Source organism: Myxocyprinus asiaticus, chromosome 14, assembly GCF_019703515.2.
Source record: "Myxocyprinus asiaticus isolate MX2 ecotype Aquarium Trade chromosome 14, UBuf_Myxa_2, whole genome shotgun sequence".
Classification (NCBI taxonomy): Eukaryota; Metazoa; Chordata; class Actinopteri; order Cypriniformes; family Catostomidae; genus Myxocyprinus; species Myxocyprinus asiaticus.
In genome coordinates, this window is record NC_059357.1 from 9,204,203 (window position 1) to 9,348,381 (window position 144,179).

The 144,179-nt window shown below is 37.2% G+C and overlaps 2 protein-coding genes, 1 long non-coding RNA gene and 1 pseudogene across 4 annotated transcripts; 1 reads left to right on the top strand and 3 right to left on the bottom strand.

The window, feature by feature from the left end:
- Nucleotides 1–20,801: 20,801 nt before the first annotated feature.
- On the bottom strand, nucleotides 20,802–24,948 carry LOC127451434 (uncharacterized). Its single transcript, XR_007899102.1, has 4 exons — nucleotides 24,874–24,948; nucleotides 24,564–24,633; nucleotides 24,172–24,366; nucleotides 20,802–21,876 (listed from the first exon to the last, which is right to left on the bottom strand). It is a non-coding gene; the product is annotated as an uncharacterized LOC127451434 (long non-coding RNA).
- A 22,939-nt stretch (nucleotides 24,949–47,887) lies between these two features.
- On the bottom strand, nucleotides 47,888–68,076 carry LOC127451433 (coatomer subunit zeta-1-like; annotated as a pseudogene).
- A 4,327-nt stretch (nucleotides 68,077–72,403) lies between these two features.
- LOC127451393 (endoplasmic reticulum membrane sensor NFE2L1-like) lies at nucleotides 72,404–89,583 on the top strand. Of its 2 annotated transcripts, XM_051716077.1 has the most exons (6): nucleotides 72,404–73,185; nucleotides 73,734–74,379; nucleotides 79,149–79,346; nucleotides 80,001–80,090; nucleotides 84,696–84,839; nucleotides 84,950–89,583. In XM_051716077.1, the coding sequence occupies exons 2-6, from the start codon at nucleotides 73,858–73,860 to the stop codon at nucleotides 86,246–86,248; spliced, it is 2,253 nt and encodes a 750-aa protein (XP_051572037.1). In that variant the 5' UTR covers nucleotides 72,404–73,185; nucleotides 73,734–73,857; the 3' UTR covers nucleotides 86,249–89,583. The 2 variants fall into 2 exon arrangements, with proteins under 2 accessions (XP_051572037.1, XP_051572038.1); XM_051716078.1 differs by lacking the exon at nucleotides 80,001–80,090.
- Nucleotides 89,584–89,813: 230 nt separating this feature from the next.
- Nucleotides 89,814–106,893, bottom strand: LOC127451424 (chromobox protein homolog 1-like). The gene is made up of 6 exons (XM_051716139.1): nucleotides 106,649–106,893; nucleotides 104,276–104,378; nucleotides 98,094–98,253; nucleotides 96,990–97,161; nucleotides 96,584–96,678; nucleotides 89,814–92,916 (listed from the first exon to the last, which is right to left on the bottom strand). Exons 2-6 carry the CDS (start codon nucleotides 104,331–104,333, stop codon nucleotides 92,772–92,774), a joined length of 630 nt encoding a protein of 209 aa, XP_051572099.1. The 5' UTR covers nucleotides 104,334–104,378; nucleotides 106,649–106,893; the 3' UTR covers nucleotides 89,814–92,771.
- Nucleotides 106,894–144,179: the final 37,286 nt, after the last annotated feature.

The window sequence follows — 144,179 nt, forward strand, 5'->3', positions numbered from 1 at the left end:
GTAGTAACGGATTAGACCAGTTATATTAGTGAATCGTCACACAAAACAAAATTGTTTAAAAGTTGTAACAAAAGCAAAACCGCATTCATGTGCATTTTTGTGTACAAAAGCAATTCGTGAAATTAAAACAAACTTTACCACACTAATGCAATTGGTTCAGTAATCAGCTTTAGGCTTATTTAAAATTATAAATGTAAAAAAAAAAAAAAGAATGAATGGGTACAGTAAATTATGAACAATTTACTGCCTTTGCCTGATTAATATGTTATGATGTAATTCATAAAAAGTAACTTAATTATGAGTATTTTGAAATGTAATTTAGTCAAATTACAAGTACTTTGTTTTTGTAATCTGATTATGTAATTCAGATTACATGTAATCTGTTACTACCCAGCACTGCGTGTTAACCACTACTGTTATTAAACAAAAAGTAAAAAGATTCTAAAAGCTTCTTACACTTTTTTCATCCAATTCCTCCAAGACAAAATTATCTGAGCTTTTCTATCCATATACATAATTATGTATCTGTATACTCATACTGCATATCAACAATTGTCTCTTTAATGTGTATTTATATTTCTCCTAAGGAATTTTAGGAGAAATGTTTGAGGAAAACTTTGCTACTTACAGTATATGAAACATAAAAGAGAACTCCATTAAGTCCATTAAGAAAACTGGGATATAATCATTAAAAGATTCTCATGTTGTGTTCTTTTCTTTTTTTTTAACACAGTCTGTCTGTGGGAAGCTTTGCCTGTGTTTTTTGTGTGTGTGTGTGTGTGTGTGTGTGTGTGATATCAGGTGACAGGTAAGGTGAGTGTGGCCGACAGCTGTCTGAGGAGGCATTTGATGTCCATGTTGTAAATTCAGGAAGGGGTCCATCAGTGATGTATATCTGACAGGCCTGTGTGGGCGTGAAGTGTGCATATGTGCGTGTGGGTCTGCATGTGAGTCACAACTTGTAATTGCTGTAACCTAAGCGTTAGACAAACAGCACCACTGGCCTGGACCGATCAGATAACACACACACAAATACACACACACACTCACTCATACTGTCCCACTAACCCTCTCTGATCTGTCTGTGAGGTCTTTCAATATCTTAGTAATGTCTGAATGACCTGTTGAAATAGCTCGCTCTCTCTCTCTCTCTCACACACACACACGCACGCACGTGTGTGCACACGCACACACACACACAAACACACCTATTCCCTAACACAGGGGGTTTCAAACTTTTTAATGCCAAGGATGTACAAATATGATGATCCGCTTGCAAAGGACATCCTTCCTAAAAAATAAAGGCAGCTTTATATTTTCATGTTTACAGATCCACTTATACTGTGTGTGAAAAATAGTAAGTGTGATATTATAAAGATAACCAAAATCTTTCCAAAGTTGCTTCCAAAATTAAATGATTGGCTTTTATTTGTCATTGTACTAAAGGCAAAAAAAGTAATTTTATTTGTCATTTTTAAAATATCTATATATTTTTAAATAATTATATGTTTATTTATATTATTAGAATTTTAGAATTTTAAAGAAATATTAGAACATTTAATTTATTTGTTCTGGGTTCACTGACAAATAAGGTTGTCAGAGGTGATACAAATTTTAAATCTATATAAAAAAAAATCTGTACTCTGTGTGTCCATGTTGGTGAAAAACATATATAAACAAAAATAACAATAATTTAATGACTTTAAAAATGTCATGTGGTGTAGTATGTGATTACATATTTTTCAAACTTATTTTTCAAGGTAAAATTTGTAAGTAAAAAATATCAAGACATTTTTTTAGGGTTACTCCATATGACCTGAAAAATATGTGCCTTTTCCTAAGAATGTCAAAATATCTGATAATGTTTTTAAACTTTACAGTAATGAGGGTCTAAAAGTGTCCCCTTTGTTTGTTTGTTTGTTTGTTTGTATTTTGTCGCATGACAACTAAATAGCATCCTACATGTTGGTTACACCACCCGACTTTGATTTGCTGGATAAACTTTTTTTAAATATTAATAATATATTTTTTTTAAATCACTGATTATTTTTAAATAATATTAAATAAAATAATAACAAAAAAATTAAATATAATTATAAAATTATAAAATAACATTATATATAAAAAAAATTAACTACATGCAGATTTGCTTTTTATTTTGGATACTATTAAAATACATTTTGTCGAATCGTTTTATTTATTTTTATTTTTATTTTCCGCAGACCCTCTAGCACCCTCTTGAGGCACCCCAGTTTGAAAACCCATGCCTTAAAACACAGCCTTCCCTGTCTGGATCAGACAATAGTCAGACACTCTGGCATTCCAACATGCCAGATGATCTGACATGTCCAGCCTGCCTTTCAGCTCTCCATCTCAGCTGTCAATCACGCATATGAATTACGGCCTCTCTGAGACGCCGTAGGCCTGGCAGACGAGGAGGCCTTCTCTCCCTGTCACAGAGCCAGTGAAATATCTCTCAGTGAATGATCTGTCTTTGTGAATTATGTGTGTGAGCGTGTATATGCAGGGTTTCCTTTCTTCTCACTATTCAGAGAGGTTGACCCCATGGCCATAAACCACTCACTACACACACACACACACACACAACACACACACAGTGGGGATGAAACAGTGTGTATGTCTTCACCATGCCAACTTCTTCCTGCTTTGAATGTAACGAAATATTCACAAAAACCTAATAACACCAGACTGTGGTCGGAGCTGTGGTGCACTGGTGCTCATGTGGGTGATGTGGACATCTGCCAATCCCATTCCATCTTTCTCTACCCCAATTATTTGTTAAATTTTAACTAGATTTTTGTTGCCAGGGCATTGCTATACGGCTGCTACTGTACGATGTTCTAATTGTTTTATTAGTGTTTTGCTATGTGTGCAGTTGCTAGGGTGTACTGGGTGGTTTCTAGGGTCGGGAACTGCTAAAGAAGGTAGTTGCTAAGGTGTTCTGCATGTTTTCTAGGTTGTTACTTACTGGCCAATGTAAAAAATGGCCATCTTCATCCGACTTAATAAGTCTGATGTCCAACTTCGAGCGGTGTTCCAGTCAAGTAGGAGATGGGAAAATACAGAGTTCCGAATTGTCTGGAACTCACCTTTAGGGTTCGGGGTTTGTTCAAATGGTTAAGTATGAGCAATAATAATAGCGATGCTTGCTAAGTAATAACGATGCTTGCTAATAAAAAGTTAAAAGCCCCCAAAATACCCTTAGAAACACTGTATTGTGGAAGTGCCCCTGATTCATCTTTAATTCACTGATTTGAGCCCAGCCTAAGCTGTTTCCCAAAGTTCTGCATTATTTTATGCTATTTTGTAGTGTAAGCAGTGTGTTCACACTGAAAATGCAATGAAAAGAAGAGTACTACAAGTACCCGGATGATGTACTTGTTCAACTGAAATAACAGAGTGTGGAATGTTATGGTGGCGCAATGCTGCCACATACTTATAATTTTTTTCCCTCATTTATGTCATAAAAACGACATCTTTTCTCGTAATATCTCGTTATTATGAGAAAAGATGTAATTTTTACGACATCTCGTTATTACGAGAAAAGATGCTGTTTTTATGACATAATACCTCGTTATTACGAGAAAAGATGTAGTTTTTACGACATAATACCTCGTTATGATGAGAAAAGATGTAATTTTTACTACATAATATCTCGTTATTATGAGAAAAGATGCCGTTTTTATGACATAATATCTCATTATTATGAGAAAAGGTGTAGTTTTTTAAGGACATAATATCTCGCTATCATGAGAAATTATGTCCTTTTTAAGACCTAATTGAGTGAAAACAATAATTAGTACGTGGCAGAATTGCGCCACCATAGAATGATGAACACCCATGCACTAAGCAGTCGCGGCTTGCCCTACAAAGCAGAAAGGGGTGAGGTTACCTGGCCCTGATGCTGGCCTGACAAAACAATTGTAATTAATAATGAATGTGGCAACTTCCACAACTTCTTTGAAGACAGCAGTGTGAGTTGAGTGTTTTAATATCATCCCACGCTGTATGAATATGTATGTTATTTGATATATAAGTGTCGGACTGAGGTTGGCTAACATGCTATTAATGATCATTAGTGCTAAACCATTAGTGTTCCATTGCAAATGTGAGTTGAATGCTTTACCATCACCCCACGCTGAGTGAATATGTAACTTATTTGAGATATAAGTGTTAGACTGAGGTTGGCTTATTTGCTAAAGCTAGCAGCAATACATTGCATGCGTTTGAAACATCACTTCCATCAGCTGTAAAACAGCGAATGCTTCTGTTTAGTAAAAACCATTAGTGTTCCATTGCAAATGTGAGTTGAATCCTTTACCATCACCCCAGGCTTTGTAAATTTGTGCATCATTTGAGATATAAGTGTTAGACTGAAGTTTGCTAATGTGCTAAAGCTAGCAGCAACACATCAAGTGCGTATGAAATGTGACTTCCGTCAGCTTAAAAATGACAAATACTTCCGTGTAGTAAAAAGTGCTCCATTTAAGATGATACTGTACTTTGAAAATTCATACACTAGATGGCTAAGTGCATAGTGTGTAGTGTACTGTAAGTACACAGTGTATAGTGTGTAATTAGAAACACAGCTCAAGACTGTAGTATCCTGAAAAGCACCAACAGGTCCACTAACTGTTTAATGCGGCTCATCTCATGATGTGCCTAGTTACATCATCTGCTCAATGAGCCAGTTACCATGGTTACCACTGGCCACCTTGATTGGTGCCCAATCTGTGAGAACTTTAAGATAAAATGGGACCAAAAAAAATAAAATAATGAACAATGAAATGACGGACAGATGAGAGATTCTAAATTCATGTGAATGTGTTTGTGTATGAATGCATGTGTGTATCACGTGGATGTGCCCAAACATGGGCACCTATACATTTGTGTGTGAGTTGAATTGAGAAAGCAAAGGTGCTCCCTATAGTCCAGAACGGCTGGCAGGAAAACAGATATCATTATGGAGCTGTTTGATATGCATACTGACATGCTCACACACACTCGCATACACACACAGAAGCACCTGACACTCCATCATGATGTCGTCCCTGTACCTCCCAGGGGGCTGCAGGCACTCGCTGGCGTCAGAAACACATTACAGTGGAGAGATTGAGGAGCCAGAGGCCATTATCTCTCCTCTACAGCACACAGTACTACACTCTTCCTGCAGAGAGGAAGAGAAAGTGTGCGCACGCCTATGAATGTACATGAATTTTCACGTGAATCGTGTGTGTGTGTGTGTGGGAAAGAGAAAGAGAGAGGTATTTTGTGTGTTTTTCCCAAATTTGATATGCATAAAAGGGATGGTTCATGCAGAAATTAATTAATTTTTAATTCTCTCTCTCTCTCTCTCTCTCTCTCTCTCTCTCTCTCTTTCTCTGTGGAACACAAAAAGAGATGTTAGGCTGTTACCCTGATTAGGAGATGTTAGCCTCAGTCACCATTCACTTTCATTGCACCTTTTAACCATGCAATGAAAGTGAATGGTGGCTGAGGTGTGACAAATGATTGTACAAATATTCCATGTAATCTCTTGGTTAATATGAGATCACAGAAGCTGAATGCATAATATTTATAAAATAAATTAACAAAAGGCTGTTTACAATACTTTAAGATGGTGTATTAAAGTATATGTCACACCGCATGTCAACTTTCCAAAAGTAGCCTATTAAATGCCAACTACCTAAAAGCATGCTGGAAAAAAAAAAAGTGATATATTTATCCGAAAAAAATATTTATGTGGAGATGTTTTAGTAAGCTTCACCATTGCCATCCTCACAAAAACAAAATGCTCAGTTTATTTTGAATTAGGGAGGGAAACATCTCTCTATTCTGCATTGTTTCCATAATGTTAAAAAATGTCATTTGGTAGACAACACATTATAACATTGAAGAATTGATGTTTTAAATGTCTTTAAACAATGGCAAGATTGGTGGCCTGTAATCCGTCTCTGTTTTTAAGGAATTGATATTTTGCCGAAGGTATTGATGCCCTTATTTTGACAAATTGATGTTTTTGTCATGATAATGTTTTTTTAATCACATTACTTTTTCCATCACTGCTTTTTCTAGTGATGCTTCATTGACGCTTTGCAGTCTCATCATTGTTTGTAAATTTGCATGTTATTTTAATCAGATAAATATTTAAAAGCTATTGACGTTCAGTTTCATTAAGAAGATGTTTTAGGGACAAATGTTTTGCGGCTGTGGTGGGTCTTGTTGAGACAGAAGACAGCAGATTAATATGACAATTTTAAAGGAATACTTCAGGTTCTGTTATAATTGCTTATGATTTCAGAGAGGAACAGTAGCTTTTTTGCAGGTTAATCATAATTATATTGATATATTTATCTTCTGAATAAATTGAATTATATACTGTCAAAAAATAATTACATAATAATTATAATTATTATTATTATTATCATTATTGTTATAAAAATATAGTATAATATACTCCATAATGTACTGAATATAATATATTATATTAAATATAATCTACATAATTTATAATATACTCAATATAATATTAATATATAAATAAATAATACTTTAAATATATATAAATATTTAAATACTTAATATATCGCACACAATTTGAATTAATAACAATTAGATCATTTTAAACAAACTGAATTATAACCTATCAGAAAATAATGTAATAATAATAATAATAATAATAATAATAATAATAATAATAATAATGACCACTGTAAATCTTATTAGTTGCCCTTAGATTTTTTAAGGCAATCGGTTTGCATGCTTTTTTATTTTTTTTTTTTTTATTTTTTTTTTTTATTTATTTTTTTTTTAAAGTAAACTTACTTATTTGGCTCAAGCAAACTGAAGTAATTTTTTTTTTAAGTAACATTAACTAGTTGCATGTAAATTTGACTCATCTTTGATTATAGTATCATTGTTTTAATTTAGTTATTTAAATTGAGTTATAGCACATCTTATACAGTATAAGAGAATTTATGACTGGAGTTTCGATTAGTCATATGGCACATTGGATTCTCCTCAGTACTTAGTGCACATAAATCTGCACTTTTGTAAAGTACAATTGAGTAAAGAAGAGTGGACTTAATTTAACAGTCTCCAAGTTCACCAGAGGTAACACTAATCACCCTAATGGTGACTTCAGACTAATCACAACTATCAACCAGCTACAACAAAACAACAACAATAGTCATAAGAATTAAAACTATATACATTTTTAAATAACAATTATTATATTTCTACATAAGTTCCCTTGTTTTGACCAAAATACATCATTTATTCAAGCAGAAGGGCTTATGGGTATTCCACACAGTTGCAATTTTGTACTTGATAATTTTGAGATAGTAATACTCAAAGCCAAAGTTTAAAAAAACGTATATATTTGAGTTATGATTCCAAAATGTGACATTTCATGTACTGTTGAATTAGGACCACTTAAATGTTTTTATTAATGACAACTTTAGGGTTTAGAGAGTAACAGTAACTTAATTAAAACTAGTAAGAATAAAACGTTTAAGCTTCATAAGCTTAAGTTGATTAAACTTTCTTTTTTACAATTTACTATTAGTATTTACAGAAATAATAATAATAATAATAATAAATCTGTAGTATAATATACTATATAATATATACATGTGTGTATGTATATATATATATATATATATATATATATATATATATATATATATATATATATATATATATATAGCTATACACTCTCTTTCAAATACATTGCTTCCAAGTGAGTTTGTTTTTGTTTTTTGAATTATCTTATTAGCTGTTAGTGTGTGTTAGTATGTTTCATCAGCCGAACCAGGCAGGGGTCGGAAAACAGGGCCACCAGCCGGGACAGATGTGCTTTTGAGCCTGATGGCATCCACAGCAGTAATTTAATTTTATCTAAAGACAAACTGTGCAAAATTAACTTGGAAAAGAAAGAAAAAATGACAGAAAGACAGAGAGAAAGAAAGACGGAGAGCTCAATTGGAGTTGTGGACATATAAAAAGCCTTTTTATGGGTTATTACAAGCACCTCTTTCATCTCCTCAATGACACACAATGAGAAATTAGGATGAGGCACTGCTGCCTCATCTCCAGCAGTGTGGAATCATCAGGAAAAGCTTGAAACTGTCCGCAGGATGACACCACATTAATTCAATGGCAATTAACTGTCTCTGATTGGCTAATCAGGATTTGTTTTGAAAAGCAGAATGAGGTGATTTAGGGAACAATCTTGTTCGTCGAAGGGTCAGTTGCTTTCAAACAGCACTGAAAAGTTTATGGCACAGATTCAGCCTGTGTTCCAACAACTCTTGTTCAAACAATCGCAAGGTTGAATAAAATCAATAAGATGTCAGACTGACAGTTTTTCTTGTCATTCAGAAAATACAAGCATTAGACTCTTGCAAACATCTGTCACATACCATTTAAACACAACAACAATGCAGAAAATTAGACCCATTATACGTAAAAAAAATGGAAATGTATCCTTTCCTCTAAGCTATGACATTTTGACATGTTGTTAAAGGAGCAAATAAGTTGTAATTCTGACACTCAGAGGACTTTTAATGACATTTTATCTCAACGCTTAAACTTTGTCTGTTTAAAATCCAGTTTGTCAGTAAGTGACTTTTATAACCTCTATGTAATAAAATCGCACTACAACTGTCACAACAGCTCATAACATTTTACAGATTTCGTCAAGCCTGACTTCAGTCTACGCCTCATACAAGTTCAGAGAGATTTGATTGGTCACTTGGTAAAAGTCATTCATCAAGATTGGACGTAAACCGACGGCCGAGCTTGTGACAACTGACATGTTCTTACTGTAACAGAACCACCGGGGTGACAGAGATTGTTGATGAAAGTGTTAATGACAAACGTTTAATCAACCAAAATGTAACATCAACAACCACAGGGGCCGTAGTTAATGAGAAGTAATGGGAGAAGCCTTCGGGGGACTTTTTTACGTAGCGTAGGAATATAACACCAGACTTCCCTCACACCATTTAGTGTGAATGGTGCGACGTGGAATGCTTGAAATAATCAAAACCTGAGATTTATGACTAGGCAAAAGATTTCTAATCTGTTCACTTCATTTTGTTCCCATGATTGTGGTGTATAAATGTAACATGTAGTCACTGCTACATATGATTCAGCCTTCACAGCATTGCAGTGTATCTGCAGAATTGAGGGGAAACATTTCATTACATCTTCCAGCTGGTCAATTGCATCAGAACTCCCAAAATATATAGGGCCTGAATTTAGAAGTTTGAGTTCTGATGCAACCTTGTACTTTCTGACTGTATGTGAGTCAGTTTACATCCCTTTCGATCATTAATCCATTTTTGTCCTCTTCCTCTTTTGTAAGTGAAACTTTATTTACATATATAGCACCTTTTAATAATACATAATAATATATTTTTTGCTATAGCGCCTTTCACAAGTCACTTCACAATGCAAATGAATACAGCAAAAGAAAGAGCTATAACAACAAAATAGAGCAATAAAAATGAGTTATAACAACAGAGATAAAAAAAAGAGGTATAGCAACAAAAAAAGAGGTATAAAGAGAGAATCATTAACAGGAGAGAGACAAAGGACATTATTGTTTTAATAACATTGAGTAAACAAACTTTTAAAACAGTGTTTACAGCGTGCTTCACACGGGTATTTCGGGCACTTGCATGATGATTTTTATTACAACAAACAGATTTCAACTTTTTTTCATTTTGTTATATGAAGGTCTCATTAAGACTGAATTGGAAATATTTTACCAGGCCTTCAGCAATTATTTTTTAGACCCAGTCTTTCAATATTAAACTATTGATTAAAACTATGATAGTCTACATAAAGAGTGAAATAAACATAAACCATTTAAATATTTATTCAGTATAATTTTTTTTTAAACATTATGACTTTTGTGGCATCATTTCCACCACACCAAACAATTTTGCCCCTAATATATATATATCTATATATATATATATATATATATATATATATATATATATATATATATATATGCAGAATTGAGTGACTCATATATATATATGAGACAGGTAAATGTAAAGGTAAATATTACTTGTGAGCAATATTTATATTAATCATCATTTCCAATTTTGCCAAATTGCACAAAAAAGTACAAATATTATTTAATATTGTGTATTTGGACACATAAAATGTTATCTAGGGAATTAGCTTTAGCAAGAGAAAGGAACATTAAAAAAATGTTTCCAAAACGTTAAAAATGTAATTCCCATCACCATAATTTCCTTCACAGAAATCTATTAAACACAATACAGAATTTGAGATGTGGTGGAAATGACACTGTGGTGACTTTGGAAGTGGCAAAAATAACAGAAATAAAATTAACCAATAAAAAAAATAAAGAAAGTATGAAAATATTTTCTTTACACTCTAGAAGACCACAGTACTTAAAGCATTTAAAGTTAAAGAAACATTTGTATATATACTGTATATGCATATAAACACATTCTCACACATACTGTACATACATATAGAGGTCAGAGGAAGATGCAATAATATCAAATGTATCTCTTTGATGTATAAGAGAAGGATAAAGAGCAAATCACATACAGTAACTGCAGGCCTTTAAACTGCCAGGACACTCAATTCCAACAAGAGAAGTAAAAGAGAGAGAAAGCAAGTGAAAAGGGTGAAAACAAGTTTGAAAACAGAGCTGAGAGAAGCTACAAAACAAGATTAAAAAAGATGAAAATAAAGAAATAAAGAGAGAAAAAGAGAGTGTGAAAGGAGAAGACAGGCTGGAATGGTCGGGGCACAGCTGGGTTGCCCCGTGCACACGGAGAGTTCTGGCAAGCGAGAGTGTTTCGGGGGTGTACAGGCAGTATGTGCCCTCGGGGGGACCTGGTGAGGCAGGAGGGGGGAGGTGGGGGTCTCGACCCTCATCAATCTCACTCAGAACCCGCTTCAAGACACCAGAGGGGCCCAACCCTGCAGGCCAGAAACCCCCATCCTGTTCACCATACGCACAGGGGCGAGGAAAAGACCCCACTATTGTACACAGCAGGAGGATGGCACACACACACACACACACACACACCACATAGACTCCAACTGCCAGCTAAGTTCTCTTTTAAAGGAAATAGTTGATCTAAGTGTTTAAGTGTGAGAGCGAGAAATGGCTTCAGACAGGTATTAGAGATGCTGTCAAAGAATGTCAAAACAAGATCATTTAATAATGTCATGTTCTGTTCATACAGTTGATAAAAGCCACATTTCGACACCCACTGTCAGGAAACTTGCATAATCGGTCTTCTATATGACACGACACATGCCAGAACTGTTTACATCATTTAAATAAGATGATCAAAACATCATAATGATGCGAAATCAAAAAGTTAAGCTGTCAGAGCAATGTTTGTCCTTTATGAAAGGAGAGTTTCTCTTTGATAGCTCAGTTCGTTCTTCTGGATAGCAGTGAGATTAAATGGGGAGCAAATGGAAAATTTTGCTCAAGTCTCCTGCTTCTCGTTTTTTTCTCATGAGAAAAAGGCTCTTAAGTTTTAGAAGAAATCGCATATTTCAGGATGGCAAAGTCTGTAATCCAAAGTCAGATATTTACATTTTAACCCTAAATATTTCTCATCAAATTCTTCAAAGACCTTGTCAACAATTGTAACACTTGTGTCTATTTTCATTTCTTAAAAATACATTTAAGGAGAAGCATCTGAGACAAAGTTGATACTTAAAGGAATATTCCGGGTTCAATACAAGTTAAGCTCAATCGATAGCATTTGTGTCATAATGTTGATTACCACAAAAATTAATTTCAACTTGTCCCTCTTTTTCTTTAAAAAATTCGAGATTACAGTGAGGCACTTACAATGGAAGTGAAAGGGGCCAATTTTTCAAAAGTATAGCCACAAGACATAAACAATGAGCATGTTAACACGATTTTAGTGTGATAAAATCGCTAGATAACCTTTTCTGTCTAAAGTTATATCCAATTTTACAACTTTGTTGCCGTGGCGACGTAACATTTAAATGTCTGCCTTTAAACCCTCCAAAAATTGGCCCATTCACTTCCATTGTAAGTTCCTCAATGTAACCTCGATTTTTGCTTCTTATTTTTATAAAGAAAAGGACAGATGAGTAAAAAACATTTTTTTGTGGTTATTAACATTATGTCACAAATGCTGTCAATTAAGCTTAACTTGTATTGAACCAATTTGAAGTGTATATTTAAAAAAAGTGGAGTTCATATTAATGTATGTGTGTGTGTGTGTGTGTGTGTGTGTGTGTGTGTTTGTGTGTATTAAGCAATAGTTTGGTGACAAATGTATACCGAGAAGTGTGCAAAATTGGACAAAACCTACTTTTGGGGACATTTTGGGATGTCCTCATTTGGAAAAACAATCCATACATAAATTAAATAATGATTTTTAAAATTCTATTAATGCAAAACATTTTCTGATATGCCTAGGTTTAGGGTGTGGGTTAGGGTTAGTTTATATTAATTACAGTTAGTTTAAAAAAAAAAAAAACAATAGAAGTCTATGGTATGTCCCCATTAAGATAGCTGAGCAAACACGTGTGTGTGTGTGTGTGTGTGTGTGTGTGTGTGTGTGTGTGTGTGTGTGCGTGTGTGCGCACGCGTGTGCGTGTGTGTGTGTGTTAGAGAAAGATGAAGAGAGTGCTTTGCGTGAATGTGTACTTATATGATAAGAAGGGTAATTAATTTTGTTTAATTAATTGCTATAATACCGCTATCATCGCAGGGAGTGAAGAGCACAACTTCTATAGTTCTAAAGTGGCAAAACACACACACACACACACACATACACACACACACATGTTGGTGCGGCTATCCTTATGAGGACTGTCCATAGACATAATGATTTTTATACTGTATGAACTATAGATTCTATCCCCTAACCCTACCCCTAAACTTAACCCTCACAAAAAACTTTCTGCATTTTTACATTTTCAAAAAAACATAGTTTAGTATGTTTTTTAAGCAATTTGAATTATGGGGACACTAGAAATGTCCTCATAAACAACATTTATAGCATAATACCCTTGTAATTACCAGTTTGTAACCTAAAAAAATGTCCTCATAAACCACTTAAACCTGCCCACACACACACACACACACATTCAAACACAGACACATACAGTATCTCCATAAAGGCTGAGGACACATTCATTCACAATACAGATGAGAAGACAAGCTTTCTAAACACGGATCCTTCCATCTGTGAATAATTTGCAAACAAATTTATGAACAAAACACCAACAAATGTTTCCAAGTTACATAAACTACGTAACCCTAACATGTAGTCATGTTTCCCGGAAGACTGAGTCCGATGCACCACACAATGTGAAAATCACATGCATTGATCAAACACACACTGCGCCACTGAGGTAAACTATTCTGTTCATACAAACCATTATCTTAGTATTAAACATACTACAGCTATTGAAGACTATAAATATTGCACAGAACGAGAAATAAATAATGAGTGGGGACGGAGAGAGGAAGAGAAGAAAATCAGGACAGGATTGCAGAGGACAAGGCCAAAATTTAAAAATCAATTTGCCAACTAAAACAGATGACCCTAAACTCAGTGTGGGGCTGGTAATGGTGAGGGGGGTGGGGTGGGCTCCCTCTGTAAATTGAATTTACGCTGCTCTACCAACTCAATTTGTGCTTCCATTTGGGGCAGAAGAGAGGAGTGACGCCACGGGATCAAGCGACCCCCCCCCCACCCAGGCCCCTGCGGCTCCTCTACATATGTTCCTCTTCCCAAACCTAATAATACCCACTCCAACCAGAGCGAGGTATCTCTCTGTCTGTTGCACATGCACACAAATACACTCTTCCTCTTCCATTCTGTGTCCTCTTTAAATTGTCCCTTTTTCACATACAATCAATGTTCTTTCACACACATGATGCTGTTTCTTTCTTTCAATGACACACCAGTTACACATTGACAACTACCAAAAATCAGCTCATTCAAAAAATCCAACAATGTAATAAAACCGCATTAACATGAGGCATGAAATCATCAGGTTATTCTCTGCTTTTGACGTCAAAAGGTAAACAGGCATACCCACAACACTTGCACACATTGGATAAGCCGGTAAGAATGCCAATAAAGGTGTTTATATGCAAGGTGAAATTGGGGTAATGGGCACAAATACCTGTGTCAATACCTTTGGGTTTTGCTTAAAATGTTTATGACCTTACCCTGATAAAAGAATGCAGTTTAATGTGTTAACATTTAATCTTACACTTTGTCGGCTTTTTAAGTATAGTCGGTATAAGATCACACATTTAAAAACGCACTTGCTGATTGCCTACTTAAAAAAAATGCATTATGTAAACATAACATTTCTAACACTAATGTGCTATATTACTGTGCAGGTTTAGTTCAGCAAGTAATGTCAAATATCATCTCAGATATAAATATGGTTATTTTGCATTTTTTCATCTAATTTTGTATAAAACTTTCTTTCTGTGACAGCAATATTAAAGGATGAGCCCAGAAAAAAGAATTAAAAAACAAAAAAACAAAAAACGTTTATTTCACAAAAAATGCAACCAAAGCAAACTAAAAACTTATATTGCACACAAATGAAACAAAAAGACCAAGACAAACACAAAACAAAACAACAATAAAAAAAACAGTATGCTCAGTTTTATAGGCACACTGAAAAGACCAAGAACAAAACAAAATAAAACAACAAAACAAAACAAAATAAAACCAAACAAAACCACAACCAACCAAAACAAACCAAACTAAAACAAAGCAAAACAAAAACAGTATGCTCTGTTGTAAAAGACACACTGAAAAGACCAAGAACAAAACAAATCAAACAACAAAACAAAAAAAAAATCAAACCAACTAAAACCAACCAAACCAAAACAGAACAAAAGGCACCCTGAAAATACCAAGAACAAAACACAAAATAAAACAAAACAAAAACAGTATGCTCTGTTGTATAGGCACACTGAACTTTTTCCATGCATTTTGAAAAGTTGTATGCACATTATACAATACGTATTGTATGCTACAGAAGGCTTAACATATTGTGAAGACATAAAGAGATGTGAAAAAATTCTGGCATGAATACAACTCCTCAAAACGACTCAAAAAACATTTTATACGACTATTAATTTTTTAGAAACTCTCAAAGTTAGTGTTTGCAGACAAAATCATGCTTCACTAGTTCTTATAGCCTTGGGAAATTATGATTGACAGCTCCTGGATTTTTGGCTGTCCCAAAAGAAAAGCTGTTTCCCATTTCTGTCCGTTTCGGTTTGCCTCAAAATGTCACTTCACACAATGTTTAGTTGAGCCCATGAGCAGGTCCAACTGTTTTTTAAATGAGTTTGCTTTCAGATGACACAAAACACAGAGGTATATGTGTAGTGTGCTGACCCCACACAAATGTGTGTACAGACCACTAGTCTCTGATTTGCTGACAGTATGTCAGAGAGACAGGTCAGTTACAATAAGTCACATATGTGAAAATAACTCTAAACTACATGAGAATACAATACACTGCTTTAATTCTAAACAGATTCATAAAGCCGCAAAGTTGCTTGCGACAATGCGGTTTGAGGTGCCAAATGAAAGGCAGAGAAGGGGACAGAAAGAGTGAACAGGTTTGGATAGAGTGGTTACACATACAGACTGTTATATCCACATATATAACGAGTAAGATCAGACAGGCCTCATCTAAATCTCTACCTCTTTTATTCATTCTGTCTGTCTCTATTTTCTCTCTCTCTTTCTCTCTGTTCCAATCTCTCTCTCTCTCTCTCCCCCTCTCTCTCTCTCTCTCTCTCCCTCCCTCCCTCAGCTGCTTGGTTCCTTGCTATATTTTCCTCCTTCCTCTGATTGGCTGGAGGGGTGCTTTTCTACACTCTGATTGGAGGAGATCTCTCTCTCTCTCTCTCTCTCTCTCTCTCTCTCTCTCTCTCTCTCTCTCTCTTTCTCTCTCTTGCTCTCTCAATTTCTAAAATTTTTTCCCATAATGCCCATGTTTGGTGAGCAGGAGCTGAGGGTCTGTCCAATCATTGTCTGAGACATCAATCAAAGCTGACGGGCCTAAGCGACATGAAAAGAAACCTCAGTGGCAGCTATTAACCGAACACCCCCCACCACCCCTTTCTATCCCTTGCTCTCCCTCTCTTTCTCTTTCTCAACCCCCATGCTTTGTTTTCCTTTCAACAGACAAAAACGGACTGACAAGATGGAGGGCTGGACATTAATCAAACCACCCCATGGAACCACCTCTTCCTCCTGATAATAAATAAATTCCACTCTTCTCATTGGACAGATGCTCGCATTTTCACCCGAATTTTCCTCCTACTCCTCGCTCGTTGGCTCTCTCTCTCTCTCTGTTTTAAGGGTCCTCATCTGCTCTTAGTGAGAGTAATTCCCCACAGATCAGAGCAGGGCAGGTGTTAGGTTCACCCCCGTCCCTCTCCGGGGGCCTTGTTGCCCTGACAACTGACCATCCTCAGCCTCTCTCACTTTCACAGTCGCTGTATGCGTGTTCTGTTGGGTTTGGACCAATGGTCACCCTCCTGTGATTTAATTGAACATGCATTTCACAGTGGGAGACCATACAGAGAGAGGAACAACAGCAAAAACATTTTCCTCTAACATACATGACTATTAATATCAAGCATGTTGCTTATTTACAAACTGATTTAAGGAGTGCTGCTTGGCCCTAGAGAATACACATAAAAATAGTCTTTGTTGGTTTGGAAACATGACAGCTGGTGCTTCCCTCTCCTGCCGCAACAGAGAGAAAAACAGAAGATAAGAACAAGAGAACAGTACAGCACTTACTAAAGAATTGCTCTGAATTAAAAAAAAAAATAAAATAAACAAAGAAACTTATACTGCACATAAACACAAGAAAATGTGGATATAAATGTGAAAATGTGGATGTAACTGAAGAACTGTTATTTACATATAAAGCACAAACCATAACCCCCCCCCCACCCACCACTCCCCAAACAGATAAAAAAAAAAAAAAAAAAAATTTGTATTACACACAAACTGTAGACGTAAGCCTTCATTTTAGAGCATGTGTGGAAATGTGGATATTACTGATTAATTGCTTCATATTAACAAAAAAACAATAGCTGATTTGTCGTATATTACACACAAACAATGGATGGAACCCTTTATTTTAGGGGCTATGTGGAAATGTGGATATAGCTGACGAATTGATCCATATTAACAAAACAAAACAAAAAACAAAAACAGCTATTCTGTCTTATATTAACTGTGGATGTAACCCATAGAGCCAATGTGGAAATGTGGATATTGCTGACAAATTGATCCAAAACAAAACAAAACAAAACAAACCACAGCTGTTTTGTTATATATTACACACAAATTGTGGATGAAACCCATAATTTTAGAGCCTATGTGGAAATGTGGGTATGGCTGATGGATTGATCCATATTAACAAAACAACACAAAAACAGCTATTTTGTCTTATATTAACTGTGGATGTTACCCTTCATTATAGAGCCAATGTGGAAATGTGGATATTGCTGACAAATTGATCCAAAACAAAACAGAACAAAACACAGCTGTTTTGTCATATATTACACACAAATTGTGAATGAAACCCGTAATTTTAGAGCCTATTTGGAAATGTTGGTATGGCTGAAGAATTGATCCATTTTAACAAAACAAAACAAAAACAGCTATTTTGTCATATTAACTGTGGATGTTACCCTTTAATATAGGGCCAGTGTGGAAATGTGGAAATTGTTGAAAAATGGATCCATATTAACAAAACAAAAATAAAACACAGCTGTTTTGTCGTATATTACAAACAAACTTTAGATGTAACCCTTCATTATAGAGTCTATGTGGAAATGTGGATATTACTGGCAAACTAGTCCATATTAGCAAAAAAAATAAAATACAGCTGTTTTGCTGTATATTACACACAAACTGTGGATGAAGCGCTTTATTTTAGAGCTTATATGAAAATGTGGATATTATGACTAATTGATCCATATTTTGTCGTATATTAACTGTAGATGTAACCCTTCATTTTAAAGCCAATGTATAAATGTGGATGTTGCTGAGGAATTGAACCAAATTAACAAAACAAAAAAAACATTTAAAATAAACAGCTGTTTTGTCGCATATTACACACAGAATGTAGATGTAACCCTTCATTTTAGAGTATATGTGGAAATGTGGATATCATTGATGAATTGCTCCATTTAAACCCCCCCACCCCCAAAACAACAGTCTGTAATTTAACAATATACGACTGTATGTTAAGACTGGGATTATGCGTATGGCATAATGATGACTTTTCTGATCATTTTCAGATGCTTGTGGATCTTTTAATAAAAGTGCAATGTCATTTAACAGCACAGAAGTAGATAGATACTGATAGATCATGATTACGTAGGGGAGGATCATTTCCTCCAAACATTTTTTCCTCAGCTTGACAGGTAGAAGACTAATGAAAAGTTAAGATGGCACGTGGAGGCGTGTTAGTGAGCCGCAACGGGTACCGTGGCACCCTGCCTTGCAGGGCATTGTGGGATATGTCCTCCACCGGAGTGGCTGCACAGATGACATATTACAGCTCTGCAGGAAACGCATGGGCCTACAGGAGGAGGCGTTTCTCCAGCGTTCTGCAAACATTTAATTTCAGTTGTGTTCCCTGCTGCTTTTACCCAGGTTCAGCGAGAGCCCCGCGGAGGGCCGAGGCGTGTTTGTGTTGGCCCTTTCAGAGAAGGATGGGAGCCCAGAGGACCGTGTAATGCTCCAACCTTCATCTTTGAAGTTTTCTAGCGTTGCGCAGTGAAAACATTGGAGAATACGCTGAAGCATTTCTCATATTTGTAAATCAACTTGAGCCTTCAGAGATAAAATGACTGTGCTGTAACGTTGTTTGAAATATTCCCTTCCTTGCAACTTTTAAATCTTCACATTAGATAAAAGAAAACATTTTATCCTTGCATAAATTTCAAAGTGATTCACACACAACGTGCCGCCGATAACGCAATAACACAATAAGGATGTCTACACTTGCAGAAACAAAAGAAGCCCATTGATTTGCTGTTAACAGTGCGGGTGAGTGGAAATAGAAGCAGGGTCTGTAAGATGGGTGGATTGGTGAAGATATTGTCCCCAGTGCGACGCCGCTGTTTTCCTGAACACCAATCTGTTGTATCATTGACACATAAATGGATTAGGGTCATGTATCACTGATAATGGTCTAGCCTGATGCTAGTATGTCTGCGGTTCAGGTTGTGTGTGCATGACAAGGCCTATTGATTATATACCTTATGCAGTCCCCACACCGTCCTTTGTGCCATGTGTTCTGTGATGTTTTTTTCCAGAGAGGGATGGGTGGGGTGATACAGCTGGTGAGTGCGGGGTTTATTTACTCACTCAGTCATCAGCCTTAAAGAATCCTATGTGTGGTTCTGTCTGGAAAGGTAAAAACACACAGATTTTCACAGTTAATATGTACATTGATGCTGCTGATTAGAAAAGCTGCAGTAAACAGAAACTTGTGGGATGCGTTCAAGATAAAATCATATGGCCTGATTACAGAATCAACCAAATTTAAAGGAATGTTCTGGGTTCAGTACAAGTTTACCTCAATCAACAGCATTTGTGGCATAATATTGATTACCAAAAAAAATTATTTTGACTTGTCCCTGATTTATCTAAAAAGAGCAAAAATCGCGGTACAATTGTGCGAATGGGGTCAGTCCATAAACATTAAAATACACTCTGTTTCAAAAGTGTAGCCTCAAAATGAAAATACATGTTAAAATAATTGTAGTGTGATAAAAGTTATTATAGGATTTACCAGTGTTACATCACTACTTATCTGCTGGTAAAACCTAACATCTAAACAGGTTGATTGGCTGCGAAATTGGGGAGTGACAGTGAAGCGTATGGAAAAGTCAAAGGCTGTCGTTAAGTGTGAAGCCTTCCGTTTTTAACCAGTAAGTGTGACAGGCTCACTGACTAGGAAAGATCAGCAACAACAGTCACCAACTCTGCATCCAAAACTGTGTAATGTATGTCACAGTATGTACTGTGTTTGATGAAGCACGTACTTATCTGCTGGTGAAACAGTACGTTCTTTTAGGTATGCATGCAAGTAGTATGAATAGATTCCGGACATAACTTCATCTGGGGATGTTGGCATCATCTTGTGAGCCGAATATATGACGTAATAACAACCGCAAAAACTATCTGCTTTGGTTTTATTAAACAAGCACCATTTAAGCACAAGGAACAATTATCTTGGTGTATATATAGCACTTGGAGTTGAGAAGAGCCACCCAACTCGCGATTTAACGCCGTTCTTTTAAATCCAGTGTTTTGAACGTGACGTCACCTCAGCTCCCGATGGATCATGGGATCGTTAAGTGTCCAGTCGATCCGCACTACAAAATCATGCTGGAAGTAGTAGGTCATCTGGGTATTTCTCGCTTACTGTTTCATGAATACTGTGCATCCGGGCATACTACTCCATTGGCATACTGTTTTTGGCATACTATATAGTAGAGAAGAATGTATATTTGGACGCAGCGTGTGACAGCCCCTGAAGCATATTAATGCCACACATTTTTGTACAGACAAGTTTTAATGGGTATAATCACAGTGGTTTCAAAATGAGAACTGTACTGCTGTGTTTCTGAATAAGGCCATGGTAAGGAGACCCAATAAAGGAGGCACATTTGTATATCCAAGACATATTCACATTACGCACAGAAAATATATTCACATTCCACTTTCAACATGTGATCAACAAAAATACCACAAGTCTGACAACATCAATCACAGTGTAACCCCCCACAAAGTGACATTCATGTAATTTTACAGGAGAGCAATGCTTTACCATCTGCCACTGTGTTCACAGCTTTAGTCTACTTCATTTGAAGTTTTGGTGCACAACAAACAGTGTATGATTTCATAAGTGTGAAATAACTTCTGGCAGTGAAACTGGGAGTACACTGAAGTTACTCATTCACCCACATGTCCTCGATGTATCACTAATTATGCTCATTTTGCAATATCAAAACAATATAAAGTCACAGTTTTGTGTAATCAACACGATAAAATCATACACACATAATTGGTCATATATTCGATAGCTTAGACAGAAGCCTTTCAAATACATAGAGGAGAAACTACTACCATCGTCTTCAATAGTGGTTTTTGTTTGTTTCTGTATAACAAACAAAATTCATTGGGAATGTCCTGCCATTTGTTGGATAAAGTGTCAGTACACAAGGCAAAACTCAGTGCTCAACCATTGTTCCCGCTTCATCAAAAGAGCCCACCAATGGATCATCAGCTGGGTGTCTCTTGGCCTCATTCTGAAGCTTTTGTCGAATGTAGCCCTTTATCTCCGAATCTGTCTTCCCATGGAAGAACTGCTGCACTATCCCTATTGAGAAAGTTTGACTGGTGACCAAAAATTCAAACTTCTGACCACAATTAATCAGAAACTTTACAATGGCTTGATTGCAGTTAATGGAATGGAACAGAATGCATTTTCAAACTTAAGATTAGACTAACGAGAGGACACCCACAGTGATGTATTTGTAACAAATGGCACACAATTTCCTCACTGTCTGATCCATCATTACATACTCAGAACGGCCTGGATCTCATGAGCAGGAGGAGTCGGTTTAGGCATCCCTCGCTTGCTGTTAACAATGGCTGAGACAGAGTGAGAAGCCAGACAGTTTCTGTCGTACAGACTCCGCAGCAGGTCGTTGGTAAGTTTCTGAGCAGTGGTCCCTGTGTTTCAGCACTCCAGAAGATCAGCAGTGATAACCTGGAGAAACAAAAACTTGTTGGTGGAGGAGATGTATTATGATTCATGCAGAGAAAAAGTTTATCTCAGAAAATGCAATCAACAGCCAATGAAACAGGATCTCATGATAACCAACCCATCTCATGGGAAGTCGTGATAATAGTTTGAGATCGAAAGAAATCGTACAAGTTGGCTCATACAAAAAAATAAGACTTTCACTCCCATACAGAAAAATAAACAAACCAACAAACAATATTATTAAGATTTTTGCTAAGTTTAACCCCTAAACCTAACCATTATTTTAATAGGAAAATAACTTTTGTTTACCACTAAAGAAATAAAACATCTGAATATTTTGGGTTCAATACAAGTTAAGTTCAGTCAACAGCATTTGTGGCATAATATTGATCATTTCAATTCGTCCCTCCTTCACTTTAAAAAAAATTACAAATCTGGGTTACAGTGAGGCACAAACAATGTACAACTGTTGTAAAAGTACAGCCACAAGTAAAAGTATAGCCAGAAGACGTAAACAATATGCGTGTTAACATGATTTTAGTGTGATAAAATCGCTTACTAACCTTTTCTGTGTAAAGTTATAGCCAATTTTACAGTTTCATTGCCATGATGATGTAATGTCAACAAACCCTAAAACAACTGTAAAAATTTACAACTGTAAAATTTAAACAACTTTACATCTCAAATAATACATGATTTTAACAGAAGAATTAATGTAAGTGCTTTTACAAAACGATAAGCTTCACTTGTCTGCCTTTAAACACTGCAAAAATTGGCCCCATTTACTTACATTGTAAGTGCCTCATTATAACCTTGATTTTTGTTTTTGTTTTGTTTTTTTAAGAAAAGGATGGACGAGTCTAAAGAATTTTTTGTGGTAGTCAACATTATGCCACAAATGCTGTCGACTGAGCTTAACTTGTTTTGAACCTGAAATATTCCTTTAACAAGACGAGGGAAACATTTTACAGGTTATTGACGTACATCATTTGTATTGCATAGATAAATATGGAATGAGAAACAAAATTTGTTCACAGATGTTTTTTTGGTTTTTGTTTTCTCCCCTTTTTCGAATGCCCAATTCCCAATGCACTCTAAGTCCTCATGGTGGCGTAGTGACTCGCCTCAATCCGGGTGGCGGAAGATGAATCTCAGTTGCCTCCGCATCCGAGACGTCAAGCCACACATTTTATAACGTGGCTTGTTGAGTGTTTTACCGCGGAGACATAGCGCATGTGGAGGCTTCATCCTATTCTCCGCGGCATCCACGCACAACTCACCATGCTCCCCACTGAGAGCGAACCACATTATAGCGACCATGAGGAGGTTACCCCATGTGACTCTACCCTCCCTAGCAACCGGGCCAATTTGGTTACTTAGGAGACCTGGCTGGAGTCACTCAGCAATTCGAACTCATGACTCTAGGGGTGGTAGTCAGCGTCTTTACTCGCTGAGCTACCCAGGCCCTGTTTTTTTTTCTTCATTTACATAAAGTGTTGTATATGATAGCTAATATTTGGTGAATGTATTTCATTGATTTGAAATTCTATTTGTTGATTGGTTTGTCTCTATGGGAATAAAAGTCACACCTTTTCGTACAAGTTGTACGATATCATATGATTTCGCCATCTTGAATGAATTATTACCAGTGGTCATGAGACTATGTTGGACTAACACCACATTAACTGAAAAAATTTAACAGCAACAACGTCATTGTGTCATTTATGCATTTGGCAGATGCTTTTACCCACAGTGACTTACAAGGCACTTATTACAGGAACAATCCCCCCAGAGCAATCTAGAGTTAAGTGCCTTGCTCAAGGACACAATGGTGGTGGCTGTGGGTAATCGAACCGGCAACCTTCTGCTTACCATTTCTGTGCTTTAACCCACTATGCCACCACCACATGTGATTGTGTGGTGCTTATGATTTTTTCGGCTCATGTGTCGACTCGCATTTGCAAGTGCAATGCTCTATCAACTGAGCTATCAAGCAATTTGATTATGTAAGAACAAGCTTGTAAATGTAGTTGGTTTTGGTAAATGTTAAAATGTATCACCTTACAAAGTCATGCACTATAATAAATGTGTTTAGATGTTATAAGAAAGCATTGTGTGAGGAACAGGGCAAAAAGTGTTAGTAGTATAGAAAAGGATAGTAGCGTGATTCAGTGAGCTATACCTTTAAGGACAGTTATGAAACTCTGATTATAAAGTCATCTAAAATATAACTCTTTCTTTCTGTTCAAGAAGTGTTCCAATTTTTTGTGGCACTGTTTTGTTAGACCTCATACTGACCACACCCCTGTTGATTTGAACTTGCAGATTCAGTCGTTCTTCCACTGAGCACCACTGGATCTGGAATATGACTGGGTGGCCCGCTTCCCTCGAGCACCCTTGGAGTGCTTGGAGTTGCGGTTTTGTTGCTACAGCTCAGCCATCTATCACTCCTCTCAATTAACTCTTCCAGAGTCTGTGCCAACTTCCCACATGCTGTAAAAGAGCATCTGACCTTGAACTGAATTTTCTTGCTTGATTCTTATGTTACAATGTCAGGATGTAATTTGGGCCATGAAATTAATGTCTCAAAACAAGTGTTAACCTGTTAACCTCTCAGTGATATTAAATGTTTCTTTGACATGCATGGCTCTGTCTGTTTGCTGAGCTTTCCTCAGATGTCCCGCCTGTACCTGTAAGGCTCCTGATTTGCTCCATGGCAATAAGCTCCACTATTGAACGGGACTGGAGACTTCCGAGCACCTGGAAGAAAACCATCCGTGTCACAGTATAACAAAGTTCATGGACACATAGATTCCTTTGAGGATATCCACTTTAACAAAACACCTGTGATTATTTTAAGCGCACAAAGCGCGTTTGGTGTTAAAAGGACGTAAGTGTAATTCACTTTTCATTGGCACCAAACCCCTGAAAGGCATTTCACTGTAAGAAGCTTAATTTGATTCATGTAATTAATTTAATTGCTTTATTATTAACAACTACCTTGGCGGTTTGTAGTACAATGTTACCGCCATAGTAAAATCTGCATCCCTTGTAGCATCTCTTATGGGCTTGTCAACCTCAAAAGCCTGTGTAACAGCAAATAAAACACAGTTTAGAACAAATAGAAGTGTTTTACTATTGCTAACATCCTTTTGTCCAATCTGTAGTCATATTTTCAAAACTCTATACACAATTAGCACAACATCCGTCTGTTGTGGACCATACCATTAACACAATTCATGTTGTTTTCACAGAATATGCAGTCAATTGACACATTTCTAAAATGCTTAAATCTTCTTTACATACAAGCTTACCCAATACCAAAATCATGGATCTTTCTTGTCTTATTTACAAATGCTTGCACACAGCATGCCAAAAATGAAGACCTAATGTTCCAAACCTTACTGTAAATATAGTATAAAACCTCTTCTGCAACAACAGCAGCTCAAAAGCTATACTGAAACAGCTGATAAGCATTTTTGAATGAATAGATCGTTGAAATATTGAGAAATTGCTGATTTACTGTAATTGTCATTTGGAACCAAAGGCCATGTATGTTGGATTTTTAGTGGATCACTGGCAGCAATTTCATGTTGCTACTGTAATACTGTATAGCTTTTACAGCAGCAATTCTGTCACTTACTATTTTTTCTACTGTACATTCTATAAAGTAATGATGACTCATTCACTTTTAGACAGTATGTTGCCTAGAATGCACACATTCGACACTCAACCAAAAATGTAACTTTGGTTTTGTAACCAAAAACAGTGGTTTTGATTTCTAAATTTCTAAAGAAAATGTGTATGGAAGCCTATTTCTGCCAACAACAACAACAACAACAACAACAACAACAAAGTTATACAATTATGATAAAGTCATAATTATGAGATTAAAAAGTCATAAATATGAGATAAAGTTATAATTATGAGATAAAAAGTCATAAATATGAGATAAAATCATAATTATGAGATACTACAATGAGATGCTAAGTCATTATTATGAGACACTGAATCATATTTATGATATACTAAATTATAATATTGAGATGACTTTTTATCTCATAATTGTGCAATTTTATCTCAACATTTTGACTTTTTAATCTTATAATTAGTATCTCATAATTTTGATTGAGCATCTTATAATTATGATTTATCTCATAATGACTTTATCTCATAATTATGATTTAGCATCTCATAATTCTGAATTTTTATCTCATAATTATGACTATCTCATCATTTTGATTTTTTAATCTTATTATTATGATTTAGCATCTCATAATTTTGATTTATCTCCTAATGTTTACTTTTTATCTCATAATTGACTTTTTATCTCATAATTATGACCTAACATCTCATAATTTTGATTTACCAAAGCACTTTGTATGTGGCAGAAATGGGCTTCCATAAAAATGACACTGACTTATGATCCTATAGAATTAACCCTTATGAAAATCAATATAGATACTGCAAGTCTAAAATGTAAACATTCTGAAATGATTTTAAAATTAATTCATTACATAAATACACTGCATTGTACATATAATTTGCAATTGTATTATGAACATTGCATAAATGTTGTAAATTGCCATAGCTGCAGTTTCCAGGTTATTCTAGTCTATTCTGCACTGCTTAACAGCTTGAAACGAACATTGATTTTAATATTGCTTCAACAATAAGAAGGAAAAAACCCCTTGTTTTGAACTTAACATAGTCAACATTACACGCTGAGATCTCCTTTCCATTTATCCCTCTCTGTTTTCTTCTCTTCATGCTTCTTGCTGAAAGACAATTGGCATAATTAAATCAAAGCTCTAGGAGAGAGAAAAACATGGAACACACGCGATAAAAGGCTTATGTTTACATACACTGAGGATGTGGTTCTCTCTCGCGCCGGTTTCTTCATGATGCTCCTCGACTCCCTCATATCCATTGTACAGGATGCGCTTTGCTATTGTTTTACTCCTCATCTTTCGTCAATCCAGTGACAGCCTGATGACTTTCATGCTTGTGGCATTTCAATTAAAGTTAAAGACACTCTGGCGTGTCAACATCACGAGTGCAACTGGAAAGATTTGAATATCAGGAAAAATTTTGAAAATAGGACCCTAACATTTTTTAAAGGAGGCTGAAATGTATAACAGTTTGGTGGTTTAAGAAAAGACAGGATAAACAGCCCATAATTTGTCATTTTGAGGTTTTTCCTCTGGTTATTTTAGCGTCTTATGTCAAGATAAGGTTATTTTTAATTATTTAAAAACCTCTTATGTGTTATTTATTCATTCTAAACATATGAAATCAAGATTAATAAAATAATAATATCTTACCCTCCACTGTTGTGGTTTATTTTATTTTTTTAGCTACTTACTATTTAATCACTACTTCAAATTTGAATCACATTATATCTTAATTACTCACAAGCTCTGTGTAAGTCATTTTCATTCATCTTATAGCACTAAAAGTGAAACATGCATGCAAGACGGGGAAAAAAATTTAGGAAAAACTGTTCGCAGTTTAATGACTGGTTATCCTTATTATGATTATTATTTTAATTATTTAATTAAATTCCTTGCATTGTAGAGAATACACATTTTTCTCTTCTTCCTCTCTTTCTTTCTTTCTTTTTTTTTTTTTTTTGGTCTCTAAGAGCCCAGATACCAGTGAGATGTCATTGAAGGGTTGACCCCATGCTGTCCAAGGGGATGTACAGTGAGTACTAAGTGTATCCGAATGCACCTGAGTTTATGGAAGAGATGCATGGACAGAGACACCATAGGGATGAAGGGGCAGGGAAAAGCATCTAGGCTGGAACAAAGTGGATCCTGCAAGTCATTAAAGAAGACTGTGATCACAGGGCACTGAGGAAAGGCCAATCAAACAGCATCAGTGCCACCGATTCTGTCAAGGTTCTGTTTATGTGGATTGTTGTAAATACTCATCTTAAAGTGATAGTTTAACCTCAGTCACCATTCGCTTTCATAGCATCTGTTGCAGTGAAAATGAATGGTGACTGACGCTAACATTCAACCTAACATCTACATTTGTGTTTCACAGGAGAAAGAAAGTCTTATGGGTTCGGAACAACAACAATGGGTGAACTATCCCTTTAATTCCAAAGCTGTTCTCTTACCAAGTGGGTAGTTTATTTAAAAGAGATCAGCACACAAAGGCAGCACAAATGCCACTGGCTCCAGTTTTACTTCACTAAGAGCACAAGAATGATACACTTGTATATTGGATGAAAGAGAACTGGCACCTTCTCTTATGACACTGTTTAATCAAGCTTGAAATATACACTACTTTGATCCTTGTGGTCAGAGTAATTTCAGTTAAGACGGTTTGAGAAGTTGATTCTAACATACACAAACAAGAAAACTCAGCACTCATCCTCTTGGATCCACCGTGACACTCCTGAGCTGCAGAGACTAAACACGGAAATCGTGACTAAAAGTTACAATCACAGCAGATATAATTACAGTCTGTAAAATTGACAGCAGAGCTACCAGCTGTTGCTCAGGCAGCACTGGGAACCTCTTTTTGACCCCCATCCTTCATATTTCTCCCTCTTGAGAGGCTCTGACCCAGCATAAAGAGGAGTATTGATTATGTATTGATACATATTCTATTATTTACTTTGCCCATAAGGCCTTTCACCTCTCTCCTAACAAATCAATGGCACATTCCTTGTGCTTGGGAGTGTCTTCTTTTCTGGATCACAGGCTGCCATTCCCCATTTAGTCTGACAGCATCTTTTAGGTTTATCTTGTGACTGACATGAGAATTTGTAGTGAAGGAACTGATCTCAGCTCAGATTAAAAACTGCAACATGGAGTTGCATGAAGAGACAGAATTGATTATTGCCTATATTTATGGAACTGTGTTGCAGGGAGAAACATGTTCATATAGGAGATTCTAAAAAGGTGAAGAGAGTTAAACAAGAAAGTAAATAAATTCTGAGAGTGATCAGAAGGGATGGGAATTAAAAGCTGTTAACGGAACTGAATGTCATTAAATAATTAATTTCCAGTATTTCTTTTTTTAGGAACCGGTTCTGATTAAAAAAACAAGCAAAAACCGAATTAGAAGACATTCAGTTCAATTATTAGTTCATGGACGGAACATTGTACTAAATTACTCTGACAGTGTTTCATGCACAGCTTTTCAGCGGCAGCACACAATTCCCATCACTAGTGATCAGGCTACCTGTCTTTAATCAAACCTCTGAAAACGTATATAATGAAAATAGTAAATAGTGCCATAAAGAAAGAGGCCCTACATGGGCATTGAGTGGGATTTAATTGACCATATGGGGGTGTCACAGTTGAACTCTGACCCCTCTCCTAACAACCCTTGGGAGTGCCTTAAAATGAAACCTAGAAAAACAAAGGTAGAAAAAAAGGAAGATATCATGGATGATAATTTTTTTTTACATATTTGCATGATGTAATACCAACATTAAATGCACCTCTAAACATCCTTGTACATTTGTTCACAAGAGCTTGTTGTTTTTCAGACATATATATGCCTGTATATATATACACTACCGGTCAAAGTTTTGAAACACTTACTCATTCTTTATTATAATTTTTTTTTTCACATTTTAGAATAATAGTAAAGTCATTAAAACTATGGAATAACATAAATGGAACTTTGGGAATTATGTTGTGACTAAACAAAATAAATCAAAACTGTGTTATATTTTAGCATCTTCAAAGTAGTCACCCTTTGCCTAGAATTTGCAGACATGTACTCTTGACATTTTCTCAACCAACTTCTTGAGGTATCACCCTGGGATGCTTTTTAAACAGTATTGAAGGAGTTCCCATCTATGTTGGGCACTTATTGTCTGCTTTTCTTTATTAATTGGTCCAAGTCATCAATTTAAAAAACGTTTTTTTTTTTAATTAAATTTTAGTTTTATAATGAAATAAATTAATATGTTGCCACAATTATATTTTTGTCTACAAAACTAATTTCAAACATTTAAGCATACGCCTTCAGATCAAAATATGGGAATCATGGGAATATGGGAATCAATAGGTATCATGGGAAACATTTCAGTCAAGTGTTTCAAAAGTTTTGACCGGTAGTGTATGTATATATATATATATATATATATATATATATATATATATATATATATATATATATATATATATGCCAAAATGCCATAAATAATGCCATAAATCATTTTTCAATTAATTTAATACAAAGTGCAGTAAACCTCAAAAACGAAATCAATGTTTGGTGTGACCACCCTATGCCTTTAAAGAAATAGTTCACCCAAAAATGAAAATTCTGTCATCATTTACTCACCCTCATGCCATACCAGATGTCTGACTTTCTTTCTTCTGATGAACACAAAAGAAGATTTTTAGAAGAAGATTTCAGCTCTTTTGGTCCTTTGAATGCAAGCGAATGGTGGCCAGAACTTTGAAGGTCCAAAAAGCATATATAAAAGTAATCCATACAACTCTAGTGGCTAAATCCATATCTTCTTAAGCGATATGATAAGTGTGAGTGAAAAACAGATCAATATTTAAGTCCTTTATGGACTTAAGTGCTTTTTGGACCTTCAAAGATCTGGCCACCATTCACTTGCATTGTATGGATCTACAGAGCGGAGATATTTTTCTAAAAATCTTCATTTGTGTTCAGCAGAAGACAGAAAGTCATACACATCTGGGATGGCATGAGGGTGAGTAAACGATGAGAGAATTTTCATTTTTGGGTGAACAATTCCTTTAGAACAGCACCAATTCTACTAGGTACACTTGCGCACGGTTATTCAAGGTTGTTGGCAGATAGGTTGTCCTAAGCATCTTGGAGAACTTGCTTCAGTTCTATGTATTTAGGCTGTCTCATCTGTTGCAGGACTCCTTGTTTTATATCTATTCTACTCTATTTGCAAAAGGAATGTTTGGAAATCAAAAATTTATATTTCCTATTGACACACTAAAGCAGAAAAGGCTTTTTTTGTGCCTAAGGCTTTTGCACAGTATTTCTGATGGACAACTCATGTTTTCAGCCCAGTCAGCAGTCTGTCACTTCATTAGACTCCCCACCATGACACTTCATTCCTCTGTTGCCAGTATTCTTAGCCCCCTTTGCTCATACATATGGAGAAGATTGTTCTAAAAGGACAAGAGCATTGCCTTAAGATCTGTTGTAGGGTGAAAACTTAGACTGACACATGAGTGAAAAACAATGCAAGCCATTCGGTGTCCAGGGCAGCACTACTGAATGTGAAGAAGTGGTGGACAGAGGGTGTGTGTGTGTGTATACATGTGATGGGGAAAACTTGATTGAAAATGTTTTTTTATATCTTTTTAAAGTGGCATGCATCTTTGTCTAACTTCAAAAAATCTTAGCTTTATTCATGTCTATGGTGCGTTTTAAAGTAAGATCTTTGCCAGGTAAATGCAATTTTACTAGTGCTGTCAGTCGATTACATTTTTACTTGAGATTAATCGCATAATTTTCCAAAGTTAATCGCGATTAATCACAGGTTATGAAAGTGCTGAAATTTTACTCTATATATACTTATTTTCCTGTCAAAATGAACTTATATAACTTATGTAAAAAAAAAAAACAATATGTAACAATAATGCTTTTCCAAATTTTCCAAACAAACAGTATAAAGATAGAAATGCATTAAAATGGCACCAATTCAAGTAACATTAAACGTTTCTCAAAGTCTAAAAGCCTGTTCACACCAAATCCGTGACAATTTTACAAGATGAACTTCTGACGAAAGGTCTAGTCACATCGAGACCGTGAAAAATGAAGCGAAAAACGATTTCACCCCCTGTACAGTAGGCAGTGCTGTTGCTGTTCTACAAATATTCATACCAGTTTCATCACCGTTAATTCAGCTGTTTGAGATTAATATACTGAACTCTGTTAAAGCATTTATTTACCTAATTTGGCATGACTGTTTCATTATGTTCTTTTCTATGGTGTTGATGCATTTTCAGGAGTATATAATCTGAGTTTTATGCGAGTGAGATAAGAAAAAAGCGTTGTTGCATATTTATTTGAGTTAATAAGGTAACGCATTAACTTTGACAGCTCTACATTTTACATAGTCATACACTTTTAGTCTTATTATTGCAAACCAAATAGAAGCACAAAAACACTTTGCCAAACTTTCACTGTACCTCGCTATTGGAATGATCAACTGAGCTCCAAAACACACGCCTAAAGACAGAAATCTTTTGTAACTATTAAACCATAACCACACTTATTTAAACTATTAACAAAAAAATCTCTGCTATTTCACTACTGTTGCACCATGTCACATTAAGTTCTCTGTTCTAGCTCACACATTTACTGAGCAATTTGGGATCTTTGTATTGCAACAAAATGAATTCCTTATGCTGCAGCATTCCTCATTTCTAAGTCCCTTTAGATAAAAGCATCTGCTAAATGAATATATGTAAATGTAAGCTTTCCCACGTGGCCAATTTTGTGACTCATTAATTCTGTCATCACCCATATGACTTTTTTCTTTTGTGGAACACAGAAGGAGTTTTTAGAGAATGTTAGGCTCAGTCACCATTTATTTTCAGTATATCTTATGGAGTTTTGTGTTCCTTGCCACAGTCACCTTCAGCTTTCTCACAGGGGTTCTAAAAACAATTATTATTTAATTATTAATTTCTATACACATTTTACAATCATATTTAATCATACTACACAATGATCACTGTAAGATATTATAGATATTACAGTTTCATTTTTATTTATTTTTTATGCATGGTTTCCTGTAAAGCTGCTTTGAAATAATGTGTGTTGTGAAAATCGCTATACAAATAAAAATGACTTCACTTGACTTGTGACTTTAAATGAAAAAAAAAAAGATGCAATGGAAGTGAATGGTGAATAAGGCTAACATCTCCTTTAGTGTTCCACAGAAGATTCATTTTTAGGGGAATTATCCCTTTAACGTCTAACTAATTGCATTTGCTGCAAGAACCAAGACCTTTTAACTTTATACTGTTCACTAATCCACGTACTTGAACAGCGGTTGACCCAAATCTGGCCCACGCTCCTCTGTTAACACAAATCTGTAGGAGTTTCAAGAAGACATGAAGCTGTGCAACCCGCAAAGTCTCACCCAAAACACTGCTCTGCACAGTATCAGCTATTTCTGCCTTTGAGGGATTAGAGTGATGTCATCTACAAGGTCTCAACCCTATTCGCCATCATCTTAGCTCAGGTCACCGTTAAGTCCGAACAGTGCCGCTTTTGCATGCAATATAATTCAGACTGTGACTTTGATGATAATAGCACTAATAATGGTTTGACAGTGACGGATGGGTGCAGGCAATTTGGAGGCCTGTGAAGTGACCCCCGGCCCAATCAGAGCACTTCCAGGTTAAATGTGACCCCAGGCAGCCGGCAAAAGGGCTCTCTGCAGAAGTGCTGAATGAGAAAAAAGAAAGAGAAACAGCGAGAGAAAGGTGAGGCACTGAAGTGAGGAATACTCCTCAGGATAATAAGTAATTGCTGCTATACACCATTTCTTTTGCATTTGGATGCTTCTACAAGATTCCAAGAGTACGGAGTCTGTCCACTAACTACAGAGGCGACCACATTCGAATCCCTGGAGCTGCACTCAAAATTCTGCCCCATTGCCAAAACCTTTCCGTTTCAAAAACACAAGTCTTTGGCTGCAAACACAGTTCTCTTAATCAGTCCAAACACCTCCCCGGGCAGCAGTGGGAATGCTTGGCCAGGCCATGTGTTAGACATTAAATGCAATCAGTGACTGCGTTTTTTGAGTGCTGGAGAGATTGAGAGGAAGAGAGATCCAGGTTGATAAACAGCAGAGCCATTCAAATGCCCGTCTGTTCACGTTGAGTCTGGGTAATCAAACCGAGGCCTGTTTGCTTTCTTTATGCTGCACGTCAAAACGAGAGATTTATCGTTATTGCACGGCGGCTCTTGATCAGTGAGGAGAATGTGGGAAGCTAACCTGGAAAACCTCCACTGGCACTTAACATCTTCTTATTGGGATGAGCACAAATTAACAATGCCTTGCCAATGAGATGCATGTTGGTGAAGAAGTGACAGGGATTAAGTGTCCTCTGCGGTAAAGCAATTCTTTCTGTAGCATTTTCTCATGATTACTGTATGAAATGCTCCCCAGCTCTGTTAAAAAACAACTAACATCTGATTACCATCCGTCCGTTAGCGGTATCATCTGCAGATGGTAGCTGACACCAAAGACAACATGAGCTATGGAAATGATTAAGTGAGACCTCCTCAGCAAATAGCTTGGTTATGCAGTACCATAATTTCAATTTCCTTTGCAAACAACTGTTTCAATATAAGCCTGAATAAACCAAACACTTTAGAGGGACCCTTCTGACTTACTTATGGTTTCATGAGACATATATCCTTTTATCTTTCCTAGCCAGAAACAAACACAATGTTAAGAATTAGCACAAGGCTCTTCTCTTTAGGGAGCAAACCGATCCTCACACTGTTCCTGTATTTTTCCATGAATCCTCTTCCATCTCCCTTAATCATACTACAGGCCCAGTGACTTAAAAGGCGCCAAATAACACGCAAACCTGTCAGATCCAGCTAGAGAAAAATGAATTAAGTCCAGAGGGTAAAGCTGGGATGGAGAGAAGTGTGAGCGGACCGATTACTGAGCCCTGGGGCACCCCGAAAGTCATAACTCAGAGCTTAGGTACAGCGGCCCGCCTGAGGAGTTACCATCTGCCAATTGATTTAGTGTCATCTGAGGTCTTGGCCGCCTCTTACAATTATGTGCCTTATTAAGTGATTCTCTGAGCATGACAGCTTTAGGATATTAGGTGGTACTTTCTGTGGCCATTTTCTAACCACTTGAATTGCTGGCTTTAACTAGTCTGAAGGACATTGCTTCTCATTCTAAAGCCTGTTGGAATAAAATAAAAACCTTTCCCGTTTGAGGCTTTCATAATGTTGTTTTTTTTTTTGTTGTTTTTTTTTTTGTCCCTTTTGAGGTCGCAACCCTCCGGACATCAATGTTTCTAAATAGCTTTGGGGAAATTAATCTGGAACACAAATATTTTAGTACCAAAACATGCTTAAACAGCAAGTGAGCATGTTTCCTTTAGCAGGACATTTCCTCTGGAGAGTGTTGATTTTCTTTCACCTTTGCTTGACGGAAAGGTTACGCAAACATATATAAAAGAAAGATTTTTGTTTGATGTGTGCACTTTTGTGTGCACGTGTGGATGTTTATGCGTGCACAAAGAAGCCAAATTTGTGAGTTAAATGTTGTCATAGACATCCATTAGCCAAGTACAACAAAAACAGGGGACTTTTGAACAAACTGCAGGATTATTTTATCAGAAATCACATACACAGAGTTCCCAGAACTCACCAGGAGAAATCTCTTCATCCTCCATGTTGGATAAAATTCCTGGAGGCACCAGAAATGCTCTTTACCATGACTCCAGGGTCTTCATGCTTCACTGGAAATAGACAAAGAGTTACCAGAAAAGATTAAATGAATCTTACACACACACAGCGCTGTCAGCAATGGTAATAATTGTAAAGGAGGTGCTTCACCGCATGTTTCAGGGGTATGTTGTTTAAAATCTAACAAACCGTTCTTGTTTGTTTTTTTAACCTTTTTTTTACAAGTTAATGTGTGATTTAAATAGATCTGCATATGGGACAACAAATCCCCATATTTACAGATCATATAACCTTTTAAAAAATGCTGGTAACCACAGATAGGATTTAAAGATAATTGCAAACCTTCATGTAATGAAGACTTTCCTGTCAGTATTTTAATGTAAAACACCAAAAATATGCATATATTCATATATGCTGTGCTGAGAAAATTTCAATGGCATGTTTCCAGGGTGAGGGCTTTGGACCTTTATTCAAGGGTATTTACTGCTGAATCTTTGTGCCAAGGTTTGTGACAACATCACATTATGTGCAATTTATGTTGAGCTTGGATTTGTGTGTGTGTGTGTGTGTGTGTGTGTGTGTAGAGAGAGAGAGAGAGAGAGAGAGAGAGAGAGAGAGAGAGAGAGAGAGAGTGTGACAGAGACTGCATTCATATATATGACCTTCATCTTTAGAAGCACCGTCAAAGATCACAGTCAGTATTGACAGAGATATTTCTCCCATGTATTGCAGTGGTGAGGGCTGCTGTCTAAATGCTTACTCACCAGGTGCCGACTGCGCAGGCTGCCAGCAGAGCCAACCGATGGCCCTGAATGCCCTTTTGCTGACTAGACTCTAGCAGCCAATAAATGGAGCTGTCGCTCCTGTCAATCTTGCTTTCTCTGACACAATCGCCCTATCATGCCCACACATGCTGTTCTGCCTGCCTCAATTATGGCCCTAAAAGGACAGCTCTCTGTGAAAGCCTCATGTCCAATGGAACACAAAAATGGACAATATCTTCATTCTCCGCCCAGGGTTTGAGAGCGAGAGAGAGAGAGAGAGAGAGAGAGAGAGAGAGAGAGAGAGAGACTGTATAGCTTCACAAATCAATCTCTTACTCTTTAATTCATGCAGCAGATTTTTTTTTTTTTTAATAAATGCTATATTTAGTGGAATACTGCCACTAAAACTTACATTTACATTTATGCATTTTGTTAGACGCTTTTATCCAAAGCGACTAACAGTGCTTTCAAGGTATACATTTTTTAAGTTTGTGTGTTCCCTGGGAATCGAACCCATGATCTTGACATTGCTAGCACCATGCTCTACTAGTTGAGCAACAAAACTTAAAACTTTAAGAAAATCCAGTCTATCCCATGAAATTACAGCATATAAAACAAATATTAAGAAAGTGAGAAATGAAGAATTCGCACAGCTCTGTACCTATATATTCACAGGGTTGGGGAGGAACAGAATACATGTAACTGGATTACGTATTTAAAATACAAAATATAAGTAACTGTATTCCACTACAGTTACAGTTTAAATCATTGGTAATTAGAATACAGTTACATTCAAAAAGTATTTTGATTACTGAAGAGATTACTTTGCATTTTATTGTCATTTGTTTCATTTAATATTTAGTCCTTTCAGATGGAAAACATTTATACATATAAATGATGTGATCAAAAGTGCATTTGAACAGCGGTTAAACACTTTCTTATGATGTGTTACATTCATACAAGCAGACAGAGAAGTAAGTTTGAAGTAAGTTTGGAGCAGAAGAAATAGAAATAAACCTTGTGTAAACTGTCAGATTTACACTAAGCTAAAATGCTATTTCTAGCCATTTTACATGCACATGTTACCAGGCACGATCATATTTTTTTATCAAGAAAATTCACACTGGATCATAATTTCTTTTTCTAGTAAGACCTTTGATATTAGGGCAAAAATCATATTCTTCATAATAATTTTTGTTCTGTTTTCCTGTAAAAATATCTAAAAATCCTTAAAACAAGATCAGTTTGATTTATCTTGTTTTAGAAACAACACTGCATAAGATATTTAGGTTTTTCAGAGAATGTATTTTTAACATGTGTATTTTGTCTTACTGTACTGGCAGAGTTTTTATAGTCAAAACAAGTGAAAAAATCTACCAGTGCTGAAGAAGTAATCTAAAGTATTTAGAACAAGTTACTGACCTTGAGTAATCTAACAGAATACATTACAAATTACATTTTACAGCATGTATTCTGTAATCTGTAGTTGAATACATTTCAAAAGTAACCCTCCCAACCCTGTAAATATGTCTAAATAAAATCTAAATAAAACATGAGGTAAGGCGTGATACCGGAGCACTTCTGTCCTACATTCAGTGGAGAACAAAAATCTTTTTTTTTAAAATAGAAAAATGCAAAACAGAAGCATTTTCTTTACCTGTCTCTCTTTGGGGTCCTACTGTCACTGTATGTTCACAATGACTCAGATATTTTGAGAAAGGCCTCTTTTTGGATCCAGTTTAGCCTAACTGCTTTTTGATGCTCTATCGCTCTCTGCTGGCTCAAATGTAGACATGCAGGCCATGAAACAGCACTAATACATCACTAATATATGGCTTGAATATTTGATTCGCATATATGGGCGGGCCTGAAACGCCTCTTTCTTCTGATTGGTCAACCTGCACCGTCGTCTTCCTCAATGCTGTGAGACAGAATAAAAGTTCCCTGCTGTTTAATTGTTCAGATGAATTCGTCTCAGTTAATATTAAATTATTTATTTATTCTCCAAAACTCTCAGCTGAGCTATCTCTCTCATCAAATAGTCAGATTTATTAGACAGCCCTACATAAACCTGCTGTCTTAAATGAGATGACGAAATATAACCATGCATTCATAAGACTATTGAAGCACATGCCTACATTGTAAAGACATAGGTTTACGTTTAACTGCGGGGTAAAATTAGTTTTAGGGTCGATATTCGTTGGATAGTCGCCTAAGGCTTTGGGGCGTAAGGGACCGTCTAAAAACTCCACCCACAACTAAAATGTCACTGGCGTCAGAGCAGTCATTTATTTGACTATTGACTTGCAAGTTCTATCATAAAAAATAAATTACAAAAAAAAAAAAAAAACTGTGTTATTTAAAAAAAATAAAACAAACAAACAAAACAATGTAGGGCTTTATTTGACAGCCCTACATTTTATTTTTATTTATTTTTTTCCTCGAAAATAATCTAATACTGTACTCATTATTGGACTTACTCTAAACATCTCATCTGTAGTATGTCAGTCCAGGGCCGTAGCTGGGTATTCTGGGGTCCCTTGCTGTATATTGCTTTGGGCCCCTTTCCTATTAAAAAATACAGTTTAGAATTTGTTGTGGGGCCCCCCTGTACCTGTGGGCCCCTAGAATCATTACCACCTTTCACCCCTCTAGCTACGGCCCTGTGTGTCAGTCTATTAATTGGCAACCTACTACAACATTTGTAATATAAAAGTGTCCTTTTAATGTTTTATGTTTAACTTGCACGTCAGCTGAATGAATGATTGGACACCGCCTGTGTATACTAGTGAGTGAAATTTTCAGACGGTCCCTTAAGTACGCTAAGCGGTGAAAGCTCATCGGAGTATTTTCAGTCATTATTCTGCAGCCACACCAACTGAGCGTTCTGAGTGCAGTGTTTTATGTCTGTATATTATATCTATATACTATTTATATACCATAACATCAAGCCAAGTGTGCGATATCTTTGCAAACTTGCTGCCGGCAGAGCGCGCGGGTACAAAAAAACATCGAACCTAAATCTAACTTTACCCCTCTCTGGGAGCTTAGGTGTGAGGGACTTGCTCATCATGGAAATTATGCTAAAAGGAGTTCACGAATGCTCGTCTTTCAAAAACTCGACCAGTGAATTTAAAATCAGCATTTACAGATAGCCTTCACATTTGTCCGATAATAAAAGGCACACAAAACTGCCGCGTATACAACCCAGCAGGTAAAGGCCACCCATTTTCCCATTCAAAAACATGGATGTGGGAATGATCTGAGCTTGAAATTAGTACTCCTCGCTTCCATGTACTGTAAATACGTATTGTCTTATATTAAATAGGCTATTAAATGTAATAATATATTCCTATGTATTTGTTATTATTATTATTATTATTTATCATTTGTTATTTACTGTTGTAGCATGAATGCTCATCTGTCTTGGATGCGCATGCGCCCTAGGTTAAGTATGTTTATTCGCTGAACCGCATCTTGCTTTGTTCATTGCACTGCAATATGGAAAAATGAAAATAAACTGATTCTTTCAATACTCTTTGATGACCCTAACACCTTAATATTGTGTGTGTGTGTGTGTGTGTGTGTGTTCTTGTCAATTGATTCACGTGGCAATGATTGTCTTAATGCTGAATCGCATGAAGACGAAACCCTGTCTGCTTTCAGTGCACATTTTACGGTTGTGTGTAGGCACTGTGTCTGACTATTTGATGAGAGAGATAGCTCAGCTGAGAGTTTTGGAGAATAAATAAATAATTTAATATTAACTGAGACGAATTCATCTGAACAATTAAACAGCAGGGAACTTTTATTCTGTCTCACAGCATTGAGGAAGACGACGGTGCAGGTTGACCAATCAGAAGAAAGGGGCGTTTCAGGCCCGCCCATATGTGCGAATCAAATATTCAAGCCATATATTAGTGAAATCAAATAATCAAAACACACAGTGTCCCGTGGCTGTTTTTCAAATTTACTATTTTTAACTTGTGCATTAAATCGAAATTACGAAAGACAAATCATTATTTGTTTTTTAATATTGGTTTTGTAAACTAATAATTAAATAACAAGTCGTTTTTTTGTTTTTCCGATTTTGAATTCCCAATTGAATATGAAATGAACGAATGATACACGGATTCAACTCCAATCCTTAATTTAAATTTAAATGCAGCTGTTTCGTGGTGTTTGCTGTAGAAACAACACAACAACATTGTTGCTGATCTTTTACTGAGAAAAAAGAAAATTGTTGTAAGATGTTGACTAATTGAACTTGTTGTTTTCAAAGTGCTGCCACCATTACTGCAATAAATACATAAATACTTAAATACATAAATAAATAAATAGTCAATAGTTGCCTTAGTTAAAGGAATATTCTGGGTTCAATACAAGTTCAGCTCAATCGACAGCATAATGTTGATAACCATGAAAAAAATAAAAAAATTAAAAATAAATTAAAAAAAAAAAAATATATATATATATATATATATATATATATATATATATATATATATATATATATATATATATCGACTCATCCCTCCTTTATTAAAAAAATAAAATAAAATAAATCAAAGTTACAGTGAGGCACTGTAAGTAAATGGGGCCAATTTTTGGAGGGTTTAAAGGCGGAAGCTTGTGAAGTTTATAATTTTATAAAAGCACTTACATTAATTCTTCTGTTAAAATTCATGTATTATTTGAGCTGTAAAGTTGTTTAAATCGTCATTTTTAGTCAATCATGGGTCCTGCCAGGAAGTTGTAAAATTGGCTATAACTTTACCCAGAAAAGGTTAGTAAGCAATTTTATAACACTAAAATCACGTTAACACGCATATTGTTTAAATCTTGTGGCTATAATTTTAAAACAGTGACTATTTTAACTTTTACGGATTGGCCCCATTCACTTCCATTGTAAGGGTCTCACTGCAACCCTGATTTTTGTCTCTCTTTTTTTTTTTTTTTTTTTTTTTTTTTAAGAGAAGGAGGGGCAAGTCAAAATTACTTTTTGTGGTAATCACCATTATTCCACAAATGCTGTCCATTGAGCTGAACTTGTATTGAACCCGGAAAATTCCTTTAAAGTTTGCATTTTCCCGTTAACTGTACATTTGCTAGATAAATTATTATGTCTTATTATCTACGTTGGGAATTAATTCTTCAGTAACATCCAGTTACTTTTTTGTAATCAGTTAAAATAATGTGTTTGTTTTTCGCCAGGTGGCTACTTAATTTACAGAGGCCTCCTACTATATTTCTTCACATATATAACTGGAGCCCGCGGTTTCTGTGGAATCATTTATTTCTACAAACGACCTCTTTTACTTTCCTTTGATTACTTTCCTGTTGACTATGTACTCTGTAAAACCTCTCCACTCCACCCGTCTACCCATATATTCAAAGACCTGTCGCTGTGTTTACCCATCGCGAAGATAAATCGTGTTTTTTCCGTTCCCGCGCTTCGCTCTTCAACGTCGAGCGTTCTGAATGGCGCGAAGGTTTATTTGTTTAGGAGAGCGGCATTTATTTCCCGCGTGCTCTGTTTGGGCAGATGGCGGGTCTCGCCGCGCCAAATGGACCCGGGTGTTTATTTGAAATCGTGCGTACGGCACGTGAGGATTTAGAGAAGCCCCCGCGAACCATGTGTTCCTCTGTGGACCCTGATTGGGAGACACGGAGTTGGCAGGCGACACGAGCTCTCTGACGAGAAACAGGAGAGAAAAATGGCGGACCGCCCTCTCAGGCCTTCCATACGGCGTTGAGTCTGGTTGAAAGCGCCTGGCTTCGTGGATAGAATAATTTCATGAGCATTTTTGAGGTCCAGCACAACACCTATTTAAATATGGTCATATGACAGCGCGGTGTAATTTGGTATGATGCATTAGGAAAAAAAAAATCTTGATGAAACACTATTTAAAGGGCTAATTTCATGTTAGATAGGGACTTTCTTTCTGCAGTTTGAGTAATAGTTAATATTCTGTCATAAGAGAAACTAGCCAGGATCTTGAATGTCACAAACTCTTGATTTATAAATGTGTAAAGAATCGCAGTAATAGAGTGTTGTGGATGTGGAGTATAGATATTTAGGTGTGTCTCTACTACAGAGATAGATTAGAAGTGAAATACTTCTCTTCACATGTGTTGGGTCTAAAGTCCATGTCCAAGTATGCATGTTTTAAACAAAAATGTTGGCGGTTAAATCTGTTATAACACTTTCTTTTGTGTGGGAGGGAGCCCTGTGATGATTGACAGCACACATTAAGTTAGCCACTCCCTTTCAATTTAGCCCTGCCCTGTTAATGTAACGTCATTTTTAGAGGAACCAATCAGTAAAGAACCAATCCATCAATGTCTGCTCTTTCACCAATCAGGTAGAATATGTTAAGCAGCTGGCAGCCAATCACACTCAACTTATTCACTCCATCTCCTATATAATAAGGCACCCCTTGCTGTGTTTGTGTAACATTGCTCATTCTTAAGACACTACGCTTTAATGATTTGTACTGGTGATTATGGATCATATCTTCCGCAACCAGAGATCTTCTGAACTCTTATGTGGCTTTTCGTAACTGTCTGATTTTACACATCACACATACACCCTGTGAAAGAAAGCCTATGTCTGGAAAGCAGAATACTTCTGTATAATATATCTCTCATTCAAACACCTCACTTCATGCCTAAACAGGTTAAACTGATCTTACACTATCTCTTTTTTTATGTTCTCTCCCTTTCTTTCTTTCTTTCTTTCTTTCTTTCACTTTTTATTGCTCTCTTGGTCTTACACTCACTCCATCACCTATTCCAAACAGGCCAGCAGTGGGATGGTAGTATTTCCATGTCAAGCTTGAAGCTATGCCAGCGAGTGAAATATGAGGAAGAGGTCAAAGGTCTCACCATATGCCGAGTGGCTCTATGATGTAAAGAAAACAAAGTGACATCCACATTGTTGCCTGTACTTCCCAGATGCCATTTATGCCCATTATGGGTGAGCATTTGACCCGTCACTGTGTTTCAGAACTAAACCCTTTGACAAGTCACTGGTTTATTGAGTCAATTAATTTTTGATCAATATTATGTGCTCCCATCTGTCTTCAAGGATAGGATGCCCTAAAAATTAAAAAAAAGCTTAACTTTATTTAGATGGTCATATTACGATTGTATACTTTATGTGCAGATGCTTCATGTACACTCAATTCATATCCAAAACTAGCTCAGTTCAATAGTCCCATATTAATGTTAGCATCAAGTCATAATGGTAAGCCTCTATAAATTGACCTAATCCATTCCTTCATAAGATACTTTTACTTCAAGTTCATTGTCATTCTAACCATATACACTCACTGAGCACTTTATTAGGAACACTATGGTCCTAATAAAGTGCCTGATGTGTCATCTGCTGTTGTAGCCCATCTGCCCCAAGGTTCGACATGTTGTGCATTCTGAGATGTTATTCTGCTCGCTACAATTTTACAGAGGGGTTATCTGAGTTACCATAGTCTTTCTGTCAGCTTGAACCAGTCTGGCCATTCTCCATTTACCTCTCTCATCAACAAGGCATTTCTGTCCGCAGAACTGCCGCTCACTGGATGTTTTTTGTTTTTGGCATCATTCTGAGTAAACTCTAGTGACAGTTGTGCATGAAAATCCCAGGAGATCAGCAGTTACAGAAATACTCAAGCCAGCCCATCTGGCACCAACAATCATGTCACGATCAAAATCACTGAGATCAAATTTTTTCCCCTTTCTGATGGTTAATGTGAACATTAACTGAAGCTCATGATTTTATGCACTGCACTGCTGCCACACGATTGGCTGATTAGATAATCGCATGAATATATAGGTGTATGGGTGTGGCTAATAAAGTGCTCAGTGAGTGTATACTACAAACAGTACATACACAATACATATTGCTCCATTGTCAACAATACACACTGTAAAGAATAAATAAATGGGTGTTTCAGGCACTCAGCCCTGTGAATTTCTGGAAAATAAAGTCTCGTTAAAACATTTTTCACACTCTCACTAGGTTCATTTGTTTACAAGCAATGTCCAACAGTGTATGTACATGCACCGCAGGAGATTTATGTCAGTTTTTCCTAAAAGTAATGGAAATTCCCACCACAGTGTCATTTCCACTACATCTTGTGGTTGAAATAAGTGATAGAAATAAAAATTGTAACATTTTTGAAATAAAGGCTGATTTCATTGCTAACATTTTATGTATCCTAAACACACAATGAAATAATATTTACACACTTTTTGCATAATTTGGCAAAATCGCAGCTTGACTGGAAATGATGCCCAATAAAAATATTCTGATATTTACCTTCTGATATTTTTCTCAGTTTTATTCAAACTTGTCTTATATTTTATGTCAAGCATGCTCTTCAATCAAACTTTTGTCGAATGGTTAACAAGTTAACTAACTTTTGAAAAAACTTAATTAGGGGCAAATTTGGTATGGAAAGGACACCACAACTGTGGAGCAGTGTTAATTGTTGTTGTTGTTTTTTATTTTATTTTAATTTTTTTATTTTTTAGGCATCTTCACACAATCAGTATTGCAATAGTCTATGTTTTAGTCACTCTTTGTTTAGATTATTATAGTTTTAAAAATGTAATAATTTGTATTTTTATAATGGATTTTCATAGTTTAATGTTAAAAGTCTAGGTCTGGGATGAGGCTAATACACTCAAATCTATGCACAAAAGTCATTTGAAAAGTACCAAAATAAATGATGGAGGCCTGGTAAAAAGTTTCTCTTTTAATTTTAAGGTGAACTTTGTATAGCAAAATAAATTGATTAGTTTGAATAAAAATCCAAACTTGGGACAAGTTGAAGAAACACCCAAATACAAAACAAATACATTAAAAATAAATAAATAAATAAATAAATAAATAGTCAGGGATACTAATGTACATTTGGGAATAATAAAAATGTAGCATGTGATAATTATGATAAAGTGCAAAGGACTGAAAGTAGTGCAGAAGTGGTGTCTTATTATTGTTAATTTGTCTCAGTCAGTGCATTGAAGAGCCTGACAGCCTGAGGGAAACAAATCTCGCAAAGTCTGCTTATACAGGTACATAGGTGTACTACAGATTAGCATGTATTCAGTATTTATAACTGGCCATATAATTACATTATTTTTTGATCTGTAGCTGGAAAAATATTTGTAGTGTTTATTGTTTGGGTTTAATTGTGTCAACCAGACACTAGCAGAAGAATGTCACTGACGGTGGTGCTGAAATCACTTGACCGACAGCTGTCACTCACAGCTGGAGCTGTCCGTGGTTCTGAATCCTCCTGTTAATGGAGCTGTTGAATATGCGGTAGAACCTGCATGAAAGGATTTGTTCGGCTACATAAATAGAATTACGCCATTGTGGACGACTATCTTTTGTCATGTCAACAAACCATTCAGCACTGGGGAAACGAGGCCAGTTTTCACACGGTAATAAGTGATAAATATGTGGACAAATCTCACGAAGGTTAAGTCCTTGAGGAAATTAACGTGTAGTTGTGTCCTTGTGGCAAGTCCACAGCGTTGTGCGTGTCTATACTGCATGAAGACAATTATGTGACGTCATTTCATATGGCGCTTCCTTACTTTGAAGCGCTTTGTGAGAGCAGCTGCAAGCGATATGAAATCTATTAACACCCACAACTCACTTAAAAACACATTTCCTCAGGATGTGAAGATGCAGTGACACGTGTGTCGCTCGTTCGTTGTATGACTCCTCTGTAATTACATTCAGGAAACAGACGTCATAAGTGATGGATTTCTACTCAGGGTAAAAATATGTCCCTTAAATGTTTGAAAGAATATGTGCTGCAAACTTATTGTTAAAAGTTTAATCACTAATGATTTGCAAAACATCAGCTGCCATGTGTAGATTTATGTTTGTCCACCAGATGGCGTTAATGACAAACCGTTTTCATTCATTCACCTTATATTACTGTATCACCAGTCATGAAAGCCAACATTTAGATACTTAAAAAAAGTTCCTCTAAAAAGAACAAAGACCATTATAAAATATTTTTTGAGACAGTCAATTGTGACAATGCAGATGTACAGACTTTCTCATTCATGGACCCTGTGATATTACTGCTGATTCAATAAATGTTTCATTGCAGATTATTTGCACTCTTGAGTTGTATTTCTTTTTTTGTTTTGCACTGTTACCTATCTAACAGTATTCCAATATTGCATATGTTGCACTTATATATATACAGTACTTGAATGTATAGATGTAGGCCACATCAGGGTGTCGTTTCACTTTAGTTTTGCTGCTGTAACTTAATATATTCAGGTTGATTCAGTAAGATTAAATAATATTTTTGACTTAAATAAAACCAGTAAATTTAGATGTTACCATATGAAGTGCAATTTTTAGGTTATTTCACTATGTCCTGCAGTGTGTACTGATATGCTTAAAACTATTTTAAAAAACGTTTCAAAGTCTTTTAGAAAGTTTTATGACCTTATATTAATTATTTAATGGAATTCATTTGTCACACTGCAAAAAAAAAAAAAAAAAAAAAGGCAAATTGAAAAAATAATGGTTAGTTAAAAATGGAAACTTAAATTATTACCGGTCACAGTACCAAAGATGTAGCTACTTTCCCTTATACATTTATATAAAAATTGTAAATGTATATATATATATATATATATATATATATATATATATAAATATTAAAAATACACACACATATATATATATATATATATATATATATATAATGTTGAAGAAAATTTCCTGCTCGTTAATTGTCAGCTACCGATGTATTTGACCCATGAACCCGTTTTATATTTCATTAACTTTTATTCGCCTTGAGGATCTATTTTTTTATATATATAGTCACACTATTAATTTAATTACAACAGACACATTCATTTATTTAAAATAATAATAATAATAATATTTACATGCACATTAATGAACCTACTACTGACGTCAATAAACACGACATATAAGATCCGAAATTAAGGTGAACACTAAGATGATTCCTTACGAAATTGCTAAGTTACAATTTTAATGTATTCTATAAGCACCAGCATATATTTATGATTAGCAAATGGTTGCCGGTGATATTAAAATTCTACAATTTGTACAATGGTATGTTTTATCAATTTATTGAGACCTATTAGAGAGAGAGAGAGAGAGAGGTAATAAAAATTAAAACACACACACACACACACACACACACACACACACACATATATATATATATATATATATATATATAATTATTATTATTATTATTATTACCTCTCTCAGCTTTATGTGTATCAAGCATATTATGCGCGGCAAAAGAGTCGGCTAATTTATTTAACTAACACTATATTACCTAAACATAAACCGTGTAAATTATAAAATAAGCAAAGAAATATAATTACAGAAATTAAGATTCGTTTATCGCTGACAGCACTAATTCGAGAGGTATCGGTTGTCTATTCTTTTATTGCATGCACAGTCGAATAAAAAGAGTAAAATGTGATTGGCTGTTGGATTTTGCGGCTTTCTAAGGTCAACACCCTCCTTCATTAACTGCGACCAGTCAGATTTTAAGGATTCCACATAAGACACGCCATTGGTTTACGCATGTAGGTGGAGATTCGACGTAGCGATTTCCATTGGCCTGCGGCATCCAATAGCGGCGCAGGCCACACCCTCTTTATTAATATTGATGATGTGCGCGCTTATGAATATTCATGTTTAGCCAAATCTGATTGGTCTACATGACCTGCTCTTTCACCAATGGATTAACAGGATCAACGCCGTGCTTTTGACAGACCCAGGCAAACAGAAACGACCCAGTAAATGCTATCAAAACAATATTTACTAGTTGTCAGAGACATGATACACGTTCGTGCATTATTATATAAAACATGGTTAAAAGAAATTAAACAAATTCTGCATTAAAGGGGACAATGGGTTTACACAGTTTGACTTCCCGGACTATAAATAGGCAATAAAAACGAACATTTTCTTTCCCTTTTTTTTTTTTTTTTGGTTATGTAGCACCAAAACAAGATGTTTTTATTTTTCCTGCTACATGCCATTATCTCATAATATTGCCTCTTTCTCATTTAAACAATAAACATTATACATTTTTAAAAATATCAAAATAGGCCTGATTACAGGTGTAGTGCAACTGCATCTTTTTGCAAAAAGGTTGTACAATTGTGACATAAAAATAACAATGACAGAAAAGACTAAAGCAATTTTAGACAGTTTACATCATTTGATCTGTGATCGTGTAAAAGAAAAAAGACTGTACTTGCTCTGTAGAAAATAGATTCAGAAGTTTGCTTAAGAAAAAAAAAAATCAATTGCTTTAAAACTGCTTTGGATATAGACAAATATTTGTGCTTTGCAGAACTGATGTTTCATTCAGAATTTGACTGGCAAATACATTTCTACAGTTCATATGATAAAAAAAAAAAAAAAGAGAAAAAGTGACAATATAATCTAACAAAAATATATAAATATACATACTTGAACACTTCACAAGAGCTGCACCTCCCCTTATTCATTTTTATAATTAATCGAATCAACTCGTTAAAATAAAAATTCCCTCCCCCCCAATAATTTACAGATTCCTTCATGAAGAGCATTTGACCTATTTCAGAATTGACCGTTTGATCTGCTCCTTTGCTGACTGGAACACCTGAAAAATAAAATAAGTTTTGTTATAAAAGTGGATTCCGAGATTAGCAGCATCCTTGTACTCATGACAGGCCAAAAAACTATAACATGCTTCAAACTTAATAAAATTACTCTGCAATTGAAAATCAATAAGTCCAATTAGGTGAAATTAGACAGATTGATTTATTAACCAATTAATAAAATATATATTTTAGGAATTGATACACTTATTGTGAGAGGCCTATTTTATGAATGAAGTGAAAATAAAGTTACCTACTTCAAATGAAATCTACATTTCTACATACATTCATTTAATTTCTTAGGCTATACAGTATTTGTTAAAATAATTAATATGCACATATTATATATATATATATATATATATATATATATATATATATATATATATATATATATATATATATATATGCACACATAAACTACTCCAAAGCAATAATTAGAGCAGGTGCATTCTGATAAATCTTTCCCCAAGCACACTGATAATTTAATATTATGTCCGCCAGGAGGCGCATGGAGACCACAATGTATGCTACTAATACACCAGTTACTCCATTACACGTCTGTTTCGGTCCCACATCTATAGGACTAGATTTACCTTTCACATTAACTTAAATATTTAAAAAAATCCCAAAGTTTAAATACAAGCAAAAAAATTTATAATACAAGTTTAAAAATGTAAATAACAGCCTTTATGCACATGCATTCATGCATAGTTCAGCATAGATATGCATGTATGTTCATGTTGATTTTAGTGTGTGCTAATGCACTTACATTAGTGGTAAGAGCCAGTTTCTCAGTGATGTGCTGTCAAGGTGAGAGTTAGTGGCAAAGGTCAGAGTGAGGCAGTGAAATCAGAGCAGGTGTTAGGGTAGTTAGACAGAAGCAGAAATATCACATTTCAAGAGTCATGAGAGAATGTAGGACTGAGCTTAAAAATGTTTTACTAGGTTCTAAGATGTTAACAAAAAAAGATCATTCACACCTAAAAATGATAAGTGTCATAATTTACTCACCCAGGTGTTGCTTCAAACCAGTATGACTTCCCCCATGTGGGGGAATTAACAGCATAGAAATCATAGCAAGCATAGTATACATTAGCCTATAAAATACCATTTATTCAGTAAATGTGTTCTTAATATTAAATGTATCCCCAAAAATATTTCAAATTGACTACATCTGGCCATCTTAAATCAATTAATAGCCTAAATCTCTCTCTCCTGCATACACGCACACACTGCAGACTTGGACTAAACTTAATCTTATGCAAATTATTTTAATTATTCAATAATTGTTTACTTATTTTGTTTTGATTACAAATCTGCTTTGCAGTCAAAACCCGGCAGAATCAAATCTGTATTAATGCATCATACCATAACAATAATGGAAACAACTGAGAAATGTACTTTATTTTTCCTTGCATCTGGATTAATCAGGCATGTATATGTAGCAATTATATATAGTTGCCAAAAAGGTCTTCAGCATTTCACAGAAGCCACATCCACAATGTGCAATTAGGCAAAGAAATGTGTAATGCTGCGGTTTCCTTCTGTATCAAAGCACAAGCTTATCATGATCTACTAAAAACAGTGAAGCCCCATTTTTTGGGTAACAGGAAGTGGTGTAAGTCTGAAAATTTACTGTGATAAACCCTTTAGTTTCATTTAAAAAAAAAAAAAAATTATCGGAACAAAATTATCCAGTTATTAATCAATTACCAGCAACTTAAAATACAATTTTCACTCCAGAAAAATCAAAAGGGACATTTGTTCACATTTTTGGTTATGCTCTGCAATAAAATTTTCGTTCCTTGAATCGTTTTTGGTCCCTGCTTTCACTGCATCCTTTTTTCCATACATTGAAAGTGAATGGTGGCTGATGCTAACATTGTCTAAAAAGTCATATGGGTTTGGAACAACATCAGGGTTAGTAAATAATGACAAATTCTGTACTTTTTTTTTTTTTTTGGGTGAACTGTCCTTTTAAGAGGACGAAAGAACACAGAATTACTGTGTTTGTATATCTGCATGCTTTTGTGTGTGTTCTGATGTTGAAACCTACTCCAAGAGAATTCAGTCCAAAACAACGTATTTATTTATCCCCCACCAGAATGATAAAGATTACTACTTCTACCTGTGTAAATGTGTATTTATATGTATTTTTGTTCTGTACCTGTGCCACACTCTGTTCTGATAACGGATTGTCATCTACCTGTAAAAAAAAAAAAAAATTTTTAAAAAGTAGAGACATAAATAACAAAAAAAATGAACTAACACACACTGCAACCAACCAAGCCAAACATATCGTGCAAAATCCTTCAAGCTCTTTCTATACTGGTGTGAAAAAATGTACAACTGAACAGCATAAACCATAAGTCAGAAGTCTGGACTGAAACGTGTTACACTGATCTCATGCCCAGTCATCAATTGAGGAAATTTATGCGAGCATAACTCAGAGATATGTCCTCCACTCCACAGCAAAAGGTTTATGGTCAGTTGTCAGGGAGCATTGAGAGACGTTTTCTTGATATTGATTGGCTGCCTGTTACAGCTGTTTCTCTTTTGAGGTTTAAACACGCTTGTGCATGCCATGCAGTTACCTGCCCACTCTCTCCCCCTCAACCTTTTCTCTCTCTGTCGTCCCATCACTAAATGGGGGGGGGGGGGGGGTCCTGAAGGAGAACTACAAGAGCTGTGGCTTCTCTCCTTGGGCCTCCATGTTACCAGTGATGTAATCAAAAATGACGAAGGCATATGCCTGCTCTGACACACACTGACAGAGCAAGAGAGGGGACATTTAGTCTGTGTGAAAGGGACAAAATGGCTAATTTAAAGGGATAGTTCACCCAAAAGTGAAAATTGTCATCATTTGCTCACCCTCATGTGTTCCAAACCTGTATGACTTTCTTCCGTTGAACACAACGGGCAGAATGTACAATGAAAGTGAATGGTGACTGCACATTCTGCCTAAAATCTCCTTTAGAGTTCCACAAAAGAAAGTCATACCGGTTTGGAACAACATAAGGGTGAGCAAATAATTACAGAATTTTCATTTATGGTAGATTTATTACTTTTCAAATGAATTTAACAGTTTAATTGAATCAAAAAGAACCCAATAGAACAGAATAAACGGATTATTCTATGTATCTTCTACATTCTATCCCAATTTAAAATTGGAACCACAAACTGGGCAGTTATATGAAAAAGGGCAACTTCCTGTCAAGCTTAAATAATATGCAGAAATAGTGGCTCTGCCTAACAATGCAATTATTATATCTTTTCCCACGTATCAAAAACATGCTAATACAGCATTCTGAAGCAAAATACCTAGATATACAAAACAAGCAGTTCATTCCTCAATATTATTTTTCTCTTTTATTCAGTCTCTTACTCTGTAGTTGACCTTCTCAATGACCTGTTGGGCGTCACTCTCTAGTATCACCTTGCAAAACAAGTAAGAAAGCAACATATGACTATAGAAAGTCATGAATTTAGTCAATACTTAATAATGCCACCATTGAATCATAATGATATCCAAGTCAGATTCAAGCAATAAGGTTAGAGATGCCTTGCTATATTGTAATTATAGTCACAAAAAGGCACAACCTTGAGAGCCTTACTGCTTTTATAAAATGGTTTCTATATATATAGCCCCTGACATGTAAACTTAGGTGTTTGATGTCATAGCTGTTACATAGCTTTTGTGTATTTTAGCAGCATTCAGCATCAAGGACCGGAAATATTTGTTTTATAATTAGAACTGTGATAGAAATAAAGTACTTTGCAGCCTCTGTAAGGCTAAATTTAATTACCACAGAAGCCCGTCAAGTCTTAACTATCACAGATATGCAGAATGAGCCGTTGTTTGCAAGTGCTTTTCATGTGGAGTTTAAAGTGTCGCTTGACGCTGGCATTGATGCCCCGACACGAATCATGAATGCGGCTTCACGATTGCTATAGTAAAGCGGATAGCCACAGTCTTTGAAGGATAAGAGTTTAAGAGATTTAATATCCATTGCAATGGATAAGTTCATTCAGTTAGTCAACCTCCCACTCACACTTTGCGAAACGTTTAATGTTACTTGAATTGGTGATATTTTAGTGCATTTCTATCTTAAGGCTTTGTTTGGAAAATTTGGAAAAGCATTGTCACATATTGTTTTGTTTTCTTTCCTAACAAGGAAATAAGTGCATTTTGACAGCAAAAGTAGTATATATATATATAGAAAGTAAAATTTCAGCACTTTCAATTTGCGATTAATCGCAATTAACTATGAAAAATATGCAATTAAACACTTAATTTTTAATCATTTATAATATACTATTTCTGAGAACAGAGATGCAGTTATTACATTATTTACATTTATGCATTTGGCAGACGCTTTTATCCAGAGCAATTTACAGTGCCCTGATTACAGGCACAATCCCCTTGGACAACCTGGAGTTAAGTGCCTTGCTCAAGGACACAATGGTGGTGGCTGTGGGGATTGAACCAACAACCTTCTGCTTACCAGTTCAGTGCTTCAGTCCACTACACCACCACCACTCCATATCTGCCATTATCCAGGCAGTACGTTTCTACTTGTGAAATAAAGTACATCACGTATGTGTGTCACTGCTATTCACTGTAGTGATTCAAGGTGGATAAGTGTCTATTTACCCTCCGTCGATGATCTCATCTGCCACCCGGAACACCCCATCCATATTATCCAGCAGAGTTCTCTTTTCCACATTTTTCCTATTAGAAGAGAACCAGGAATATCCCTTTTAAAAGGTGATTCAGTCTACTTAAAGGGATAGTTCAACCAAAAATGAACACTCATTTACACACCCTCATGCCATCCCAGATGTGTATGACCTTCTTTCTTCTGCAGAACACAAACGGAAATTTTTAGAAGAATATCTCAGCTCTGTATGTTCATACAATGCAAGTGAATGGTGACCAGAACTCCAAATGCTCCAAAAAGGAGATCAAATCAGCATAAACATAATCCATAAGACTCCAGTGGTTTAATCAATCTCTTCTGAAGGAATCCAGTTTGTTTTGAGACCAAAATGTTACTCCGTAACTCCTTTTTCACTGTACATCTTGACAACAGTCTACTTGGCGATCATGATTTCAAGCTCGATTACACAAATTTGGTTTACTAAAATGGATAAACCAAATGTCACCACAAAAAGTTGAGGGAGAAAAAAAAAAAAAAACTCTAAACTGTATTTCCAATCCACCAACATAGAATGCCACTCTTATACAGGAAATGAATACTGTGAACACAAGCATAAATCAAAATAGAAAACACATCATAGCAATATAACAAAACAAACACTTATCTTGAATGTCCAGCAGAGTAGTGAAAATGGCCCAGATTCCAATCAAATGAAATGGAATTTTCCCCAAACTAATTGTCCACAGAGTCCACAATCCTTGAATGAAATGGAAAGGTCCTCCAAACAGACAAATAATAATCCAAACAAACAAGTGGTGTGTTAAAAAAACACTTTTCTTCTTTTGAATATCCGTGAACCAGTATTTCACAAAAGAGAAGTATTATCTGGCCAAAGGCCCCCAAAACAGGTAATCCTCCAGATATCTAGTTTTGGGAAAATGTCATGTGCTCTTGTCCACTCCTGGTACTCAGGAAAGCCTTCCTTTTCAGGTGGTTCTACCATCAAAATAAAAGTCCTCCTTCCCTCTACAGGAAGGCAATACGAAATACAATCCCTGGATTTTCCCACAATTAAATAATCCTCAGAGATATAATATAAATTACAGCAATAATGTTATGTTAACCCAACTCACATTTACCAGTGTATGAAATACCATGAAACTTAAATTAGGACATAATAGCAAATGCTAACTTAAACATATACACACTTATCAGTAATTCAACATTTTCTCATTATTTTTTTGGTGAAATAACTGATGGCACTTATATAAGTATTATCCTAATGTGGCAGTGTCACACACTTCCTATAGCGCCATTTAGACTAGGAAGTGTAATCAAGCTTGAAATCATGATCGTGCCTAGACACTGCAATGGCAAGATGTACAGTGAAAAAGATGATATATTTTGGTCTGTTCTCACCCAAAACCAACTGGATCGCTTCAGAAGACATTGATTAAAACACTGGAGTCATATGGATTACTTTTATGTGCTTTTTGGAGCTTCAAAATGTTGGTATCCATTCACTTGCATTGAATGGACCTACAGAGCTGAGATATTCATCTAAAAATCTTTGTGTTCAGCAGAAGAAAAAAGTCATACATGTCTGGAATGGCATGAGGGGGAGTAAATGAGAATTTTCATTTTTGGGTGAACTAACCCTTTAAAGCGATAGACAGTTCACCCAGAAATGAATATTCTAATTTGTTTGAAACCTATATGACTTTCTTTCTTCAGTGGAACACAAAAGGAGGTGTTAGGAAGAATGTTAATCTCAAATCACCATTCACTTTTATTGTATGGAAAAAAAAGATGCAATGAAAGTGAATGGTGACTGAGGCTAGCTTTGTGCCTTACATCTCTTTTAGTGTTTCATAGAAGAAAGAAAGTCAACATGAGGGTGTGTAAATCACAAGGGAGAAATATTGCTAATGATGTAAATGGAACTACTCTTTAAATGACCTCACTGTTAATGCACATGATCTTAAATTCTGCAGATATTATAGCATGACCATACCTCAGCATTTGACTGAGAGACTCAAACAAGCAGTTCAGCACTGTCATCAGCATGAGCTGGAGTCAAATAAATATGGAAAGAGAGAGAAACAGCGAGAAAGTCATCTTATTGTTATATCTGCATGTTAATATGCAAACAAAACATTCAGAAAGCTGTTTGAAAACAAGTTTGATGGCACAGAAATTACATACTTCAGCTTTAAAGCAAAGACTTGCGGTTCAGTAAGTAAATTAGATATTAAAACAGCTGCTCTTACTGATTCAGCGATTTCATTCAAGGATTCGTCAGACTGATTCAAACCCCATAACATGCGAGTCGTTTAGAGCAATTTGTGGAGTTATTTGATCAGCACTGGTGCCCCCCAGGGATGTGTGCTCTCCCCACTACTCTTCTCCCTGTACACAAATGACTGCACCACCAAGGACCCCTTTGTCAAGCTCCTGAAGTTTGCAGATGAAACTACTGTCATCGGCCTCATCCAGGATGACGATGAGTCTGCATACAGAAGGGAGGTTGAACAGCTGGCTGTCTGGTGCAGTCAAAACAACCTGGAGCTGAACACACTCAAAACGGTGGAGATGATTGTGGACTTTAGGAGGAACACCCCAACACTGACCCCCCTCACCATTCTAAACAGCACTGTGGCAGCAGTGGAGTCATTCAGGTTCCTGGGCATACCATCTCACAGGACCTGAAGTGGGAGACACACATTAACTCCATTGTGAAAAAGGCCCAGCAGAGGTTGTACTTCCTTCACCAGCTGAGGAAGTTCAACTTGCCACAGGCGCTGCTGATACAGTTCTACTCAGCAGTCATTGAGTCTGTCCTCTGCACTTCAATAACTGTCTGGTTTGGTTCAGCTATGAAATTTGACATCAGAAGACTACAATGGACAGTTCGGACTGCGGAGCAGATTATTGGTTGCCCCCTGCCCTCCCTTCAAGAACTATACACTTCCAGAGTGAGGAAAAAGGCTGGAAAAATCACTCTGGACCCCACTCACCCAGCCCATTACCTTTTTAAACTGTTGCCTTCTGGCTGACACTACAGAGCTCTGAGCACCAGAACCGTCAGGCACAAGAACAGTTTTTTCCCTCAGGCTATCCATCTCATGAACAGTTAAAACTGCCCAATTGAGCAATTATTATGTGCAATTCACAGCTTATTCTATTTATATTTATCCAACATATCCTACCTCTTCTGCCATTACATTCCCTTGCACTATCTGTATATAACATATATATATATATATATATAGTAGTGGTGTAACTGTACACAGAAGTCATGGTTCAGTATGTACCTCGGTTTTGGGGCTTTTGCATAGGCCATATTATTTTGTAGGGTTGATAAAAAAAACAAAAGTTATTTGGTAGGGATGTGCGAGACTAGTCAACTAGTCGACAAAACGGTTCTGATGCTGCTAGTCGACACTGGAATTACTAGTCGGTTAATATTTCCCCCCATTAAACTGATCATAATTTTTTACACATTTACGTTTGGCTTTATATTTTTACAGAGGCTGCACTTAAAATTACTGTCATATTAATGTTACATTTTTAAATAGAATTAATAATACAAATATTATTTTAAAAAGAGGATATCTGGAGCAGATACAGAGTTTAATTTCACCTCAGGCTGCGTGCAGGAAAATGTCCTCTCGCTAGACAAGCAAACTCAGCAAGTAGCTGTGAAATCATTTCGGTGGTGGTGCGGGAATCAGCTTTCCAAATGTTTGAAAGTCCCTATGGATGTTTTCACATTTGAGTCTTCTTTAAATCTGTGCATGCTTGTACGTTATTTTTCCGCTGAGCGGGCTTTTTCAAGCACAGGATTTAATTTTGCTCATCCAAAAGCATAATTTTTTTGAGTAAGTAGCCTAGAAAATAACTGTTTTAGGCTAGGTATGTCATTTTTTAATCTGCTGATTAAGAAGGCTATTTTCAACAAGGTGCCGACTGCTGAACGGGTTAAACTATATTTTATTCTGTGTTCACGTCATGTTTAGAATACATTAGGTTTATTGTAGGCTACATCACAGGCCTATTTTTTTCTATCCTATAGCTACTGTTATTGGTTGACGTTCTTTACTGAACAGCTGTCATATTAGATCAATGGTTAATGCACGACTGCACGTCGTGAAATACGCGCAACTTTTCAGCGCATTTTTTTTCTCTCATAGATTTGGCTTAGTCTACCTGTTAATTATTTTCAACAATGTCCTGACTGTTTTAATGTTTTAAGGTTAAGTAACTTTTACTTTGTGATTTCCATTTAGAACAGGCTTTTAATGGTTGTTCCATTGATCCTGCACTATTCATTCAATTGTTTTCAATAAATGTCTATTAAATATTCGCTAACGTTGATTCAGTGAATGCCTGCCATGTTCTATATTTAATGTATTTAATGATCATAATTCAAGGCAAGCACATCGCAGATAAATGCCCCTTTTCAGTGGGATTTGGAATAGATTAAGTATTTTAAATGGGTCGCATAAACACTTTTTTTTTTTTTTTTCACTGTTTTCTAAAGGTTGGTTTCTCTTTAGACTAGTCGGTTACAAAACTTCCACTTAAACAACAGTCAAATTAGTCATAGCGGACATCCCTAGTATTTGGTCACAATCAGCTACAAAACTGAAAAGATCTCTTGTTATAAAAGTACAAAATAAATAGAATAATGAAAAATAAAACTTGTGCATTAGGAGAAGCCATTCTTGTTTTGGGTTGGTGCATAGATGGTCTCTTCTATTTCTGCTCCTTTTCCTGTTGTGGCGGTTAGCAAACAGTGTTGCATTACCGCATGCCCCCTTCTGGATTGGAGTGGATAGCCCGTGACTGATTCGGATGTATTCTTCGTCTGACTGCATGCACCGAACCGTGATGGTTCAGGACGAATACATGTACCGTTACATCCCTAATATATAGTCTTATTGTGTACTTCTATTTTTGTTCTATTTTATTTTTATTATTGTTTGTGCACTGGAAGCTCCTGTCACCAAGACAAATTCCTTGTATGTGTAAGCATACTTGGCAATAAAGCTCATTCTGATTGAGATTCTGATATTGCTGTGTTTGTTGATGAGCGCAGCCAGAACCATGTAACAAACAGACGTGTTAATTTGCTGTTACTTCATGGTAAACACTTTTTATGTCACCACATTCAATTCTGACTGCAAGCACACAACTCGGGTGAAATAATATTTTTATAGTTTCAAATCATCCCATGGGCCGGATTGGACTCCTCTACGGGTTTACAGATTAGCAAACCATTTTGACTAATTCACTGAAAGAAAAAAGAAACATAACTATAACTTGTACATTTTACAGTAAACAAAAGCAATATCCAGATGATTAAATATTTCATTAATTTCCATGATTTTTCCAGGCCTGGAAAACACCATTTTAAAATTTGCTGATATTTCCTGTTTTTTTATGGAGTATGGACAACATTTCAACCAATCACAGGACAGTTCATCTGTATAGATGACTTACCTCATTCTCCTGAGTGCTGCCAGCTACATAGAACAACAAGTCTATGCTGCTCTTGTAAACTATCGTCATTCCCTCTAAAAAGGCAATCTCATCTGCACACAGAGAAAGGATATGTCGTTTCAAAATTCATGAGATTTACCATTATTCTTATATATATATATATAAAAAAAAAAAAAATCACACACACACACAAGTTTGGAATAATGCACAGATAGTGCTGTTTTGGAAGGAAATTGGTACTTTAATTCACCAAAGTGGCATTCAACTGATCACAAAGTATAGTCAGGACATTACTGATGTGAAAAACAGCACCATCACTATTTAAAAAAGTAATTTTTTATCAAATCTAGACAGGCCCCATTTCCAGCAGCCATCACTCCAACACCTTATCCTTGATTAATCATGCTAAATTGCTAATTTGGTACTAGAAAATCACTTGCCATTTTATCAAAAACAGTTGAAAGCTATTTGGTTCATTAAATGAAGCTTAACATTGTCTTTGTTTTTGAGTTGCCACACTATGCAACAGACTGGCACGTCTTAAGGTCAATATTAGGTCAAAAATGGCAAAAAAAAAAAAAAAAAAAGAAAAAGCTTTCTCTTGAAACTTGTCAATCAATCATTGTTTTGAGGAATGAAGGCTATACAATGCTTGAAATTGCCAAAAAACTGAAGATTTCATGCAAAGGTGTTCACTACAGTCTTAAAGGACAATTGCACGCACACACGCGCACACACACACAGTATACGTATATACAGTTGAAGTCAGAAGTTTACATACACTTAGGTTGAAGTCGTTAAAATTAAAAAAATGTTACCACTCCACAGATTTAATATTAGCAAACTATGGTTTGACAAGTAATTTTTCCAACAATTGTTTACAGACAGATTGTTTCACTTTTAACTGACTATATCACAATTCCAGTGGGTCAGAAGTATACATACAAAGTTAACTGTGCCTTTAAGCAGCTTGGAAAATTCCAGAAAATGATGTCAAGCCTTTAGACAATTAGCTTCTGATAGAAGGTATACTGAATTGAGGTGTACCTGTGGGTGTATTTTAAGGCCTACCTTCAAATTCAGTGCCTCTTTGCTTGACATCATGGGAAAAAAATCAAAAGAAATCATCCAAGATCTCAGAAAAAAAAAAATTGTGGACCTCCAAAAGTCTGGTTCATTCTTGGGAGCAATTTCCAAACACCTGAAGGTATCAAGTTTATCTGTACAAACAATAGTACGCAAGTATAAACACCATGGGACCACACAGCCTTCATACCACTCAGGAAGGAGACGCATTCTGTCTCCTAGAGATGAATGTAGCTTGGTGCAAAAAGTGCAAATCAATCCCAGAACAACAGCAAAGGACCTTGTGAAGATGCTGGAGGAAACAGGTAGACAAGTATCTATATCCACAGTAAGACGAGTCCTATATCAACATAACCTGAAAGGATGCTCAGCAAGGAAGAAGCCACTGCTCCAAAATGCCATAAAAAAGCCAGACTACAGTTTGCAAATGCACATAGGGACAAAGATCTTACTTTTGGAGAAATGTCCTCTGGTCTAATGAAACAAAATTGTAACTGTTTGGCCATAATGACCATCGTTATGTTTGAAGGAAAAAGAGTGAGGCTTGCAAGAAGAACACAATCTCAACCATGAAGCATGGGGGGTGGCAGCATCATGCTGTGGGGGTGCTTTGCTTCTGGAGGGACTGGTGCACTTCACAAAATAGATGGCATCATGAGTTAGGAAAATGATGTGGATATATTGAAGCAAAATCTTAAGACATCAGCCAGGAAGTTAAAGCTCGGTCGCAAATGGGTCTTGCAAATGGACAATGACCCCAAGCATACCTCCGAAGTTGTGGCAAAATGGCTTAAGGACAACAAAGTCAAGGTATTGGAGTGGCCATCAAAGTCCTGACCTCAATCTGATAGAAAATTTGTGGGCAGAACAGAAAAAGCATGTGTGAGCAAGGAGGCCTACAAACCTGACTCAGTTACACCAGTTCTGTCTGGAGGAATGGGCCAAAATTCCAGCAACTTATTGTGAGAAGCTTGTGGAAGACTGCCCAAAATGTTTGACCCAAGTTAAACAATTTAAAGGTAATGCTACCAAATACTAACAAAGTGTATGTAAACTTCTGACCCACTGGGAATGTGATAAAAGAAATAAAAGCTGAAACAAATCATTCTCTCTACTATTATTCTGACATTTCACATTCTTAAAATAGTGATCCTAACTGACCTAAGACAGGGAATGTTTTCTACGATTAAATGTATTTGTAAACTTCTGACTTCAACTGTATCCACACTGTATACATAAAGACTATATATTTATATATAAAGATTTACGAATTACAAGAATATCAAAGATTTAGTACAAAAAGAATATCTGCTAAAATAATAAGAAATGCGAATGGACTGGTCCATAGTGGGATATTACCATTCCAATTTTATAATCTTCTATATTATTATATTACATTATTATACTGACTATATGAAAATGGCAGAGACCTCCTTTACAAAAACACATGTGACAGTACATACAGTGATGGTATAAGATGATAATATAATTGTACTTTGATATATACCATTGTACTCAATGATTACCATATGGTTATTAGAAGGTACTCCATGTACTTAAATACCTTGATATTACCATGGTACATGAAAAAAAAAAAAAAATAGTATTACCATGTAACCATATCCAAAACAAAGTAGTACCATGTTACTTTTTTCTAAGTGCATAGAGACCATAGCGCAATATACAGCTCAATACAATGGTAGAGTGCTGTTCGCATGAAATGTATGAGCTTGAGTGCTAATATAGGATCAGTTTCAGTTTTTTTCTGTTAAATATGAACTAAGGAATCTGATCCAAGTTCAGTGTTTTATTTTGAGATGCTGTGCTCAAAAGGCCCAAGTGTCTGATTACTGGAAGTTTCATTTGAAGCACAACACATCTACATCTGTAGATCGGAAACCAAATGTGCCTTTTTTGACCTACACAAACACCACTATCTCACAGAAGAATGAAATGAAAACCAGAGTCAAGAACAACTCAAAGAAACTTAAACAAGGCAAACAGTTTCACCTTTCACCGGTTTTGCCTTTAAAAGACAAAAACTGGTGTGTATTGACCACCTTAAAACAGTTAACACCTAAACAGGTGAAATAAGGGTGGCTTTGTTGTCCTGGTGTCATACTCCTTCACCCCACAGGGCAAGAGACAGAACAGATAAAATAAGCAGTTCTCCACCCTGTTATCTAGTAATCTGACCTACATGCCCCGGAGAAACCTTGCAAATACAAGGTGCAGTTCTAGTTTTGGAGCTTGATTCCAATCTGGATCTTTAGATTGGGATGCTCCTTTTTTAATAATAGATGAGATTTAGGAGAAGCTGGTCCTAATCAGCACAATAGAATCTCTGCATGCTCCCCTGAATTAGTAGGGATTAGTGATCCGAACAGAGGAGAAAATCTTGAGATGAAACAAAGCAACTAATCGGGTCTTGTTACTGAAAGCAATACATTTTGCAGTGTTGGTTAGTAAAGTGCCATTTGAGAGATGCTTAAACTTACTGTCAGCATTATGTGTTCTGTTGAAGATATTCTTTTCAAAATTCTTCTGCTCCTTCATGAAGGGGTAGAGCTCTGGATCATAGTACTGAAATTGCAGAGTAATCATTTGTTACTGCACATTAATGGTAATTCATAATGCATAACTCATACTTCCATACTTTCTTGTCTGAACATATGTTTCATGTCTGTTTTTTCTTGGTCAAATGACTCAGTTATACATAGCAGGGGCACTTAATCTTGCTCCAGGAAATCTAGCTTTTTGCAGAGTTTAATTGTTCAGTATAGGGCTGCACAATTAATCGAAAAACGAATCGCGATTACGATTACGGCTGCCACGATTATGTAATCATGAAAACTGACGATTACAGCGTTCAAAATAAGTCTGCTCCTGTTGCATCAATGGTTTCTATTTACAACGTGTTTTAGCAGCGGTTGAGTATTCTAACCAATAACTAACATGTCCGTTGAGCAATGAAACGGCAATGGCCAATCAGAGCCGCTTAGATTAGTCCTCCGTCCTATCAGTAATGACAACTGATCCTAATGCGCAAGTTTTAAACCGTTTGAATGCCCAGATGCTTGCTTTATGTTCTAGCGCTGTTCGCGTGGCACACCAAAATTAATACTGAAGAAACATCACCTGACACTCAAAAAGAAGCTGTAGTTATTAATTATTTTGGATTCATTGCATATTGCACTGCTGGCTTTGAACGTAGATGTTAAATACACTGCAAATGAGCAACACGATAAAACTAAAATGATCCCGTTCTAATCAAGGCACAGACGCGGTGTAAATAATTGATTTATTATGCCGATTAGACAGCTTTGTTTTTAATAAGAGCATTCGCGAGAGTGCAGAACTCTGTGAACAGCATATTTCAGGAATCACCGTCATTGTTATCGCGTCTGCTCTAATAAGACCCATTTGCCACGCAGTTGGTATTGGTAGGTTTAACATTTTCACGAATCGCACAAACTCAGATCGCAAATGACTGCTTTTAATTTCCAATGTGCAACCACTGAGGCCAAAAATGGTCTAACGATGATCTTACATGAACAAGATCACCGTTGAAGATCTAACGAGATGAATGGTCCCCTGTCTCTTAATGAACGCAGTAACTTGGTAGATTTAAATCGGCTGTTAATAAGTTTGAATACTGAATATGCCATATTATTTACTGTACGTGGACTAATAATTTAAGCAGTATAATTTATTCTATACCATAGAAATCAATTTAAAATAATTGTCATTTGCCTTACCTTAAACATTATTACAATATAAAATACAATACAATATAATGCTTAAAAGAAACTGGAGCACAGCTCATATTCATCATTGAAATCTGCTACTCTGAAGAACCACACAGTTGCTTACTTTGTGACGTCACGGTAATTTAATATTTTAATCGACATTAATAATCGCGATTACAATATCAAGGGCAATAATCGACAATTATGATTTTTGCTATAATCGTGCAGCCCTAGTTCAGTATGACAAAAAAAAAAAACTTCTAACTTTCTTAATATGTTAAGAGATTTCTCTTTATCTGACTGGTTTTAAAGGCCTCAGCATACTTAATACGAAATTGAAGAATGAACGGGTGTGACGTCATTTCGAACTAAATCTGGCCAAAAAGAAGGTGTTGAGTTAGTTTCGGTGGTTCGTAACAGCTCGCCAGGGCTAACCTTTAGGAAAACTTCGTATCGGCTGCTTAACACTTTCTTACTGCCATTGGTTCACATCATCGGTTGGTGTAACCTGGAGGTCCACCTACTTTCAAGCCGACAAATAATTCTGTTTACGTTGTTCACTCAATCAAGATCAGTCAACATGAACCCACCAGCATGCAGAGTTATTAGTCAGCTGGTGTAAACTAACCTACATCTGTACGATCGTTCGCATAGAGACATTTTCAAAGACCGTGTCATGTGATTTTTGTTTTATTTAATTTGTCTACAAAAGGATTTAAGTCTACCCCAATTTTGGAATGCCCAAAACCCACTACTTAGTAGGTCCTCGTGGTGGCGCGGTTACTTACCTTAATCCGGGTGGCGGAGGACAAGTCTCAGTTGCCTCCGCTTCCGAGACCGTCAATCCGCACATCTTATCACGTGGCTCACTGTGCATGATACCGCGGAGACTCAGAGCATGTGGAGGCTCATGCTACTCTCCGCGATCCACGCACAACTTACCACGTGCCCCATTGAGAGCGAGAACCACTAAATCGCAACCACGAGGAGGTTACCCCATGTGACTCTACCCTCCCTAGCAACCGGGCCAATTTGGTTGCTTAGGAGACCTGGCTGGAGTCACTCAGCACACCCTGGATTCGAACTCGTGACTCCAGGGGTTGTCATCATCGAGTTGTTAAAAAAAAAGCATATTTACTGATCTCATGTGAATTCTACTCATAGATTGAGGCATTGATAACATGTTTTAATGTAACATTAGTTAAGGTTTTACATGTAGTCTTGTGCGTCCTCATATTTAAATGCTCCTCTAAATGCCTACCACAGCGGCGTGGCCTGTGTTTGTATGTTCGCAAATAGTATACCATTAATCAGCTGTTTCGAACTTCTTTTTGGCTCCGAGCGAAGAATGAAGAAACACTTTGCTGTGTGTATACTGGGGCATTCAAATAATAGTTCACCCAAAAATGAACATTCTCTCACCATTTACTCACCCTCATGCCATCCCAGATGTGTTTAACTTTCTTTCTTCTGTAGAACACAAAGTTTTTTGGAAGAATATTTCAGCTCTGTATGTCCATACAGTGCAATGAATGGTGACCAAGACTTTGAAGCTCCAAAAAACACAAAGTCAGCATAAAGTAATCCATATGACTCCAGTGTTTTAATCAATGTCTTATTAATCTAATTGATTTTGGGTGGGAACAGACCAAGATATAACTCCTTTTACACTGTACATCCTGTCATTGCAGTCTCTGGGCACGATCATGATTTCAAGCTGGATTTCATTTCCTAGTGCTTGATGCATGCACAGAGCGCTAGATGGCGCTGGGAAGTATAATCGAGCTTGAAATCATGATATATTGTCAATATTTAAAGTGTAAAAGGTCTGTTCTCACCCAAAACCAACTGGATCACTTCAGAAGATGTGGATTAAACCACTGGAGTCGTATGGATTACTTTTATGCTGTCTTTATGTGCTTTTTGGAGCTTCAAAATGTTGGTCACCATTCACTTGCATTATATGGACCTACAGAGCCGAGATATTCTTCTAAAAATCTTTGTTTGTGTTCTGCAGAAAAAAGAAAGTCATACACATCTGGGATTACATGAGGGCGAGTAAATTAAGAGAATTTTAATTTTGTGTGAACTATTGCTTTAACTTAACAGTGGTCCAATAGCAATTTCTTATTGGATGAGACAACCCTGAGAATTTGAATTTAGAAACTCTCCAAATTATAATAAATATTAACTATATTGTAATGGTTGATTAAGATTTATTGAATGATTCATAACATTTCCACATTATTTTGAAAATAAACCAGAATGACAATATTGGAAAAGAATAAAGCCAGGGTGTTGCTCAATGCACCTTTGAAAGCAGTCTGTTTCCATCATTGTCTAAGATGAAGACAGCCTTCACTGTGTATAGCGATGGTTCCTGATTTAAAATAAAAAATTTAAGTGATCATTTAGCCTTAATCATTAGTGTCATTTTTAGATCACAGGTGTAAGAATTAGTCTTCAAAAATACTTAATTTCCCCTAAAAAGTCATTCATGTGACAAAAGGAATCCGATCAGACAAGGCAGACAAGAGTATAAAAACAGAAAAGTCTAGCCAGACAAGACTGTCTGGCTCTCAGTCTCCACTTCATCGACTGGGTCCATCCGGGCCAAAGTTCTGTCATGCACTGACTACTGTTGATTCAAAGTCTGAGTGTATCACAGAACTTAAGCCAGGTGAACAAAAGGAAAAATGTCTTATTCATTCATCTGGTTGCGGACTAGGGAAGAAGATCCTGTTTGTTATTGTGTATGGTTTGTCAGAGACGGACCTTGAGGGCAAGGTAACTCCACCCTTGGTTAACTGTAAAATTGTACTCAAGGACTCATTAACTACTATAAGCTCTGTTTAATATAAAATAAAAATGCAGCATAAGGGGCCGTTCACACCTAATGTGATTTTGCATCAATCTGTGCCGTTTTCCAATTGTTTTCCAGGGTGAACATGCACTAAACGGATGTCTTTGCTCGTTGTGCTGCACCTCACTGTTTTTTCAGTGACTTTCAAACTTTTATCAAGAAACCTGCTTTTGTGGCATTGTGTCAAGCTTTTTTAAAGAAACATTCCAGGTTCAATACAAGTTAAGCTCAATCTAAAGTATTTACGGCATAATGTTGATTGCCACAAAAAAATTGATTTTTACTAGTACCTTCTTTTCTTTCAAAAAAAGCAAAAGTCGAGGTTTCAGTGAGACACTTACAATGGAAGTGAATGGGGCCAATCTGTAAACATTTAAATACTCACCGTTTCAAAGTATAGGCACAAGACATAAACAATAGGCATTTTAACATGATATTAGTGTGATCACGTCACTTTCTAAGTTTTTCTGTGTAAAGTTATATCCAATTTTACAACTTCGTTGCCATGGCAACGGAACGCCATGAACACTAAACCCCTAAAACGATAATTTACATAACTTTACAGCTCAACTAATACATGAGTTTTAACAGAAGAATTAATGTAAGTGCTTTTATAAAATTAATAAGCTTCACATTTCTGCCTTTAAACCCTCCAAAATTGTTTCCTTTTAGAATGCTTGAGATGCATCCCTTTGCATCCAAATTAGTGATGCTGCTACAAATCTTTAGCACTTAAAATAGGTGTTGTATATATATAGGTCAACTCGTAAGACTATTACAATGGCTATGGCAAGCAAAAACACTGTTCTGCTCCAAGTATCCACCTGTGGAATCAATCACGCGCACCATCCAGGCTGCGCGAGCTCTGCTCCGGCGGATTTGCAGACGCATCGAGGACGTGGCATCCACGTCCCACACTGACAACCCACATCGTGCACTACTAGACGGATAAACTTTTCAAGAAAACTGAACAAAAGCGGAGAATAAACCCGTCAAATCTCAAGAATCGTCTGAACCACACTATATTCGCGTACGATCGCTACTATGTATCACAATGCCATAATTTGCATGCCATATTAAAAAATATATGTTATGGTTTGCTCCCATAAATTTGCGTTCGCTTGACCAAAAAACCGGATCGGTTTCTGGCAACAAAAATGTGGCTTTCGCGAGACAAAAATGCATGCACGCGCGTTTGTAATACGCCACAATTCAAAACATTTCCAGGAGTTTAAACTGGAGTGTCTTAAAATACTGCTCGCTAAGCCGTACAATAATATAAACAGCAAATAGTTGTTAAAAAGCTTATTTCTTCATAGAATCACAGACATAAACTGTGCTCTAGCTGCCGAAGCCAAACGATATACTGTTTCAATGTTACAGAATTTAAAAATAGCGATTAAATGGCACACATATCCTACCAGAGCCGCGGAGTCGATGGTGGTAGCTCAGTGTTGACGTGGACAGCTTTGAGCTGTCATTACAGTATCGCTCCTGAAACCCTCTGAATCACAGCGGGCGGGTAAACTACATCCCTGCAGCCGCCATGTTGGCTCGAACACACTAAAGAGTTCCGCTTCTACGCTGTTTATATACTGGAGCCACAATGGCGGCCTTGATTATACGTTCGATTGCCTTATCTGCTGCCCTCTTTAAAGTGTCGGGTTAGTTGAAGTCAGACTTGGGAATGGGGTGAATCTTTTTTGTGGCGTCATGCTATTTGCTCAGCTGAGTTAACCGTTTTTGCAGATACAATTTTATTACGTGTGCCTGACATGGATGTGATTTACCTGAGCCAACAGGATATGCAATGAATAGAAAGTTTGTTGCAGTAGACAAATTAATTATGTAACGTCACCTCTTCCCTGCGCGACAGGGGGCGGCACAGCTGAAGAGGTTTAGGGCTACTAGGGGTGAACAGCTTGCTGTAAATAAACTCTTTTAAATTTCATAGCGAAGGAGAAATCTTCCATCTATTCTAATGGAAGCCCATTTCTGCCAAATTGAAGGAAAAACCAAACAAAACAAAACACTGAGCTTTGGTAAATCAAAATGATGAGATTCTATGTAATATTTATGAGATAAAAAATAATAATTATTAGAGTTATAATTAGAAGTTATTATTTTGATATAAAAAGTCATAATTATGAGATATTAAGTCATACCAAAGTCTCTCTAGCAAGTCAGTCCACATTTGGCCATCTTTGGAATGCTCTCCGGAGGCTATTTCCAGTCATGAAAGTGCAGCTCCTATCTACTTGAATGGGGGAACACTGAAATCTCAAAAACAGTTGGTCAAGATTATGATCAAATATCATATTTTAAATCAGCAGCAAAATCTAAATAAATAAATAAAAACTGGTATCATAAATCGTGCTGCTTTACCTCATATTACGCTAAAAAACGCAATTTTCCCGGCACTTTTGAAATGTATTCCACTACAGATTACAGAATACATGCTGTAAAATGTAATTTGTAACGTATTCTGTTAGATTACTCAAGGTCAGTAACGTATTCTAAATACTTTGGATTACTTCTTCAGCACTGGTAGATTTTTTCACTTGTTTTGACTATAAAAACTCTGCCAGTACAGTAAGACAAAATACACATGTTAAAAATACATTCTCTGAAAAACCTAAATATCTTAAGCAGTGTTGTTTCTAAAACAAGATAAATCAAACTGATCTTGTTTTAAGGATTTTTAGATATTTTTACAGGAAAACAATACAAAAATTATTATCAAGAATACGATTTTTGCCCTAATATCAAAGGTCTTACTAGAACAAAAATTATGATCGAACGTGAATTTTTTTGATAAAAAAAATATGATCGCATTAGCATTTTAGCTTAACATAAAGCTGACAGTTTACACAAGGTTTATTTCTATTTCTTCTGCTCCAAACTTACTTCAAACTTACTTCTCTGTCTGCTCGTATGAATGTAACACATCATAAGAAAGTGTTTCACCGCTGTTCAAATGCACTTTGGATCGCATCATTTATATGTATAAATGTTTTCCATCTGAAAGGACTAAATGTTAAATGAAACAAATGACAATAAAATGCAAAGTAATCAAAATACTTTTTGAATGTAACTGTATTCTAATTATCAATGATTTAAACTGTAACTGTAGTGGAATACATTTACTTATATTTTGTATTTTAAATACGTAATCCCGTTACATGTATTCCGTTACTCTCCAACCCTATGTATAGCTAATGCCCATGCGCGTTCTCGAGTTGATTGACAAGTGATATCTGTTTCTAAAAGGTGACTGGCTCTTTTAACTGTAAGGCCGGACTTCCTTTCTACATCCGTTGACCGTTGGGCACGAGCTCCTTGGTTGGGCGTTCCAATTTCTCCCATTCATTTTAATAGAAGTGGCCCGTCTCTGCTAAATAGTCTCTGGTCATACTTAGAAGATTAAAAGTAATAATTATTCGATTAAGTCAAATTTAGGACATGAAAGTCAATGCTTATATAAAAAGATTTACTATCTTACTATCTCAAAAAACTTATGAGATCGTAAGATAAAAATTAGTATCTGAGATACTAATCAAATCATTTAGATTTTTTGTATCTCTTAATTATGACTTAGAATAACATCCCTGATAGCACACGCACACCCAGACGTCTATTTGATGTTGTGTTTACTTCTGGAAGACGTAGTTTTTAGATTGTATGCTCTTCTGCAATACAGTGCAACAGTGCCCGGACACTTTTTTAGCCGTCTGGGTTTCATAAGTATTTTTCCATATATTTTTTTGGATAGGTTTTTCATAAAATCCTTGATAAAAGAGTCTAAGCCACAAATCAAACCAACCAGCTCCAATGTAAATTACAACATCACAAACTTTGTTTTGAGACAAAAACGTATTTGAAAATCGGACAAAAAGTCAAAGGTACAAGACTGTGTACTTACTGTTTTTCATGAGGGCATGGACTACAGTCCCATGAAGCTTTGCGAATGATGTCATTGAATAAAAACGATGGGAATATAATAAAACTATTGATTTTAGGTTGTTGATTATAAGCAAAGAAACAGTATATTTTACATTTATTGCAAAATATTCCGATATGTACTAAATACATAAAATAAATAAATGTATACAAAAAATAAATAAATAGTAATATACAATATACAGTATACACAAAATAAGAAGAATGTATACAATTAAAATACACTGTTATCAGTGGAAATAAATATGAAGTGTTGTGCTGACATTCAGTTGTCTGTTGATAGTCGGTTGCCAGTGTGTTATTAAGAGAAGTATAAAATGTGAGTCCAGTCTGAGGCTAATAAAATGCAGTGCTGATATATGTTGATTGTGAGAGATCAAGAGTTCAAAAGTCTGATTGCTTGGGGGAAGAAGCTGTCATGGAGTCGGCTGGTGCGGGTCCTGATGCTGTGATACAGCCTGCCTGATGGTAGCAGTGAGAACAGCCCATGGCTTGGGTGGTTGGAGTCTCTGATGATCCTCCGAGCTTTTTTCACACACCGCCTGGTATATATGTCCTGGAGGGAGGGAAGCTCACCTCCTATGAAATGTCTGGCATTTCGCACCACACTTTGCAGGGCTTTGCCGTTGAGGGCGGTGCTGTTACCATATCAGGCAGTGATACAGTCAGTCAGGATGCTCTCTACAGTGCTGGTGTAGAACTGTATGAGGATGTGGTGGTTCATTCCAAACTTCCTCAGCTGTCTCAGGAAGAAGAGGTGCTGGTGAGCATTCTTCACAACGGCCTCAGTGTGGATGGACCATGTGAGTTCCTCAGTGATGTGGACACAGAGGAACTTGAAGCTGCTGACTCTCTCCATTGATGGTGATGGGGCTGTGTTCTCTGTCTTTTCTCCTGAAGTCCTCCACAAGCTCCTTGGTCTTACTGACGTTAAGGGAGAGGTTGTGATCCTGACACCAGCGTGTCAGAGTGTGCACCTCCTCTCTGTAGGCTGTTTCATCATTATCAGTGATCAGACCTACGACCGTCATATCATCAGCAAACTTAATGATGACATTGGAGCTATGTGTTGCCACACAGTCATATGTGTACAAGGAATACAGTAGTGGGCTGAGAACACAGCCCTGCGAGGCTCCAGTGTTGAGGGTCAGTGATGAGGAGATGTTGCTGCCCATTCTAACCACCTGGCGTCTGCTTGACAGGAAGTCCAGGATCCAGCTGCACAGCGAGCTGTTTAAGCCCAGAGCCCGGAGTTTCACATGAAGCTTGGAGGGCACTATGTTATTGAATGCTGAGCTGTAGTCTACAAACAGCATTCTCACACATGTGTTCCTTTTTTCCAGGTGGGAGAGAGCAGTGTGTAGTGTAGATGCAATGGCATCATCAGTGGAGCAGTTGTTGCAGAATGCAAACTGCAGTGAGTCCAGTGAGGCAGGCAGCACAGAGCAGGTGTAATCTCTGATTAGCCTCTCAAAGCAATTGCTGATGATGGGGGTCAGAGCAACAGGACGACTCTGATAAGATGTTTGCGCCTCTGATAAGACGTTTCCTCTCTGATGTCAATAAGACATTCAGCAGGGGGCCTGCTCAGCGAGTACTGACGCTGACTTCCACCCCTGGAGTCATGAGTTTGAATCCAGGGCGTGCTGAGTGACTCCAGCCAGGTCTCCTAAGCAATCAAATTGGCCCGGTTGCTAGGGAGGGTAGAGTCACATGGGGTAAACCTCCTCATGGTCACAACTAGGGGTTCTCGCTCTCAATGGGGTGCATGGTAAATTGTGAGTGGATCACAGAGAGTCGCATGAGCCTCTGAGACTTGTCCTCCACCACCCGGATTGAGGTGAGTAACCGCGCCACCACGCGGACCTACTAAGTAGTGGGAATTGGGCATTCCAAATTGGTAGAAGAGGGGATAAAAGAAAAAACAAAAAAACAAAATATAAGACATTCAGCAGATGTCTTTGAGACATTTATGATTTAGAATGTTTGTAAATCTGATCTTTTTAAAATGTTTGGCAGATGTTAATTAGAATGCAGTGCATTCAGATGAAATGCACTTATAAAGACATCTTGAAGATGTAGGTGTGCTATCTGGGGTAATTCTGGCTTTACCTCAAAATTATGACTTTTTGGCAGAAATGTGCTTCCATTTTCATCTCAGGAAACTTTAAATGAAAAGTACTATTCATTCCTTACTACAACGATGACGACGACTACTGCTACTGACTGTAATAATAATAATAATAATAATAATACTTAGAATAATACATTTATTCTTTTTTTTTTTTTTTTTTTTTTTTTATGAATTCTGAGCAGTTATTGGTTTAGATCAATGTCAGTTATCCTGAGAGTGAAAAAAGAGGGTAAAATCACTCCTCCACAGAAATTACCATAAATACCATGTGATGTGGTATCACTGGAAAAAAATAGCATACGCTTCCTTCAAACTCTGCCATATGAGTTGTAAGGGATGAGTTGTCTTGTTGAAAACCGAAAGCCTAATCACGTCATGAAGAGACCTTCCACCACTTACTCATGTCACATAAATACACGCGCACAGTACAGTTCTCTGATTCAGATTAATCTGCTCTCACTTCTTTCTTATGACTACACCCTCTCCCACTGACAAGGTAACGTAATGTTTTAATAACTAAATTATCGATAGAGTTCATGCGCGAGCTGTTTTAAATGTCTCACTATTAAGATGTATTATGATACTAACCGCATTTAGTTAATATAAAAACTATAATTACTTAAAATGTCTGAGTAAGATATTTTACCATATTTAATTTGCTGTGAGTGGCCAGGAAGACTGTGCGGCTCACTGTGTACGTCTGCATCACTCATAATCCATTGTGTCACCTGTGTTAGAAAAATATGTTTGGAAAAGCTACCTAGCAAACACAGAACGCTGCCCTAACGTTTTGATGAATGGTCCCCGCACATTCTTGAGTGTTGTCGCGTCCTATCGTAAAATAAAATAAAATAAATAATACACTTTGACACTTTGTTTCCTTGTATTCTTTGGTAAACTGAAATTCGTTCTTAGAACGTACTTAAATGAGTTCATTCATGTTTGGAAGGTTTTGCTGTGTATTAATTAATCCAAGAAATTGCATCATACGTTCTAATTGTTAAATACATTCTGATATTCTAACATTACTCTTTTCTGTTTCAGGATTTTATGCTACAGATATTAGTGTATTTCTGGAGAGAGTTCTGAAACTCTAACACAAGGACACTCTCATATTGCAGTTGAGACAGTCTAGGCTAATCTTTTGCTCTTGGCATTGGTTTGGGCCATGCTGGACCTGAAGAAGTACTTCACGGAGGGCCTGATCCAAGTGGCTATCCTTCTCAGTCTGGCCGGGATGCGTGTGGACGTGGATCCTTACCTGCCCCCTCTCTGCGAAATTATTCAGGGCCCAAGTTTAGCTATAACTCAGACCCAATTGCACAATCTTCAAAACATCCTCGACGGATATAACGTACATCCAAAAAGCATAGACCTAGATGGGTTATTCACAGCCCGCAGGCTCTTGAGTTGGGTGCGATCTCTTGATCATCTACAGGTGCCAGCAGCAGAGTTAGAAGCCTGGTTGTTCCACAGTGAGCCCGAGAATGGAGTGTCTATTCCAGCCCAGATAGGCCTCCTTGAGCAGGGTGGTGGACTCGAGAATGTGGAGGATACCTCAGATTTAAGCATGAGGTTGGGAAGTGGAGGAGAATTGGGATATGTCCTAGCTGATGATGAAACCCTTGAAACATTGGGGCATATGTCAAGAGGCCTCAACCATTCAGACCTTGATGACATAAATATAGAGGTAATGAAGCCAAGAGTATTTAACATTTTTGGATAAGGTTGACCTATGTTTGCCCATGTCAAACCTGTTTTGCAGTTTCTTGCATAATAGTTCAAGTAAATATTTGAGACGTTGATGCTAGCAACACCCTCAATGCTAGGGGTGGTTGATTCTCATTAGTGATTATTTATTACAGCTTTTAATGATGATTGACAATTATACCATCTACATGTGCAGAACAACCAGTGAACAGTTAGTAAAAAAATAAATGTTTTCAATTTCAGAACAAATCAAATTAAACTGTGTGCGTTTTAACAAAATTAAGTTAATAAAATGTAAAATATTTAGTTTTTTATTTTATTTGACAGTAAATGTTGTTGTGAAACTGAAATGGGTAAATCTTAATCCATCATGAAATGTTTTTTGAGTTTATACAAATATATGTCAATTCCAATTCTGAAAACACACCCAAACAACACTGGCCCAATACCAGAAATGTCTTGTCTGGATGTGCTCACTGATTTTGTATTGAGCTGGACGGAGGGGTGTGTCCCTATCTTCACCCTCAGGCACTGTTCGTATTTCTGCACAGCTGGGTGTTAAGCAACTTCCAACATTTGAAATGACTTGTGGATGGAATAATTAAACTTGGCTGGGTTTCCACTCCATTTGTTATTTAACTGTTGCATGTTGTGTTTACTGACCGTGAGACGTTCATGTGACCCAGAGATTTTGGGTTAACAGGGATAAAATATGATTGTTGGTATGTGTACTAGCATGTCACATACATTTCTGTAGTTACTGTAAACAGTATTTTGGACTTACTGAAATAAGCAAGAACAAACCAGGAAACAAACTTGCATAGAAACACTGCCACCAACCCCAGAAATAGACAGTCCATAACATCACAGATCTTACATGTAGATTACCATTATCTGATAATCATGAAATGAAGAATGATTGACTCATAAAAGTATGTGTCCTATACTGTCCAATCTCAATGTCTTTTGTTATGCATTCCAAACATGAATAAATAGTGAAACACAGGAAGACAAACTTTATCTCCATAACGAACTAAAGCAAACGAAGCCCGTGTTTATACTTTGCGCAGCGTCATTTTAAAGTTAGTTTTTTGAAGAAAATAAATCAATAAAGAACATCACATTCAGACCACATCCACCATTAGTTTTAACCAATCATCAACTCTCTTTGACTAGCTGAGTTCTCTTAGGTGAGAAATTTGGCTTGCGTGATGGTTAATCAGACTGATTTCACAGTGAAATCAGAAACAGTAGGTCGACTTTTCTTTAGCTAATATCGGTCTGTGCTTACCAGAATTTGATACACTGCCCCCAGCTGCCAAAGCGATAAGTGTTGTTGGGCATATGGGCACTTTTGATCTTCCATTTTCTGGGTTTAATGTCCATGGATTTGCGCCAAAAGTGAGTTGTGAAGTGAGATGTTTTCAGCTGTAAAAGCTGTAATACAGTGAAGAGGAATGCATGTTTTATAAACTGTACCCCCCAACCCAAACCCCAAACCCCTGCTGATGCAACACATTTCCGGCCGCACCACAGAGGAAGTTAAATACGCTGGAGCTGATGTGAAAATGTCTGATAGGAGATGCCGCTTCTCAGTGAGTCAGCATAATGTGGCCAATCCTAGGGCACTTGAACTCTCGGAAACAACATGCGGACTTCCTGTGTGACCATATTGCGTCAACACCGCTGCTTAGCAGAACAAAAATGTCAGTGCAGTTTTTCATAATTTTTAGGCAAACTAAAACAAGCCTGTTTGCTCAGTAAGTATTAATTAGCTTTTACTGTCTCTAACATTTTGCACTGTTGAGGTGGTTTATCATATGACTGACTGCCATATGACAGACTATCATATGACAGACTGCCAGCATATGCATCCAGAACCCAGCAGACTACGAATGTCTGCCTGGCTGTGCGCCAGCATTATTGACATTTGTGGGAATCATCAGATCATTTCCTTTTGCTTTCTGTGCCCATACATAAACACAGTGGACAGCTAGGGAAATTTCATCCAGGATACTTTTTTTAATTTCAGTTCCTCCAATGGTGCTTTCAAATTTCAGTCTATTACCTACTGACCGAATTCCCCTTGAGTAAGGACCCTCTACTTAGAAACAGTTGCCATGTGTTTGTCAAGTCCCCACATGTACAGATCAGATTTGACAGGTTTTCATGCACATGATCCACAGGGCTATTTTTGAACCATGGGCCAGCTTGTTTGTTTGTGTGGTATGTGTAAAAGGCTGCACATTTGACATCTCCTGACTGGCTGTCCATGGTGTTACTGGATTAGTTTCAATCTTAAACATACATCATCTAGTTAATTCGGAGCTAAATAATTAGAACACTAGGTGAACTCAAAATGCACACAGAAAATTACCTATTTGCAGAAGTGCAGAGTAAAGAGGTACAAATACTTAATTACCGTAGGCTTAATAAATGTTTTGAATATATCTACTGTATTCGAGTACAAAAATTTCTGTTGACTTTTACTTCACTACATTTTGACGATAAAAAAAATCTTTTACTCTGATACATTTCTCCAGACCATTTTTTCCACTTTTGTGACTGCGCACCACAATTTGTATTTTTATATTTATCCCCTTTTCTCCCAATTAGGAATGCCCAATTCCCACTACTTAGTAGGTCCTCATGGTGGCGTGGTTACTCACCTTAATCCGGGTGGCAGAGGACAAGTCTCAGTTGCCTCCGCCTCTGAGACATTAAATCCATGCATCTTATCACGTGGCTTGCTGTGCACGACCCCGTGGAGACTCCGCATGTGGAGGCTCATACTACCCTCCGTGATCTACGCACAACTTACCACGCGCCCCAATGGGAGCAAGCACCACTAATCGCGACCACGAGGAGGTTACCCCATGTGACTCTACCCTCCCTAACAACCGGGCCAATTTGCTTGCTTAGGAGACCTGGCTAGAGTCACTCAGCACACCCTGGATTCGAACTCACAACTCCAGGGGTGGTAGTCAGCGTCAATACTCGCTGAGCTACCCAGGCCCCACCACAAAAAATATTTTAGCTGCAAATATAAACTGTCTCTGGCTAGTGATGTCCGATTTGAAAATAAATCAACAAATAAATCGAATCTTTTGATCAGTTTTATTCTTTTGATTTACTTAAATAGGCTCGAATATTTGTCTGAATGAATCGTTCTACGAATCACCAATCTGAATCGAAATAACAAGAGAAGCACCATGGACAATTTGTGTTGTGTCTCCACTGAGGAATCTAAAAAGAAAAGACTGCTAAAGCTTCATGTTTGACTTAAACATTATGAACGGCTCCTATTTTTGTACCAAAACATTATTTTTATTTTTGCTTACTGCTATACAACTGTCTACACATAGATGGATAAGCAAAGTTGATGAGAGGTGCAGGAACTAAAGGCATATCAAAAATCCCCCTCCCTGCATCACTGTAGTTCAATCAAGGGCAGCTGTACTTGACCAGGCAGGCTTGGTGTGACCCCAAACTAGAAGTTTGACTGCAGTTACATGTGCCTAAGCATGTGCTTGCTTGGAGCTTCCACAGCACCAGCTCAGCTTATTTTGTAATCCGAGGAGACATTCGCATTTGCTTTCGCAACACCTGTTTACCGGCTACTCATCGAGTGTCTAGGACCATTCCTCTATAACTAACTCAATAGACAGTACATGAAGACATCTTTTAGTGCTCCACTTACCTTTATCTCAAAATGTAAACAGGCACACTGACCTTGTCAAGCCTTCTCTCTGACTTAGCATATGACATTATGGAGGGTAAATGTGGTTCTGCTGAAATTGATTTGAATAATTTTAACATCATCAATAAGTTACATGATTAAGTGTCACTTAAACCCTAATTCAGGGACTTGGGTCGTTATTCCCCTAATACTTAAAATGTATTATCTATTTGCCAAATGAACTACAAAAGTCTCTGAAGGGTAAGGGGAATTCCAATAACAACAATAACATCTCATACATCAATCAGCTTAAATCCCTGTCCAAACCAAGTTAAGTCTATTTATACTGTTGCTAAAAACTGATTGAGAAATGTCTGTAAATGTATGCGTCCCATATTGAAAAGTTATAATAACTTGATACAAATAGAGTGACAAAAGAGTGACCCCTCACAACAAAGGAAAAACATACCCCGTCTACTCATCTGTTTATTGTTAATTTAAATCATTGGGGAGCTTGAGTCAAGACCCAGTGATAGCTGCTAGAATATAACTTTATACTTCAGAATGTTATGACTGGATATAAAGCGTCCAGTAAAAGTGTAAAGCTCAGTTTGAGGTAATGATTTATATATAAAAATCAAATCAAGCAGTTATATTTCATTGATTTGCCATGCCACACTTTTGCCCTCACCTCTTATATTATGTAGGCCTATTTATGGATATGTTTAAACATTATTAATACAACTTTCAGGACCTCAAATACATCATGAGAGCTAGGCATTTAGAAGCTATCACTCTCTTGTATCTGCAATATGTATGCATTAAGTATTTGTGCATTTAACATTTGATGCTACTTCTTTTTGTGAGTCATCAGCAATGCATCATTAAGATGGACCATCCTTACTCACTTGAGAGGTAGTTTATTTGCATTTGAAAACCTTCAATTGCACCCCAAAGCCTATATGGCCTCTGCACCAGACATTCCTATAAATTTGGGAACATTTATGTACTTCCTTCCTGCTGCCTTAAAGTCAGAAAAACTACACTTGCTTTTTAATTTGTATTTGCAGGAGGGGGATGATATGTCTTCCCTGTGGGAACAGGGACCGCAGCAAAACATCCACCAGGACCAGTTGGAAAATGTAGGAATCCAACCTCTCACCTTGTTTGATGAGGAGGAGGAGGAGGAGGAGGAAGATGAGTTTATGGTGGATGGCTGGAGAAATGCAAATTCATTTCACATCCAAATGTTTGGAGAGGAGGTACAGGTATGATGGCTTCATGTTTAAAGTGAATATACCTACAATAATATAATATAATATAATATTAGTATAATAGTTAAATATTTATAGTCATTTTTGTTTATCTATTTATCCATTTATATTTATTTAAATAAACACCCCTTTGTCATTTGGATGGTTGTAGGCAGGTGTCTAGGACTAATTCAATACAATAGAAAAAATCCTGGACACTGTCGTGGCTTGTGAATCTTTGCTACATAGAAGCGCTTTGGACTTCTTCGGTTAGGTCTTTGACAGAAACTTTGCAATCTAATAAAGATTAGCAAACTATGTTAAGTTACAGTATATTTACTTAGAAATGTGTACGTTGACTTACTGTAGCAAAGTGTTGAAGTGGTGAAGGCATGAATTGGACTTAAAATGTGCAAAAATACCTATTTGAGTTCACATAAATAGGTGTATAATGTAGATTTTGGCACTGAATGCTTTGCTGTGGATTTACAAAGGCTGCTTATTTTGTAGTCATAAATATGAAAGCGGTCTGTTTGCTGCTGACCTTGATGAAGACTTTCCACATTCCAAAGCAGCGCAAAATTGGCACCTTTGTCTGACCTTGACAGATAACAGAGTGATATGAGATTTATTAAAGCTTTTCCTAAAGCTCACTTGCTCCTCTTTTAGTTGTCTGGTGGAAGGGAGGACACTTCTCTTTCCATTGAAGAATGCTTGCATCTCATCGATGTAAACTTCACCTCGGAACAGAATCCAGAGGTAAAAACCTACAGCACATATCCTTTAGAGCGAAAGAAAGAAAGAAATTCAAGTCACTTATTTGCATAGCGTTTTTCATAACACACATCGTTTCAAAGCAGCTGTATGGAAAATGATGCTGTAATATCTTAAAGTCCTCACTGAATAGTTTAAATGAAAAACGTGATTGAAAATGATTCTTTAAAAATGCAGGCCCCCAGTGAGCAAGCCAAAGGCGACTGTGGCAAAGGATCCCAAAACTTCATAAAATGTTAGTTAATGGAGAAAAACAAACTTGGGGGAAACCAGGCTCCGCTGGTTATCTATGTGTGATGCATGTGTGATGTTATCTATGTGTGATGCAAGTCATATATTTATTGAGTTAACTGAGTAGATGTTGGTGGGTAATGTGTAAAACTAAAAGATATTGATTGAACTGTAAGATTAAGTGTCTTTGATGTCCATCCCAAATTAACTGTGGAAGTGCACGTAGATGAAGTGTCCTTTTTTTTTATTATCTAATGAACGCTACAGTTTGCATTAATTAATTGTCTATGTATTCCATTTTAAGAGAGTGTAGTCCATCCAAAGAAATAGATGATGCAAGCAGAGGTCAGTTAGGTGTGCCTTGCAGTCCAGCTGGAATTTTGTGGCAGTTCATTTTCAGTGAAGTCCATCCTAAGACCAAGATGCAGACAGTGGCCAGGGAAGTTACCCTTGTTGTTCGATCGGAATTGGCAACAGGTTATCATATGTGAAGTCCATTGTAATAGATTAAAGTGATGCAGACAGTGATCATCGAAGTTCCCCTTTCTGTCTTGTTGGCACAGACTGCAGTTAGTAGTGATCACTCAGCAACACATAGTGGTGGGACTGGGACATCATGCTGGACACAAACAATACAAGGAGTTAATTATTTTGAGAAGAGGTTCTGAGATTACAGGAAACACCTCTTTCAGTAGCTTAGTGGGTATAAGGTCTGGCGTACTGTACATGTTGTTGCGTTTGATGCTTTAATAAGTTTTGTTAGCTCTTCCTGACCTATAACAGCGAAGGAATGAAGTTGCTTGTATACTGAAGTTGAAGATGAAGTTGCTCGAATACTGAGACACTGTCTTCTAAGGTGCTGTGGCAGATGGTTGCATAAATCAAATTTTCTTTCTAATGGTCTCATTTTAAATTAGTAAAGAAATTCGTAAAGTTGTGGTTATTTTCTGAATTTGCTCAAATATGCAGACCTGGCAGCTTTTAGAGCCTGTTTGTAGCTAGAGACACTATCCTTCCATGCAATGTGAAACACCTCTAATTTCATACTCTTCCACTTGTGTTCCATTGTCCGAGCTGCTCTCTTTAGAGCATGAGAAAGGTAGTTGAAACACGGGGCAGGGCTTTTCTTTAAAACGTTCTTAAAAAAGGGGGCGACACTATCTACAGTGCTAGAGAAGACTGTGTACATATTTTCTGTGACTATATCAAGTTCTTCTGAACTATTTGGCTTGCTTAGTATTTGAGACAGATCTTGAACATTATAAGTGAAGCTATCTTTAAGGGTCAAAAGAATGTTTCAACCCGATCGATATCGTGTTGTAGATTTATTGACTATAGCAAAGCACAACATGCAAGAGACGAGGTAATGATCTGAGATGTCATCGCTCTGTGACAAAATTGCTATATTATCAACATCAACTCCAGACAGAATGAAATCTAGCGTATGATTATGACATTGAGTTGGTCCTGTCACACTTTGTGTGACCCCAACAGAGTTGAGGATATCGATATATGCTAATCCCAATGTATAATTTTCATTATCTATGTGAATGTTGAAGTCACCAATTATTAAAGCTCTATCCACAGTAACTATTAGATCTTACAGATAAATCTGCAAATTCTCTAAGGAAGTCTGTATAGGGCCAAGAGCAAAAGATGACAAGGATTTTCTACTTTTATCACACAATGTCACATTAAGAACTGTAACACCAAGAACATCAGTGTAAATTATACCAATACTTCTTCCTCGAACCTTCAGGCGAAGCTCATGTTTATAACAATAACCTGGGGGAGTAGACTCATTTAAACTAATATATTCATCTGATTTAAGCCAGGTTTCTGTCAAACAGAGCGAATCCAAACTATGATCTGTAATAATTTAATTGAAGATAAATGTTTTGGATGAAAGAGATCTGATATTAGCACAAACTTTATTAGATGTATATCTTCAATTTTTTTGTGTGGTCATTTTCGAGTTTGACATCAATTAAAAAAATTCTAAAGGACTTAAAGGCATTGTGTTTAGTAGTTCAGGGAACAGACACAGTCTCTTTATGATATCTAGGTGATACAGTTTCTATGTGTTGTAATTTATATGACCTGTGTGAAGCTAGAAGATGGTTGATTTAGCCAGTTTGTCTGCTTTCTGACCTGGGCCCCGGTTAGCACTAACACTATTAAGAATATGAGACAAAGTACTAGAGAGGAGAGTGATACCTTCCCTGAAGGCATGGAGTCTGTCTCTCTTTAGCAGGTCAGGTCTACACAAACAAACTCATCCAATCGTCTATGAATCCAGTGCTATTATCCCACCATTTAGACATCCAGCCATTCAGTGACAATAATCTACTATGTACAGGTGCATCTCAATAAATTAGAATGTCGTGGAAAAGTTCATTTATTTCAGTAATTCAACTCAAATTGTGAAACTCGTGTATTAAATAAATTCAGTGCACACAGACTGAAGTAGTTTAAGTCTTTGGTTCTTTTAATTGTGATGATTATGGCTCACATTTAACAAAAACCCACCAATTCACTATCTCAAACAATTAGAATATGGTGACATGCCAATCAGCTAATCAACTCAAAACACCTGGCAAAGGTTTCCTGAGCCTTCAAAATGGTCTCTCAGTTTGGTTCACTAGGCTACACAATCTGCTGATCTGACAGTTGTCCAGAAGACAATCATTGACACCCTTCACAAGGAGGGTAAGCCACAAACATTCATTGCCAAAGAAGCTGGCTGTTCACAGAGTGCTGTATCCAAGCATGTTAACAGAAAGTTGAGTGGAAGGGAAAAGTGTGGAAGAAAAAGATACACAACCAACCGAGAGAACCGCAGCCTTATGAGGATTGTCAAGCAAAATCGATTCAAGAATTTGGGTGAACTTCACAAGGAATGGACTGAGGCTGGGGTCAAGGCATCAAGAGCCACCACACACAGACGTGTCAAGGAATTTGGCTACAGTTGTCGTATTCCTCATGTTAAGCCACTCCTGAACCACAGACAACGTCAGAGGCGTCTTACCTGGGCTAAGGAGAAGAACTGGACTGTTGCCCAGTGGTCCAAAGTCCTCTTTTCAGATGAGAGCAAGTTTTGTATTTCATTTGGAAACCAAGGTCCTAGAGTCTGGAGGAAGGGTGGAGAAGCTCATGGCCCAAGTTGCTTGAAGTCCAGTGTTAAGTTTCCACAGTCTGTGATGATTTGGGATGCAATGTCATCTGCTGGTGTTGGTCCATTGGTTTTCAAAAAACACAAAGTCACTGCACCCGTTTACCAAGAAATTTTGGAGCACTTCATGCTTCCTTCTGCTGACCAGCTTTTTAAAGATGCTGATTTCATTTTCCAGCAGGATTTGGCACCTGCCCACACTGCCAAAAGCACCAAAAGTTGGTTAAATGACCATGGTGTTGGTGTGCTTGACTGGCCAGCAAACTCACCAGACCTGAACCCCATAGAGAATCTATGGGGTATTGTCAAGAGGAAAATGAGAAACAAGAGACCAAAAAATGCAGATGAGCTGAAGGCCACTGTCAAAGAAACCTGGGCTTCCATACCACCTCAGCAGTGCCACAAACTGATCACCTCCATGCCATGCCGAATTGAGGCAGTAATTAAAGCAAAAGGAGCCCCTACCAAGTATTGAGTACATATACAGTAAATGAACATACTTTCCAGAAGGCCAACAATTCACTAAAAATGTTTTTTTATTGGTCTTATGATGTATTCTAATTTTTTGAGATAGTGAATTGGTGGGTTTTTGTTAAATGTGAGCCAAAATCATCACAATTAAAAGAACCAAAGACTTAAACTACTTCAGTCTGTGTGCATTGAATTTATTTAATACACGAGTTTCACAATTTGAGTTGAATTACTGAAATAAATGAACTTTTCCACGACATTCTAATTTAGTGAGATGCACCTGTATCTCTTCACTGTGATAAGCAGGGAGGGGGCCAGAGCATATTACACTGTCTGACACCGCTTTTGCAAGTTCACACACCTCTTTAACATTATCTACATTGATTTCCGACTGGCAAATGACTGGCATCCTTAGTGCCAACGTGAATAACAATCTTAGAAAATCTATGTTTAGCATTAGCCAGCACTTTTAACTTTGATGTCAGACGCTCTTGCCCCTGAGACACGTTGGATAATGGCGGCTTGAGTTTCTGTTTCCACGTACCTTAAAAAAGAATCCAGGATTCTCAGTGGGTGCATCACTGAATGGGGAGAACCTGTTGAAAAACCCTAACAGGAATGGGAGATTAGTGGCACCATTCACCCTGAAATGGGTGAAAGATCCCTGAGGGAATATGTAAGAGCTTAGCATTTTCCTCATGTCTTGATTTTCTCAGCTGACAGGTCCTGATGTTCAGAATGTAGAGGCACATACACTTCAGGTCCAGAGGCCCCTCATTTCACCATTGTTGCCTGAACAGGAATCCACATTCAGCCTAGAGCAACAATGGCAAGATGTTTTGGCCATCATGGAGTCACAGGTAAACAATGGCAACCATCTTCAAGTTCACTAGTGTTTTGAAGCCTTATGATTTATTTATCTGGCTATCTCTGGATTTTCCAATGAGTTTTAACTTCTTTATCTTTACAGGACATGAATACAGCTAAAACAATGGGTAATTCTGCCCTCAATATGAGTGAGTCAGACAGGAATATTGGATCCATGGAAAACTTTATTCATCAGGATGTTAGCCTACACCAAGCCACCCTGTCAATATCCTCTGAAGGTCCCAGTACAAACAGCATCATGGATGAAAACTCCATGCAAAACTTCAACTTTTTAGAAACATCTTCTAATGTAAATGTAGCTTTTGAGAACTCTGATATCATAGACCTCCTTCTGACCCCTGGGACTAATAGTTCAATTAACAGTACCTATTTACCTACCTTGTTTGAGCAACAAAGCCTACAAAGCCCTTTAAATCCTCTTTTGGAAGAAGCCATGCTTGATGAAATTGGCCTAATGGATTTAGCTCTGGAAAGAATTAGCCAGGCACAGCTTTCCCAATTTGAGGAACAAAACCAAGCAGATTCTGACTCTGGTTTATCCATGGACTATAGCCGAAGCCCCACTTCCCCTAGTGGATCAATGTCTTCTAGTTCCTCATCATCATCTTCATGCTCTTCATCACCTTCCAGCCCATCCCCTGGTTTGATGCCTGAGGAAGGGGCTGTGGGCTACACCCATATCAAGGAAGAGGAAGGAGCTGTAGGTGGCTACATGCCAGAACAAACCAAAATGTGTCACACAAGTTATTTGGAAGCCAGGCAGTTTCATCGTCTCCCCTGGCTTGAGCACATTGGGCATGATCATACCTACAACCAACCTCAATCTTCCAGCCAGAAGAAATCTCCAAAACAGCCATCCGTTGACCCTTTCGAGGAGAAAAAGCTGGAGCATCTGTCAAGTCGGGATGAGAAACATGCTCGTGCCATGAATATTCCATTCCCCATCGAATGTATAATAAACTTACCTGTTGACAAGTTTAATGAGTTACTAGCAAAATGTTGTCTCAATGAGGCTCAGCTCACGCTTATCAGAGATATACGCCGCAGGGGTAAAAACAAAATGGCTGCTCAAAACTGTCGACGAAGGAAGCTAGATAACTTACTGGGATTGGAGCATAGCGTAGACGGTCTACGACGCCACCATGCCAGACTGCTCAGGGAAAAATCTGAGATCTCACGCTCTCTTAGGGAAATAAAGCGATGTCTTAACAGCCTGTATCAAGAGGTGTATGAGAGACTAAGAGAAGAACAAGGACTTCTTTACTCTGACAACTTCACCTTGCAGCAAGACAGCATCAGCCCTGTTACACACATATCACAACGCAGATTGGTTTTACACTCCAAACACAAACTTGGCAAGAGACAAAAAGACAAGAAGTGAAAGGGAGGACTAAGGTGATGAGCTAATGTTCATTTGTTTTGCAGGCTAGACAATAAAATTACAAGGTCCAGTGAAAACAGGCTCAGGAGAAATGCTCTCTGCTGTAAAGTCTACCTGCTGGTTTTCCACGGTTCAAAGGAAATGTGCATCAGGTGGGGGTTTTAACCCAAGGGATCATCCATAAAGTTTCACCATAGAACCTGAAATTCCACAGAGAAGATAATGTTACTTTAAGATCTTTAAGAGTTGAATGACAAGTCATATTATGCAAAGAAATGCATGGACAGGAGGGAAATACAGACTGGGCTACAAAAAAATGAGGCCTTTTCCCAAATCATGGACTTTATGTAGAGGAATGCACGGGCCTTAAAATGAAACCCGGGCCCGGCCTGAACGATACTGTCAGATTATAAACCCAAACCCGACCCGAAATCGCTCACTATCTTTATAATTTCTTCTCTTAGTAAGTACTGTTGCAATAGGCTATATTTTATGTAAGCATATAGGCAACATTTGTAACAGTTTTGCAACAGTAAACATACAGTTTTAACAAGGCACGGCAGCCCTTCAGTACACTAGAGCAGAACGGAAAAAAAGCATTGACTTACCGTTTGTGCGCTGAAACTTTGCTTAGTGCAGAACAATCTGGAATAATATGAAACAATGTAACTGTTCCCTCTTTACAGCTGAACTTGTTCAGAATGTTGAACCTTTGTGACACCTGCGCTAAAAACAATTTAAACGCAGCGCAAAGAATGAAACAGAGCGCAGGTGTCTCGACATGCGTTTTTGAAAATGTGAAGTTCTTTTTAGCTTGACACAGTGTTTAAACAGTGGCGGCCCTGCGATAGACGCTGAAGAAACAGCGACACATGGCGCAACAGTCAAAGACATTTGTCCAGCATGTGTTTAGATGGGAAAACTGAACAGAGCGCGCAAACACGTTTGGTGTGAACAGCCCCTAACTCGTCCATTCATGTGTGAGAGCGTGTGCGTGAAGCAAATTCAGTAAGCCTGTTTATTTTTTCATTAATTACAAACCCGAACCCCTACTTGAAAAACCCCGTCGGGTTCTCGGGTCCTGTCAGGCCCGGGTCAGGTTGCAGACCTCTAACTTGATGTGGACTTGCCATTGCATACTTCAGAGTGGACCTCTACCCGACAGTCTACGTGGCATTGTGTTTCCAAAGTGTGGACTTTGAGGAGGTATGCAAGGGCTATGGCATCAAATGGGACAGGTACTAAGTGCCAAAAATGGACCCAAACAAGGTCAATAAGTAAATGGTAAATTATGATACATGGGAGAATTCTCAGGAATTCCTTGGAATCCAAGTTTTAATGCATCTTTAATACTGCTTACTGGCATGGCCTCACATGACATGACAACCATAAATATCCAGTACTTACAGATTCAGAACTATGGCCTCTTGCCATAAACAACAGTAAATTCCACAGAGCCCTTCAAGAAATGTCTAATAAAATTGTGCAGGGTTTGCCACCTCATAACAGGGAACACCTTCATACTATGTGCATTTTACATTGACCAGGATAAATGTTGGCTTAATCATCCTTGAGAAACAAGGTTGTGAATTTTAATGATTTTTGCCCCACCATAAGAGAGAAATAGAGTTGTCTGTCTGGACTCCAAGGTCCACCACTGTGCAAGATAATTTTCAAAACCCACAACAAGGAGTGACGATAGATTATAATATTTTATCACAATTTCATGATTCCAGAGGTTTCAATAACTCTCAGATTTTGTTGAGGCCCCCTAGTTAAGAACTACTGTAATAGATCAAATTACTGTAACGTATTGTTGTACATGTGTACAAAATATAGGTTATGCAACTTTATTTACGATGTGAAATGTTCTGTAAAATAATGTAATATAGGAGGGGGTAAGAGGAGCTCCAAGAAGGATGAAGAAATGCTTCCTTTGATACTTATTGTAGATTGGTGGGACAAGACTTTACATCACTTGTTAAACAAAAGAGGCTATACAAATTGTCAAATAATTTAACTAAAGCCCAATGATTGGAACTTGAGGCTCTTAAGTCTGATACATCTAAAGTAATTCAGAGTGCTAACAAAGGGGTAGCCTTGGTAATTCTTGACCGTACTGCCTATGATATAAAGAGATTGAGAGACAATTAAGTAACACCACATTTTACCAGAAACTGAGGAGGAATCCTATAAATAATCCTAAAAATAGTTTTATATACGCTCCCCAGAATTCATGACTTACAATGACACACCTCCGGGCAGGCCAGTTGTCGCTGTCATTGGTTCACTGACTGAAAAAAATATCTGCTTTTGCTGGTTATTTTCTTCAACCTCTTGTAACATCTCTTCTATCATACACCAGAGATCCTATGGATTTTGTTAACATTATACAGTCCATTCAACCTCCTTTATGCTATGTTTTGGTTACCATGGACATTGAATCCCTATACCCTGATGTGCCATTTGAGGGTGGTCTTAAATCAGCGTTTTTCTTATATCAGCAAAGTAACAATGTACCTAGTATTCATTGTTTGGTGGAATTGCTTAAATTGGTGTTGACAACTATTTTCTTTTTGATTCTGAGTTTTATTTACAAGTGTCTGGAGTTAGTATGGGTTCTAGGATGTCTCAGAGTTTTGCCTCCTTGTTTTGTGGTTTGTTTGGACAGAAAATTTAATTCAGTCACACATATAACCCTTTTTTCATTTCATTAGGGTGTGGAAAATGTATATTGATGATATATTTTTCATTTGGAGTGGTACTGAATCACAACTGTTGGAATTTCTCTCATTTATGAATGCTAACAGTAGTGATTTGAAGTTCACAATTTTTAGATGTTTATATGATTAGAAGCCAAAGCAGACAAATGACTAATCTATATCTAAAACTTAAGACAGAAATTCTATTCTGCATGGGATTTCTTATCCTGTCCCTCTAAAACAGTCAGTTATCTCTCAGTTCAATCGAATTTGTAGGATCTGTAGTTCAGATCATGATTATAAAATGCAAGCTTCTGACCTGACACAGCAGTTCAGGCAGAGGTCTTATAACTTCAAAATCAACAGATACTAGGGTTAGTTGTTATATACAGTACTCCCCTCTCGCCAAACAAATTGAGTTTATTCTAAGGAAACATTGGTATATCATTAATAGTGATCCCTCCCTAAAGATTTGCTTTAGTAGTTGATGTGGTCATGTGATTTCTTGATTGATGCACACAGGTATATATGGGTGTGTTTGTAAGTATCATTTTAGTCTGATGAAGAGCATGTAGCTTGAAACAGCACGTTTGCTTTTTCGGTGGTGAGCTCATTAAATTTATTTGGGAGCAACAGTGTGCCGACTTTGTTTTTTGTTGTTTTTTTAATAATGTAAAAAAAATTATATTCAATTGCTTATGCACCTTGTGTTAAATATTTTGCAGTGAATTTACATTATGACAAGCTGGTATTGTTCTCTTCTGTTTTCACTAAAAGATGTTTATTATCCTGTTTTCTAAAGCATAAATTCTTTAATGTAATTGTTTTTTTGTAAAAAAAAAACAAAAAGAAAAAAAAAAGGGTTAAAACAGAATAAAAAAGGGTTTATTTTCTTTTGAAATGAAATAAACATTTTCCCCCCTGGAAAAAGTGAAAATGAAAAAGTAACATGCTTCAAAAGATACACTTTAAGAGAGAGAGAGAGAGATTGAAAAAAAGACAAAGATGGAAAGGATTATAATAATGCAGTCACATTATAGATAGTGAGTACAACAAACAGTACTTCAGGCTCTTTCAATATGCACCAGAATAGAATGCCACTATTAATACAATATTTTACTAAAATCTGCATTCAGCCAGTAATCCAAGCACTATTTTAATAAGAATTAAAAAAAAAACAATTGCAAGAGATTTGTTACATTTTAAAACCTTAAGTTTTATATTACAGGGGGTTTATGAAATGGATACATTGCGTTATCCTACTGAGATCTGATCTACGGTATACAGGATTCCCACTCCTGACTTTCGCATTTTATAGTGATTGAATAAACATTTTTGTAGTTATTTCACCACTTAAATGTCCATGATTTTCCCCCCATGCCTGGAAATCACACTTTTAAAACGCCTAGATATTTCCAGGTTTTCAATGGACATGGGAACCCTGGGTTTAGTGATGTTAGCACAATATTGCAGTATGAAATGAAACCTATTCACTTTTCTTCATTAGACATTACAAATGATTCATTTTTGATAATGATAAACATTTTAAAAAGATTAAAGCCTTAAAGCCGCGTAGTACATTCTGTTCTGTGCACATGCACACCTCTGAATAAAGAGGGGAAAACGGTATGTTAGAAAAAAAAGCTAACATCCTGGTCTAAAACTTGACATTTTTAATCACTGATGAATATGTATGTACCAGGTCCAGCATACTGTGATTAGCCTAAAAAACCCCTTAAATATCTGCAAGTGAAGCTGGATTCTGAAAAGCATATCTCCCATTCACAAGGAAATACACTGATAAAATACACTGACAGTGAGAAGTAAAAAAATAGTCTATTATGGGATTATGGGAAATGTAGTTAACTCAGCTGACTAAAAATACATGTCAAAATAATCGTCAGTTATTTCTATATATATAATATTTCCATAAGCAATATATATCAGTGATAAACAAAAGATATGACCTTGAGAATACTATATCTATATTGAATATATAAATTCTGAAATACTGCTAAAACAAGAATGCAATACAAAAGTAATTTCCTTACTAAACTAAGGTGACAAAAAAGTTTGGACTTCATTCACAAAACTAATGTCAAGTAACGACTTAAAGAACAAGTCTTCACAGATCAAAGGAAAGGTTTAAGCCTTGGGTATGATTAGGTTGTCTGTTTGCTAAGGTTTACGCACACTACACTCCAATTCCCATAATCCAACAACAGTAAAAGAAGCAAAGAGAAAATACAGTATTTCCATGTTTTTCATTGCGGTGGTTAGCATTCTGACAAACATTTATTCTTGTCCATTTAAAAGGACTCCACTTTTGCATATCATGCTCTAAACAATTAGTTTGAGTCTGAGTTTTATGGCATGAAAGTGAAAGAGAAGACAAAAATAAATGAATATACAAATCAAAACATTTATTTTTGCCTTCTCTTTGATATGGTCATATGATGCTGTTATATGATTTCTTGATTGATGCACACAGGTATATATGGGTGTGTTTGTAAGATTCATTTTAGTTTGATGAAGAGCATGTAGCTCAAAACGTCATGTTTGCTTTTTCTTTGGTGAGCTCATTACATTTATTTGGGAGCAACAGTGTGCTGACTTTGTTGCGAGTTTTTATGGATATACACTGGCGGCCAAAAGTTTGGAATAATGTACAGATTTTGCTGTTTAGGAAAGAAATTGGTACTTTAATTCACCAAAGTGGCATTCAACTGATCACAATGTATAGTCAGGACATTACTGATGTAAAAAACAGCACCATCACTATTTGAAAAAAAAAAAAAAAATAGTGAAAAAAAAAAAAGTATTTTTTGATCAAATCTAGACAGGCCTCATTTCCAGCAGCAATCACTCCAACAACTTATCCTTGAGTATTCATGCTAAATTGCAAATTTGGTACTAGAAAACTGACAACTGGCTCTAACAAGGACAGAAAGAGATGTGGAAGGCCAGATGTACAACTTAACAAGAGGATAAGTACATCAGAGTCTCTAGTTTGAGAAATAGACACCTCACATGTCCTCAGCTGACAGCTTCATTGAATTCTACCCGCTCAACACCAGTTTCATGTACAACAGTAAAGAGAAGACTCAGTGGTGCAGGCCTTATGGGAAGAATTGCAAAGGAAAAGCCACTTTTGAAACAGAAAAACAAAAAGAAAAAGGTTAGAGTGGGCAAAGAAACACAGACATTGGACAACAGATAATTGGAAAAGAGTGTTATGGATCTTAACCCCATTGAGCTTTTGTAGACTGTAAGGTGTGTGGGAAGTGCCCGACAAGACAGCCACATCTATGGCAAGTGCTACAGGAAGCATGGGGTGAAATGTCACCTGATGTCATCTGGACAAACTGACAACTAGAATGCCAAGGATCTACAAAGCTGTCATTGCTGCACGTGGAGGATTTTTTGATGAACTCTTTGTAGTTTAAGTTTGTTAATGTTTTTTTTTTTTTTTTTTTAAATTGTAATAGTAATTTTTCACGTTATTAATGTCCTGACTATACATTGTGATCAGTTGAATGCCACTTTGGTGAATAAATGTATCAATTTCTTTCCATAAGAGCAAAATCTGTACATTATTCCAAACGTTTGGCCGCCAGTGTAAATTTTTGATTGTGCACCTTGATTCAAAACTTTGTTTGGATGTGCATGCTTTCTTCGATCTATGAAAGTGAAAGAGAGCCTTTGGGCTTTTGTTGCCCCATCTTTAAACTGCCCACCTTGATCATCACCATGTCCAAAATACACTCCCAAGCCCTACCGCAGCTGGTCAACTCCCGCTCCCACCCTCCTCCCTCACACGGCTAGATCTTATCATCTTTCTTCTCTTCTTCCTCAGAGGGGTAAGAGTGCCATGTTAGTCGTTCTTCGTAGAATGAAATGACCACCTGCGGACACTTTACATTGGCCTCTTTGGCTGGAACGAGATCTGCCTCATCAGAGTTTTTCCTGTAGACCAAAGGGAGAAGGGAGTACAATAAAGTAAAGTAATAACATAATATAATGTAATGAATAAGACCAACCTATCACATTTGGTAAGACATTAACATTAATGCAATTGACAAACGCTTTTATCTAGATGCACAATATATCGGCAGCTGATATATTATTGGCCGAAAACTGGTCAAATCAAAATAGTAATTCACACAGATAGTGGAATTATCGCTGATGTTTTTGCAAATAATGGTTTATTTGCTTGCGGCAGAGAATCTTTAACTGCTTGTGGCTTCTCTCCCTTTACACACGGTCTCAAGTATCAGTGCGTGTGCGCACAAATCTTATGACAGAACGGTTAAGCCAAGCTAGCTTTCATTTATATTTTTACATTTACGTTTATTCATTAAGCAGATGGTTTTATACAAAGCGACATACAAATGAGTAATACAGCAAAACCGATTCATGCTAAGGAGACAGTAATATTAGAAGTGCTGCGATACAAAGTTTTAAATTGCAAAGTACAAGTAGAGAAGAAGGTGAGAGACAGTGGTAGAAGAAAGATGACATTAGTGCATTAGTAGGATTGGGTCAAGTGCTCACGGAAAAGATGTGTCTTTAGATGTATCTTGAAAGTAGCTAGAGAATCAGCTACTCGGGTGGAGTTGGAAGGCCATTCCACCAGGGAGGAACGGTGGAAGTGAATTTTGTGCCTCTATGAGATGGCACCATGAGGCGCCGCTCACCTGCATCTGGAGGGCACATAGAGTTGATGTAGTGAGTCTATATAGAGGGGTGCAGAGCCAGTGGCTGTTCTATATGCGAGCATCAAGGTTTGATGCAAGCAGCCATTGGCAGCCAGTGCAGTTCAATGAAGAGAAGTGTGAACGTAATAAGCCTAAACACAGCAATGATTGCCCTCAAGTAACTTACATACGTTTTTTGTCATGTTTTCAATTATTACTTCATGAAACATTCATGGAATTTGGAAAATACCATATCGTTAGGAGTGCACAATATAATATTGGCCGATAACCCGGGAAGATCAAAATATTATTAAGCTGATAGTGAAATTATCGCTGATATTTTCGCCGATAACTTGTTACGGCTTAGTTGTTTGCGGATTATCTCTGACTGCTTGCAGCTTCTCTCCTTCAGGCAGGGACTCGGGCAGTTTCAAGCGGCAGTGACAATGTTGCAATCAAAGCTCATGTCGCTCTATGAGGATTATTTCAACATCTCTGCACCTTTTTACGTTGTTTTGTGGCTCGGAATCATCTGCTGTAAGTAACGATATGCCATTTCCCATATTTTGCTTATGTTTCATGAAATAAACGGAAAAAAACCCCCGATAAAGACATACATGTATGTTACTTAAGTGGCAATCATTTTGGCTCATTAGGCTACTTCATATAACAAACAGAATATGGAAAAAGGCATATTGTTACTTACAGCAGAGGATCCCAATTAAACAGAGCCCAAACAGCGTAATGGTGCACAGATCTTGAAATAATCCTCACAGAGCGACGTGAGATGGTTTAAAAAACTAGTTTGTGAGTGAAACCAATGTGCTTGTATTTTGTATGTATAATGTTTTACCTATTCTTATTATGATCACATTATCACAGGTAAGGGCTGTAACAAACAGCTGAGAATAAGACTGAATATGAGCATGTGCCCAGTGCGCACACCCAACACGCACAAACCACGGCTGCGCACATGGTCTTGTTGCTGGCATGAATATTACACCATAAATAAAGAGATTTGTGTTTTTATTATGTGTTTTGATGTTAATGTTCTTTATGTAGTGTTAATTTATCATTTTATTTTGGTTTAATACATTATAACATCTGTTTGAAGTTTTTTTTATTCTCTCTCTGTTAAAGATTCTTTAGGATTATTGTTACAGCTGGGTATTGATACAGATTCCCCGATTCGATATCGATTCATATGGGTATATTTTAGTTATAATGTCCCTTTTGCTTACATATAAAATAAATGATTTCCAAGCTAATGCTGTTATACAGGGGACCTCCTAACTAGGTAAATTACAAAATTTAATTTTACTAAATATATCGTCACATTTTAGCTTAATAAAAATGAATAAATCCATGAATTATATTGCATATATTATTTTTTGTTACATGTTTTTCGTTTCATTGCATAATTTGTAACGTTTACTGGTATTTTCATTGATTTGTTGAACATGTGCCAAAAACTTTATTGTCTCTGGCATTTCTGTAAAAAGTGTCTGTAAATGAGCTCATATTAAGGAGAGTGACTCAAATGGCTTTACCTAATCCGAGCTCTGCATGATTAGAATTAAATGTTTATTTTTGGTTGTTTTTGATTAAGACACATTATTCAATGACAAACGGGTTGCAAGGATCTCGCCTTTGGACACGCATTATACAGAACAACTTTTACTCTCAACACGCAGTGAAAGGATCTCGCCGTTGAATGCTTCACCACTATACTACACAATCACTGATGAGTGAAATCTAAACATTTACCAGCCAGTTGCAAAATATATACGTTTTAGTCACATAATGCAAGATTTGGTTGCAAATGAGAGTGATTTCCTCTCATTGTAATAGAGGGTTGCGCACAGTGCAAAAGATCGATCTTGGGATTTAAGACTCGATATTGAGATTGTTCAAATGAGGATCGCGATGCATCGGGAAATCAATATTTTTACCCACCCCTAATTAGCGTAAACATATAAATGGGCACCATACAATTCATGCAAGTGTAATGTCATTTATTTCTCATTAAAATCAGCATACATCTGTAATATAGACACACTGTTAGTTCACATTTCATCACCCACTAGCAGCAGTTAAGGGATGGTCAGATTCCAAGCTTTTTTTAGTGATTAGTTTTCAATTAATTAGAAAGAGGTTCAAGTTTAAAGGGTTAAGGCAAAATGTAAAATGATTGTTTGTTGATATCGACCACAACGAACTGTGAATTAACGGTTAAATGTATCGGCCCGGAAATTCAATATCTGTGCATCTTTTTTCCAAAGTGACTTATAAATTGTTATTTTCTCTCAATATGTGCATTCTCCGTGCTGAGTGACTCCAGCCAGGTCTCCTAAGCAACCAAATTAGCCCGGTTGCTAGGGAGGGTAGAGTCACATGGGGCAACCTCCTCATGGTCGCTATAATGTGGTTTGTTCTCGGTGGGATGCGTGGTGAGTTGAGCGCGGATGCCCCGGTGGATGGCGTGAAGCCTCCACACGAGCTATGTCTCCGTGGCAACGCGCTCAATAAGCCATGTGATAAGATGTGCGGGTTGATGGTCTCGGACGCGGAGGCAACTGGGATTCATCCTCCACCACCCGGATTGAGGCGAATCACAACGCGACCATGAGGACTTAAAAGCGCACTGGGAATCGGGCATTCCAAATTGAGTAAAAAAATAATAAATATGTGCATTCTCAGGGAATCAAACCTTTGACCTCGGCATCGCTAGTGTCATGCTCTACCATTTAAGTTACAGGAAATTTAAGCATCAGACATTATGAAACTGGCTTTGTTCACACTGCACACAATTCCAATTAGCTTTTTCGAATCCAGCCTTCACGACTGACTGTCCGCACATAGCTTTTAGAGACGTTTTGGTAGTTTCAGAGTCTGGACTGACCACCCACCCATCTTGAATACTAAGTATTACATACCACTTCATTAGAAACATGAGCTCGCCGCTGGAATCTGTTGCTCCAATGATGCGTTCTGGTTCTAACCCCCGTGCAAAACCCCTTGGCTTGTCTTGCTGTAAAATATTAAGAAAGGATGCAAGATTTTTATTACTTACAGACCGCAATCTCTAAAGATTTTGAAAATATCAACTTTTATTGTTCCCGCTCAAGTGTGTCAAAGGTGAACTATAGATTTCTCACATTTCTTATAATTTTGATGAGCTTTAAACTAAGGATCAGAGGGGGGGCAAAATCGGGACACAACCAGGACGGGACTCTAACCCGGGTCCCAATAGCCCCCACCCCACAGCACCTTTAACCTTAACCGCACACTGTGATTCTAAATCATGCTTTACAAATCAAAGGGAATGATCTCAAGTCTAACCTCATCTTTCCTCTTCTTGGACCGACTGTCTTCTCCACCATCAGTGTCAGACTCCCCTTTCCTCTTTCCGCTAGATTCTTTCTTGTCATCATTTGTCTTATGAGTCTGCAGATATTCAGCGATGAGATCAGGGCAGTCCAGGTTGTCCTCTGGCTCCCATGTGTTGTCTTCACTGAGGAAAAGCGCATACATTCACAATCACATAACTAAACATTAGGGCTGGGCAATAGGACGATGTAATCGGATATCGACGATGTCTTACAAAGATCCCGATGCCAAATGCGAACACATGATGATAATATTAGGAAATGGCAAAACCATGGATCTGAAAAGTCGGCAAATATATTAAACAGTGGCCAGGGTGTGAAACTAGCACCCGCCACCTGCAAAATACGACGAGGCTGAATCCAGTTCACAAGCTCCTCATCCAAATGTATTTCATGCGTGGGTAATTTTTCTCATCTAACCGCAACAGGCAGACGACCTGTAAGACGTCTCGGAGTGACACATGAAAAGAAATGCTGTTAGTCACAAAGACATGTGCTTGAAGAAACACACTTTATTATATTTTTAAGGACAACAGAAAAGCCATCAATGCTCGTGTCTGATTCAGTGTTTGTTCAGAGGCGTGCAGCACGAGCCTGTCTCGTGGAACAAGCGCATGTAAAGAGTTTTCACTCTTTTTTCTGTTTCATTCATCTGAAAACTGTTTACAACAATAATGTCGTCTATGAGAATGCTGAAAATTATCTCCGATCATATCGGGAGGTGCTGTGAGTTTAATGTGCTTTATTTCCTCACGGTTGGCATGCATTGCAGATTCCCATGTAAAGCAAATAGAGCTGCTGGAGACGGTAAATGTTTGGATTTGGGGAGGTGGTTAAGATTTTTTGATCACTTCGCTATTTGATTTATATTTCAATTATAAATATTTTTTACATATCGCCCAGCCCTACTTCACATGATTGGCATTTTCTTCTCTGGAGGGGACTGCACCAAAATATTTTTTACATTATTTTCTATTTATATATTATGTATATATATTTTCAGCAAAAATAACTATTTGAAATATATGCTGCTACTTATTAACTCTTTAATACTTACTTTGAGAAGCCCTTCCATTTAAGCAGAAACTCCACTCTGCCCTTCACCACCCTTCTGTCTAGAACCTTCTCCACCACATATTCTTCCTCCTCTTCCTCTACAACCTCTTCCACCTTTTTCTTGTTCTGCTTCTTTCCTGTGGTGGCCGCCAGCTTGACGTCTGTGGGGGGAGAGTAAGAGGGCAGGAAAAAGGAAGAGGGCTCAGTTTCACCAAGAGAAAAAAAAAACAAAAAAATAACATCCTTCAGTATTTAAACAGGTTATAATGTAAGCACACTGAAACAAATTCTATAGGGCCGGGGGATAATAAACAAACAGTGATACCACTTTAGCAGAGAGCCATGTGTGAAAAGGAAAAGTAATTTTTTAGGGGTTTATTTGAAAGAGCGAAGGTAGGCCAAAGTCTGTCTGCCAACAGATGACAAATTTCCACGCGTATTTTTGCTGTAAATAGCAGTGTGTGAAAATTTGACCACAAAACCACTGTGCTAAATGATGGTGTTTGCTTTTGAAACCTGTTCAATCAAACCTTCAGAATCGTTAAGAAGAAAGTTAAATGTGACTGCATCAAGTTCTTGTCCAACACTTAAATGGTTACATCCTGTCTACACCGGGCATGTCCATTGACACGATGGCTTGAGGCTGTCTACACTGGACGTGTCATAGTGAACAATCTAAATTGTTTATTTGTCTCGTTGGTGGGAGTAGCGGCAGCGCAAAATGAAACGGGACATCTGTTTACGGTCGACACCGCTTGTGTCTGGTGTAAACAGGTTGTTAGGCAAATTTTTCCAAAAATAAAAGTTCTACCATCATCTTGTTCCAAACCCATTTGATTTCCATTTTTCTGAGGAGCACAAAAGAAGTTAGACAGAATGTTAGCCACAGTCACCATTTACTTTCACAGTATGGAAAGTGAATTGTGACTAGGGCTGGATAAAAATATTGATTTGCTGATGCATCGCAATCTTCGTTTGAACAATATCTATTCTTAAATCCCAAGATCGATCTTTCAATCTAGGTGATTCACCCTTTATAATTCAAGTAAATCACTCACATGTGCAGCCAAATCTCACGAAATGAGACTAAAAACATTAGCCGCTGGCAAGTAAATGTTTCGATTTCTCTCACCAGTGATTGAGTAGTATAATGAAGTTATTAGCACCATTGTCCTTTCACTGCATGTTGAGAGTACAAGTTTTGTTTAACTCATTCTGTGTGTCAAAAGATGAGATTCATGGATCCATATGTCATTGAATAATGTCTCTTAAAACCCTTTCTGTTTTTTACATTAAGTTGCTGAATAAAAACAACAACAAAACAAAAAACATTTAATTCTAATCACACATGGTTGCGCAAAAGAAATTACGCACGTCTCCTCTCGTTATATGCGCTTACTGATGCCGCTAGTCTAAAAGAGAACGATTAAGCACGTGTTCTGCATATCAATGTAAATATCTGTAAAAAGTACAAAGTAAACAATAAAATTGCAACATATATGCAACATAATATGCAATTTCAAGACAATTGATAGAATAGACTCAATTTGAAAAAATTTCAAATGCTAAAATGTGACCAATTTGATTAAAAACTAATGATTAAATATAATTTCTAAAATTCATATTTTTGATTCGTACCTAGGAGGGTTGCCAAGAAGTTTCCTTTGTAATTAAGAGCATTAAGGCCCACTCACACCAAACTCTTTTTTCGGTGCGACTGTTCTTTACGAATGAGCTTTTGAACGGTAACAATGGATTCCTATGGCGCTATTCACAATAGGTCCGACAAATCGTCCTCCGACAATCTGAAGGTTTTCTTTTTTTTCGGAGAGTGGTCCGATTTCTTTTTCTTCGGACTGCGATGAAAACTGACTGACCAATGAGAAAAGAGCTTTTTGTGCATGCACAAAAAGTAAACGAGTGTAAATGCCAACATCATATACGTCGAAAGGACTGATGCCTGTCAACCAAAACATGAGCTCATTGATGTCATTAAATGAGTCTGCTTTTTTCATTCCATCAGTTACTCCTGGTCGGAGGCTTCTGTAAATATTTAGTTAATACGTAGGGTTACGTCCTACCTAAGTTTGATGGTGCAACGGTCAAATATTTAGTAGAGCGAAATTGTGACTTAGTGCCCATTTACGCCACAACTAGGCTAAGCTGTAGCGTACGTATAGCTGGTGCAAGCGGCCCCTGATGTTTATTTAGCTAATTATTTTATTTGAATTTATTCTTTATTTAAATGGTCAGCCATTGACTGATACTAAACATACAGTACTGATTTTTATTTTATTTTTATTTATTCTTTATTTAAATGGTCAGCATTTGACTGATACTAAACAGTACTGATGTTTATTTAGCTATTTGTTTTATTTTTATTTATTCTTTATTTAAATGGTCAGCAATTGACATACTAACAGTACTGATGTTTTTTAAGCTATTTATTGTATTTTTATTTATTCTTTATTTTCTCAGTGTTCATTTCTAGAATTTGTTGACAATGTATAATAATAATGTCAAATATTCTTTGGTAAAAATATGTTTAAGAAAGCAGCCTTCTGAGTACCTTTGCATAGAAATACAGGTGAACAATCCACATAGAAAATGTCCGTTTTCATTCCAGCTCAAACATTTGCTATATCGGCCACCATATCGGTAATATGTGAATTTTCCATCTCTAAAATCGGTATCAGTCTCAAAAATCCCATATCGGTCGGGCTTTAAACACAATTCACAATCTTATTTTATCAAACTACACAATGATGACTCTAAGACTTTATAGATATTAGTTTCATTTTCTGTTATGCATGATTTTCTGTAAAGCGGCTTTGAAACAATGCGCTATACAAATAAAAATGACATAACTTGATTTATCCAGAGTCGCTGCAGCTGCTCAAACCAGGGTGCTGGTGGTGCTAATCAACTGGCAAACACCAGCATTGACATGCAGCATGTATTTTTATATACTTAAAAATAAATAGTTGCAGTTCATGAACCCTAAATCCGGTCTGTTTTTGAAAGTCTGCTTATGGTGTTTTGTCTAAAGTTAAGTCATTTTTATTTGTATAGCGCTTTTCACAACACACATCGTTTCAAAGCAGCTATACAGTAAATAATGCTTTTTTTAAACACTAAGATTAATGACTAATGTCTTTGAAGTCCATCCTGGATTAACTGCAAAAGTTCACATAGATGCATAGTCTTTTGTTAGTTGGCTGGTGAAAGCTTTTGTTGGCAATTGAATGATGTCTATGTATTCCATTTCAAGAGTGTTATTTCCATTTCAAGAATGTAATAAAGTCCTGGGTATACTTCCATTTTGACGTGAGCGCTCAGTGTCTGCATACAGTCGAACGCGAGCCTGCCAAAGTACACTCCAGATGACTGAGCATGCACATTCACAGCAGTTTGGGGCATGCTTTGAGACACCGTACTTTCTCTTCAGAAGTTTAAACCCATAAAGGTGTCTTTATATTTCTTCAGACTCGAGTTATACAAATGCAGACATCTCCAGACCTCCTAACACGTGCTCTTAACTTGCACATCTAGTGTTGTTGTTGATTTTACCTTCATCTCCTGATGTTTAGCACCAATTACATCTTCGTGCCTTTTCGTGACAGCAATGGCTCAAATTGCCACCTTGTGGACCCACTAATTAGTGCAAATAACTCCAGACGCATGTACATTCTGCGCGTTCAAAGACACGCATTTAGAAAAATCGGGCTGCGTGCGTTTAGTGCTCACGCACTCTGCTAATGACGAAATTTGTGTCATGCGTCCTGTACGCATACTCTGCCGAAGCATACTTTGGGCTTTAATGAACTTTATTTAATATGTATATCAATGTCCCTGTATATTCTCATGGCATTAAAATAGCAGCGAGTTTCAGCAAGTTCGTTTGCACTAAACTCATTGTAAAATATCCCATAAAAAGTAAAATCAAAATCAAAATCAAATCACTTTATTGAAGTTTTGTGACCTGCAACGTTTTAGACAAATGAATTGCTGAACCACAATGCTATAATAATCTAAATAAAGAAAAGAGAGTGAGCAGTGTTTTCTTTTATATTTTAATATATGCATCATATTTTATACTATACCTGATTTTCTCAATGTACATTATTTCATGTGTTTTTATATGACAGTACCTTGTGTTATATCATCTCGGCATTATGAAAAGAGAAGTTGAGTTCAGGAGTCTGGAATATAGACCTACTTGTAGCAAAAGACATGTGCAAATAAATATGAAACCATGCTCTTTACTCATCTCACTCGCATAGAAAACACAGATTATATACTCCTCAAAATGCATCAACATCATAGAAAGAACATAATGAAACGGTTATGCCAAAATAGGTAACTAACAGCGTTCAGTATATTATTCTCTAACAGCTGGGGTTCGGGACAGGAGACTGGTATAACCACAGCACCGCAATAGCGCTGCCTACTGTACAGGAGTGAAATAGTTTTTATTTTCATTTTTTTACGGACTCTGTAAATAGACCTTCCGTTAGACGTTCGTCTCGCAAAATTATCACGGATTTGGTGTGTAAGCTGAGAGGTAAATTTTTTGTATGCAAGCAAAATGGACATTGTAACTACATTAAATACACCCATATGAATGGATATTGAATCGAAATCGAAAGCTTGTGAATTGGAATCAAATCGGGAAACCTGTATCAATATCCAGCCCTAATTGTGATTGAAGTTTATATTCTGCTTAACATCTATTGTGTTCCACAGAAAAAAGTCTTTGGAACGACATGACGGTAAGTGGTGACAAATTTCATTTTTGCATGAACTTTTAACTTTTTTAGCACATACTGATAACATTCAATCAGCTTCTGTAGTAAAAACAAAATTGTATCCAACAAATACTATTATACAACAGCGGAACACAAGCTGTTTAAACAATAGGCCTAATTCCTAAAGAGTCAAAATGATCACATTCCAAGCTAGGCAGATACCGGTCTGGACTAGAACCATCGCAACCCGTCAAAACAAAACTATAAGCTCTCTAGATTTGTGATTGACTAATTAATCGCGAGATATTTGCTATTTTGAGATTACAGACATCTGATGATAAACATGCACCGCTAGTTCCAATATCTACCCAAAACCTGCCAAATTTAGTTTTTAGGCAACAATATATTTAGGTTTTGGTTGATGAACATTTCTTCATCCTGTGTTGATGTAATGAAAGGAGCGCGCATCCCGTCAACAGCATCAAAACACCGGGTATGACGGATGACAGAAATTCTCAATTCATCAACGCATTGCAGTTGCATTTTGATGTAGCCAGGGAGCGCAGAGTTGTCAAAACCTTTATCTCCGGTGTAATTGGGTTGTTTCTGTTTGTGGGAGAGGTAACTGTGTCTTTAAGTTACAATAATGAAAATACCCTCGCGATTCAGGCAATACCTTTTTTAAAGGTCAATGTCAACATTATAATATTTTATTATTAAAATACATAACTCGTTTGTGATTCAGCCAATACCTTTTTGAACGGTCAATGTCATAATATCTAATATATTGTTTTTAATGGGGATTGACAACAGCAGCCATGCTTAGGATTGTTGTGAGTCACTCTTAGGGATTTAGATGTCCTCAGGGGGACTTCTAAGCTGTCGTGGGTTTGGGAGCTACTTTTAGCATTAAAATGTTCATGAATTACTCTTAGATTAATATTTTACAAGTCCTAAAATTAGGAGTTACACGGCCCTAATTTTTTAAGAGTTACTCCTAAATTTCCACGTTAGGAGCTATTTTTAGCCTCAAGATTTTTTTGTGAATACGGGCCCTGGTCTACAACAACAAAGTATGATGTTGCCTACTACTGATCACATCAGTTTAACACAAATAGACAAACTGCAAATTCTGTATTCAAAATTCTGTTTTTAGCATCAGATTGCAACCAAATCACAGACCTTACATAATCAACAGCAGAACCACTTCTAACACATGCTGACAGACAACTGACCACATGGCAGATGAAACAGAAATAGATGAAATAGAAAATTGTTATCCAACAAACTGTAACTCAGTAGCCACAATTTCAAGGCCTAGTAATAAGATAGCAATATGTTAGGGTGATCTGAACGTTTGCAAAAGGAAAATCCTCCACCACACACATTACAAAGAGAGTACAGAAGAGGAGCGAAGGAGAAAGTTGTGAGACACCTTCGGTGACGCTGGGAGCATCACTAGCTGTGTCTGTAGGTTGGCTCATGCTCGTCATTGGGGCTCTGCGGAACCTTCCGGTTCCTTGTCAACGTCAACAGTGCTGAACAGAGTAAAGGTGTGGATTAGAGGGGAGGAGGGGTTCATGAATCAGGTAATATCAGGGAAAAGAATAACACAAAGAAGGAAATACAATGGCAGAGGTAATATTAGACTATACAGCACCGAGAATAAACATTTGGTGGCTCAAACAAATACAGAATTGTATGGTGCAAGGCTCCCTTTTATTTGCTCACAACAGCCATGCAGATTAATGACAGATAAGCCTATTTAAAATATAATGCATTAAACTGTCAGAAGATCACAGTATAAATTTGGCATTTTGGTATTATTGAATTGGAGATTATTTCTCCACTATGGTCTACTGTCGTTAAAATAACCATGTCTGCAACTCTGCATGTAGCATGCAAAAGTGTATAAATGAAGCGTGTTCTGTAAAAGAGAAAAGTATTCGTGGATACGGCGCTGAAAGATCAGTGCTATCTGCGCCTGAGTGCTTGCGCTGTACACAGCTCCGTTGTTTTGTTGTGCTGATCACGTGAAGTATAGAAACGGTGAGATGGGGCAGCAAATGTCCAGATGGAACCAAGCCGAGGTCTGGACCTGGACCGCGGTTCGCTAATTGGTGACCACTGGTCTAAAATAACCACAACCAACTTGAAATATTTAGCTGTCTGTCATTATTCCTAAAGACAAAAGTTATGACAAAGAGTTACATGTTCTCAAAGACAGTGGAAAAACATATCTAAAAATACACAAAAAATATCCGTACATAAATTGAAGTTTTAAATGTTAACTGAAAATAAATAAATAATTGGCTTGATGTTCTTGATTAAGGCTACGTTTACATTAATCTAGATACATTTGAAAATGGCATTTTCGCTTTCGAAACGCTCTCCGTCCACACTGCCGTTTTCAATCGTTTTTCAAAAGTTGTTCATCCACACTGAAACGTATGAAAACTCTTAAATTCCCTTATTATATGCGAAAACTCGTCCAGGTTCATTACAAGTTAAACTTAATCAGCAGCATTTGTGGCATAATGTTTATTACTGCAAAAATAATTTTTTTTCCCTCGTTTATTTTACATAAAGCAAAAATCACTGTTACAGACAATGGAAGTTAATGGGGCCAGTCCAAAAAAATTGTTCGTGTGATATTACTTAGTTTCCCTATCCGTGTACAGTTATACCCAATATTAAAACTGTCATGACAACATAACACAGGTAAACCCTGTAATTTTGTAAATGCCCTAATGCAAGTAAATCCCTAAATTGACACTAAAATAATGTTACGATGTTTAATAATTAAGTCTTTTAGCTATACGTTTGAAACAATGTGTATTTTAAGGTTTATAGACTGGCCCCATTCACTTCCATTGTAAGTGTCTCACTGTAACCGCGAGAGGAGTCCAAATTATTTTTGTGGTAATCAACATTACGCCACAGATGCTTTATATTGACTTTAACTTGTTTTGAACCTTGAACATTGCTTTAAAGTACCAAAACCAAAGAGCCAATATCAACTTTACGCAAACAAACATGTGAAATCGATATTAATACAGACGCCTCATCTTATTTAATCGCTGAATTGAAGCACGTGATATGAAAAGGGCCGGAGCGCACGCGCAGATGCTTAGCTAGAATGTTCGATACTTTTCTGCAGCCGTGGTTTACTGCCGAAAATAACTAAATAAAAAAAATACTAAAACATAAAAACAACGAAGACGACGAAACGTAATGTTTTACGATGCATCTTAGCTCAGCAATGCAACTGTAAAGTACATCTGAAAAAGTAAGGAAAACACAAGTGTCCGTTACTTAACGACACGTGCGCGCCTCGAGCGCATGAGGAAGGCGTTTCTGCCTCGCACGAAGTTCATAGGCTGGATTAACCCAAGCCAGCATAATCTTTGGTATAAAAGGTACCAAAACATAAAAGTGACAAAGACAAAATGCCTTGGATGCTTTCGCGGAAGTAACGCACGTTTATGCATATTAAATGGACATTTAGGCTAAAACTGACCCTGATACACAAGACACCGACTAGCCTTCGTGGCTAATGTTACAGAAGCATGGTCGCTCACTTCTCCATGTTGACCTGGTTCAGAGCTGAAAACTACCACAAACTGCAAGAATATCCGACAAAGATTTCAAGAGCACGAAGTTGCCTAAAACACTCCAAGCATTTGCCTGTTAGATTGAAATGTATGATCATAACAATCGCCTGTAGCAAATCAAAAGAGCACATTCCTTAATGCAAACACACTCAATCATATAGTTATTTTCACAGTCCGCGCGCAGCGCCACTTACCTGTGAAATAACGAGTCAGGGACGGGATAACACCAGTTTAGGTGGAAAATGATGCTAAGCTAAATCAGCTATAACTGTCGCTTAACGCTTGTGCTCTGTAAACGAAACTAAACTTTAAAAAAAAAAAAAAAAAAAAAAAAAAAAGAGTTTACTAATATTTTACCGCCCCGAGTTTCCTTGGATGGTCAGACAAAAGGTAAGCTGTGCAAGTGCCCCAGCAGCAACCCGCCAATTCCGACCGAACGTGCCCGGGTACGTACATGTGTAGTGCATCGTGGGAGTTGTAGTTTTGCAGTGCTGTTCACCTATGGGAGGGTGGTCGAAGGGTCATAGAGAGCTTACTTTGATCAGAACTAAAACATCTTGTTTTAAGATTTTACCTGTAAATCCGGTATTGGATATATCTTTACACAGATAAGATTAGAAAGTGATTTTCTCACACTAAAATCATGTTAAAATGTATAATGTTTACGGCTTGTGGATACACTATGTGTATTTTAATGTTTATGGACTGGCCCCATTCACTTCCCCATTTGCTTTAACCCTAAAAAGGTTTTACAAACATTAGAAGAGGCAGGGGTGAGGAATGATTGTGTCCGTCAAATTTCTGTGAAAAATATTGAAAAGGGGGTTCCTGCAAAAACTGAGGACATGTGATTTAGTAGCTTTATAAACTCTGCATCAGCTCACAATCTTTATCTAAATGTTACATGGCAGCCTTGTTTTTTTGGGGGGGGGGATGGGGGGGGGGCAGCTGACCTTGGAGCAAATGTTCCTATCTTTCCAATGTTATTTTCATGATTTCTACAAGCTGTAACATTTCAAATAAAAGCAACATTTTTAAGAAAAACATGAAAATTGGGTCCTAATCTATTGGACAATAGCAATAAATAAATTGTCTTTTTATGGCCCTTTTTAGGGTTACAGTACGTGGGTAATACTTACAATTAGAGGTCGACCGATAGTGGATTTTGCCGATACCGATAACTAAGGGTATGAAAAGGCTAATAACTGATTAATCAGCTGATAGTTTTTAAAATCGATTTATAGAAAGTTACAAAATGTTCTTTTCTTTACTATTACGGCAGAGACACAGAGGCTACAATAGTTTTAAATAAATAAAACCCAATATGCAGTTTGTTGTGCAACCAAAATAGCAATAATAACCAGAAAAAAGAAGTTTTGGAGAATAACACAGGACTAGTATGAACAAGCCTGAAATACACTAACTCATTTCGGGACACTTATTTTGAAATTACAGACACTTGGCTTTGTTACAATGCTTTATATTTAAGTGTGGCACATTTTCAAAAAGTCAAAATGTTCTATTCATGCCCTCACTTCAATTTAGAACACTTGATTTATCTAATCAAAATAACCAAATTTGCACTGAAGTGAGGATAAAAATATGGATGAATAGAGCTGTTCTGCCATGATGTCAATTTGAATCCGGAAGTCTAATTCGCCATGGGTTCCCTCTGGATTTTCCTATGGGTTTTTATTAACAGGTTTTTGAACTTATGAGAAAAATAAGGTCTGTGGTAATCATTACTTACGATATGTGGACGTTTTGTTCTACAACATATGTTACACACAGTCTTACCTGAATTTTGAAGCTGCTGTGTGATTAAAAAAAAAAAAAAAAAAGAAGTATGTTATTCAATACGGCTTCAAAAGACATGTTTGAGGTATGACTGGATGTAATTTAAACGCAGAAATGTGAAGCTTATAATTTTATAAAAGCACTTACATTAATTCTTCTGTTAAAAATTGTATATTATTTGAGCTGCAAAGCTGTTTAAATTGTAATTTTTATAGTCATTTTAGGGTTACATCGTCATGGCAACAAAGTTGTACAATTGGCTATAGCTTTACACAGTAAAGGTTAGTAAGTGATTTTATCACACTAAAATGATGTTAACACACACATTGTTTATGTCTTGTGGCTGTACTTTTTCTTTTTTTTTAAAACAGTGAGTATTGTGATGTTTACGGATTGGCCACATTCAAGTAAGTGCCTCACTGTAACCCAGATTTTTGCTTTTTTTTAAAGAAATTGGAGGGACGATTTTAAATTAATTTTGTGGTAATCAATATCATGCCACAAAAGCTTCCGATTGAGCTAACCTGTGTTGAACCTGGAATATTTCTTTAAATACTCTCAGAGAATTGAGTCCCAGACTGTTTCGCAATGGTGCACTTTGCCCAACTGAACAAGAGCATGTTGACCTTGCAAGCACAGAGAATCGGAAACAGCCTCTGTTTTGTCTCATTTTGCCCTGTTGCAGTTCTGCCATAGCAAAGGGGCTCATCTCTCTGGAGGCTGATTGGTCCATTTGCATCCGTGCAACTAGTACACCAAAAATAGTGTGGCAGAAGATGCAGTGTCTGTGTGTGCACATGTCGAGTTAATGTAGAGGAAAAAGACCTGCTCAGAAATGAGTGGAGAACAAAGGAGAAGCATTAACAAAATTCATCATCTGTCTGAGTGTCATGATTGAGTTAATTACCCCATTACTCAAACAAACCAGCCACACCATCCACAAACTGAGGGTGATATTTGTATTGTCATATGCAGAGACTGCAATGGTGGGGATTTGAAATTACGAGTCTCTGCTTGTGTCCTTTCTCTTCAAAAACTTTTATAAACAGATGCAAAATGAGGACAATAACAAACACAGAATCAGAGATGCCCTCAGCTTTCCAAAGTGCTGGCCCTCCATGTTAACAATGCAACATTCTGTTAATTAGAAAACAGAATACATTAATGATAAACAGTGTACCTTGTTTTTCATGTATGATAGCTAATGCCCCATTTGAAACAGGACCAAGATGTTATTAGAATACTAAAAGGTTCATACAAAATCGGATCTTTACGTTGTTAAAGTTCCTATAAAAACTTATTTTTATTAATTTGTGGGATATTTCAATGATGCTGTATTTTCTGATGTACTGATAGATCTGATAGGTTTCATACAGTGGCCCCAAAATGTATATGAATGCTTGTTGAATTTCAATGCATTAGTGAGACAAGTGGCATCTGCAAACAAAAGCTAGAGCTTTTCTCAAACCTAACTTTACTTTTTTGTAATGACTTTTTACCAACTGGTCCCAAGGTAATTTTTAGTGGATGTATGACGTCAGTTCTTCTCAAGTTTGTAGAGTAACCACAGGTATAATTCAACACTACGCATATGTTGCACAAAGTTTGACAACCAGAAAGTGTCCAGTATACATACAGTATATATAAATCTAACTAATGTTTTTTTTAATTAAATGTTTTGCTTAAAAACGTGCTTGTGCTTTCTTTAAATAAATGTCACTTGAAAATTTGACATTTTCTTATGTAACGCTATGACATTTCTAAGTGTGTGGCTTAAAGGGAAAGTTTACCCAAAAATAAACTTTGAAGGTCCAAAAAGCATATGAAGGCAGTATAAAAGTCATCCAATAGACTCCAGTGGTTTAATCCATACCTTCATAAGTCATATGATAAGTGTGGGTGAGAAACAGTCAGATCACACAACAGATCATCATCATGTCATTTTTTACTATAAATTCTCCTCCCTGCCCAGTAGGTGGCGATATGCGCAAAGAATGGAAATCACACACACACACACACACACACACACACACACACACACACACACACACACAAAGAAGATCATGTTAACCAATGCAGTTAACTAATGTTAATGAATACAACCTTGTTAGAGTGTTATTAATAATATTTGTTTCGGTTATGGTTTGAGAAAAGCACAACTTAAATGAAGTGAGACAGATACTGAATCTGGGTATGCACACAGTTCCCAGTAATATATATCACATTGGGTTTTATAGAGTCACTGACATAACTGCGTTATGTCATGACTTTCCATTCTAGGTGATTTGTACCATAGAGTTTTATTTTCAACTAATTCAACTAATTCATTGAACTGATTCAAAAGAATGATTCACTGACAAACTGGACATCACAAGGGGTTGCAAGCAGATTTAACTCTACATGAGCAATATCTTGCTGATGAAATTTTAGAGCAGAGAAAAACTAGAGAATTATAAACACTATAGAAATTTCTATGACATTTCCATGACTTTTGAGATTTTATTAATTGCATTATTGACTTTTCCAGACCTGGAAAACACAATTTTAAAATTCCCTTATATTTTTAGATTCTGTAGTGTACAACGGGGCTAAAGGCACACCTTAAGGAAAATGTGCTTTTTTTCTGGACAAAAAGTGTAGTAAAAAAAAAAAATATTTGAATATTGTTGGAGCAACATCATTTGTGTGAGAAGAAATAATAACGAAAGGTTGGTTTGATTAAAATTCTTTTTTTTTTTTTTTTTAAGGTGGTGAGGGAGCCTTTTAGCCCATACTTGAGGTAAAAGTCCAAAAGGTATATATAGTGATATCATGTAAATATATGGTGTAAGAAAAATAAAAAACACACACAGGACCAGGAATAGGTGTCGATCTTGAGATGAAGATGCTTATATCTTTATTCCAGTGTAGCAGTGACAAATATATGTAGCACCTTGGATTCAGCAGAGTCAGACTGAACCATGAACATTGTAAACTCAAACCTTTTTGACCAGTTTGTGAAATACTTTACCACCCTTAATGTAAATTAAGTTGTGCTCTTCATGTAAATTAAAATCCCTAAAAGATATGGTCAATATGTTTATTAAGCTCAGGACCCCATTGTCTGAGATGGTTCTCCATGGCCCATTCCCACGCCCATTCTACAGTTTATGATGACCATTTGGTCAGATTGGGAGCCCCCCCCCCCCCCCGTGGTGTGACAGCACCAAGTTGTAAAAATGTCTTTGTTTTCATGATAATCAAGCCTTTTAGGTGATGCGGCCATTCTGAGATCAGGTCAAGTGCAACTCATATTTTAGGGCAGAATACTGTAATTTCTTACAAGGGACAATAGCTATAGGGCAACATTTGTCAACTTAGGCAATTACTTTTGAGACAGCAAGATGCTTTTTTGAGTAACAAATGAAGATAATGCTTATTCAAAATAACCACTTCAGAAAAGTGTTCATTTTCTGTTAATTTCAGTCACATTTGGCATTTCATAACATCTATAAACAAATGAATCTCCTTTGTGATTGGATCAGTCAATGTGAGCCCACTTCATTACAAATCTATTCACCCCACTCAAAACAAACAATGTGTTTTCTGGGGGCCATTAGTCCCTGCAACAGGCGGGGCTTTTTTTTTACCCCAAATTATATCCTTTCACTTATTGGACAGTTATTTAAAAACATTTGATTTAATCAATTTGAACAAAACTGAAAATGACAAATAAATATTCTGTCTAAAAATAAATGTGTTAATTTCAGGGATTCTCATTAGCTACATAAATTTACAACATTTTAAAAATGATTAAATATTAGATCAAATTACTTCAAAATCAAACTTGAGACATCATTACAGACAGGGCCGGAGCTAGTGGGGTGAAAGGTGGGAACGATTCTAGGGGCCCAAAGGTACAGGGGGCCCCAAAACAAATTCAAAACTGTATTTCTTTAATAGATAAGGGGCCCAGAACAATATACAGTCAGAGGGCCCAGAATACCTTTCTACGGCCCTGGTTACAGACAATAATCTCATGAATCGGGATTATTTTGCAGACAGTGTAGAGTGACAAACTGCTGTGGTAGATTTTGTTACTGTTAAGTGTTTTGGGAGAATACCTTTAGGGGCCTTTAGCTCCTTTACACCCTACTAGGTGGTTAATACCATGTTGTACCATTCTGTTCAGTGATTTTATTTACTTGTTAATTCTTTGTTTACTTATAGAATTACAGACATAGTCCAACAAGTATTTTTTATTTCTTAGAATATTCTAAGAATATTCTTAGAAACTGTGCATTTAATGTGGAAACGTCCAGTTTTACCTTAAAATTCAACAAACAATGGGAAACCCACAAAACAATCGCTAGCGCCAATTTTAAGGATGTGCTGCCCCCTTGTTTCAGGTGTTAATGTAATATGTGCGCATGCGCCAAACTGGTGAAAAGTTGTGTAATTGTGCCCCCTACCGGTACAACATGTAATATAGCCGTTCCATGAACACTCAAGCTTGAAAGCACAAGAAGATTATTTACCCCAAAGAACCAAAAGGTATTGAACACAAACACACAACGTCATCTAGTAACTCACATTAAGTTCAAATAATGCTCGATGAAGAACATTAAAAATGACTATTGTGAAGACAGTCTCACACTTTGAGGCAAATGTCACGAGACATGTCATGACTTTTAGATTTTTTATTTTATTTTAAATAAGCCTACACTTTCTTATATTGATATTATTTAATATAATAAACGCGGAGAAATAAGAAAATACTTTAATGATAGGCTACACGCTGCAAGTTCAGAGTAGCTCCGCCGAAACTCTCTTTGAATGAAATATTTACTGATGCAGATGAAGTTTCAGTAGGGTCGGCTAACACTGAGTTATCTACACTGACTGTTGGGGGAATAAAATCGATACACCATCATTGCGGCAGAGGAATGTAATCCCGCCTAGAGCATCTGCTTGTCAGATGTGCCGACAGAGCCGTCCATACTGTGAAATAGAAAAGCCCTCCTGTCCACCCGGCCTGTTTTATTTACCGCTGTGGCGGACAGCGATAGAGCGGCGCAGTCAGCCTGCAGTACCGCTTTTCACTGCCAGATGGCGCTTGGGAGTGAAATGACATTAGTACTGTGACGTGTATTTTGTTTCATGTAAAAGCATTTTCTGCTATTGACAAGTGTTTAAAACTGACGAAACATTTGTTAATGTGGAGTGCAAATATCCCTTTTAAATAAAATCACCATGACATTAACCATCGTTTCCGCCATAATATTTCCGTTAGGCCCACTAAACTTATTGTTACTACATTAAAACAGTGGAAATTGTGATAATTTTGGAGGCCACCAACAACAGAAATTGCATTACATTTTTTTTTTTTTTTTTTTTTAGACTGTTTGAAGTTTGAGACGGTTTGATTGATGGCCTATATTAAAGAAATATTCCAAAAATAATTTTTGACGAATCCTTGCTTTTCTTTAAAAAAAAAAAAAGCAAAAATCTAGGTTACAGTGAGGCACTTACAATGGAAGTGGATGGGGCCAATTTTTGGAGGGTTTAAAGGCAGAAAAGTGAAGCTTATAATTTTATAAATGCACTTACAATCATTCTTCTGTTGAAACTCTTGTATTATTTGAGCTGTAAAGTTGTTAAATCGTTGTTTTTGCAGGATGACATGGTTTTTGGTATTACATCATCATTCCGATGAAGTTGTACAATTGGATATGACTTTAGACAGAAAAGGTTAGTAAGCAATTTTATCACACTAAAATCATGCTAACGCACCTTGTTTAAGTCTTGTGGCTATAATTTTGAAACAGTGAGTATTTTAACGTTTACTGATTGGCCCCATTGACTTCCATTGTAAGTGCCTCACTGTAACTCAGATTTTTGCTTTTTTACTTTTTTAAAAGAAGAAAAGGAGGGGCAAGTCAAAATAATTTTTGTGGTGATCAATATTATGTCACAAATGCTGTCGATTGAGCTTAACTTTTATTGAACCCCGAATATTCCTTTAATTTATGATGGTTTTGTAGTAGTAACTGTTATAAATGTAGTTACTATGGTATTTTGGTGGAAAGGGTAATGGATACAAATACCTATTAACTTTAGAGAGCATGTTTCATTGTTCATGTGCACATCAGAGGGCGCCCTAACTAGCATTCCTACCTGTCAACTCCTATGAAGATAGCTGCAGTCTAATAGGCTCAGTCTGGACATTCACTGACACTGTAACAGATACATGACCTGAGAGAGCTGTGTGTGGAATAGCCGAGTGAAGGGCCATGATAAGTGCGGCACAGAGGGAAGCAGCGTTCTTCTGTTCCATGAAGCCTTTCATCTCAATTTAAACCATCCTCCTCATAACGTTCCACTCTTTTCCCTTTTCCACTCTCATCCTCTTGACAATATCTTTCGTCCTTTTGCTTTATTTCTGCCCCCTCACCTCTCTCTCTGTCCATCTCTCTCTTTCCTTCTCTCCCGCTGTGAGTTGAGGTGTGATGTGTCCATAGCCCATGTGTGCAGAACTCTTTAACATTCTTTCTGCTGCTGAGAGGCAAAGCTGGCACTGTACTGCACAAATATATCAAACGTGCCTTCTATCTATTGCTTTCTCTCTGTGCTGTGATTCAGAGGTTAGAGGTCACTGTGCTCCTGTTCAGCATTGTACTTCCTGGCCTTATCCTCCACCTTGAATGCTGCCTTCTGTGTCAGTGTCCAGGTCTTTTCTCTATCTTTGTAAAATACATTTGAACTTCATATTACTTTATTGGCATGATTGTTTTTCATAGAATGTTGGCAAAGCATCAGTTAAAAAACACAGACAGAAAAGAAAAGAAACGAATACAAATAAAAATAAAAATACAAATTTTCAATTAAGGTTTAGTTCCTATTGTATATTATTTTTATTAACATTTATTAATAAAAATGGGTCAGTGATGTTACGCTCATGTTTTTGTTCAGATCTATTTAATTATTATAAAATGCATGAAAAATGCAATTCATGTAAAACAATTACTTGAATACACATCTTCTATGATGATCATGTCAAAAATGACAACATGTCGAAAATGGGATTTCCCCCCCTAAGCTGAGTCTGGAGACAGTAAAAAATTGAACAAAAATAAAAGGCTCATTAAAAGCTGAAAAAAAGGTATGTTGGCATGAGTAGTATAGAATAGTATTTTATTTTTATTTCTTAAAAAAAAAAAAAAAGCAGTGAAACAATTCTGTTTTTAAATACGATTAACATTTGAAAAACTTTTATCCACCAAATCAAAGTCAGGTGGTGTAACCAACATGCAGGTAGCTATTTTGTTGTCATGTGACAAAAATGAAACAAAACAAAACAAAACAAAAAATGAAACAAAACAAAACAAAACAGAGAAGACCTTTTAAGAATTTTAAGACAGTGTGTAAAGTTTAATAAAATCAATATTTTGTAATATCATTAGCCCTTAAATGCATGGGAATTGAGTTTAATAATTTGCTCAGGTGATTTAAAACAACCTTCTCAATGATCTTGCCTATGAAAGGAAGATTTGAGATTGGCATATAAATGTAGGGGGAAATAATTAAGTTTTAATTAACCCTTAAAAGCATGGGATTTTCACCAAAGACTCTCACATATTCAGGCCTTTATAGACCTGGCACATATACAGTATCTATCACAAACGGATCTTCAAAATGCCCAGATAGTGTAAACATTTCTAAATATTTTCAAGACAATTAGAAAATAATAGAAAAATATATATTTTGATATGTTTTGATGTTTTATCATATATACTGTATATATAAAAGAGATAATGCAACAAATCAGGACAAATCTAGAACAAGATTAATTACTTTCACTCTGAAATTTCAAGAGACGCAACTGGCTGTCAAACACATATTGAGCTAAACATAACACATAAGATACACATAAGCTACAAATACGTTACACACAAGTATTTTCTCAGGCACTTATTGAGTCTAAATAGATGCACAACTTACATAATTTCAGTAGTACACCCAAATAACAATAGTCATATCATACTTTTCATGTGTTGTACTTGCTATAGTTTACTTCCATGTTGCTTTTTCATCAAACAGCAATGTCGAATGTAAATCAAGTCAATCACTGAAACTTCACTGATTAACAGATAGCATGTATAATATGTATGTGTACACGCATATGGAATACTGATAATTCACCATAGTCACACAGAAAATCAACGTGATATAGTAGTCATTTTTATGTATATAGTACTCATTTCTCTTGCAATAAACAAAGAAAATGATATCATGTGATAGAAACCAATGAAATAATAATAATAATAATAATAATAATAATAATAATAATAATAATAATAATAAAATGACACTATTACATACCTAGGGTCTCTAATGACCCTATACACTTTTGGTACTTAAGCCAATATAAATTTTTTATTTATTTCTTTAATTTTGGCATTTTGTTGTGTTACAATAATAAAAAGATGATTGAATACTAAAAAGGTGGGGGAACAACTCCAAAAAAATGGACAAGGTAAAGGGGTTGGAATAAGGTCCCGGGTCACTAAAGACCCAAGGTATGCGTTTAAGGGTTAAATATCAATATTTTGACATTTTAATGAAAAGGCACATTATGTTAAGGTCAAACAATTAACCCTGAGAAAACATCTTGATATTCCTGAGTCTGACTCAAAAATGAATGATATTTATAAAAAAAAATATATTTTTCCTTGAAATTTTTTTTTTATGTGTTATTATTAATGATTAAGTTGTGAACACTGTTATGTATTCAAGGTGCAAGGAAGGTACTTGATGGTTACACCACATGATCATTTCTAAGTCATTATTATTGTTATTATTATTTTATTGTAGAAAATGCTATTAATGTTTTTCAAAAATCTGTGACACCAACAAGGACACAAAGATTAGATTTCTATGAACTTCACACGTGTTTAAAGATTTCTAATTTGTATCTCCTCGAACAACCTTATTTGTCAATGACCCAAATAATTACAGTTGTGGCCAAAAATATTGGCACCCTTGGTAAATATGAGCAAAGAAGGCTGTGAAAAAAAAAAAAAAAAATCTGCATTGTTTATCCCCCCCAAAAACCTACCATTTAATTGAAGTAAAACAACTGAAACAGGGGAAATATCTCGTTATTAAATAAATATTTTTCTCCAAAATGCATTGGCCATAAATATTGGCACCCTTTTATTCAATACTTTTTGCAACCTCCTTTTGCCAAAATAACAGCTCTGAGTCTTCTCTTATAAAGCCTAATGAGGTTGGAAAGCACCTGGCAAGTGATCTGTGACCATTCCTCCATACAGAATCTCTCCAGATCCTTCAAATTCAGAGGTCCATGGTGGTGGACTCTCCTCTTTTAATTCACCCCACAAATGTTCTATTGTTTTACTTCAATTAAAGGTTAGATTTTTGTGAATTTTTTAAATGAAAGATCAGAAGGATAAACAATGCAGATTTTTTTTTTTTTTTTTCCCCACAGCCTTCTTTGCTCATATTTACCAAGGGTGCCAATATTGTTGGCCACCACTGTATATACAATATAAAAATGTATAGAATAGGATAAATCTCTTTCTCACTTCTTTCTTCTAGGGCTGGGCATTTAATCAAACAAATAATCAAGATTACAATTAAAACTGCCAAAAGTGTCAGTTATAGTAGTCCATGCACAACCCCAATTCCGAAAAAGGGGACAGTATGAAAAATGCTAATAAAAACAAAAATGAGCGATTTGTAAATTATATTCACCTTTTGCTATATTGAAAGCACCACAACTACACATTATATGATGTTTTACCCTGTGAATTTCATTTTTTATTTATTTTATTTTTATTTTTATGTACAGTAATTTCAAATCAGATGATTGCAAAACGCTCCCAAAAAGTTGGGACAGTCGAGTGTTTTCCACTGTTCTAATAACAAATTTGGGCACCGAAGACACAAGTTTAAGTTTACAAAGTGGAATATCCCCCCAGTCATCCATTAAGTAGGTCTTTAGCTGCACAATTGTATGGGGTCTTCGTTGCCGTATGGTGTGCTTCATAATGCGCCACACATTCTCAATTGGAGACAGGTCAGGACTGCAGGCAGGCCAATCTAGCACCCACACTCTCTGCTTACACAGCCATGCACTTGTAATTCAGGCAGTATGTGGTTTGGTTTGGTCCCGCTGGAAAATGCAGGGACGTCCCTGGAAAAGACAGTGCTGGATGGCAGTATATGTTGCTCCAAAATTTTTACATATCTGTCTGCATTAATGGTACCCTCACAGATGTGCGAGTTACCCATGCCATGGGCACTGACACACCCCTGGCCCATACAGACACTGGCTTTTGTACCTGATGCTAATAACAGCTTGGATGGCCCCTTTCCTCTTTGGCCCGGATAACACGATGGCTATGTTTTTCAATTTTGTTTTTTTAAATGTGGACTCTTCAGAACCCCCCCCCACCCCCAAAAAAACACAGTTACACTGTTCTACTTTCCATCTAAAATGAGACCAAGCCCAGAGAAGTCGGCAGTGCTTCTGGACAGTGCTGATGTAGGGATTCTGCTTTACATAGTAAAGTCTTAACTTGCATCTGTGGATGCAGCGGTGAATGGTGTTGACTAACAAAGGTTTACTAAAGTAATGCCAAGCCCATGTTCATGATATCCATTATAGATGAATGATGTTTTTTAAGACAGTGATGTTTGAGGGATCAGAGATCACGCACATTCAGAAGTGGTTTTCGTCTTGCCCTTTAAGCACCGAGATTTGACCAGATTCTTTGAATCTTTTAACTATATTGTACACTGTAGAGGGTGAAATGCCCAAAATCCTTCCAATTTGTCTTTGGGGAACATTGATCTCAAAGTGTTGGATTATTTGCTGAAGCATCTGTTGGTAAAATTGACAAGTCTTGAACGATCCTTGCTCTTGAAGGACTAGGCTGTTTTTGGAGGTTCCTTATACAGTTTACAGTATTATGACACAATTGCCTCACCTGTTTAACATCTCCTGTTTCACATCACCTTGTTATTTCAACTCATCAAATTGTTATTAGTCTTAAATTGCCCCTGTCTCAACTTTTTGGAAAGTGTTGCAATCAATTGATTTGAAATTACTGTACATTAAAAAAAGAACCCCAATGAAATTCACAAGATAAAACATCATATAATGTGCAGTTGTAGTGCTTTCAATATAGCAAAGGGTGAATATAATTTACAATTTTTGTTTTTATTAGCATTTTTCATACTGTCCCAACTCTTTTGGAATTGGGGTTGCAGGTCAAAATTTGATGTTTAATTTTATATTTAACGCGTGTTTGTGCATCTGTTGCGCATGGTAACCAATCACAGAAAAATCCGTTGCTCCTTTCTGAGGAAAGATGTATTTAAAATTTGATTAACAGTTTTGGTTATTTATGCCGCTAAGAGAGCCAATGTGAAGTTGATAAATTAGTGAACTAGTCTTGATTTACTGATGTATAAAACAGCAATAAAATTATTCAGAAACACAGTTCTCAGCTTTTTTTATAGCCAATATAAAGAATCCGGCATGCAGTTGATCCACCCAAAATAAGTGTTTTAATGAAAATTCTGTTAATCAAAATGATTGCAATTACAATATGAAGGGAAGTATTCAAAATTTAGTCGTGCAGCCCTACATTCTTCTATCCAATCTCTCAATTATTTAGGTAGGTTTGGATAGGTTGTTTTTTTACCAAGCACCCATTGCCATCACCATCATTTGTGCTTATTGTAGATGCAATGGCAGAGTTGATCAGCATGGTCACAGTGTGGTTTTGAAATTGCACTGACATGCTATTCAGTGATTTTAACACCAAAACAGTGCAGTACAGTATCAAACATCCTATAGTATGATTAGTAAGGGAACAAATAGGGAGACTCACCACATAGATCTGCAGTTATGTCTTTCTGGTTTATCTTTAATGGCATATTTTTTGTTTTGATCCAATGGGATTTTAATATTATTAGTGATTGTAACCTGTTCAGGTTTGATAATGATGATAATTGAGAAAATACACAAAGAGAAAATACAAAATTATGTAGATCAGTTTGGAACATTGTGGGTTTAGGATGCGTTCACGGTCAGGTCACTCCAAGCGTTGCGTGATACACACGTCGAAGTCAGAGGTCATTCAGAATGAGGACACAGAACAGAGAAAGGAGGAACAGAAGATGATAAAATGGAGAAAGGAAGAACTTAGATGGTGACCTCTGACCCCTTGTCTTCCTTTTTTCTTTTCTATCTTGTTCCCTCCCTATGTTTCTTTTCTCACTCTTCTCACTACATCTTTGTGTCCAGCGATGATCTGACCACAGGCTGTGATCCCTGTGACCATTCCAGGGGTCAGCTGGCGGCCATGGCGACAGAGGCGTCAGTCTGCGGCCTCGGTTCATCTCTCGGTCAACATCAGGTCACATTTTGGTCAACATCAGTGGTGTGTTCAAGACACTGAAGCCACAAAGATAGTTCAGCTGGTCAGTGTGTGTTTCTTCAAAGGGCAGTTCTTGTGTTTCAGATCACACGAATATACTAGTCCTCTTGTATTTCGGTACGAAGGGTGTTGGACTTAAGACTTCAAAATAAGATCTATATGTTACTTTATTTATGTGCGTTACTTGTGCAATTGCCATATTCTTCACAAAGGCTACACATCCAAAAGAAGCTGAGAACTGTATTCCTGAATTACTTTATTGCTATTTTATACATCAGTAAATCAAGACAAGATGTTTCGCCTAAACGTTCAACTTCACACTGGCCATCTTAGAAGTTTGAAAAAAAAATAAACACAGAAAGCAAGCAACGGACAAGTCTGGGATTAATATCAATACTCAACTGTGGCAAAACCAGAAGTTATAAATAGAAAATTAGACCTAAATGGAATGTTATAACGGACGCTTTTCACAGTTAGTTAATTGTAGCAGCTGTAATTGTCATCTTATTTATTCCATTAATTGCGCAGCCCCAGTATTTTCTGAAATTTCAAATGACCGAACATTTCAAGAAAAGAAAGATTATTTCTAAAGAGTACAAGTATTGCTGATATTCGTCGTTTGCCAGTAAATAGCTAACCTAGAATTAACCCCTACTTTCAGATCAACACGGAGGTCGCCTACCGGTCAATTACAGGGAATTGCAGTGGCAATCGACAATGTTGCCTAGTTTCCCACTATTCTAATACATATCTGCCCCCGCCATGACCTGGAATCTGGGGTCATTCAGCAGTCATCAGAGTGTATTCAAAAAAGCCCCTGATAATTCAGCAAGGTTTTAAACACTGGGTGTTTAGTCTATTCCCCAAGTGTCTGTCATCACAGGTCAATCAGTAGTTAGCATTATGGAGTAAAACCCAAATGTTTAGTAACATTAATAAGGCTAATGGCTTGACCCAAACTGTTACTTTTGACCTCCGTGTAATGCACAGCAGCACTGCACTTGTTTGGATGTTTGACCTCCAACTTTGATGCAACAATGCGCTTAAACATAAGATCCCTAAAGTGTAGGGGTCTTAAACTTGCATGCAGTTCACGTTCAAATTAAAAGGACAAAGGCAAATAAAGCCACCAAAATATAATGGATTGGATTTGAAGTAGAGCCCGGTTTGTTATGTCATGATATGTTGGAACTTACCCTGTGTTTGTACGTTAACCTTAAAACTTTGGATTTACTAAATTAGTCATTCTAAATCGTTTTGGTGCGTGAAATGTAGCGCAACACATCTTTGATATTTGATAAATTTTCAGTAGGCGTTGTACTTTAAATTTGACCTTTGCAGTTCTTTGTATGCTCTTAAAATGGTGATTAGATCTGGGTAGCAAATAGTGGTTTTACCCCATAGCTCCCACCACATACATCAGTGGAAACATCTGAATTTTCACACACTTCAATTAATATTCATGTGACCTCGAATTCACCCGAAACAGGATGCAGGTTGTCTGGCGGTCAGCGGTATGGGGTGCTCCTTTCCCTAAATGCTCTTTAATGTCCCTTTAAGAAAACTACAAGCTCAGATCAGTTAGTCTGATCATTCAAACTAATAGGTTGCATGTATTTGGCCTGCATCTGACCTGCATGTAACCTGGATCACCCGGTGGTCACGTAAAAGGGTCAACTCACGGTCGATATTTTCATGTCCCTTCCGAGCCACCGTTGGGTGGTGGTTCATCGGTGTGGTCTGATTGGCTGGGTGGCAGGCCAGGCTCATCTATCCTGCCTCTAATCATTACCGATGGAGGAGAGTGACGTAAACAGGGATCATTAAGTCCACTCACCACAGCCACTCACGTCCACTTTAAACCACCATTACGGCTCCACAGATCCATCTGTAACAAACTCCCCTGGGGAGAAGAGAGGGAGAGAGGTAAAAGGATGAAGTAGTTTGGAGAAGGTCTTCTATCTGTTAAGTGTGTGGGGTTGAAAGAATTGAGCTCATTGCTTCAACATACCGCTGTGATGGTTTGGTACTGACATAAGGGACGTGGTGCCAGATCTGCTAACTTCACATTGAGTGTGTGTCCATACTGGGTAGTTGACACATAACATGCTCATGCTCATTGATGAAGGAACTTCATCAAGATTTAAGGTGAAAGTGTATATGAATGTATGAGGAAAGTGTATATCTTAGATGCTGTAACTGGCCACCATTTCTAATCACCGTTTTGCCTTCACTGGTTCATTATAAATGGTCCTGCGGTGACAAGTGAATTCATCCATGTTCAAATATCCAATGTAGTCTCTCAATTAATGTGAACTCATAAAAACGTATTTGTTTTTATGAAAAATAATTAGCAAATAATTAGCAAATGCTGTTTAAAGTTGCATTTGTTTTGTTGTTAAATTGTGTTTTGTGTATTAGGGCCAATGACATGATGCAAATTGTTTTTGTCTGGATCCAAGTTATTCAATAATACATTAAGAATGGAATCTACACAAAATAGTTGAATACACATTTATTATGATGAAAAAGTTTGCAGTTGCTAAGTTCAATTTCATTTCGATATTTTTTTCTGGGGCTTAAATAAAAAATATATTAGATATTAAATGTTATAAAATTTAATAAAATAATATTTAATATAAATATTTTATGGTGTAACCATAAAATAGTAAAAAAATATTAAAAAGTATAATTAAAAGCTCTCATTTATATAAAAAATTATTTTTGGTTATTAATTTTGGTTTTGCATATTACAGGTTACTGACGTACATCAGTCATTTGAATTGCATACATTTGTATGGTATGAGCAACCAAATTTGTTCACAGACGATTCATTTCTTAAAATGCAGTGTTGGATAGGAGGATGGCTAAAATTGTATGCCTGTATTGTATCGATTTGAAATTGATTGGTTGTTTGTTGATTGGTTGGTATATATGGAGAAAAAGTTGAGAGCCAAATATATCTTACGATTTTGCCATCTCATACAAATTATTAAGAGTTGTCATGAGACTAACATGTTGTAAATTGTGTAATGTGCCTTTGTCAGTATTGTGTTTCAATATGCACCAAGAAAAAGTCCTTTTACATCCATACTTGGTGAATAAAGTTCTAAAGTCTAAATAATTTTAGTTGATAGAATGTCAAACTGCAGGACATGTCAAAGTATTTTATGTCACCTACCCATGCAAAGGTTCCCTAAAGAAACATTGAAAGGCAAAGCAGCACAAAGCAGAAAATGTAAAGAACCAGACTGATCTCTCAGTGTCTCATTTGTCCGTACGCATTTGATGCAGCAAAAGAGGTCAAAATCTATGCTTGTATGAGAACACAGCTTTTGTAGCAAGGTGGTGCCATAGCCGATGATGTTGCATTGAGAGTATGTGTGTGTTTTTTCGGGTGGTGGAACAAAATGGGTTCAACGGCAGGTCAATGGCAGACCCCCCATTCTCAATCACACTTGGTCCCTCAGGGTACACGATGCAGCATGCTGCTTCTAAGCACCAGCCCTACTAAAAGTATGAAGAATGAATAAATTGAACAAAAAAGGAAGAACAGAGCAGGGAAATAAAATAGAGGAAGGAATATATAATTAGGCCGAAAACAATAGGATGCCGGACTGCATCAAACTTTCCACCCTTTCTTTTCTCGTCTCATTATCCTCTTTAGAATTTGCCATATTAATGAGGGTGTGTGTGTTGGCGAGACCAGTGGTAAACATTTGACATCATAGACGCACCATGTGGTGTTGCCATTGAGATATTTTTAACCAGCAGGCAGCCAGACTTTCCTGAAAGCCCCTATTCCTCATACTTCTCTCTCTCCTTTTCTCTTCCTCTCTCTCTTTCCACCTGCTCTTCAACCCATCAGCGATAGGGTCGTTGCGAGGTCGGAAGGAAAAATGAAGCGCCTCCGCTACGCTGTGTAATGTCCCTCCATGCCTACTGATGGAATGCGTTACCTTTTTCTCTTCCTCTTCTTACGCCTTACTTTAATTTCTCTCTTTCATGCTTATTTGTTTCCCCACCCCCCACCCCATCTTTCCTGGCTTATCTCATCTGAACATGCACCTGAGACTCTATCTCCCAACATCTCTTTGTTTCTAGGAGCCTGGAGGTGTTTAAGGGAAAGTGTGGCACGTGATGCTGATTTGGAATGAATCATGATGCTTTGAGCATAAGTGTCATATTTGAAGATACTGAATGGTGATGTTCCAGGGTCCGGTTTTGCTGTATAGGTTTACTGCCTTTTCACAGTTTTAGTGCATGTGTGAACAGGTTTATTTCTAAAGAACCTACTGCCTCACCCATAATGTCTGTGTACAGGGTCGTTTCAGACCATTCTTGCGCCCTAGGCGAGATCCCTATTGCTGCTGGGGGGGGGGGGGGTGACTTACATTAGAAGTGAATGTGGCCAATTTTTGGGGGGTTTAAAGGCAGGAATGTGAAGCTTATAATTTTATAAAAGCACTTACGTTAATTCTTCTGTTGAAACTCATGTATTACTTGAGCTGTAAAGTTGTTTAAAAAATTTTTTTTTACTGTCATTTTAGGGTTTGTTGTCATTACATAGTCATGGCAACGAAGTTGAAAATTTGCTATAAACTTACACAAAAAAGGTTAGTAAGCAATTTTATCACTCTAAAATCATGTTAACATGGATATTGTTTACATCTTATGGCTAAACTTTTGAAACAGTGATTATTTTAACGTTTACGGATTGGCACCTTTGACTTCCATTGTAAAACCCTCACTGTAACCCAGATTTACAGGAGTGCATTTATTTATTTATTTTTTATTTTTTTTGGTAATCAATATTATGCCACAAATGTTGTCGATTGAGCTTAACTTGTATTGAACCTGGAATATTTCTTTAATTACCATAGTAACAACACTTTTTCACTGTAATATTAACATTATTTTACAAATAAAAATTCATTTATTGTCTTGCATATAGACATAGTACATAGTACATAATAGGCTGATAAGTTTTCACTCTAACTATAAGGTAAATAATAGTTTTTTACTGCTTAAAAAATATTTTTTTTTACATTACATGTTTTGTCATAAAATATTGTTTTTCACCATACATGGTAACAGTTAACCAATGACCTTTTTTTCACTGGAGTATTTTGACATTCTTTTACCATTCAAATTTCAAACATTTTTTACAGTGCACGATTACTTGCTCTGCATGGCATATGCAGAGTTTTTGTGAAGTGCAGGATGGAAGCTTGTAATCTGGACTCATTTGTCATGTATAAACACATCCTTACACGTTTTAGTTTTCCTCATGTGGCTCAAACAATAAGATGAATGGTGCAAACCAGCCAAGTGCTGTGATCTTTGAGGATCAATGCTTAGGTCCGCTCTGAAAGCCTCACGGCACACAGGTTAAATATTTTCATCCACAAACCTGGTGAACTCATATTCCTTCTATTCATTAACCGGAACTCTGTGATCTGGCTTTTATTCACCCCTAAGACGTGTATGTGAAGGGGGCCGTGCCCTGACTTCAAACATGGAGAAAAAGAGAAAGGAAGATGTCCTGAGGCCGTAATGCCCAGTCCATAATTTCTAAACCACTGCACTGCCGCAAGCCCAAATGCTAAATCCGTTCTCGCGCTTTGCATTTATTTTGGTGTAATCACTGAGTTATAAAACAATCCAATTAAGTTGCTTAAAATCTCAGTAAAAATCCAAAGCCCAGATTCACCCAGCATTAAAGTCAGATCACAGTGCTTTATTTGAACAGCTCACTGGCTGTGAAGCCCAGGAGAAATTTGGCCCCCTGTGACTCTTAATCAGAAATGGAAGGCAGCAGTGTTAGTACTAGCAATTGGACTCTAGATGTCAGCAGTGTCTGGTGGACCCTTGATGAAATGAGTACCAGTACCTGTCCACTTTGAGTTCAGTTCCAGTTGAACATAATAGTGACCATGTAAAAAGTAGTAGAAAGCCCAAATGTACATTCATTTACATGTATATAAAATGTGAGCAGTCAGAATTAGAGATCCTGATAGGAAATAGTGTTAACATGTCAGTTCAATTCACTTCAGTTCAATTTATATATATGTATGTTGCTGTTCACAATACATATTGTCCCAAAGAAGCTTTTTAAAAAAAATAGTGCTATAACAAACCCCCCCAATGAGCAAGCTGTCAAAGAAAAAGTCTGTAAGATGTTTACAACATCACAACCTACAAATAACACCCCTTATCCCTCATTCATGAAATGACATTCATGAATATAAAAGTGGATTGACTGTGTATTGACTAGTATTGACTGAGCACAAATTTATTATCTCTGCCACGGTAAATGTCCTCTGCCACTGCCTGCCTTTAAATAATGAAGCATATGAATATGTACAGTTGTGTACAATGTTATTATTTAATTTATGCATCTGATATTGTGTCCACATGTCTTCTAGCACTCTATAAGCATCAAAGGAATGGTGGTTTTTCATTTAAAATTGGACTTTTTACTACTGGACAGTCGTAACACCTAAACGGAACGTTTACTAAATCCTTTTTGTTCTACCATTTTTCTCACCTCCATTCTCTGTCAGCGAGCAGTTGCGGGTAGTGGGCCAGTGTTGCCAGGGCAACTGCTGGCATTGTGAACAGACAAGGCTGGTTTAAACTGTGGCTGGCATAGTGACTACATTGGGCAGGACAGCTGGGTGCCACCCTCCCCAGACGTGCAGTTAATTTTGTGGATAGAACATAACAGCAGAATGCTGCTTTGAGACAGTGGCGCGTGTTCCATATGGCAAGAGATGATGATGCAACTCGACTTAAGTTGTCTAATTTTATTGTGCTATTTATTCTGTACTACCATAAAGAATCTGTTCTAATCTATGGTTGCAGAACGACCTTGGAGCAGCAGTGACCCTAAGTGATTGTTAGAACAATCAGACAGGATCTACCGACACTGATCTCCTCATGTTCTTTACTGTATTTATTTTTAGACCTAGGTTCTTGTTCCCATACAGAAATATGGCATAAGGCCATAAATGAACATATAAGGGAGGCCGGGGCTAATTGCCACACTTGGATGGGTTAATTTAAAAAAAATCAATTTCTGCATAGCCACACACTTTAAAGTGGCTAAAACAAAGCTATTAAACATTCTCAAAATTATTGCCCAGGAAAAACGATACAGTTCATTGATCACATGTTGAACTTTGTGACAACTTGCCCCAATAACAGGGCATGTTGTCACAATGAAACCTGCCATTAAACCAGGTTTCCCCTGTCACCCCACCATCATAATAAACAAAATAAAATCTATGACTTTAAATCTATGCTTGTATTATACAGCCTATTATAGGCTTTTCTGTTCCAAAGGGTAGGTATCTTAATTATGCTGCCTCTTAAGTATGTACCCTTCCCCAGGTATGCAATCCCAGAATGCACCATAATGAGCTTAGTGGAAAAGTAAATACAAGATGGTGGACAAAGCAAGATACATTTTGATTATAAATATACTTAATACATTCAATACTGAAAAGTATCGATACAAAATAGTTTAATATATTAGAAAACGGACTATTTTAACCAAAATGTGTGTGTGTGCTATGCGTATTTATGCACATTATAGTATCGCATCATTCCTCTCACGTCACCTGTATTAAAAGCAGTTGTGAGCTGAGTCAAAGTCTTTTTAGCAAGTCAGTCCACTCGGCTTGGTGGATATTTTTGGAATGCTCTCGGGCAAGCTCGGCAGCTATTTTTCTATGTAAACAAGTGGCATACAAGAGCAGCTCCTATCTACTTGAATGGGAAAGAACAAAATCTACAAAACGGTTGGTCAAGATTACAATCAAAGAACATAATTCAAACAAGCAGTAAAATCTGACAACACTGGTTTCATAAATTGTGATTCTTTGTCTTAGATTACGCTACAAAATGCAATTTTCCCTTCTTGTATAGCTAATGCGCATGCACGTTCTCAAGTTGATTAACAGGCGATGTCTGTATCTAAAAGGTAATTGGCTCATAGAAGACAGCTGCCTACGAGGCAGCTCACTAAGTTTTGGAACAGATGCTATATATGTGTTTTACATATTGCCATATATCAGATTTCTGTATGGGATTCTTAGTATGTTTCTTGCTATAATTATCAGATAGTGGACATTGTGCAATTACAACTGAGGCGACATATCACATGTTAAGGCATCAGAATCCAGTAAGAATGCAAAAAATAAATCGTTTCATTGCAAGAAACTTTCTCTGTGATGTGAATTTCTCCCCGGAAGCATATGTTTTGCTTCATGTTTTGTGTTAGGCCTATGTGCTTGGCCTGTAGGATGTACTTTCTAAAGGATGTACTTTTCACTTATTCGAGAGCTAGCGCAACATGAACCAATGAGAATGAAGCACTTTGAGCAAAATCATTGAGTAGTGATTTTCGATCTTCAGCTCCATCCATCCATGCATCCATCCATACAGTCATCCATCCATACATCCATACATCCATCCATCCATCCATCGTTAAAAGGCCGTAAGCGAAAGCATTTGTGACCGGAAACATCAAGCGCATTGAAGTGAGCGGCTGAAAAACATCCTCATCTTCTCCGCCCTTTGCTTTCCGCCTGCGAGAACACAGCAAGTTCTTCATTAGGAAAGGAAATTATTCTCCCATCTCTCAAACACTACCAAGCTGCAAATGGCACCGGGGTGTGGGCATGTGTGTGTTAAGATGCCAGATGGATGGTGGCATGAGACACTATTTCATGTTTCACAGTGCCTTGTGAGGCGGAGTGTGTGTGTGTGGTAGGCACGGCTGTGCACAGCGAGAGATTAATTTTGCTAAATTAATTGGGCTGAGATTGAAAATGAGAGAGCAAGCAGGTTGCAGATGAGCACACACACACACACACACACACACACACACACACACACACACACACACACACACACACACACACACGTTGGTGCGGCTATCCTTATGAGGACTCTCCATAAACATAATGATTTTGATTCTATCCCCTAACCCTAACCCTACCCCTAAACCTTACCCTCACAAAAAACTTTCTGCATTTTTACATTTTCAAAAAAACATCTTTTAGTATGTTTTTTAAGCGATTTGAATTATGGGGACACTAGAAATGTCCTCATAAACCACATTTATAGCATAATACCCTTGTAATTACCAGTTTGTAACCTAAAAAAAAGTCCTCGTAAACCACACAAACCCTCCCCATACACACTCACACACACACACACACACACACACACACACATTCATAAACCTTATTTGCTATACACCCTTGTTTGTTTGCATGTGTGTATATGTGATTATGGATGTGTGTTTGAGAGTGTGTGTGCACGTTCATGCACAACAGGGTACTGTAGAATGTGCACACACACACACACACACACACACACACACACACACAAGCTGCAACACTGAGATATGCCGTCAAACATGGGAATTCAGAGTGGTGATTCGGAGACGAAGGGCCCCTATAAATCTCCCTCCATACAGGAGCTGAGTCTGCACAGGGAGGAGAGAGAACATTACCATCTGGAGAAAGAGAGAGAAAGAAGGTATAGCTTATATCAACTGTCAGTAAAGTCTCTAAGGCCACATACACACTGCAGCTAAAATGGTTGTCACTCCTCTTTTGAGTGCTTGATCCCATTCTGTACTTACAGTTTGGTTGTTTACGGGAGTGACCACCATGTTGTACAACCAAATTCACTCCAGAAAAGTTCAGGTAGTGAAAACTGGATTTTCAGTTAATGCGTTTAGTTGGTACAGCACCGAACAGAACTTGTTAACAGAGGCGTATTTAGCGTAAGAACAAAGGGGCAGCCCATTCATTACGGCCCAGAGAGAGCATGATGTTTTAAAACAGCAGCTTAATGAGCATAAACAAAACAGAGCGGTGTTTTAATAACAAATACCGTACAATAATTCATCTACGTCGCGGTCCCTAACCTTTAGTCAAAACAGTTAACTCCAAATGAGTTAAACTATTGCCGTCCTTGTTTGCCAAGATGCAAAACTACGGTTATCACCATGTCATCATTTGTGAGATTGACTTAGTAGGAGCAACTTCTTAATTCTATACATACACATAAGGGGTGGGGTGGGGGGGTTTGTTCTTGCTTGTTTTGATTATTGTAGGTGGTGGGGGGGTTACCTCCCCCCATCCCACTAGAATCTACACCACTGCACACATAGAATAATAATAGAGCGCAACGGTGGCTGAAAATTGGACAAAAATGACAAAGGTAAGAGACCGTGTACTTATCTTCTTAATGAGGTAATGAACTACAATGCCGTGAACCATAGTTAATACTCAGATATATGCAAAAATCTAAGTCGTTTGAGAATGTAGGGAGATGGACTCGATTCTACATCATGGGAGTGAATGGTTGATCTATAGCTCTTATGGCATACTTTATTCATCTTGATTCTCTGATTGGTGGATGTTTACCCTTCAGGATCATGGATAGTGTAGTTCTTCACCAGGAATTCCTCTATCAAACATGAATTTAAAAAAAACAAAGTTGAGATAACGCAGATTGATTACTTCAACAGAAGCATATACATACCATCTATTAACAACCTCGTAGTAGCTCATAATAGTTCAGATTTTTCCATTTAAATTTAATGATAAAGTTATCATTAAAAATCAATTCGGCTATTTTTTACTTCCAGAACCAGACTGCTGTGCTCTATTTAGAGGATGCATTCCCACAGATAAATGCGGTTGCTTGCTACTGAGGAAAATTTGCAGTGTTTATGTGCCCTAAACTTCACATACCATTCCCCTGTGTGTGTAAAAGCACAGAGAGTGAAAGAGAGAATATTGATGAGAGAGAAAAAATGAACAAAGGTACAAAAGAGGGAGGTGATTTAGAATGAATTCTACGAATCTGTACAGAATTCGGCTTTGCCTGATCGAGCAACTCAATTATCCTGTTAATATTGTCTCAGCTTCATACACCGTTCCCACTGAGAACACACTGCCTGCGGTCACACACACGTGCATGGTACACACTCACACACCAACAGCTGTGGTACTACCAAGACCTCACTGTCACAAACACTCGCTTCACTTGAAAAAAAGTGTTTCGATAAGCAAGGGGAAAATTATAAATTTGCAACTCATTTATACAAATGAATTGGCCTGTTTATTTATTTTCTTCTCTTTTTATTTAGTCCGCTGGTAACATGAAGGTCTGATGCCCTTTCTCTGAGTCACTGAGAACTTGCAGAAGTTTCTGGTGCATGACAGGCCTAAGCTTACACTGTCGCTCTTTGGGTGTCATTGAAATCCCTCTTGGGTGTCTCTCTATCACACTCTTTCTCTCGTCTACTGCTTTAGTGTGGAACTCTGGCCCAGTGAAAACAAATCAAATGTAAAGTCTGTCAGAAGAGACAGATTGATGTGTCTCTCATCTCCAGCCTGACTGAACGTAGCTCATCATTACTGTCAACAGAGAGAGAGAGAGAGAGAGAGAGAGAGAGAGAAGGGAAATGAGAGAACAAATGAGTGCAAGTAAAGGATAGTGTGAAAGACACTGGAAAGACAAGACAGATATAGACTAAAGTGTGTGAAAGAGAGAGGGATAGAGAGAGAGCTATGAGAAAGTTATTGGAGGTGAACACCAGAAAAAGTGCTTAAATCAGAATGAGAATCAGCTTTATTGCCAAGTATGCTTACACATACAAGGAATTTGTCTTGGTGACAGGAGCTTCCAGTGTACAACAATACAAAAACAATACAAAAACAGCAGCAAGACATAGATAATAATAAAAATAAAAATAATTATACACATACATACACACATACACATATGTAGTGCAAATCTAATACAAACCTGTTATCTGTTATATACAGTGCCAATACAATCTTTTATGTACACTGCAAATGTTTTTTTTTTTTTTTTTTCAGAGGAATGAAATGGCAGAAGAGGTTGGATGTGTTGGATAAATATAAAAAAGACTAAACTGTGTATTGCACATAGTTATTGCTCAATGGGGCAATTTAACTGTTCATGAGATGGATAGCCTGAGGGAAAAAATTTTTTTTCCTGTGCCAGACGGTTCTGGTGCTCAGAGCTCTGAAGCGTCGGCCAGAAGGCAACAGTTCAAAAAGGTAATGGGCAGGGTGAGTGGGATCCAGCCTTTTTCCTCACTCTGGAAGTGTATAGTTCTTGAAGGGGGGGCAGGGGCAACCAATAATTCTCTCAGCAGTCCAAACTGTCCTTTGTAGTCTACTGATGTCTGATTTCGTAGCTGAACCAAACCAGACAGTTATTGAAGTGCAGAGGACAGACTCAATGATTGCTGAGTAGAACTGTATCAGCAGCGCCTGTGGCAGGTTGAAATTCCTCAGCTGGTGAAGAAAGTACAACCTCTGCTGGGCCTTTTGCACAATAGAGTCAATGTGTGTCTCCCACTTCAGGTCCTGTGAGATGGTAGTGCCCAGGAACCTGAATGACTCCACTGCTGCCGCAGTGCTGTTTAGAATGGTGAGGGGGGTCAGTGTTGGGGTTTTCCTCCTAAAGTCCACAATCATCTCCACCGTTTTGAGTGTGTTCAGCTCAAGGTTGTTTGACTGCACCAGACAGCCAGCTGTTCAACCTCCCTTCTGTATGCAGACTCATCATCATCTCGGATGAGGCTGATGACAGTGGTGTCATCTGCAAACTTCAGAAGCTTGACAGAGGGGTCCTTGGCGATGCAGTCATTGGTGTAGAAGGAGAAGAGTAGTGGGGAGAGCACACATCCCTGGGGGGCACCAGTGCTGATTGTACAGGTGCTGGAAGTGAGTTTCCCCTGTCTCACAGGCTGCTGCCTGTTCATCAGAAAGCTGGTAATCCACTGACAGATAGACATGGGAACAGAGAGTTGGTGTAATTTATTCTGGAGTATAGCTGGGATGATGGTGTTGAAAGCCGAACTGAAGTCCACAAAAAGGATCCTTGCATATGTCCCTGGTCTGTTCAGATGTTGCAGGATATGATGCAATCTCATGTTGACTGCATCATCCACAGACCTGTTTGCTCGGTAAGCAAATTGAAGGGGATCTAGAAAGGGTCCAGTGATGTTCTTCAGGTGGGCCAACACCAGTCTTTCAAATGATTTCATGACCACAAACGTCAGGGCGACAGGTCTGTAGTCATTAAGTCCTGTGATTTTTGGTTTCTTTGGGACAGGAATAATGATTGAGCATTTGAAGCAGCATGGGACTTCACACTGCTCCAGTGATCTAATGAAGATCTGTGTGAAGATGGGGGCCAGCTGGTTAGCACAGGATCGAAGACACGCTGGTGAGACGCCATCTGGGCCTGGAGCTTTCCTCGTCTTTTGTTTCCGAAAGACCCGGCTTACATCATCTTCACAGATCTTAAGTGCAGATTGAGTAGCAGGAGGGGGGAGGAGGGGGGTTGCAGTGGGTGTGGGGTGTGAGATTGGGCCTTTCAAATCTGCAGTAGAACACATACAGGTCATCAGCCAGTTGTTGGTTCCCTACAGGGTTGGGGGTAGGAGTCCTGTAATTCGTAAGTTGTTTCATGCCACTCCACACTGGTGCAGGGTCGTTAGCTGAAAACTTGTTTTTCAGCTTCTTAGAGTATCTTCTTTTAGCCACTCTGGTTTCCTTATTCAGTGTGTTCCTGGCCTGATTGTACAAGACTTTATCCCCACCCCTGTAAGCATCCTCTTTGGCCTGATGAAGCTGCCTGAGCTCTGCTCTAAACCACGGTTTGTCGTTGTTGAACTTTAAATAAGTCTTAGTAGGAATGCACATATCCTCACAGAAACTGATATATGATGTAACATTATCTGTGAGCTCATCCAGATTGGTGTCTGCAGCCTCAAAAACACTCCAATCCGTGCAATTGAAGCAGGCTTGTAGTTCCTGCTCTGCTTCATTGGTCCATCCCTTTACAGTCCTTACTACTGGCTTGGTTGATTTTAATTTCTGCCTGTAGTTTGGAAGAAGATGAACCAGACAGTGATCAGAGAGTCCCAAAGCTGATCTAGGGACAGAGCAATATGCATCCTTTATTGTTGTGTAGCAATGATCCAGTATATTCCTGTCTCTGGTGGGGCATATAATGTGCTGTTTGTATTTGGGCAGTTCACGTGTGAGATTTGCTTTGTTAAAATCCCCAAGAATAATAGTAACTGGGTCTGGGTATTGTTGTTCTGTGTCTGTGATTTGATCAGTCAGCTGTTGCAGCACTGTGTTCACACACGCGTTTGGCGAGATATACACACTCACCAGAATAAATGAGGAAAACTCCCACAGCGAATAGAATGGCTTACAGTTAATAAAGAGTGCTTCCAAATTAGGACAGCACATCCTCTTTACTGTTGTTACATCTGTACACCAACTTTCATTGATGTAAAAGCATGTTCCACCACCTCTTGTTTTCCCTGTTAACTCCGCGATGCGATCTGCTCTGAACAGCTGAAAGCCCAGCAGATGTAACGCGCTGTCCGGAATGGCTTCACTCAGCCAGGTTTCTGTGAAGCACAAGGCAGCAGAGTTTGAAAAGTCCTTGTTTGTGCGGGTGAGGAGATGTAGTTTGTCCGTTTTGTTAGGAAGAGAGCGGAGATTCGCTAGATGAATACTCGGCAGCACTGTTCGAAAGCTGTGCTGACGAAGCCTGACCAGCGTGCCTGCTCATCTCCCTCGCCTGTGTCTCATAGCGCATTTAAACAACACAGCCACGCCTCCAACTAAAATGTCCAGCAAAATGTCAGAATATTCAAAAACTGGGAAAAGGTTGTCTCGTATATGCTGTCGAATGTTCAGCAGTTTGTTCCTGGTAAAACTGACTGCTAAAATATTACTAAACACAGGACAAACAAACAAAAACAACAAAAGAACTGAAGAGCTACACACTGAGGTGGCCATCTGCGGTGCCATCTTGTGCTAATCTCTATGTAATCTAAAATGATATGGAAATAACAACCTGGTCTCCTGGAATTATGTTACTATACCTAAATATTTTGTACATGGCTTGTTGTACATTTTGTGGTACTTTCCTGGTGAAATGAACACTAGAACACTAACTTTCTTTCTTCTGGAGAACACAAACGAAGATTTTTAGAAGAATATCTCAGCTCTGTTGGTTCTTACAATGCAAGTGATTGGTGACCAGAACTTTGAAGGTCCAAATAGGTGTGGATGAGAAACAGATCAATATTTAAGTCCTTTTTTACTATAAATTCTCCTCCCTGCCCAGGAGGTGGTGATATGCACGAAGAATGCAAATTTCCAAAAATAGAAGAAGAATGTGAAAGTGAAAAAGGACTTAAATATTGATCTGTTTCTCACCCACACTTCTGAAGATATGGATTTAACTACCGGAATCATGTGGATTACTTTTATGCTGCCTTTATTTGCTTTTGGAGCTTCAAAGTTTTAGTACCCATTCACTTGCATTGTATGGACCAACAGAGCTGAGATATTCTTCTAAAAATCTTCATATGTGTTCTGCAGAAGAAAGAAAGTCATACACATCTGGGATGGCATAAGGATGAGTATATGATGAGAGAATTTTCATTTTTGGGTGAACTATCCATTTAAGTAGTTTTGGTCAACCAAATATTGCAAGTTCAATCCAAAAAAGGACTGAAGACAACCCTATTTGTCGTTGTGTCTTTTAGCCAAGGGACCTTCCTTGTAGTATGTATAATGTACAGGGGCCCAAACTATTTGGACACTTAAGCCATACTTCAAAATGTATGGGTTTCATTGCATTAGATAACAAAATGCCAAACCAAGTAGCATCTGCAAACAAATTATACGAGATCTTGTTTTCAAAACTAAGCTCACTTTAATTGTTTGCAATAACTTTTAACCAACTGGTCTCACTCTCAAAGTAATTTTAGTGAATGTATGAAGTCGGTTCCTCTCAAGTTCACACAGGTGTCCTAGCAGAGGAATCGCATGTGTAGTTCATCACATTAACGTGTCCAAAGACTTATGGTCTTCATTTTGAACAGTATATCTAATGTTTTATAGTTTTAAACCAATGCAATGGCATTTATACATTTATAAATGTGGCCTAAAGTGTTCACCCCAAAATGAAACTTCTGTTATCATTTACTCAACCTCATATTGTTCCAAATTGTATGATTTTCTTTCTTCTGTAAAACACAAAAGGAGATGTTAGGCAGAATGTTTGTCTCAGTCACCATTTACTTTTATTGCATCTTTTTTTCCATGCTAAGAAAGTGAATGGTGACTGAGGTTAACGTTCGGCCTAACATCTCCTTATGTGTTCCATGGAAAGAAAGAAAGTCATAACAGCTGGAACAAAATTAGGCTGAATAAACTATTTTTTGGGTGAACTATCCCTTTCACATAAGCACTTTTCTTCTCTTTCCCACTTTTCCGCTCTATCTCTTTCACCCTTTTCCAATGCATTTCTGGCACCCACTTCTGTAGACCTTCCTGTCTGTGTATCCATTTGTGACAGACTCATGTGGGCCAGACAGTGGAGAGAGAAAGAGAGGGGGATAAAATGAAAGACAGACAGTCAGTCCGACTGAGAGTCAGTCTTTCCTCTGAGAGCGTCCAAACATCTAGCGCCAAAGCTAATGAGTGGTAAAGCGTAGTAAACAGGAAACCAGGGAGAGAGTGTCTTAAATCTACTCGCGTTCCTGTGGTGGAGTGTCTTAAATGAGTGTGTGTATGTGTGACTAGAGAATGCGGTTGGCTTTGAGTGCATATGTTTGTTTATTGTTGAATAAGGGGAATGAGGACTCTGGGCAGGAGGGAGCCTCTCCTAAGTGTACTTGGAGCCAGTCAAAGGTAATTAAGCTCAGATTAGGGCTGTTTGCTGAAGAGCTTTACATACTGCATGTGATGTTTCATGGTGTCGCTTCTTTGTTACAGCCAGTGAGGTGACAGTAATATGGCAGCAAATGTTTTGTGAAACCATGGCAAGCCCAGAAGAAAGATACTATGGAGAAATTATAGAAAAAGTGTGAACATTCAACCCAAGTTTGGGTGCAGATGCAGGGCAAAATGCAAACCTAGAAAAAAAAAAAAAAAAGTATCTGCCACTGCAACAAATCAACCTCTTGGTCTTTTGAAAAAAAAAAAAAAAGGCCAACATAAAAATTAAAAATAAAATAAAAAAAATGTTAAATGAACCCCAGTTATATACAGGCTGGTAATGACATCAGATTACCTGCCCATGCCACTCAGAAAATGACAGAATGGTTACATTAGATTTATTTAAAAATGGTTAACTTTGCTAAGTAAAAAATTAGTTTTATTTATAAATTTTTTTCTCCCCTTTTCTCCCCAATTTGGAATGCCCAATCCCCAATGTGCTCTAAGTCCTTGTAGTGGTGTAGTGACTCACCTCAATCCAGGTGGCAGAGGACGAATCTTAGTTGCCTCCGCATCTGAGACAGTCAATCCGCACATTTTATCACGTGGCTTGTTGAGTGTATTACCACGGAGACATGGCGTGTGTGGAGGCTTCCCGCTATTCTCCGTGGCATCCACGCACAACTTACCACGCACCCCACCGAGAGCGAGAACCACATTATAGCGACCACGAGGTGGTTACCCCATGTGACTCTACCCTCCCTAGCAACCGGGCCAATTTGGTTGCTTAGGAGACCTGGCTGTTGTCACTCAGCACGCCCTGGATTCGAACTCATGACTCCAGGGGTGGTAGTCAGTGTTTTTACTCGCTGAGCTACCCAGGCCCCCCCAAAATTAGTTTTATTAACACCAAAGCAAATGCAGTTGCTTTACCATTTACTAATTCTGTCTATGAATTTTGTTAAAGGTGCGCAAAAGTCTCATGATTTAGGAATGGGGTCATTTATATTATACAGGTAAAAAATCTGCATATTTTTCACTGATATTATTTGCTTTATTATTTGCTTTGCTGTCACATCACTTGACAAGGGTGTACAAGAACAGAAGTGACAATGAAGTGAATAATAAAGCAAAAAATTATAAAATCAATAAAAGATTTGGAGCATTAATAGAGATAGTTCACACAAATGAAAATTCTGTTATCATTTACTCACCCTCATGTTGTACTAAACCCCTTTGACATTCATTATTTTGTGGGACACAAAAAGAAATGTCAAGCATACTATTAGCCTCAGTCACCATCCTCTTTCATTATATGAAAAAAAGAGACAATAAAAGTGAATGGCGACTGAGGCTTTACATCTTTTTTGTTCCACGGAAGAAAGTAAGTCATATAAACTGTGAATTACAACTAAAAGGCCTCATACTTTACAGCAAAACCAGCTGTAAAGAACAGATATATGAAGGTTTGAAGTCTGTGGGAAGAGAGTGAAAGGGAACCAGGATGAAAGAGGAATACACAATCTGACAGGACCGAAAAGAATCACATTATTGTAAGAGTTTGATAGTGAAACCCTTGGAGCAGTTTGCCCTCTGTGGCCTTCAAACAAGAACAAATGGACGCACCCTCAAAGGATGCCTGGGGTCTGCTGTCTGAATGGCCAGTTCACACGCTACAGTTGCGGGGCTGACCAAAAACAACATCCGTGTGAGTTTTACGATCTGGGAATGGTGGAGGAATCCCGCCACAGTGCCACAGGTGAGGAGGTAGGAAGAGAGGCAGGGTCCCAGACAAACACAAATGCGAGGGATGCACATATCAAGTCGAATTTTGACGGGAAATGACCCGATGACGTGACGAATGACCCTGAGTACTGACCTCTTTGACAGGGCGTTTCAAAGACGCAGGAGGAGATAGGAAGATGTGTGAAGTCAGGGGAACAAGTCCAAAGGAGCCGCCATGCTCCGGAGGCCAGTATATCTCTGTCAGGGAATTCCTGCAAGCCTGCGGCCCGATGCCTGAATGTCCGTTCCCGTTACTAGAGCGATATGTCTGTGTGCTGCATTCAGGGGGTTGGACGGCCTGCAGGAAATCGGTCAGGTCTGAGGGAGGGGTGGAAAATCTTTAACGCTCACCCTGCCATCTTGAGAAAATGAATGTGTGCACCTTCAACTAAATTCTGAAGTTGAATGGCCCTCGAGAATTTGTATGTGGCATTGGTTGTGCATGTGTTTTTAGGTGTGTGTGTGTGCATGTGTGTGCCATGATGTCATTCAGCTGGTGTCCTGCTGCATGGACTTCCTGTCTGTCTTAGGGTTTGTTCTGTTTCCTCTAGGTTAGGAAAGCCAGTTTCCTCACACACACACACACTGTTCCACTCACTTTTTCTCACACACCCACACAAAGTTTCCAATTCAAACCCATGTATACATGCATACAAGTTTACTTAGTACTTATCTAAATATTGGCATACCATAGACTTATAGTGTTATTATATGAAGCTAATTATGATTACTACAGACCATTGGCATGCAGTTCATTAACCGGGTACCCCTTCTGTAGACATTTGAGGTAGTATACTGTAATTTTTAATTATGTTTGAAGTTGTATATTTCTTTATTATAATGAATGTATTAAATGTAAAAAGGAGGGAAAACATTTCATCGTTTAAATAACTTCCTCAAGCTATAGATTGTATGCACATTTTTACCTGGCTATGTAAATGAGGACATACCATAGGCTTTTTTAGACCTGTCTTTTTTAGACTACTATTTTGATTGACATAACTACTTATAGATCGTTTTTATGCAAGCTAATTGTATTTAATTAGAATTACTGCAGACTTACCCAAACCATAACCCTACCCCTAAAAGAAAACTTTGTGCATTTTTAGAATCAAATATTACATTGATTTATAAATAATTCTTACCTGAGTATTTCCCCCAAATTTTGTCAAATTTAGCTTACCTCTTGGGCCAATTCTGTGCCCACAGTATAGCTAAGTAAAACCACACACACACACACACTTTCTAATGCATTTGATTTACAACTTTAGAGTTTATATAGATACTGTTCATTGTGGTTCTAATTCATAAAACACAAGCAAGATCGAGATTTCTGTGTAAATCATACACAAAACCATTCTTAAATAATATGACACATTCAATTTAATGAGCTAATACAAGTAAGAAAAGTTTTGTTATAAACGATTAACAGATTTTTTTTAATTATTTTTTTTGCTCATTTTTCATGAATAACCCCAATGGCTTTTTCAAGCTGTAAATTAACCCCAAACATGGCACTGTTATTTAAAACAAATACACAAACAGGCAAATAGATAAATGACCAAAGAAAACTGACATTATATTGTCTATAATTGGCAATAAACAGATAAAACAACCAATAAAGTGATCACTTCCAGCTATCTTACTTGTTTGAACAGGATGTTCTTACTTATTATAGTGGACAGTTTGCTAAGCTCGTACTGATTCATTAAGCAGAGGCATTAGCACATTAGCTTCCTGCGTCTGTTCAGTCTGTAGCCTCTGGGTTACTGCCTCCCTGCTGGCTAACTAAAGATGAGTGTTGTCAATAAAACATGATGATACGGTCGTCTGTAACGACAGCTCCACCGCTAAATCATTCTCATTACATCTCATAAACTTTCCTCTCTGTTAAAATTGGTAGACATAAAGCGTTTATCCTAGTTTTGACACCATGATATCTGTATGTCATAGTGTTGTCTAGAACTACTGCATTTTAGCAGCACCATGCCAAATGTAAGAATTGATAATGGTGCTTGAGGAATACAATTTGGAAGTCAAGAAGGACCTCCAGAGATATGAAGAAAGCAACTGAAAAACCATTATAATGGTAAATTGATGTATTCATGGAAGTTTTTGTGGTCTCCCATTCACCACTTTAGAACTTTACCCTGCTATTCCAAACCCAGAAATATGAAAATTATAAATTTTCCAAAAAATTTAGTTTTCAAGATACATGCAACAGTGGTTTTAAAAAAAATCTAATAATTTTTAACTCTTAATGATTCTAATTCCCCAGAAGAAATTGAATCAGTAATCCTGCTACCATGGACTTTAACCTAGGGATCAAAGGCGTGTTTGGGCCTGAATGTTTTAATATATCTCACATGCTTTTATTGCTTATTGGGGTTCAAAATTTTAGGTCTAAATTGGAACCAGATCAACCCTTTCCATCAATATGCACACACTCCATGAGCATAAATCTCCCAGGCCACCGTCAAACTCTACACATTCATCTCCATGGCAACTTTTAAAATTGTTACACTACATGGCTGGTTTATCCCTCATTGGCAATCTTTCATAGCCATGGCCAGTGGAGTTTCCCTCCCTGGGTAGCAATACAATGCTGAAAATGCTTTCGACAAATAGTTCAAGATCCTGCATCAATGTTGACCTTGTTCTAATGTTGCATATCTGAAACTGGTGATATGTTATTCTTGGTGCCCTGTTTCTGTGTATTGCCCATCTGGGATGAATCCAAAAGAGACCAAAAGAGACCTCAAGATCCTTCCTCTTTCACTCCCTTAAAAAGTAGTTTTAAACAGAGCGTTGTCACTTATCCAAATATCCAGTCATTGCTAATCTGGAGTTCTAAAGCAAGCTAAATTATTTGTCCTCTTATTAATTATTTGAAGGAGGTGTTGTCCACATCATCATAGTCATTTTGCCATGGATACTGTGCCAGTTTAAATCAAAACCACTGACATAACCGGCAGGGGTGGACTGGGAAGAGAAATCGGACCTGGATTTTACATGGAAACTGGCCAAAAAAGTTGTTAATCCTGGTGTCGCTCCTGTGCCTCTCAACATGCGCTACCTATGTTTTCACTTTACTTATAACTGTTTTTATTGCTGGTAGCACATCCTGAGCAGGTAGCACAGATTGTTAGAACACCTGCCCACTGGGAAAAATTCCTGGTTCCTGTGGTGGCCACAAATCTGGAGCTTTCTTTCAGTATTTGCTGATTCTACGTGCCAAGCTCTGACATAAAGCAAGCGACTTTGGTTCTATTTATAATGAGAGCTTTCACATTACCATCTTGTACAGCAGTTTATGTTGGTTCTTTGTTGGTGAATTGGAGGTGTGGCAATTTGGGTTATCAATTTATCACTAATTAGTCCTGGATTTAGAGGTGTACTGGTGTATTTGTGTCATGTTAACATGCACGGACAGCCCTGTTTTATCGTGCTGCATTGATTTAATGGGAAATGCCAGATTCTCGGGACACAAAGTACTGGGGGAATGTTGGATTGCTGATCTGAGACCAGTTTTACGAATTCTGCAGATAAAGTTTTAATCTGAAAAGCCAGTTAGTTTTAAACAAAAACAATTTTACACAAGTTTGGAGCATTACGACGGTCTGATTGAATCAAGGTTGGTTTTTAAAAGCACAGCAGATGGCTTTGACCTTTTTAAGCCTTTTTGACCTCTTCACATACGACGTTGAATGAGTTTTGATTAGAGTAGTCAATGTTAATTGAGACATATTTTAGAGGTCCTTGATAAAAGACTCAATAAAATGTCCTACATTTTTCAAATGCAGGTTTTTGCTCTAAATAAATGTAATGTATTCATGTGGTTAATATTTAATTTCACAGCATATTTCTCTGGATACAGGGCTTTGAGCTCAGAGAATAAATTACCTCTCTCCACTGCTAATATATTATATAAGATACTGTATATAATGACCACATAAATAGATTATTTCTGCAGGGTCTGTTAGACAGACCAACTCCTGTTTAACTTAATGGTAATAGAGGAGGAATTCTCATTATCAGAGAGGTGATCTCACTGTTTAAACGTATTCATGTGAAACCACAAGGAAGAACTCTATCGAACTCAAACAGTTCAAATGAGTCATTAGCTGATTTCTCTTCTGATGTTTGTTCGGTTCAATATGTGACCCTTGAAGGCAAGTGCTGGCAGTCTTAGTGCCGGCGAACAGATGGACAGTTTACAGTTAAAGGGCACTGAAGACCCTCTCTAACTTCCCACTAAGGAAAGAGATGAAATCTGCTCCACATGCATGGAAATGACCAGAGTTATGGCTCCATGAATGTCAGAAATCTGTTGGTTTAATATCATCTAATGACTATGCGTCTTGTTTTGTTGAAGGGAGTTGACAGGCTGTGCAAGTTTGGCCTGTTTGGCTTAACTCTCCAATCTCAAATGATCCATATAAGTAATGCCTGACAAAAAGAGTATGAACGGTACAGAGGCATATTTTTGTTTGTGTGTGTGCGTGTTGAATGGAATATAAGGAGTTCAGGCTGATTGTTTCAATGAAACAATTTGATTCAATTTTCCACTCAATAAAATTAGCCATCAGGGCTCAGGCTCTCCGACCATCCACAGTCCCTCATTTCCAGATTCTGCTCCTAATTGAACGAGTTTATGTACTTGTCTGCGAGAAATTGGAAAAATTCATCACCTGGAAAATGTGATATTTTTCTCCCTCCCGGCTGTGCACAGCTTGTTTTGTCACCCCCCTCCCTACCCCCTCTCTCTTTTTACTTCATTAAAATGATGAGGCACTATGAAATTAGTTTGGTAACATCTGCATACAAGTATGTGTGTATGCGTGTGTGTTAACTCAAATTTTTTGGCTGAA

What these genes read in the sequence shown, in the direction of transcription:
- LOC127451393 (XM_051716077.1), top strand. Translation starts at nt 73,858, where the DNA reads ATGCTGGACCTGAAGAAGTACTTCACGGAGGGCCTGATCCAAGTGGCT. An exon ending in TGTTTGGAGAGGAGGTACAG is followed by an intron (nt 79,347 to 80,000) that starts GTATGATGGCTT and finishes CTCCTCTTTTAG; the next exon opens with TTGTCTGGTGGAAGGGAGGA. An exon ending in TGGCCATCATGGAGTCACAG is followed by an intron (nt 84,840 to 84,949) that starts GTAAACAATGGC and finishes TTATCTTTACAG; the next exon opens with GACATGAATACAGCTAAAAC.
- LOC127451424 (XM_051716139.1), bottom strand. Translation starts at nt 104,333, where the DNA reads ATGACGAGCATGAGCCAACCTACAGACACAGCTAGTGATGCTCCCAGC. An exon ending in AAATGGAAGGGCTTCTCAAA is followed by an intron (nt 97,162 to 98,093) that starts GTAAGTATTAAA and finishes GCTTTTCCTCAG; the next exon opens with TGAAGACAACACATGGGAGC. An exon ending in CTCATGTTTCTAATGAAGTG is followed by an intron (nt 92,917 to 96,583) that starts GTATGTAATACT and finishes TTTGGTCTACAG; the next exon opens with GAAAAACTCTGATGAGGCAG.